Source organism: Oryza brachyantha, chromosome 11 (assembly GCF_000231095.2).
Source record: "Oryza brachyantha chromosome 11, ObraRS2, whole genome shotgun sequence".
In the NCBI taxonomy this organism is placed as follows: Eukaryota; Viridiplantae; Streptophyta; class Magnoliopsida; order Poales; family Poaceae; genus Oryza; species Oryza brachyantha.
Genome location: NC_023173.2, coordinates 14393868 through 14537160, shown reverse-complemented (window position 1 = coordinate 14537160; position 143293 = coordinate 14393868). Strand labels below are relative to the sequence as shown.

Below are 143293 nucleotides of genomic sequence, written 5' to 3'. Positions count from 1 at the left end.
TATACGCATATTCATAATTATTTTTATTATTTTTGCTATAACTTGTAGAAGATAAATTTAAACTTGCATGTTGGTGGAGTGATATAACTCATATTAAACTATCTTGTTAAATTTTTCTATATTTTTTATGACTATTTAGATGACATGCAAGTAACGGGTGTATATACGTCCCTGTGCTAAAAAAAAAAACTACTTCCGATTCGGTATTGATAATGGTAGCTTTACGGCTATGTCGGCTGCACCAATATGGGAATGAGGAAGACCGAGTAGCCGAAGCTCTGCCTGACCACACCAATACCTTCACAGTTCACAGTGCTCAGATTTGATGGTTTTGATGTCACTGGTCATTGGTCAAAGTTGAAACAATGTTCTTTGCAATTGAACTTTGTATCTGACTCCAATGAAATGCTCTATACTTTGTAGTGCCAGTTCATATAATTTTTAGTGTAGTTCCTGAACTGAAAGACCCTATGGGGATATCTTATTGGCATGTTTGTCAGTCACTGGCTCACTGTTTACCTGAAAATTTCTTCGATGCTCTTCTAGTACATGTTTGTCTAAGATAGCATAATTTTTAGTATCAATGACCCCTTCATTAAAGTTTCTTTCATATGAATTGTTCAATCAACAAATGAGTGTGCAGTTTTGGAGATGGTATGCCGAAAAAAATCAAGATGGCATGCGAGAAGGGGGGCAGGGGTCGTCCTGCTTTCTACAACTCGTGACGGAAAACAAGATTGTTGGGCCTAACGAGCAATCTTAGCCCATCTGCCCATGTCATCTCATTGCGTGAGCGTGTTACTTAATTGCCCTTTCATAAGGTCATTCTTAATGTAAGTTTTATGGACACGATTACTTAGAGTGACATGTCATCTAAAAAGTTTGAAACTAGGATAAAACATCCTTCTCTCAATGTATAGTTTTATCTATTGTTGTTTCTTAGGTTACATGCAAGACATAAACTGTCTAGGTAACAGTGCAAAGAAGGTTTCATCTTCATGAAACTCATTTTATCTCTCTCTTCATTAATACTTTGCCACATCATTAAAAATGTCTATATGACATACTATTTATTGTCCATGAAACTCTCACTAAAATTGGCCTAAGAGCATCCCCAACAGCTCATCTATCCCATTATCTATCCTAAAAATAGAAGATAAAGACTATAAATTAAGCTCCAATAGAACGGACATCCTATCATCTATTTTTGGATGTCATCCATATTAGGAGAGAAAACCTTCATATTTAGATGATCTATCTCCATCCTCCAAAGAGATTAGAGGATGTCATATATATATATATATATATATATATATATATATATATGATCTGGTGGAGTACAAAGAGATATAAAGAATGAAACTGTTTTAGATGATTATCCAAATGTAGATATGGATGACTAGATTTAGATGAGCTATTGAGGATGTTATAAGAGGGTAGCAAATAACTGAAACGGACATCAAAATCAACGGTGAGAATGATTTCTACTGCACTACTACCATCCTAAGTGGAAGGTACTAAAAGGGCCCTTTTTATTATCCTCGTTTTCTGTTCCTTAAATTAGATAGAGACCACTACTGTGGCCCAATTATGGATGCTTAAGCGGCCCAACACACCTAATGACCCAATTATGGATGCTTATCACGACTTCACTTTGACAATCTCTTTTGTGTTCCATGCTTTTTGCCATTTCCTCCATTTTGTTCTCCCCCTAATTTTACTTTCAAAATGTAGCAGCGCACGATTTGCACAGAACAAGCCCCTCGTTATATCTTAAATAAAATAAGTATATGTTTTATTAAAAAAATGTTTGGTCCATTCAACATGACTTATTAGTGCATAACGTTCGCATGCATATATGCAAACCATGTGTCGTTGATTTTTAGATGAATAAACTATTTCATTGTTGATTACATGGTTGTTATGGATCCAAATAGAAGTACACAATTTAATCAAAAAAAAAAGTAAGCAACGCTAGGTTAGCTTCTTAAATTTTCCAGACTAATGAAGATCAGTACTCCACAGTTTCATATTATAAGTTATTTTTTGACTTTGGTCAAAGTCAATCTACGTCAAAATTAATCAAGTTTGATCAAATTTTTAGACAAATATACCGACATTTCATAACACCAAATTAATTTCACTAAATACACAACTGAATATATTGTGTATTTAAAAGTTACAAGCCCTCTAATAAAGTTGGATAGTGACCATGGATATTGATTGGAAGCAATTTTATCTCTAGTCACAGTGCGCCGCAGTACAATTCAATGGCCAAGCAGCTATCGAAATAAATTTGGCGACAGATAATCTCATAAATCCTTGCATTTCCAGCAGCGTATTGCAGATCAACGTTTATTATGTGAACATGCATACATATCACAAGAGTACCCTGTGTCATACTTTTCTTTTGCAGAAAGCCCTAATATCTTTGGGTTTTTGAATATTTATTTATTATTAGGTAGTAAACATTAAAATCATGTGACTAGAATTGCCCTGGGAAGTACGATCCTTATATTATGAAATTATTGGTTTATTCAAATATAGTACAATAATATATAGGATTGTCTTGGGATATACTCAGACTATTTTTGTCACGGAAAGTTTTCGCTTAAAAAAATATTAGAAGAGATAACAACTAAAATTGATTGAAAACAGAGGAATTAATGCAATATATGCCATATCAAAGATTTAGAGAGAATTTTGCTAACTCAGACAGCCAGTTTATCACTTGCTAATTAATTATACCGGCAGCCAATTACCAACCGTTTAATTAAAACTTGATAATATAATCAAGTCAGACTGATGAAAATTCTATGATGCAGACTGCGACGAAACAAATTCTGCTCTAGCCAAAATAAAATCAGAAAACCTTGCATTTTTCATGATAGGGATCTATAGCAAATTATCGTTATTTATTGTGAACATAGAAAATGGCATGCTACACATCACAAACAGAAGACAATATAACCGAATTCGGTCGCAACTGCCAACAACCCGAATTTAAAACAAATTGTCACATTGCACTTTTTTTCTGGTAATAAAAAAGGGGACAAGTTAGACATTCCCATCATAAAACTGGGCGGTTTGCGTATTATTCAAAAATGACTTCTTTTTAATTAATACTCACAAGCCAAAAAAATTCAAACTTGCAACTTCAAAACCAACCAAAATTCATGCTTTAACTTTAAAAAGCTCTCGAAATAGTTCTTATACTACTGGTCATATATACAAGTTGGGTTTTTCTTTGGCAGAACGCTAATTAATTTGGAGATAGCAAAGTCCAAGTGTGATATGACTGAATGGAAGTAGTGATGCATATTTTGAAGTAACTCCTTGTTTGGTGCTATGTCAAGTCATTAATATCAGATCAGCAAATCAACCTTTTTTTGCCTAACGTTTGTTATCATCTATAACGACATATTCCCTCCGTTCCTAAATATTTGACGCCGTTAATTTTTTTATACACATTTGACCATTTGTCTTATTCAATTTTTTAAAAAATATATAAAGTTATATATATATATGCATAAAGTATACTTAACAATAAATAAAATGATATAAAAATAATTAGTAATTATGTAAATTTTTTTGAATAAGACGAATGGTCAAACATGTATTAAAAATCAACAGAGTTAAACATTTAGGGATGGAGGTTGTATATATATTGGAGATGATATTTCCCAAAATATTGTGAATGTCGAGTTTTAGTATTATCGAAGAAAAAAATTCATACCTCCGTTTCATAATACAAGATGCTTAACTTTTTTTGTTACAACGTTTGACCATTCGTCTTATTCAAAAGTATAGTAAAAAATGATAAGTTATACTTAAAGTTTTTTTTGATAATAAAGTAAGTCATTTTCATAATTTTTTGAATAAGACAAATGGTCAAACATTGCAAGAAAAAAATCAGACATCTTATTTTATAAAACTGAGGGAGTAATAAAATAGCTAATAACTTGTCTAGACAAACTTTATAATTCTGTCTTCTTGTTGGATCCATGGATGAACCCCAACGTAACTTTTTTTTTTGCACAACTTACATATACGATAATGATATCATTTGTTGCTTCCGTAGCATGAACAATCAAAAGGAAAATCTCGCTTAGATTATTGATATTTTTGTAGTATGAACTGGATTATGTTACTATTACAATTTAATGTGTATTTCTCTTACTTTTCATGTTTTGCTACGAAGCTATTATTTGTAACCGTGAATACCCAGCCATAAACTTATGCGTCCGTCGCTGACCCGTAGTCGCAAATTAACTCGCATGCAAGTTGCAGTAGGCACAGTTATACATGGCACAAATAATAGGGATATTTGTTTAGCTTATTCAGAGAAAAGTTAAATGATATATTTATAAATTAAAAATATTTTATGAATAAAAAATTTATATATGTGTTCTTTCTGATCTAAAATCCAAAACTAAAAAACTAAGCTTTGATGAACAACCCACCAAAATCTACTCTAAAAAATTTAAATATTAATTTATAACTGTAAACAAAAGCGAAAAGCGAAAAGAGGAAGTAGCCATGTAATCCGTTGGAGATGGTAGGCAGAGATGGAGATGAATACACAGAGGAGTAAAGAGGGTTGCAGTTGGGGAGGTGGCCAGAGTTAGCTAGACCGACCAGCCTCTGATCCGATTAGCTCGTCCTAGCTAGGTTTAATTTGATTAATTTGGACTCACAGCTGAAACGATTTGAATTAATCCGAAAAGCAACGTACCATATATTTGAATTCATAATTATAATTAATAAAATTGAGCGATTTAATTATTATGATTATTAGAGGTAGGAGACTGGAAACCGGAAAGCACATTAGAGCTAGTAGCAAATGCAACTACCTGACCCAATCCCCAGCCATGTTGTTAGGCTGATCCATCCAGCTAGCTAGCTCACACCTGACAAGCTTTGCTTATTATCAACATGGATTTTGGCAAAAATAAATATTATTTGAACATATATATATATATATATATATATATATATATGAAGTCTTAGTCATAAAGTATTTTTTATTTACAAATATGTTGATTGTTTTTTTCCCCAAATACCGAAAGATGGCCCATAATTAATTAATTAGTCATGGTTTGGTGCTTCAGAGAAGATCTCGTTTTAATTAATTCTGGGGCGTGTGTGTGGTTGGGCAGATCGATTAGTTGATCGATACCACGACCTGTTTATACATGCTGTAGCTTTCACCCGGATCGCACGAGTAATACGCATACATATGTATATATCCATGAATCATGATGCATGGAGACATGATATAATAACAATATGGATACATGGGTGGTAGGTCGGAGAGATGATCTTCCTTTGACCAATTGCAGCCTGCCGTTTGCATGCATGGCCGCTTGATGCATATCTTTTGTTTAATTTCGTACGTATGCATGGACGATGGATTGATTGACGTAGCTCACTTGATAAATTTGTAGTTTAATTAGTTTGATACTTCGTATTATTTAAAAAATTTATATAATTATTGACTATTTTATTATGATTTGGTTTATTACTAAAGTAACTTTAATATGATTTATAATTTTGTATATTTGGACAATTTTTTTAATAAAACGAATGATCAAACGTAAATAAAAAGTGAACGACGTTAAAAAAAAAGTATAGGGTAGCCTATTAGACAGACAGTCGATCACATGAAAAAAAGCTGGAGCGTAAGATTGGCAGCTCGAGGGCGCAAATATATACAAGCACAATTGCATGGTCGCCATCGGATTACAGTGGATCTAGATTAGATTATAGCAGTAGATTCGTATTATGACGGTATAGATGGATCCATATAGTTTTCTGCGAAAAGATAAGTTAAAGGGTTAAATGTTAAGTTTATTTCTACTTTTGAAATACATTATATAGAAAATTCCGTATGTGTGGAAACATAAAAGAAAAATAAAAGTTATATAAAAGTGCAATTATATTTTTCCTGTTAAGAGCTATATATGAAACCCAATTACATTTTCAGTTTTTTATAGAAACCATAATTACGTATATATGTATACCAGATTCAGTTTTATTTGTATCTAGCTCCGCGTAAAATTGCATCGTGAATCCTCTTGTTTAGGATGATAATCTGTTGTAATAATGTACCGAAACAAACACTCTCCCTGTTACACCCTATTACGAAGGACGTGTTTATTTCACGAAAAAAAATTTGGGTGTCACGTCGGACATTTGACCGGATGTTGGCAGAGTTTTTGGACACAAAAGAAAAAACAAATATCATAGCTCGTCTGGAAACCGCGAGACGAATGTTTTGAGCCTAATTAATCCATTATTAGCACATGTTGGTTACTCTATCACTTATGGCTAATCATGGACTAATTAGGCTCAAAAGATTCATCTCACGATTTTCACCCTAACTGTACGATTAGTTTTTTCCATCTATGTTTAATGCTCCATTTGTAGGTTCAAAGATTTGATGTAATGTTTTTAAAAAAAAATTAAGAACTGAAAGGACCCCAAATATAAATATTTATAGAATTTAAATTGTGTACCACAATGTCAGTATTTTAGAGACTATTCACAGCACTATTTATTTTAGCAACCACTACTTAATATTTAAAATTCTTCCATATTATCCCTATCTACTCTCTCACTCACATATTTTTATTATTTATTACTCCCTCCGTCCCAAAACAAAACAACTTTTCAGTTTTTAGATACAATGTTTAACTCTTCGTCTTATTTAAAAAATTTAGGATTAATAATTTTATTTTTATAAGATGATAAAATATGAATAGTACTTTATATGTGACTAATTTTTTAAAAATTTCTTAATTTTTTTAAATAAGACGGTAGTGAAATGCTCGATACAAAAACCAAAAAATTGTTTTTTTGGGACGGAGCGAGTGAGAAGTAGCATAACTATTTTTTCTAACCCTAATGTGTGTTAAATACTATAAGCCTGTTTGGTTACCCCAGGACTTTTTTTAAGTCTCTGTCACATCGAATGTTTAGACAGTAATTAAAAGTATTAAATATAGATTATTAATAAAATTCACCTCATGCTCTGGACTATTTCACCAGACGAATCTATTGAGCCTAATTAGTTCATAATTAATGAATGTGATGCTACAGTAAACATTTGCTAATCGTGGATTAATTAGGCTTAAAAAATATATCTAATAAAATAGAATTTATTTATACAATTAATTTTATTATCAATCTATATTTAATACTCCTAATTAACGTTCATAATGACTTAAAAAAATCCTTACATTCAAACAGCCTCACTATACAGGAATGTAGCAGGATCATAGATGGTCAGTCGACCAAGATGGTCGGCTGCGTTGACGGTGCGGGCAAAGCAAGGCTTTTGGTTGCAATGGTTGTCGGCCCGCCGGCGACCTAGACGAGTGAGAGAGAGCTAGCTAGCTAGCTAGTAGGGTATGAGATCGAGGTGGTTGACTGCTGGACCGGGTTAATTGCTAGTACCTATTCAAATGAGATTTGAGAAAAAGATTGAGATTCAGGGCTTACTTCAGTCTTTTTTTTTTTTTCTAAAACACGTCGAATGTTTGAACGTTAATTAGAAGTATTAAATATAAACTAGTAATAAAACATATCTCGTACTCTGGACTATGTCGCAAGACGAATCTATTAAACCTAATTAGTCCATGATTAGTGAATGTGATGGTACAGTAAATATTTATTAATTGTAGATTAATTAAGCTTAAAAAATTTATCTAATAAAATAGCCTTTATTATGTAATTAGCTTTGTTATCAGTTTATATTTAATACTCTTAATTAACGTAAAATATCTAATGTGACAAATGACAAAAACGTCGCTCGATCCAAACAGCCACTCAAGTCATCTTTTGGTGTTTTATGAAAATAGTCATATAATCTTATTTGTAAATAAAAAATAATCACATAAAACTTTTATATAGCAATCTAAAAGCTAAGACGATAAAAAACTATGATAAAAATAACCTTAGAATTAATTTTAAATTTAAGATTAAAAATTTAAATTTTATTAGCGTAAGCAGGAAATGACTGAAGGAGAAAAGGACGATCGACCATCGACGTCGAATCAACCAGAAAGTTGTGTGGTGTGTGCGTGTAGATATGGTTCATCAACTGCGATGCGTTCTTCTTCTTCGCAGATTATGTGTCATTTTAATAATACTACTCCGTACTAAATAACTCTCTCTCAAAAATCCCTGAAATACAAATGGTACTCCATCATAAAAGAAAAATTAGTGGGGGCATACGATCTATAATGTTTTAATTCTGCGGAAAATATCTAATTTCCATGAGTGTTTGTGTGAGTTGGTTGGGCAGATTAGTTGATCATACTGCCTAGATATATAGAGTAGATCGCAACCACTAGCTGTCACTCAGGATATGCATGAGTGTTGTTGTTAGGTTGGGAGAGATGATCAATAATAACACTTGACAAATTGCAGCCGCCGTGGTAATTAATTACCTGCATCTGCATGCGTGTGCATATCTTGTATGCATGATGTGGACATCGTCGCTCCATGCCCTTTTTGATGCATGAATTTAAAGAGGAAATTTGGTTCACGCCTTCTTAGTGAGGAGAGGAAAACTATTTCCTCGCTTTCAGATAATAAGTCACTTTTAATTATCATAAATCTAAAATATTTAGGTTTGACAAAGATTATATAAAAATGTAGCAACATCCACAAAACCAAATTAGTTTTATTAAATTTATAATTAAATATATTTTTATAATATATATATTTTATGTTGAAAATATTATTATATTTTTTATAAATACAATTAAACTTAAAAATGTTTGACTTCCAACAAACCGAAACTGATTTATAATATGAAACAGAGTGAGTGGCATGCTCAGACCATTTACTTACCGATAACAAAAATTTAAAATTTAGTGAATGCAGTGATGACTCTATCATTGCACTTGCCTTGCCTTGCCTTTGCTTCTTGATCACTACAAACATTTGTATAAAAATTTTATTCACGTATTATTATTCGTTGGCAATATGTCGTTTGGCTTTTCTCATAAAAAACCACAACGATTGTGCACGATATTATTCAGCAGCCTGTGAAATACCCTCATCCTTTTATTTCCGTACATACTTGTAAGCCAAAATTTAAATTTTCAACCTTAAAGTTGGAGTTGATTTTGAAAATTTTTTCAGCTAGGTTATTTTATTTTCTAGTATTGGCTTTTGATCGCTAACAATACATATATACAAAATATATTTACAATTTTTTTGTTTATGAATATGTCACTTGCCTTTTTTTCATAACACCACTACGAAAAGTAGAAAGATAAAGGGTTGGTTCACACGTGATAATTGAGTCCTTTTTCAATGCGCACAGTTCATGAACTATTACAGTGTGTTTTTTCAAAAAATGAAAATTACTTTCAAAAAATTAATCTATTTTTAAAGTTTATAATTGCTAATATTCAATTAATCATGTATTAATGAATTTACTCATTTTACACACTAAGAGCCTGTTTGTTTGGAGGGGCTAATCCATAAGGGGATGTATGTTTAGAGGGACTAATCCATAAGTCCCTCCACTTTAGTCCCTTTTAGCTCCTAAAATATCAAACATGAGGGGCTAAAAGAGACTAAAACTATCTAGTTTCATAAGTCTCGAGGGGAAGTGCTAAAAGGGACTAAAGGCATATAGTACACCTACTCTACTACTCTAGGACTATAACTATGTGTGTGTGATGTATACTATGATTGAGTAGGTCATTTAATGAGGTTTTAGCTTCTCCAAACAAACAGGGTAGGACTAAAAGAGACTTATGTTTTAGTCCAGAGACTAATTTTTAGTTTTAGGACTTATGGAAACAAACAACACCTAAGCTCCTCCACTTTAGTTCTTTTTAGCCCTTAAAATACCAAACATGATGGACTAAAAAGGACTAAAACTATCTAGGTTCATAAGTCCCTATGGGATGTGCTAAAAGGGACTAAAGGCCTATAGTACACCTACTCTACTACTCTAGGCCTATAGCTATTGTGGGTGATGTGTATTATTGAGTAGGTCATTTAATAAGGTTTTAGTCTCTTTTAATCCTTCCAAACAAACAGAGTAAGATTAAAAAAGACTTATATTTTAGTCATAAGACTAATTTTTAGTCCTAAGGTGCTGTTTGTTTGGAGGGACTAATCTATAAGTCCCTCCACTTTAATACTTTTTAGCCCCTAAAATACCAAACAGGAGGGATTAAAAGAGACTAAAACTATGTAGGTCCATAAGTCCCTAGTGGAGGTGCTAAAAGGGACTAAAGACCTATAATACACCTACTCTACTACTCTAGACCTATAGCTATATGTGTATGCTGTGTACTATTGAGTATGTCATTTAATAAGGTTTTAGTTACTTTTAGTCCCTCAAAAAAACAGGGTATGACTAAAAGGGATTTATGTTTTAGTCCTAAAACTAAATTTAGTCCTAGGACTTATGAAAACAAACAACACCTAAGACTTATGAAACAAACAGCACCTAATTAGCCTAACTGCAATATTCAGTTGCCAACGAGCCTAAAAGGCTCCCTATCCTGAAGAAGCCCAGACAAATAATAACACCTAGAAGAAGCACATGCTTGGCATGCATTCACCTCACCAATAACGGCAATAGCCAAGTCTTTACACTTGTAACTCAAAATTTGAATATACAGTCTTAAATTTTAGAGTTAATTTGAGGTTTTCACGGAAGCTTATTCGTTAAATTTATCTTTTAATCACTATAAACACATATATAAAAATTTTATTTACAAATTATTTTTAGTTATAAATATGTTGTTTAGCCTTTTCTTTTTATAACCCTCGATAGAAGGAAGAAGAATAATCACCTCGAAGAAGATTGGCAGACAGTCATGCGGTATTAAATGAGCAGAGGTTGTTGGTTGAAGCGATGCATGCATGGACTTGGATGGAAAGCAAGAGGAAATAGCAAGCAAAAATCCATATGCAGAGAACAGTTTGGTCAAATACGAGAAGATGTTATGTTATGTATTTAAATATGTCCACGTAAGCATTCCAAACCGGCCGGTTAATCCATCTGCTAGAGATAGATGCTCACGTGCAACTGACCAACTGTACGTACGTGCAAAGCCAGGAGGTGATTAGCTAGCAGCTGACCACCAGACTGTCCATCTCACTTGTTATACTATATTTTGGCAATTTTATACGCAACATGTTTGCTTCGGCTAAACAGGCTATTAGTAGTAGGATTAATTGAGAGCTCAAGAGAAGGAATTTTAATTTATTAAAGAAACTTCAATTTACTCTGCATAGTTTGGGAATGAAATTCACAGTTTAATAATTTATATAACATGGTCATAGTAAACGATGGATTACACTAGGAAAATAAGCTTTCACCAGCGCCAATTTGCACACACCTTTTCGCTTCTGTTTGTGTTCAATGACCAAAATTTAAATTTTTAACCTTAAATTTGAAGTTATTTTAGAGAGTTTTTTCACCATAGTTTATTTTTCAGTCTTGACTACTTTTAGATCACTAGGAATATATATAAATAAGTTTTATTCGCACGTGTGTTTTCTGATCGCTAGGTCTACGAAGGAGAGGAGAAGGTGACGAGGAAATGGCGTGAGCCGCAGGACAGCGCGCTTGTCGTGAGGGCCACCGGTGAAATTCACACTATTTTCGTAGGTGGCTGTCTGCTAAAATTGATTTTTCATCGATGGTGCTAATAAGAGTACGTTCATAGGTAAAAATCAATTTTTACAGACAACTCGGCCAGGTAAAAATCAATTTCTCGAATATCCTAGACGGCCTAAATTTTATTCCGTAAGTATTGAGCGAGGATCCCATCCAAAGAAATTACTCACCCGTTTTATATCGTGAAATTTTCAAACTTTACCTAGATTCATCCATTCATTACGCATATAATTTGCTATGAATCTAAATAAATTTAGCAAGTTTTACTTTCTAAAACAGAGGTACTATGGCTTTTTATTACACCCATATTTTTGTCTTTTGTTTGTGCTTATAAGCTAAAATTTAAATTTTCACTCTAAATTTAGAGTTGATTTTAAGGTTTCTTCACAAAAGCTTATTTTACAACGGCTTTTATATCGTTATGAACATATAATTGTATTAGCACATATGATTGCTTTTCTGTTTAGCTGGTTGCCACCCTAGTGCCTCGGCATGAAAAACGCCAAAGCCCCATACTGATAATGATGGCCTGATGGACAAAGTACACTTTCCATATACACTCTTCGATGTTTTAGATACATTTATCATGTGCGATGAGTAACCAATACGAGGGGGCATATATATATATATATATATATATATATAGAACTAATATGTGCCTTCTCTTGGTAAAAGGTATTCTATAACCCTCCCTTTCAAAGCCTCCCAAAACCCATTTCACCTCCTACCATCTTTATCAGGCCCAAAAATTTGCCCTTAACAAGAGACGGATCCAGCGTGGGGACTGCGGGGCTCCAGCCCCTCCTACACGATGAACCCCCTTAAAAAATAGGAGAGAGAGAATGGGAAGAAGGAGGAGGAAGAAGAAGAGGTGGGAGGGGGCTGGAGTAAGAAAAAGGTAACCAGCCCCCAACCATCAAATTCTGGAACCGCTCCTGGCCCAGCTCATTTAAATATTGGCCAAAAAGTTTTTTCCGCAGATCAACCCTTTATGGGCTCCCCCATGACTATCTAAGTCCAGCCTCGTCTCATAGGAATTGTGCAGTAACACGAAGGCAAAAATACACTAACATGATAACTAATTTGCACTAACATCGTTGAAACATAACTATGAGGGATCTATTTTTTTAAGCATTTTTTTCAAACAATGTGGTACAAACATTTTTAAAAAATAATATATGAGGTGAGAGATAAAATTGTTTAAAGTTTAAAATCTTAAAAAATTCTATAGGATTTGTATTAGTACACACCAATGCTATGACAATAGCTACAGTAACACTACGTTGTTATAAAATATGTGTATTGTCATTGGACAATTGCAGTAATGGCGTCCTAGAAGTGCAGTAACATCGGGATGCAAGTGCATTAATATGTGCATTGTTACTGCACCAATTGCAATAACGTGTATAATAACATCATGATAGAAGTGCAGTAATACGTGGTGTGACTACAAATTATTGCTACAATATAACTAATACATGCGGGAAAACTATAAGATTGTATTCTCAATCTCTAGAGAGTAATATCTCAGGTGTGTTATATTATTTTTTAAAACCCTTTTTACTACTATGGTTAAAAATAAGATTTAAAAAACTAACGAGATTTGTTAGGTAAAATCAGGTTAAATCTTATTTTTAACGACGTACATGTAGGCCTAATGTACGGCAGATCTAGAAGCGGTAGAGTAGTATAGCAGTGTAACAGTAGCAGTAGGGCGGCAGCAGCAGTTGACTGATGGCCACAGCAGCGCTATAAGAGCAAGGCTAATAATATAGTCAACAAGCTGAGTACGAGTTTTTTTAGTCCTTTTATAATCTACTCATATATTTAACGAGCTTGTAGCCTGCAATTATACTTGCTCTAAGAGCAAATTCAATAGTATAGCCAACTATTAGCTTCAATTTTTCTATAGCTAATTTAATAGTCAATTCATATAATAGTTATCTACAAACCATATACTAACATGTTCTATCTGTCATACACATATTGTGTATTGGAGTCTGTGCTACAATTGGCTATAAATCTGTAGTCCACTGCTCTCCTCTCACCTCTTTTATCTCATTAAATATATTTACAGGCAGCTTATAGTATGCTATTAGAGCAAGTATAATAGTAGACTATAAGTTGACTATAAGCTTATGTGGAGGAAAAAGATAATAAAAAAATGTGGGATTGGATCTCATGCAAGAACCAGCTATACACCAACTTTAAGAAAAATACATTAAATGTAAAGAGATATAAGAGATAAGAATTATAGTCAACCTTATAAAAAGCTTATAGCCAGTAAATTGGTTTTAATATTAAACTTGCTCTTATAACTGCTCTAATAAATTTGTGGAAAGAGAAATCGAAAGGGGTTTGAGTTGCTTCTTTTTCGGAAGTTTGGTACACCCCTGTTAAATAGTTTAGGGCTGATTAAAGCGAAATTGTGCACTGACAAAGAAATTCGTATGAAGGTATGAAAAATAAATTGTAACAGAACTCAACTCGCGGTGCAGCATGCGCGTACGAGTGACAGCGTCCCGGGCTCAAGCTGGATCGAGCCATGTTGACTCAGGCATAACTGAATTTCTCGAATGTTTAAGTTCTTTTTATATATTCGAAGAATTAAAATTACTGGACCGGGCCTGTACTTTTTTTAATAAAGATTATTCTTTTTTTATAGCCATTTCATAGTAGATGATGAACTCATATACGTATTTTTTTTATAAAAATACATCAATTAACAGTTACGACAAACCAAGAAATAATCTGACCTAAAACAACAGTTCATCCCTATCAACTATCAACTGGAAGGTACTGTTAATTGCTCTATTAGCTGCTGTAAGGTTGCGTACTCGACCATTTTCTCCTGACCCCCCCTTATTTGAAATTGCATGGCTTGTCCCAATTTTTTTAGGGAGTAGTGACTTGTTTTTTTAGCCGACTGATAATTTAGAATCTGTAGTTATTTTTCTTATTATTTGATGGTGCTTATGATTTTGCCTATTAACTAATTATATAAACAAAGTACGTTCTTTCTTAGATAAAATGTTAAAAAGTGAAGAATTTGTGCTTCACAAAAGAACTAGAAAACTACATGGAAAGATGTTGGAACTTACATGACAATAAAGTAAAAACATATATAATAACAAAATTACAGTGAGAACAAACTAAATTCATACTCCATTAGTACGTAGCAATATAATCTTTGGCTTAACTAGCAGCGTGCAATTTTATGGTGCCACTCTTGAAATCATGTGGCACCAAATTTTTATTAGACTATATTTAAATTTGGACATTTTTTCTACTAAAGCTTTATATCTCACTCCTGTAATTTTTTTTTATCTTGATTCTCTTTTTCTCCTTTTGTTCACCATGAACCTTTTTTTTTCTCCAAGCGCCAACATTTTTGGATAGGTGAATGACGTCATTCCCACCAACACCACCCGTCGTTTAATTTTCACCCAAATAGTATTTTACATTAGCATCCTCCTCCTAATACCCTTCATTTAATGAGAATCACTACAATATTTTTCTTGCTCCTGAATTGTTTTTCATGAACTAGAAAATGTTATATTTTAAGACAAAAAGGATTACCGAGTTGATAGCTTGACGATGCTGAAGCTCACTTCTTTAATTAATTATCAATGTGGTACTGCCAAATTAACCTTTTTTGATTAACACAACTACGAACCGGCTGGACTGGGAAAGAAACGTGTGCCCCCATAATCAAATTAACTAGAGTACACTGTATTGCATTTAATTTAGTCTTAGAGTACCCTGTATTGCATTTAATTTAGTCTAACTAATTAAATTGCTACATGCCGTTTTGGATCATATATAGTATAGTGCTATGACACAGGAGGGAGCAAGCATAATTTCTTCAGAAATATGACGATGTCGACGGCACCAGATTTTGTTGGTTGGTTTTGGTTGTTTTTCCATCGGTTTGAATTGGCCAGCACCTGATATGTGTACATATATCTCGATCAGCTCAACTACTACAAAAAATACAAATTACAAGTAAACGTAGCACGTCACTCGATCACTTTTTTTTGCGTACGTTTCGTTCGTCCGGGCCGGTGCAACCGTACAACGGTGCAGGGTGGTTAATTTACCGTTTTCCATCAACGATCGAGAAACAAATCGATGTGCATACCGGGGTTATCTTTTGTTGTTTTTTTAATATTATATTTGTAAATAGAAAAAATTACGAATAAAACTTTTATATACGTGTTCATAGCGATCTAAAAGTCAAACCTGAAAAATAAACTGCGATGAGAAAACCTCAAAATTAACTCCAAATTTAATGTTGAAAATATAAATTTTGGCTTCTAATTAATTTAAATGTTCCAGGATTTTTATTTTATCATGTGAAAAGTATTTGCATGCATGTTCCACTATATAGCTAGCATTTTAATTGCGTATGCATACTTATATATATGTATATATATATATATATATAAGTATACGTGAAAGCAAGTCTGCAGCAAGAGAGAAATGCAATTTGTGCATGCTGCCTTTGTGCAAAACACATATCTCCCATACAATTAGAGATAGGCTTTGAGGGTGGATATATTGGGGATAGAAGACTGCAGGGTTTAATTAACCCTTTTTATTTATAGAGTAAGAGGTGGTTACACATGTGATGCGGAAGATGAGGATACAAGTTAATGGAGTAGATGATGTATATATGTCCCATGACCAGTAGCTTGTTTCTTGCCTAGCTACATCTCATGCCACGTGTGCAACCACCTTAGGATCTGGCTTTATCATCATCTATTCCTCGCTCCATTCCCTGAGCCCTTCCCCAATTGTAAATGATTGTGGGGTGTTAGAACTTACAAGCATTTTATTAGTCATGTAAAATGACAAATATTATTAATTGTATGGTTTACCGTAAAACTGTTACTTTCGCAAAGAAAGAAATACTGTTATGTATGTACATGTATTTCTAATAACCGGTTAAAAAGACAAATTTTGCTACAATGTTCTAAAAGCCAGTAAATTTGCTACTAGATAACACCATAACTACTATTTTGTTATTTCTTATTTAATTGGGGGAGCAAAACCATATTAAAATGTTGAATTTGCCTCGTATGCTAGCACATGTTACTTGGCTTGGTTTGGTTGAATCAAGACCGGCCCATCTCTCCGAAAATTCCCTGCGAAACCCCAGAGTGGCAGCCACGAGTAGATTTCACAACTTTTCCAAATTTTACAAAAAAATATTCCAATTTCTCAATTTTGTTTACAGTTTCTAAAACGTTTCCAAAATTTTGAATTACGCATTATGTCACTCCCAATCTTCCATCGCCCCAAATACATTACTACTATATATCATATTCCGTATTCACTGTACCATCCGGTTACAAGTTTATCGAGCTATGGGTATTCTCATCTTTGTAAGGAATCGTTATCTCCAATTAAACGAGAAATTACAACATAATAGATCGATGCAGTGTCCTCCGATAAATTAACTGGTTTTTTGTCCTCAATTGCACTTTTTGTGACGTAAATAGACAAATTACATAAACTTTAAGTACTCTATAGATAAAAATTGTTCCAAAAATAAGATTAGGTACAATCATAAACACGTACCGTATCCGTATATCGAAGATTACAGGAATGTTTCAGACAACAAGTTAAAGAATAGATGGGACGGTAGGGAGTTGTGACAACAATATTGATGGAGAAAACGATTGAAATGTGTCATATCTATGGTCGTCTAATTACAGTTAGGTCTGTTTAGTTTTCAAATTTTTTTCTCAAAAACATCGTATCGAATCTTTGAAGATTTAAATATAGCATTAAATATTGAGAAAAATAAAAACTAATTACATAGTTAGGAGGAAAATCGTGAGACGAATCTTTTGAGCCTAATTAGTTCATGATTAGCTATAAGTGCTATAGTAACCAACGTGTGCTAATAATGGATTAATTAGGCTCAAAAGATTCATCTCGCGGTTTCGAGGTGAGTTGTGAATTCATTTTTTCATTCGTATCCAAAAACCCCTTCCGACATTCGATCAAAAGTTCGACACGACCTCTCTTCCAAGAAATTTTGGAAACTAAATGGGGTCTTAACCTGTTACACCTTATGTCTATCCACATCTAGCATACACACCATGCTTCTCTTCTCATAGAACTAGATACTATCCTGCTATTGCTAACATCAGACCACTCTAAATACATCACGAAGTATTCTAAAATTCAATCTTTTTTATTAATACAAATCACAGCTTCGATGAAACAACTTCAACGCGTAATTGCGTACGTGTATCCATCCGGGTGCTTTCTATAATTTCCCTACCGGATTTTTTAAAAGAAACATATGTCATGGATTATAGATAAAGGTGAGTTTATGACAATTCGAGAGCATAACTGAATAAATTAATTATTACTACCTTTGTTTTATATCGTAAGACTTTTTAACTTTACCTAAATTCATGAATGTATATAATTTATATATATATCTAAATTCATTAGCATCCATATGAATCTAGACAAGCCTAGAAAATCTTACATTGTGAAACGAGTGGAGTAGAAGTTTGGAAATTTTGATTTCAAAAGTTTTATAGGAAATTCTAGATATATCCTTATCCTAACATATAAGAAATATTACCATTACAAATATTTTCTATATTTTAGGACGGGTAGTATCCATGAAAATTTTTCCTTTTTTTAGAAAGAAAAAACACGCTTAGCAAGGGTGCCGGCAATAAACTTGAATGAAAAAATGGGTGGGACCCAAGGCTCCATCAAACTCCAGCGTGGAAACGGACGGCGGATAGACCACCCACGTGTCCGCCAGCGCGTCCGGTCCCGACCCGACCGAGCCAGACCCACGCCCTGCCACGTCATCTCTCTCGCGCACCGCGAGCCCTCCTTTCCCACGCCTTCCGGAAAACGGTTTTTAGCTGCATGCCAATAGTCATTAAAAAATATAAAAAAATTTAATAAGATAGATTAATATAATTTATATCACTTCATAAACATGCAAGTTTAAATTCAATTTCTATAGTTTATAGAAAAAATAACAAAACTAAAACTAAGTATACACATATTCATAATTGTTTTTATTATTTTTGCTATAACTTGTAAAAGTTTAATTTAAACTTGTATGTTAGTGGAGTGATATAACTCATATTAAATTATATTATTAAATTTTTTTATATTTTTTTATAACTATTAAGATGTTATATAAGATGTTATATAAGTAACGAATATACATCCATCCCTGTGTAAAAAACTGCTTAACTCGTCTTCCCGCTGCGCCTCCCCCTCCTCCACTGCACACATTAATGGTAGCTCGGTAGTTGCACCCACTCCCTACCCCCCACCTCCACCCCTCCACCGCCGCTATATATCCCCTTATCTCCTCCCCGACGGCCTCCTCACCCACGCACTCCCCCTCCCCGTCCATCGATCTCCGTCTCCGACCAACTAGCTAGCTAGCTTGCTTTAGAACTTTTGCTAGCTATAGCCATGAGCGGCGCCGCCCAAGAAACCACCACGACCGCCGCTGCCGGTTCCGTAGGGCCGCACCGGCGGGCGAGGATGAAGCTGCTGTACCACCACGCGGTGTCCAACGCGCTGTACCTCGTGCTGGCGCCCGTGGCGGCGGCGGTGGCGCTGCGGGCGTCGCGGGTGACGGCGGCCGACCTCGCCGCGGCGCGGGAGCACCTGGCGGCGAACCTCCCCCTCGCCGTCGCGCTCCTGGGCGTGGCTGCGGTCCTCGCCACCGTGTACCTGATCCGGCGGCCGCGGCCGGTGTACCTGCTCGACTTCGCGTGCTACAAGCCCGGGGGGGAGCACGTGGTGACGCGGGAGACGTTCATGGCACAGTCGATGAAGGCCGGCGCGTTCACCGACGACAACCTGGCGTTCCAGCGGAAGATCCTGGAGCGGTCAGGGCTGGGGCAGGGGACGTACTTCCCGGCGGCGGTGCTCAACTCGCCGCCGAACCCGTGCATGGCGGAGGCGCGGCGCGAGGCCGAGCAGGTCATGTTCGGCGCCATCGACGGCGTGCTCGCCAAGACCGGCGTCCGCGCCAGGGACATCGGCGTCGTCGTCGTCAACTGCAGCCTCTTCAACCCGACGCCGTCGCTGTCCGCCATGATCGTCAACCACTACAAGCTCCGCGGCAACGTCGCCACCTACAACCTCGGGGGCATGGGCTGCAGCGCCGGCCTCATCTCCATCGACCTCGCCAAGCAGCTGCTCCAGGTAAATTAACTTAACTAATTAATTACTCGTTCCCGTTGATTTTTTTATATAATTTTGACCATTTATATTATTAATTTTTTTAAAAAAATATGTTAAGTTATATATGCATAAAAGTATACTTAACAATAAATGAAATGATATAAAAAAATTTTGAATTTTTTTTAATAAAATAAATGGTCAAATATGTATAAAAAATCAACGGCATCAAATATTTAGGTAGAGATGCAGTAATTAATTAATCACTACCAATTAATTTGTACTCTACTACTTGTTCGATCTACTCCAGTTAAACTGTTAAATCTATCTCACATGAACTACACCTACCTATTGTACTACTAAAATAGTAGTGAACTAGTGATATATTTTGGGGTAAATTAAACCGTTGGTCAATTAATCAACTCTGAAATATTCTTTCGATTTGAACATCAAATTATGGATCTACACATAAGACACCAACTAGTTCGTTAGTGTGATCTCAAACAGTTTCCTGAACTAGGAAAAAGGTATATATGGTACAGTAGCCAGATTTAGAAACTAGAACCAAACAATTAACGAAATTTCCAACCGATTAGCTGCTTAATTGCAAGCCATAAACACGCAATCAGTAGGGGCAGCTCCAGTGAGTGATGGAGCATCACACTTGACACTCCAGCTTGCTTGGGGAGGAGTAATTAATTGCTGGTCACTCTACCAAAAAGAAAAAAAAATGGTCCAAACGAGCAGCAATAAACTCAGTAGACAGCAGCTGACCTCTGCTCCTGACCGATCTCTCTCGCCGCCGTTAATGACCACCGGCGACCACCGCGAAATCAATGCGGCGGAGGAGGAGGACCACCCCTCACCTGCGTGCGCAGCGTGGTCAGCAAGCTCTGCCCTAGCCTAGCTTTTTGCTCGGCGCCATTGATGACGACAGATAGGTGGCAATAGAGATTCATACGCGGTGCTAGGATCTTTTTACCATCATTAAAAAAAAATGTAAATTAAGGCATAAAAACTATAGTGCAAAATTTTAGTACTAAATTTTTATACTGCTACGTCGAAATACATTTTTAAGAATTGTACGAGATGCACGGGTTAGATGAACCAGGGTCATCTTTAGTGTCTTTAAAAGAAAAGGCCAAACAACTCCAAACGGATAATAATTTACAAACAAAACACAGTGATCTAAAAGTCATAGCTGAAAAATAAATTTCGATGAAAAATCTAAAAACCAAATCTAAGTTTAAAATTGAAAATTTAAATTTTGGGTTATATGCACGGGTTAGATGAACCAGGGTCATCTTTAGTGTCTTTAAAAGAAAAGGCCAAACAACTCCAAACGGAAAATAATTTACGAACAAAACACAGTGATCTAAAAGCCGTAGTTGAAAAATAAACTTCGATGAAAAATCTAAAAACCAAATCTAAGTTTAAATTTAAAAATTTAAATTTTGGGTTATCTGCAGGTGCATCGGAATTCGTACGCGTTGGTGGTGAGCATGGAGAACATCACGCTGAACTGGTACTGGGGGAACAACCGGTCGATGCTGGTGTCGAACTGCCTGTTCCGGATGGGCGGTGCGGCGATCCTGCTCAGCAACCGCGGCGGCGACCGGCGGCGGGCCAAGTACCAGCTGCTGCACACGGTGCGGACCCACCACGGCGCCGACGACAGGGCGTACCGATGCGTGTTCCAGGAGGAGGACGACTCCGGCACGGTCGGGGTGGCCCTGTCCAAGGATCTCATGGCCGTCGCCGGCGAGGCGCTGCGGACGAACATCACCACGCTGGGGCCCCTCGTCCTCCCCATGTCGGAGCAGATCCTCTTCCTGGCGTCGCTGGTGGCGCGCAAGGTGTTCGGCCTCGCCGGCGTCAAGCCCTACATCCCGGACTTCAAGATGGCGTTCGAGCACTTCTGCATCCACGCCGGCGGCCGCGCCGTGCTGGACACCATCGAGAAGAACCTCGCCCTCACCGGCTGGCACATGGAGCCGTCGCGGATGACGCTGTACCGGTGGGGGAACACCTCGAGCAGCTCCCTCTGGTACGAGCTCGCCTACGCCGAGGCCAAGGGCCGCGTCCGCCGCGGCCACCGCGCCTGGCAGATCGCCTTCGGCTCCGGCTTCAAGTGCAACAGCGCCGTCTGGAAGGCGCTCCGCACCATCGCGCCCGCCGCCGACGACCGCAACCCGTGGGCGGACGAGATCCACAACTTCCCCGTCGAGGTGCCCAAGGTGGAGACCGTCGCCGCCTCGTCGTGAGCTCGCCGCCGCCGCCGCCGCCGGCGACGACGAAGACGAGGAGGACACGTATTCTTGGTGGTTCTTTGGCTCCGCTGTTTGACATGTTTATTAGTTTCTCTCTTGTTTATTTTTCCCTTTTTCTTTTTCTATTTTCTCTTGGGAATTTGAAGTACATACCATCAAATTCAAATTTATTAATGTACGCTTTTAACGTCAGGGAATTTGTAAACATTATATTCAAATTTGATGATGGTTTAAACTAAGGTTACTTGGTTTGGAACCTGATGTTGATTCATCGTAGCTGAGGGATGATGTGGGCTTGGAAATAATGAAATCATTTCAAATTGGAAGAAGTCCATATTGCCTCCTCCAATTATCGGTAGAGTATGTTTTACCTCCCTAAAATGCAAAACCGGATATTTCTCATCCCTCAACTGTCTATACTCCTATGGTGGTTTGCAAAGTTATTTTTGTCTACGTGGCGCTCACGTGGCCAGTTGACCTTGTAAAGTTTGCTGAGTCAGCCATCTGAGGCAAGCTCATTTCTCTCCATCGGTTATTTCCCCAGTTTCCTGTTACCAAACCCTAAAATTTGGGAGGATAGAAAGATAGACAACGGTGAGGATGGGACTGAGCACAACAGCAAGGAAGGAGCGGATCAACATTGATACATACATACATAATAGATATGACGCAAGCTTAATCATTCATCCAGATAGCTAAAAGCTCATTCATTCAGAGAAAGCCAACTTGATTCATAGATACATACATACACATAACCAACTGCATGTTTCCTAACAAAGAAATCATTTACCTAATACCATGCCAAAGGCAACAGAAGCACATGTGAGTACCACTACAATAAGCACATATCTCTATTCTCTAACCTACTAACTTTGTCTTTTAGTTCAACAATCTCTGCTTCTTTGTCACTTGCAACCTTTTGGACTGCATCAAGCTTGGTTATTTGCTCATGTAACTTCAAGTTCACTTCTTCAATCCCTGTTGGTAGTTCTTCCTTCTCCATTCTCAACGACCACACACAATTCCGTAAATCATTCAACAAATCTCTCACGAAGTTAGTCGTTGGCCACCCACCCTGCGATTTCCATCCCAAAACCCAAATAAACACATGACAAAACCACCCGTTGTGCTCACCCACTACAGATGACCTGTCACTGCTCCCACCACTTCCGTCGTTGTTGCTCACGCCGCCATGGCCGCTCCCGCCGTTGTCGCTCCCACCGTTGTGCTCCCACCACTCGCGTTGTTGCCGCTCCAGCCGTGGCCGCTCTTGTCGTTGTTGCCCTCTTGAATGTCACTAGATCTAGGGTTCTTGGAATGGGGAGTTGGGAGTAACCACGATTCCATATGTACACATATTTTTATGTCCTAGGCTCCCAGCTGACTCGACCATCTTGACCTGGTCAACTGCCACGTGAGACGAAAACAACTGTGCAAACCACCAAGGGAGGAGAAATACCCGGTTTTGCATTTCAGGGAGGTAAAACATACTCTACTGATAGTTGGGGGAGGCAATATGGACTTCTTCCTTCCAAATTGTACAGACTTGTGTGTAACCTAGGTAGCATGGATGGGCCCAATGGGCCGAATTTGACATATCCATTTTATCTCGAGTTTGGGCTAAATTTTGTGGATTTTTAGTTGGGCTGGTGAATCATTAACTTGGGCCGGGTAATCCTCATCATTTCCTTTTTTCTTCTCTAGACCTACTGGATCTGCTGCTAATTTGTTAATTAGGGTCCGTTTGGTTGGTGGTCAAAGTGGGATGAGATATGACCATCTATATTTTTAGGGATATTGGTGATCCAGTTTTTTATTGGTGATCCAGTTTTATGTTTGGTTAGATGGATAGGATGATCAAAATTTTTGTTTGGTTGGATGAATAAGGATGGATGGGATGGACATATTGAATTACTAATAAATAATAATATAAATTAATCATCATAGATTTTATCATAATTAATATAAATTATCAATTAAATATATCTATCATCATTAATTAATACTAATTTAAACTGGGTAGTTACTAATTAATGTCAAAACAAGCTAATTATCACTAAAAAATCACTAATGATCATGGTTCGTGAAGGTGGATGAGCTAATCCGGCCAATTTGGCCGGATACATCTATCCAGCATCTTTGTGGAATATTTCTTTTTTGGGCCACCATATTCAGTTTCGCCCACGAACTAAACGCACCAAAAACTGGACGGCCATCTCCCATCCAGACATATCCCACCAACCAAACACACCTTTAATTGGTCAACGTGTATTTGGTGTAGTTTTTACAACTGGGGTACTATGCACCTGGCTGTCCTAGCATGTTCAGTTAGTGATTACACTGTACACTTCCACTACAACTTGAAGTGAAGTCAAAAGGATTTAATTCTCATTTACTGACCAGTGACCAACCATACCATTTGACCCCTGGAAAAATATACTCAAATCTCATTGTTTACCTTTCAACTTATAAGTTGATGCAAAATTTAATATTTTAATTTTATAGTTGATTTTACGGTTATTCACCTTTGTTTATTTTCCAAAGTTTAGTTTTACCTTAAATTATATTTTTATGGTTTCTTATAGTTTTGTTCAGGTTTCTTTTTGGTTCACAAACCAGGCGGATTAGCATGGGAGTTGTGGAGTGCTCCAACCCCTCTACACGTACACGTTGGATCCCTTAACGTTTGATTAGCCCCTGCTCACAAGCTTCTGCTACGCATTTTAATGAAAACATGGATGCACATGCCAGAATGTCGGCTTCACGGTTCACCAATTTACGGCGCATTTCACTGCATACTTGGTGAGAAGATACAAACCGCAAATTGCACATATTGGATGACATATCAATTAATTACCACCTAACAAATGTGCTATTGATTCATATTCCGATATGTATTTCTATGTAATTTCAGTTACATGGATTGTTAATCTTGTTAATCTTCAACTTTATTACTAGGATATTTGTCAATGATTACACTGGGCCTTCACTTTGATTGGGTAGCCGGGATGTCAAGATCAAAGCCAGCCTTGCCTAACTCCAAGCGTTAGAGTCAGAGCCATCTCCTTTTTGTCATCTCTTGATGAGTGGCTGCACAAGCAACAGGCACACGCCAACGTGCCCAAATGCAATGCATGTAGGTTCATGAATCATGGCAACTCCAATGAAAAGGAGAGGAAAAAGAAATCGAATTTTCATGAAAAATTTGTAAAATGGTCCCTGTTGGTTTGTGTTTGGACGGTACCCGCTTTGTTCCTCTTATCTTAAAATGTGAGGCAGAAGATGGAGATTTTCCTAAATCTTTAGAGGCTTTCTTGGGAAGTAGAAACACATGGATACAGACAAATAAATAAGTAATTAAGATAGTAGGATTAACGGAATCTTAAGTGATTGTATCACAGAAGTAATATGTTAGGTACTTCACAAGAAAAGTAGAAGACTTTAGATGAAGTCACTCAAAAGAAATTTTGTAGGAACAGTAAAATATCATAAGTATTTATTCGGAAAACAATCGATAAAATTATTCTCACGAAATTCTTTGGTTGAATAGTTAATATGGTCCCGAAATTTCCTACCAGGTTAATTTAGTCGTTGACATATTTAATTGATCAAACATAATCTTAAAATTAACCATTTGGCACCGTAGAGTCCGTTGATTAATAGTGCTACAGGAGCATGCCATATCATTCCTCACCTACAAGACAGTAATTAAATAACTATTATACCCTTATAACCATAGTAAAAAGGAGAACAAAATCTTAACCGATCAGTTATAAAAACACATTATATGCCGTACCAAAACATTCGTTTATATTATCTTGCATATACTCTATCTTATAACGTAAATGACTTTTTTCTTGTCGACTAAACATGCATGCAAACAAAAACACAACACTACATCAGATCACCTTTGAACGCTGAGATATGATCCTAAGAACATCTAAAAAAACGCTAATATTTTGATTTCCAAAAGTTTATATTGGATTCATCTAAAAAGCATAAAAATTATGCCCTCCTTCAATAAAAATCTAAAAATGAATAACGTTTATTAGAAACACATATTCTCGCCCCAAATTTAAGATATAAGTGAGGTAATTTTAGACATGTGTAAATATTAAGAATATTTTTATAACCTGTTGGAGATATATTTTCTTGCTTAATTTCTAAATTTTAGTTTTAGGATCAATTTTAGATATCTATTTAGAGCATCTCTTGGAAATTCTTAAAATTTACCCCTCTTTTTTATAATGTAATATAATATAAGATATTTGATTTTTTAATATAATATTTGACCATTTTTTTTATTCAAAAAATTATAGAAATATCATTTTTTTCTTGTGACTTACTTTATTATCAAAAGAACTTTAAACACAGCATATTATTTTTTATATTTATATTAAATATTTAAATAAAACAAATGGTCAAACGTTGTCCAACTAAAAAATCGAACGTTCGTAAACGGAGGCAGTACTATTTAATTTAATATAGACCTTGATCCGCTAAAAAATAAACCGCGTAGACATGCTAGTGTATCCCACTCGTACAAAATGGCAGTAATTAAATGACCATTAAAAACGAAGGGCCAAAGACCATTAAAAATCAAGACTTGCCGTTGCTGCCGCCGCTCCCTCCCGTCTCGTCGTCCGCTCGGCTCTGCTCTCGTCTCCTCCTCCTCGCGCGAGTTCGCCGGCCCGCCGATCTTCCGTCGTCCTGCTGTTACATCCTCACCGGTGAGCATCCATCCACCCATCCATAAATCCGTTACGCAGCCACATCCCCTTTCCCAGCTCTCTCTATCGGTCTATGTCTATCCACGCAATTTTTCCCCCCTCTCCTTGAATTTCGCATCATGAACCCTAGACAGGTTCTCCTCCAGATCTGCTAGTTTCTCTCTTAGTTTGCCTTAACCTTGATACTAATACCAGTACTTTTTGTTCCACAAAAAGGTTAAGTTTGCGGCCACGTTAGATCCGCCACCGATACATGGTCAAAATGTATTCTTGTGTCGTGGTTCTCCATTTCAACTTTTCTGATTTTAGTAGCACTGTCTATAAATTTTTTCGGTGAAAGGCACTTTTTTTGGCTGTGAAAGTAGATTGCTGTTTGCTAGTATAAGAGTTTATAATCTCAGCAAGTATAAAGTGTATCTATTGTTGTGATCTTAAAGCTTGAGTGTGTTTGTGCAGAATGGCGCTCAACGAGGAGTACACATATGCGGAGCTGGAGAAGGAGCCCTACTGGCCATTTGAGAAGCTGAGGATCTCGATTACCGGAGCCGGCGGGTTCATCGCGTCGCACATCGCGAGGCGCCTCAAGGGCGAGGGGCACTACATCATTGCCTCCGACTGGAAGAGGAATGAGCACATGGCCGAGGAGATGTTCTGCCATGAGTTCCATCTTGTTGACTTGAGGGTGATGGACAACTGCCTCAAGGTGACCACAGGGGTTGACCATGTCTTCAACCTCGCCGCCGATATGGGAGGGATGGGCTTCATCCAGTCCAACCACTCTGTTATCATGTACAACAACACCATGATCAGCTTTAACATGCTCGAGGCCGCTAGAATTAATAGCGTGAAAAGGTAACCTTTTGAACTGGTGCTGGCTCAGTAAATCACATGTCTTTCACTCATGGAAGCTATAGTCTTTTTAGGCATATATTCCTATCTAACGAAATATATTGAAACACAAGCAACCACATAGTATTTGGCGGGAATATATGCTTTGATCTACTAAGAGGACGTATTAATTTGTGGTCGGTTGAATCTACAACATTAAGAAGTGAATGCCATGTGTTAGTTATCATTAATTTCAAGTGTTACAGTTGGAATGTGCACTGTGTAAAAGACCTATGCATGCTGAATTGCTGATGTTAATAGCTTGGATTTGCCTGTATAGGATAATCTCAATTAGGGGCTTTCTGCTAGACGATAAGTTTTATGGCATTAAAAGAGTGTGGAAAAGTATAACTATTCAACTATTTCTGTGCAGTGGGTGTGTGTCTTATAAGACAATTTTTGTATATCGACATAAAGGGCATGAATTGACCTTAATTAGGAAAGCAGAAATTAGTGTTCTTCTGCTCGCTACTGATTTCATGATTTTTTAGGTGTGCCTGCTTGTATTAGTGCATGTATTTTGTTTTGGGGGATAGTTGGATAGCCGATGGCGTGAAATTTTTCGCCCATCAGAATTTCATGAACTGTCAGGACACAAAAAATATATTAACATCTTCTGTACATTTTCTAAAATTTGTGATTTTCTCCTGCTAAACAAAGTATGCTTCAAATATAATATTCAATGGCTGCAAGGTCCAACTTATTTTTAATACTTTTTGGAAGAGAACCATGCTGAAATCTTTGAAAGAGAAAAGGAGTTTATTGAGTTGCCTTGAATTTTGTAGCCTGTACATTGTTGTGATATTATAGTTATGCTCGAGCTAATTTCTGTCTTTAATGGATCAGGGGCAGAAAATGAAAGGAAGTAATCATTCAAAGAACCCTAGAAACTTTCAAAACAGAACATTAACTTTTATTGCTAAGATATCACCTAGAGAAGAATTACCATTTTGGTGAATTTTTCTTGCAGGTTCTTTTATGCTTCAAGTGCTTGTATCTACCCCGAATTTAAGCAGTTGGACACTGTAGTTAGCTTGAAGGAATCAGATGCTTGGCCTGCAGAGGTTTCTAAACTTTCGCAATATGTTTTTGTTAAAAATCAACATGTTAATTATTATTATTATTGTAAAGCAGTGCTGATTCCAGTAACTAATTTTTAGCCTCAAGATGCATATGGCTTGGAAAAACTTGCTACTGAGGAACTGTGCAAGCACTACACAAAGGATTTTGGCATCGAATGTCGTGTTGGCCGCTTCCATAATATCTATGGTCCCTTTGGAACATGGAAGGGTAATCTATATATCTGGTAACTAAGTAAAAGATAGTGTTTTTACTGTTGAAGTTTTATAATCAATGGACTCTATAGGTGGAAGGGAGAAGGCACCTGCTGCTTTCTGCAGAAAAGCTCTAACCTCCACTGATCGTTTTGAGATGTGGGGGGATGGTCTGCAAACTAGATCCTTCACGTTTATTGATGAATGTGTGGAGGGTGTCCTCAGGTAAACATTTCATCTTACTTCTTCTATGCACAATGCAGTTATTCAGCATTTACATATGTTAGTTTGACATCAAGTAATATTTTCCATTGATCTCTTTTTGCTACTGTGATCATGTCATGTTTGGATAATGATTGAACGTTTACATGTATTTTAGTTCTAAGAGAAGTACCAGTTGTCTGTAAACTTCTCGAAGTCTTCTAAATGTAATGGCGATAATTATTTGATGAGCACAATTTTTTATTTTGAGAAACGCCCCCCCTTGGTGATTATATTAATTACCACTTGTCCAACGGGCAATTGTTGGATGAGAAACAGAGTCTGCTGGTCCCTGTGGCCTGTACATAGGAGTAGGTTCAACAGGCAGCAGACTGGGAGCACATCAATTTGTTCATCAATCTCCTAGTCTTTAGAGAAATCAATGCGTTTCATTGTGAATTCTGTGTAAATGAATAGGCTAGTATCTGAAACACTTGCATTGCCTAACATGTCTCAACTATTGTCACCATGTGAGCCTGGACTGTTATGCCACACCAGTAATAGCAGTGCAATCTGCCAAAATGGTGTCTTGCTGAGTGTTTCTTCTTTGATATAGTTGCTATTGAGTCTTGAATAGATATACTAACAAAAATAGTTTAGAAAATAGCAAGGTAATTTATAACCATTTTGTTCTTGAGCCTTGAATAATTATCTTTTTCACCTTGTATCTCCATCAAGGATCTTCCAAGGCAAGTTCAAGGCAACAACAGAGCTTGGATTTAACTAACATCACAGCATGTCATGTGATGTAAAGAGACATAGTAATGTTGTCTACAGTTTCCCTTTTTGTGGTTGACTAAGTCATTACCTTTGTCAAATGCCTTCAGGTTGACAAAGTCTGATTTCCGTGAGCCTGTAAACATTGGAAGCGACGAAATGGTCAGCATGAACGAGATGGCTGAGATAGTCCTCAGTTTTGAGAACAAGCAGCTGCCCATCCACCACATTCCAGGTCCAGAGGGTGTCCGTGGTCGCAACTCCGACAACACGCTCATCAAAGAGAAGCTTGGCTGGGCTCCAACCATGAGGCTGAAAGTACCACCACTTCCATGATTTGTTTAGCAACCATCTTTTTTATCTGTTCTTTTTCATCCCCCAAATTCATGCATGCTGATCATTGATGGGAAACTTTGTTCTTGCGAGCAGGATGGCCTGAGGATCACATACTTCTGGATCAAGGAGCAGCTGGAGAAGGAGAAGGCCGAGGGCGTTGACCTGTCGGCCTACGGGTCGTCCAAGGTTGTGCAGACGCAGGCGCCAGTGCAGCTCGGCTCCCTCCGTGCAGCTGATGGCAAGGAGTAAGCTCTCACTCACCCTGTGCAGGAAACAGGCATCATCACTGCTACTGGTTTCAGAATTCAGATGCCATATGATGGTTGCCAGCCACCACAAATCCACAGTCTATACAATTTCTTGATTCGGTTTTTGGGCTTGACTTTGCATAAAGTTTTACTAGTCTGCGTTTTACATTTCTTTTGTGTTGTAAACTAAACCGCTTTTATACAAGAGGGTGCTAAATGGTATAGCATTACAGGGGAAAGATATCACAAGAACAATGAAATTAAGAATTGATGATATATGGCCTGAGCTGTTGAGCGTTCTTATTTTTGCTCCCTTTTGTTTGAAGTATTTAGCATCTACATGAACTATTTTTCAAACATGTATCCAATCAATCATGGCACCTACCCCAGCACCAACCCTCACCTATTCTTTAAATGATACTCTCTCCGTCCCTAAATGTTTGACGCCGTTGACTTTTTTATATATGTTTGACCATTCGTCTTATTCAAAATATTTTGCAAAATATGTAAAGTTATATATATGCATAAAAGTATACTTAATAATAAATGAAATGATATAAAAATAATTAATAATTAAATAAATTTTTTAAATAAGACGAATAGTAAAATTAGTATAAAAAAGTCAACGGCGTCAAATATTTAGGGATGGAGGGAGTAATAACTAATATCTATATATCAAACGATCGTTATTAATTATACTTTGATAAGATATTAATTATATTTTTTAATAAAATCCTGTTGTAACGTACGGACTACTAGTTACCCTAGAACATGGAAGATACCATTCAAGCCAACTGTGTATCACCAAACCAATTATGCACCATAAATTTGTGTTAATTTGTGCAGCTGTCATGTGTCATACTATAGAATCTATTTATCTTCGGGAAACTTTAGAACTTCACTAAATCCAGAGAGAATTCTCCATCATTATTCATATCTCAAATACAATGCTCAAGTTTTAACCAACGATTCAACCAAGTAATCAGGTATTTTTTGAGTCGCTAGCTACGGTGCTAAATAGTATGTCACATATAACAGCTTGCTTAGCAGCTTATTTGCTCAGCATTTTATTCTGGGCTTCATGTAAGAACACAGCACAATCCATCTGCAAACAAACCATACAAATCCTTGCGAAAATGAGAACCATACAAATCCTTGCGAAAATGAGACAAGAAAATAAGTATTTTGAAATACAAAGGCGGATGTTAGCTCATCTGCACAAGAACAATGGATTTCTGATGAGTTTTTAATCTGTTTCCTGGGTCTTTTTTTTTTACCATCCTTAAGAAAAATCTTAGGTACCAAAAAATTATTGCAAAACTGATACCTTAAGTACTAAAATTTTAGATTGAAAAGTGTGGTATCTCAAGATATTTTTTTCAAGGATGGTAAAATAACTCTTGTTTCTTGCTGTATTATTGGAACCAATTTTCAATGCCGTGACGTTGATACTATATAATCTAGTTAGTTGAACTTCAATAAAACTACTAAGAAATCGAACACCCTCAAAATGGGCTTGACTATAGCGCTTTCTACAATTAGTATTCTATTATCAATATTACTATTGATAGAAGAATCTTTATCATTGTTTTATAGTTGTATTACCAGTCGTTGAGTTGGTAGTATAAATAAATTTGGTTCATTATATTAGAAAAAATCAGTATATATTATTTCTACTACTAGCAGACAACATTGTAAAACACATACAAACAAAAAATGGTTTACATGTTTCAACCAACCCTTGGATCAAGTAAGTTAATAATACAAAGTGATATTGGAAAACAAGCATAGTGCAGAACCCAGACATGATAGTTTCAGCAGCCAGTATGATCAGTATTTCAGTCTGAGTCCAGTTGGGCCTTATTGAAGACTTGACAACCATTGCAAACCACAATATGTAAATCCTCGAGAAAAACATGGAAGGAACAACAATAACAGTAACAGCAGCAGCAACGAGCAACACCTGCCTTGTACTCCTCTTCAGTTCATTTTAAGTCGTCTCCCTTTTCATCTTCTTGGTATATATCTGCTGCTGTATTCATTGCAGAAATCAGTAAGTCAGTAATTGAAGCCTGAGGCAAACCAAGATCGACCCGGCGTATATGCAAGTGCATCACCTCTTGTGCTGAAATCTCGTCGTCGTCATTTCCGTCAACCTCATCAGTGTCTGAAATCTCCTCCTCGTCAGGATCACTGTCTTCTTTCATCAGATTCTAAAATCAAAATTGAAAGAGGGCTATCAGTAGCGGGATCTATGCACCTATTATATTAATAATAGGAAAATACGACAACCACGTTCACTCTGACGAGCTAGAAAATCCCACATTAATGGAAAATTTAAAATATAGTCTGATTATAAATACAAATTTGGAATTACAATAACAATTTTTTTTTAAAAAATAGTCCATTTATAAATACACTTTACAAAAATCCAAAGTTCATATTAAAAGAATAAATAATACTACCTCCATTCATTTTTAGTTGGAACCGTCGACCAGTCTGATTATATCTTCACCAATAAAAATTTTTAAGTTATAATGTTTTAATGAATGCAAGAAGTACAAATATATTTAGCATGCAAAGTAATTTGATAGTATAATGTATTTCAAAATATGTATAAAACATTTGCAAAAAATATGAACAATCAAAGTTTATACGTAAATAGTGTCTAGTGTCAAGTAAAGAGGAACAAATGGAGTAATTAATATGGAGGTTAGTCCATGTACAAATACAATTTAGAAACAGTTACAAGTATCTAAAATTCAAATTAAAGAAATATAATCCTATTAGGAATACAAATTACAAAATAAAAATAAAGAAAAGTAAAATATGTGTAATTTAGAATTTTTTTTCTAAACTTTGGACTAGAAATTAATAATAATTAATATTGAGAGAAGAGTCCATCTAGAAATACAATTTCAGTACGTCTAAAATGTTGGTTAAAATAAGTTGTACCAAGAAAAAGAATTGGCTAGAAATATAATTATGAAGTAAAAAATAGTAATATGTAGAAAAGAGTTTATGTAAAAGTCAGTTTAGAATCCAAGTAGAAATGTAAACTGGGAAAAATAATGAAAAGTAAAATTAGAATCATAGTTGGTTAGAAACATCAAATCATTTTTTAATTTGCTTAGAAACATCCATTATGTCCTTTGAGAATGGGAGGACATGAAATCTGATCATAGTTGGTTGATTAAAGAACTTACTATATTTTGAATATTTTTTGTAGGATTTATGATAATAAATAATCAGTGGATAGAAAATTTTAAATAAATTCTATGAAAATTTATTACACTGCAATTTTGAAAATAAATTATTGGATATAACTAGCTGAATATATTGAGATTAGTATTACCATGTTGGTATTTTTTATATCACCATTTTATATCAATTATGTAAAACTAATCTAAGTAGTTTTTGCTAGCTATATCTACTAATTTATTTTCAAAATTGCAAGGTACTATTTTTTTTCAAAAATTATTTATCCACTGACTATTTAGTACTATAAAGCACACATGATAAAAAAAAAGTCAACAGATAGCAAGATTCTAATCAACCAACTATGATCAGATTTCATACTTGTCCTCCATTGAGGCGTACAATTGAAGGGATGGTGGGTGGGGGGGGGGGGGGGGGTACGTTAGGGTTCCAAACAAAATTTTGAGGATACACAGAGGATTCAATATGTTTCAGGTGCATGAAAGGAATTGACAGAGTTTTGAGGTGTACACACTGAATTTTCCCAAAAATAAATAGCTTGACTCTCAAATCCACATAAAAATAGAACTAATGGATAAGATTAGGTCATCAAACCTATACCAACACGAACGGAGTTCCTAACTAGATTTCAAGCCATGAGCAATAACAACTAAATAAAATACAATAAGCCTGATTAAAAAGTGCTAATATGATGGACATTGTGTTATTTAATTGGGTTATTACAAATAAGCCATACGATGTCATTTTTAAGTAGGTGGAATAATGCTATTAGAGAGAGTGAGAAGATGGCACAAATAACATAAATATAAAGATAGATGGAAAAAAGAACAAATATATGGTAAAAATTTATGTACCGTTGATTCCTTATATTATTAAAAGAATACTAAAGGATATCCATCATATTTAGTGGAGGAGAACTATACAACGGTGTACTATTGGTATGTCGTGATACTTAGGTATCAGGTCTGATACAAGTGTATCAGGTTTGATACCTAGGTATCAACGTATATCGTTTCAACGATATATCATTTCGTAGCATTTGTGTTATTTAATGGACAAGTGAGTTGCTAATATTGGACATATATGTTTGATAGGTTAGTTTGGAGTTTAAAATTATATTAAAGTTTTAAATAAATTTTCACAAACAAAATATGAAAGCACGTATGTATGATGTAAAAAAAAAACTATAATAACACTAGGCGCGCAATCAACCACGCTAGTCAGTTGAATAAGGTAGTTGATATTAATCATGATTATGGAAAGCAGGCATACCTCTCCCTCTCGGCGCAAATAAAGAACAGGTCGGTTGGGGTGAGCGTGCACCGTGTGCCTCCACGCCGCCTCTGCTTCCTCCACCTGCGCGGGAGTCGCAGCCTCACAGTCGAGTGCAACCTCGACGGTCTTGAGCAACGGGAGGCTCCCCAAGCCGATGTCACTGGCATCACCATCTTGGGATACGTGCGGGTAGAGTTCGACGTCCTTCAGCTTCGGCGTCGCTCCCCGTAGGAATGCGAGCGGCATGTTGGTATTCAAGAATCTCAGGTTCTGAAACAGTCCTCCTCCACCAGCTACAGCCCACGGAAATCTATGGCGGACATTCAGACGGAGTAAGCTGAGCAGCGGTAGCCTGGCAAGGGCGTCCAGGTCCTTCGCTTCCACGGTCGACACGTCAATTGTCAGTTCGGAGAGGTACGGGACACACGTAGAGTTCACCCACGCCGGCAGGCGAGGGAACTCAGTGTATGACATGAAGAACTCGCTGAGCTTCCGGTGAGGCTCCCAGTGGTCCCAACCTTCCCAGTCGCTCAAATCCCTTCCAGACCCAAAGATTGCCAGGTTTTGGATTTTGTGCAAGCTGCACAGAGACTCCATCAGGCACTTGTATGTGTTATCATCGACCTCGTGAGCATTTCCATCAACTGTGAGGCTCCTTAGTTCTGTCAGCTTGCCCACCTCCACGGCGAAGTTTTCATAGTTGTCAATGGAATCCCAGTAGATGCTTAGCACTTGCAGTGACCTCAGGTTGCCAAACCCTGTCAGTATCCTCGTGCTTTGACTCACACGCAGGTACATTAGCTTGCTTAGCTTGCCAATGCTCCTTGGTACTTCCTTGAGGCCTGTTTCTAGGACGTCCAGCGTCTGCAGGTCCACGAGCTCAACTATGTCACTTGGGAGCTCAGAAACTTTTGTGCCTCTCAAACCCAGGTACCTCAACTGACGTAGCTTTCCGATATGCTTCAGCTGTAATCCTCCTTTGATATCACAGTCTTCTAGAGCTAGTACCCGTAGAACCTGGAAGCTCACAAGGGAGGGCATCGTGCTAATAGGAGATTGAATGGCATTGAGTGACCTCAATTGTTTCATCCCGGCAGAAAGGTTATCATTTTCTTCTTGGTTCCCTCTCTTGTGCAATGCTATCCTGCGGACAGTGCTGCTATGCGAAGACAAGCTATGCTCCTCAGCTTCTCTGTCCAATATTTTTACAAAGTTTTCTTTAGTTGCCAAGATGCGAATGAGATCTAGCACCATATCATGGATACGATACCAAGTCAAGAAGCTGCCATAAGACTCTGCAGGTTGGATCATGCTTTTACGTATAAGCTCGATTAAGTAACTTTCTCCAACTTCGAATAATGCCTTCCCTGGTTCCTTATGGACAAAGCCTTCTGCTACCCATTTCCATATCAAACTATTATTCTGAATCCAATGATCTTCAGGATATATACTTAGGTAGAGCAAACATGGCTTTAGATATGAGGGCAAATCATAGTAGCTAAAAGATAATATCTTTCTCGTATTTTCAACTACCTCATTTTTATCTGTAGGCCCGAAACCAATAGAATCATAAACTGAAGACCAGTCCCTTATAGACTTATCAGCCAACAAACTGGCTATTGTAATTATAGACAATGGTACGCCACCACATTTCTTTAAAATCTTTTCGGTTGCCTCAATCAATTGATAATCAGTTGGGGCTTTGCAGACATCACCAAATATTCTGCCGTAGAACAACCTTTCCGAGTTGGCACTGGAAAGCGGCTCCATAGTGTAAATATCACCAACTTCTTTAACAACTACTTCGGCAACTGTATTTTTGCGAGTTGTTGTGATTACTCTGCTTCCACAATTACTATCCACAAAGGCACAATTAATAAATTTCCATGTTTTTGTCTCCCAAACATCATCAACAACAATCAAATACCTGTCAACATGGGCATAAAATAGGTATGGGTTAGCGGAACGGTGTAGAGTATATCTGTATACATAAGAAACTATTAAGCATCAAGGATACAATGTGCGTTCCCTGTAGTTTAAGTATATATTTGTGGCGTTTGACTCATTTTTTTAAGATAATGGAATATATCATTACTAAATAAAAATATCCGGAAGTTGCAATGGTTCACTCAGAATGTTTTCATATTTTTATTTGTGTATTTGAGTCATTTTGCTTTCAATATTGATAGGTCCACAGACCACCATGCACCCACATCACCGGTAGACACCTGGGAAGTATAATTAACTGTCCAAACATAAATTTAGGCCAATTCAATCATGGAATTTATTGCTTTCAATATTGATAGGTCCACAGACACACCTGTAGACGCCTGGGAAGTATAATTAACTGCCCAAACATAAAATTAGGCCAATTCAATCATGGCATTTATTTATGGACTTCTTGCTACCTATTAATTGGAGTGCTTATATCCCCGCAAAGAAAAAGGTGAATGCCTCCATGGAAGCTCCGATTTGTACATAACGGTCTACGATGAAAATGGCCGAAAACGATCGGAAAACACTTTGAACCATTTTCGTCACCATCAGCCTCAATTTTTTCACTATTCTTATCGTTATAAACCCAAATTTAAATTTTAGCCTTAAATTTGGTGTTGATTTTAGAATTTTTTATCATACTTTATTTTTTAGCCTTTGCTTTTATATCACTATGAACACGTATATAAAATTTTATTCACTAATTACTTTTTGTTGGCAAATATATTATTTTGTTTTTTTTCCTAAAAAGCCAAATGGTGATGGCCCATAATTTTTCTCAAAAACAGAATTGAAAATGGTAGACGAGAAACAGAAACAGGTAAAAAATTATTTGAAAATTAAGACTCTGTTTGGTTTCTTTAGTCCTATGGCTATCCCTACTTTTGTCTGTGGTATTTGGTTCAAGAGACTAAGGGTGACTAATGAGCTGTTAAAGTAGGCACTAAACTACTAAAGGGTGGATTTGCTCTGGTGGGCCCCACGATTAGTCCCTTTAGTCTCAAATAAGCACCTCATTTAGGAACTTATTTTAACATCTCAAATACAGACTTATTAGCCCCTCCTATTTAGGATTTTAGAGACTAAAAGGGACTAAACATTTAACAAACATGGTCTAAAAATAGAATTGTATGGATGGAAACATGCTGGTAACAACCAGAAGCTGGTAGTTAATATCAAATATGGAACAATTAACTCAAATATTTAAATCATCATCTTTTTGCTTCTGTTCATGGTGAAAAACTAAAATTTAAATTTTTAACCTTAAATTTGGAGTTGATTTTAGGGTTTCTTCATCGTAGTTTATTTTTCAGCATTTGCTTTTGATCACTAAAAACATGTATATAAATATTTTAATCATAAATTATTTTTTGTTTGCAAATATACAATTTGGATTTTCCTCGAAAAAGAAAAACAATCAGCCCCTCTTAACCTACATGGTTATTTAATCTGATCAGTTAAATTCGTGCTTACAGCATGTCATTACAAACTATCTCTGTTTTAGCCATATACTTAAAATAGTGATTTGCCTCGGAAGTTAATGGTCCTCTATACTACAAACAAAATAAAGGTATATACTATAAATATAGGGGCCTTTAGAAATAAGGTAATTACCATATTATAAGAATGGTAGTTTCTGTTAGAGTTATACATCAAAATCGTTTCTGTTTTCATTTCCATATTTTTTTACCATTTTTGTTTTCAATTTTCTCCGTTAGCATTATTAATTTTTTCGATTGGTAAAAATGAAAAATTAACGTCGATCGGACAAGAATTTCCATGACTATTTTCACCCCTAGGACAGTCATCAACCTAATCCTAATGCATCTACACACAGCAGGCTACAAAATGGATTGGCTAGCATTTAGTGTCACATACCTTGTATCCTTTAGGAACCTTCTTAGTTCATTGATGAGTTGTTCTTCATCCCTTTTCGCCTCGTTGATATTTGCGTACTTTTGTTCATCAAGTTCATGGAGGATCTTCTTGAAAATATTTCTTATGTCAGGCTCTTGACCGACCGAAACAAAGGCCTTAGAACGAAACTGTGCCTTTATATTGTCATACACTGCTCTGGCAAGAGTGGTTTTGCCAAGCCCACCAATTCCAACAATTGAGATTGACCTCAATCGCTGGTTGCAATCTTCGATCCCGTGCATTAGCTTCTGAATTAGTTCATCCCTAGGGTTCTCGATGCCAACGAGCTCTGTTGCTTCCTTGTACAGATCCAGCAGGCGAGGATCTATGGTGTCGCTAGCTCTGCTGCTTCTGCCAATGTCATCAAGATGGTACTTTTGCCGCAGCTCAGCATACTGGTTGGAGAGCTCGTTGGCTTGTTCAATTGCTCTGGTGATCTGATGCAGATCCTTGCTCTTCCTGAACAATCCGGCTGTCTTGTTCAGGAACCTCTTGACCCGGTTGTCTTCAGGGCCGGCGCTCCCCTCCACCCGCACCAGGAAGGCATCAACGGCATCCTCCATGTCGTAGGACAGCTCCCTCACCATTCCTGCCCAGGTCCTGACCTGCTCATCGACCTCGTCGTGTGGCACACTCGCCACCTTGACGAGGACGCCATGCATCATCTCCAGCTCGCCCTGGAGGGATCTGACACTCTTCTTCACCTTCTCCTCCAGGCCGTACTCGTCCTTGATCACCTCGTAGAGCTTGGAGACGAGAGGACGCACTGCCCCCGCAGCAACATCCATGGTTAATTTGCCCGGTGTTGCGCCTATCGAGAGCTTGTTTGGGAGAGTGGCTGTGTGATGAAACATGGTGACAAATCACCAATTTATATTAGTGAGACGTGTTTGCTCGAGTAGTGGGTGGAGCACCTTTCACAAGGGAAAAAGGTACACGCCAAGTTCAGAGCATCTTGTTCCTAATCTATCAAGCACATTTTCACACTCGACCCGTTTATACATCTTGATTTTGCAACTATACCATCTGCAACTGAACGAATAAATAATTATAAAAACGAGCACCCGTATGAAGTCTAAGATTTAACTCTGGTGGACAGGTTTCACATATCTAAATAAATTATGAAAAAAGTACATTTTTCATACTGTGAATCAATTTTCACATATCATTTCTTAATATTTTCATGAACTAGTTCCTAGGTTTGATTTTATGTACATATTGTTATTATAGATTTTAATACTTACATGACACAAAAGTATGACAAGGACAACAAAATGATCGTGGAGACTTCGTCAATATCTCAAGATGGGGGCCTATTCTTTTTGACGGTGTGTAGCGTGCACTCACGCGTGAGCGTGCTTTGGTGAGTATCTTTTTTTTTTTTGGAAAAAAAGTCACCACACTCAAATTATAATATCAAAAAGGTAAACTATTTGCCAATAGAAAATCCCAACTGATGAGAATAATGATGTTTGTATTTTTGTTTCTCAAATAAAGGGGACTTTAGCCGTACTAATTACATAAATGTACTCACGAGTTGTAATAAAATAGTTTTTTTGAATATATTCCATCCACGCAAGTGCTGACACATTTCAATAACCATAACCACGTACATGTACATATCAGGTGATAATTAATTTTATTTGACGCATGAATCGACTTTATTCGTTGATCTAAAAGAACATAAACATTATTCTTCATGCCCTCACGCCCGTTAACCCGTGCGAATATTTTATATGTACAAACTTTGCAAGTATAAATTTTCTATATATAAACATTATATATAGAATTTTATGTATAATTTTTTTGGTCTATAATCCTGATAGATACAACTTTCCAACATTATATTTTTAAAGTAGGCATTTTGTACTAGATACTTTATATGATAAATTTATTTCTACGTACAAATTTTCTATGTATAAACTATATATATATATATATATATATATATATATATATATATATATATATATATATACACACACACACACAAACCATAACCCCCAGCTTATGATAGTGTTTCGGTCTATATATGTGTTCTATGTGTTCTCATTCTGGCTAGGTCGGCTAAACCTATTAAGCCCTAGTATTAGGCCTGTCAATCCCAAGAGTTTGATGGGTGGGATTACTCTCGCATTAAAAGTTTAAATAGGTTTAGATTAACTTATATACTCAGTTTATCCCAAATACAGCACCTCCGGTTAACCCATTTATATATAGCGAGAACGAAAGTGTAAGTGAGGTGCTACGTGAACATGTGACCACTCACCATGTAGAATAGGCTACATGGATTTGGGGATGTAGTGTTAAACAAATACAAAGTATAAAAGGTTTGTATATATAAAATTTCTTTGTATGTAAAGTGTTGCCGTGGGTTAACAGGCACGCGGACGTTCACCCATTAGACCGATCCAATTATTGCTTGGATCTACCACGAATCTCAAGTTAATTAGCCCATGTTAATACAATGTCAAGTTAATTTTTTTCTCAAAACAATAAGTGCACAAATAGTATAAAAGGATACATACACGCACTCTACTTCTACAAGCATATTTGAAGACATCATATATTTTTTGAAAATTGCAGTCAAATATCGTCTGCCACCACAAGAATAAAAACTTGTAAATAGTAGATTCTAAGACTTAAACTTAGTGGGAAGATTCCACTGCAAGGAGTTTAACCAGTTAATTAAGCTTGGCTCAAATCGTTGATTGTTTTCTCTATTTAACATATTTAAAATATCGCTAAATAAAGTACACCTTTTTTCATCAAGTCATCAGAACCGATTTTCGATATCAAATATTAATAGTCTTCATAAATTCATTTTGAGGTTTGATTTGTATATGGCTATTATCTATCAACTATAATACGGTTAGAGCATCATATTTTTGTATTGTGTATTCGGAAAAAAAATAGTTCACCATATTCACTCCAGGGCCCTTCAGATTAGAATGTTATTTGAAAAAAAAAAGGAACATGTCTGCAAACACAATTCAATTAAGAAAAAGGTACACGTTGGGTTCAGAGCATCTTGTTCCTAATATATAATAAAAGGAGGAATTAAGAGAGGTTAATAGTAGAATATGATTGATTTGGTTTGGATGGACTCCTTATCTGCAGCTCCTTCATTATCTAATACTCCCTACGTAAGTATGTATAACCCCAACACTCAATACAAATGTACAGTTATGCAGTAATATCCTCTCGTGCTGCACTGTAATGTCTAGGGCCACCACTGCTCACGCTTGCACCGCCGCCTCTCCCTGGACAGGTCTGATCTCTTAGGGTGGCCACCCATTTTCTGTTTTTATCGTCAATGTGTGTTGTAGATACAGTTTGTCCAATTATTGCAAAAGTCTAACGGATGAACTCCCACATGCCCGTTAACCCGCGTAATTATTTTATATATATGCACAAACTTTTTATATATAGACATTCTATATACAAACAATTTTTTGGTGCATAATCCTGGTAGAAACAACTTTCCAACATAATATTTTTAAAGTAGATAGTTTTGTACTAGATACTTTATATGTTAAATTTGTTTCTATTTATCAATTTTCTATATATAAACTATCTATGTATAAATATAAAACTTTATGTATATAAGTGTAAAACCACAGCCCATTAGTAGCGCTTTGGCCCGTATGTGTGTTCTCGTTCCGGTTATGCTTGTTAGGCGCAATAGTTAGTTCGTTAGGTGGGATTACTCTCACATAGAAAGTTTAAATATGTTTGGGTTAACCCTTTTTATATAAGGCAGCTATGAAAGTGTAAGTGTGTTGCTATGTAAATATGAGCCCACTCATCATGTAGAGTGCGTTATGCACATTTGGGGCTAGAGTGTTAAAACAAACACAAAGTATAAAAAGTCAGGGTTAATAGGCACACGGACATTCACCCAGTAGACCGACCAAATTATTGCTTTGATCTACCAAATGTGAAGTTAGACCATGTTAGTACAATGTCTAGGTTGATATGCTACCATGTCTTGTTTGACATAATTTGATTTTTTTTCTCAAAACAAAAGTATTAATATAGACTCTTAGAATAAGTGCACACATACTATAAATGAATACATACCTGCACTCTACTTCTAAAAGCATATTTGAAGACTGCATATATTTTTTGAGACTGAAAGTCACCATCGTTCACTCTCTATTGAAGAATAAAAACATGTAAATACGAGATTCTAAGACTTAAACTTAGTGGGAAGATTCCACTGCAAAAAGGATTCTAACCAGCTAAGCTTCGCTCAAATCGTTGATTGTTTTCTCTATTTATCATATTTAAAATATTGCTAAATAAAAGTACACCTTTTGCAAATCTTCAGAACCAATTGTCGCATATGAAAAATCTTAATATCTTTCATAAATTCACTTTGAGGTTTGATTTTTATATGGCTATTATCTGTCTACTATAATACTAAGAGGACGAATATATATATATATATAACCCTAAACAATGACAGCATGAATATGCATCAAATGCTTATACGAGCATCATATATTTGTATTATGTGTTTGGAAAAAGAAATAGTTCACCATATTCACTCCAGGGCCCTTCAGATTAGATTGTTAATTGAAAAAACGGAACATGTCTGCAAATAGAATTCTATTACGATAGCCATGTTCAATAGAAAATTCCATGTAGTGAAAACAATGATTTGTCTTTAATTATTTTTTTAAAAAGGACCTTAGCCGTGCTAATTTAATTACATAAAGGTAGTCTTTAGATTTTTTTTACAATATTCCATCCACGCAAACGCTGAAGCATATATGAATGACGCACAACGCATATTATAGCTACAGTATTCCATCTGGAGTACTAGGTATAGCTTTCGGATTACATGGGAAAGAAAAAAAAAAGCTCCAGGGTGATCATAAAAAGCCAAACAATATATTTATAAATAAAAATTTTATATACGTGTTATTGACGATCTAGCCAAAACTGAAAAATAAATTATGTTAAAAATCCAAATCAACTACAAATTAAAGACCAAAAATTTAAATTTTAACTTATAAATATAAATGGACGTCCAACAGAAGAGCCAAGCCCAAATATTTTTTTCCAGGTAGCTTGACTTGACGGTTGGCCATGTAGATTTTGTGTAAATAATGGACACTTGCACAAAGCGGGCGTGCAAACAACTACTCGCATCTTCTTTATATAACTTTGGTCGCTATGAATTCCATTATCAAGAAACCACGCGCTGTAACATTGGTTGTTCAAATAGTTCATTTAGGTAGAAAAAATAAGAATTATTAATGGCGAGTTATATTATGATTTTAGTGGTTTGAATTAAAATAGATTTCAGGTGACGGACAAATTCATAATTATTAATTTTGAAATTATTAGTAATGTGCTAAATTGCAAGTTACAATATCATATCTATTTAATTTCAAGTATTATATTTTATAAAAATAAGAAAATTTAAAGTACATAATATTTTCAATTGGATGCTTATTTAACACGAAGTGCTTGATTTACAGTCATGATAACCTGATAGACAATAGAATAAATATTCAAATTCTGATAAACCATAATTTTGGTTATGTACATCTAAGAAATAATTTTAAGACAATTATTCGATTAATAAAAATGAAGTAATTAAACTAAGTATGTAAAAATAAATCAAATCATTCATGAATTTTTTTGTTTATGTTTATGCTTATAAGCTAAATTTTAAATTTTTATCTTTAAATTTAGAAATATGTTCAATGTTTTTATTATATTTTATTTTTCAGTGTTGGTTTTTAGTAAAAATGATATGTGTATAAAAGTTTTGTTTATAAATTAATTTTTATTTATAAATATGCCGTTACTGTTGCTGACAAAATCGTAGATACATGATATGACAGTAGACCTTGGGAAGAAGAGCAAAACCTCAAAAATATTTTTATACGTTAGCAACAATTGAAAAAACAGGCTATCAATAGATCGGCCTAACTTGTTACTTTGTCGTGTGATAATTAATTTTATTTAATTTGACACAGGAATCGACTTTATTAGTCGTCGGTCTAAAGTAATGTGTACATTATTTCACGGGTGCCCTACAGAAATTAGCTTTCTTAGTAGGACCAACCGCCTTTATTTGGAATGGAGGAAAGATATGGCTGGTAGCACGGGTCTCACGATCATCCTAGCAATATGTTTCTAAAAGCAAGGTTAATAATATAGCAAACAAACTGGTTATAACAGCATTCCTAACCCATAACACTATATGTAATTTTCATAAACTCCATATCATCAAGAAACTAGTACTAGACACTACTCTTCCAATGCAAACACCACTATTCCATACTTTAATTTAATGCTACTTATCTCACATGATATCTTGAATGTTGTGTAGAAACCCTGTCTCATACAAGACATGGTTTTATTCTCTTTCCTCATTTATTCACTTGCCACATCATCTTTTATCCTAGATGATAATTTATTTAATGTTATGTACACCATCCTGATCATTAGGTTAGGAATGCCGACCTTATAGTTTTCTTTTAGCCCACCCATATAGTAGTTAGCTCTTTATCATTAATGCAGGACCCATATGTCTTGTGTTCAAGTTGACTACAAGATTACAGCTCACTGCTCCTCTCTCTCCTCTACATAAGCATATAGCCAGCTTATAGCTTGCTATTATACTTACTCTAAGACTGGGCCGATATATCTTGGGATTTTCAAAGTCACCATAGAAGACTCACTATTGACAATTATATCATGTATAACTGAAAGAATAAATAGCTAGAAAAAAGAGCACCCGTATCAAGTCTAAGATTTAACTTAGGTGGACAGGTTTCATCACATGGAGCCCTAGGTCATTGTGTTTTTTTTTCTCTTTCACATATTTCAAAATTATGGAAAAAGTACATTTTTCTTAAATATTCTCAACCAACTTTAACATATCAATTCTTAATATTTTCATAAATTAGTTCCCATGTTTGATTTATATATGACTATTCTCGATTTTAATACTCAGAGGACAAAAGTATACACAGGACAACGAAATGATTTTTTTTTTAAAAAGGACTCTAGGCGCACTAATTTAATTACATAAAGATATTCTCGAGTTGTAGACTTGTAGTAAAGTAGTTTTTACAATATAGCTTTCGGCTTCCAGGGGGAGAAAATCAGAAAAGAGCCGAATAATGCTAAGCTTTACCAGGTTGCTTGACTTGACGGTTGAGCATCATGCAAGTGAGCCTGAGGCCATTCTCTTATTGAGCTCACTTTTGGAAATAATGGATGCCTAGACAAAGCTGGCGTGCAAATATATAAATAACTACTCGGTGTAGGTCATATTGTCTGCGTCTTCTTTACAACATTGATCGCAATGAATTTCATTATCAACAAATTAAACGACGGGCTGAAATATTGTCCAGAAAAAAATATGAAGGAAATATTTGTCTTATATAAATTCTTTTTTAAGTCTAATTATCACTAATTAGAGTGAATATTAACACTATAAAAACAAAATGATCCCACGATAAGACGAGCTATCAAATCTTAAATATTAACAATATAAAAATAGGAGTAGCTTTCAAAGATGCTCGAGGCGTAAGCCTCCTGTGACTACACAGCCCACCAGTGACATGTAGCACAGAAGAGTATTAGTGTATGGAACAAAGGTGGGCCAGTTTCTTTTGTGGGCTAAATTGGTGCATCGGAAATAGATGGGCCAATTTTCTCCATGGGCCGAATTTGTGTACCAAAAATATGTGGGCCAAATTCTTGCACGGGCTAAATTTATGTATTGAAAGTAGATGGGCCAGTTTCCTGTATGGGCTCAATTTGTGTACTGAAAGTAGGTAGGCCTAATTCTTGTGTGGGCTGAATTTGTGTACCAGAAATCTCAATTCGTTAGGTGGGCCAAATTCTTGTATATGCTAAATTCGTCTACATGAAATAGGTGGGCCAAATTCTTACGTGGGTTGAATTTGTGTACAGAAAATAGATGGGCCAATTTATTGTATGGGCTGAATTTCTGTATTGGAAATAGGTGGACATAATTCTTGTATGGGTTGAATTTGTGCACTGAAATAGGTTGGCCAATTTTTTGTGTGGGCTGAATTTATTCACTGAAAGTAGGTGGGCCTAATTCCTGTGTGGGATAAATTTGTGTACTGAAAGTAGGTAGGCCAATTTTCTGTGCGGGCTCAATTTGTGCACTGAAAATAGGTGGACCTAATTCTTATATGGGCTGAATTTGCGTACTGAAAAATGGTGGAACAATTCTTGTATGGACTGATGATAGTTGCATGTTTACTCATACGGAACATATTTCGAATAAATAAGAGAGTATATATAGAGCAACGAATAAATGTAGGGAATACTGAAATTATGGAGGGAAGGGCAAGTGCAAGTAGTTGTTTTGACCACAACTCATCAATCATTAGAAGGCTGAAATGGAACAATTAACTATCTAGTAACAATGATATATGTTTTCAGACTAACAAAATTAATTGAGTTTTAAAATGGATCGCATGAAACCTCATAAGCACAATAAAGCTCAGATTTTTCATTTTCAGATGTTCTTCAAAATACAGAAAAAAAAAATGATTGTGCCATCGTCTGTAAGTTTAACTCTCACGGAACACAACTATCAGATCACCATCCCTATTTATCTAAAAATACATGGCCATCTGCACATTGTTATCTTGCTCAGATTAGCAGTACCACACAACCAGGTGACACAAAATTGAACAGTATGGTGCAATTTTCTCCAATCTACTGGTACTGAACTACTGATCGTGCAATTTTCGTTGGATCACTGCTGGAAACCGAACTGCATGCCTTACCACTAAAATACGTAAGTGGCCACAATAAAGACAATTTAGAACCAAAATGAAATAGGAGAAATGTGTTTTTTATTATTATTTAGAGAATGATATTTTTACCCGACCTCTATATCCAATTAGATATATTCAGTCAATTTTCAATTTTTTTATTATTTTTAATTCGGGAACGTAGCCTGAGTAGGAGAAAGGTGTTTGGAACAAATAAATTTATTTGGGGGAATCTCAAAATAAGAGTGACACTTTGGGAGCTTGTAATTTCCCTTACAATTAATTGAGTACTGGAATATTAGAATTGTTCAAGTGCTTTTAGTTATAGGTGTATATTGTCTGCTAGGGTTTTGGTTGCCGTCTCCACTTCATTAATCAAGACCAATGGGATCATCTTTTTGCTTAGCATATTTGCAAATAAAAAAATAGTTTGCGAATAAAATTTTATATGTATGTTTATAGTGATATAAAAGTCAAGGCTGAAAAATAAATTATGATAAAAAAACTCAAAATTAACTCTAAATTTAAAGTTAAAAATTAAAATTTGGACTTATATAAGCAAAAGTCAAAAGACGGTGGGAAAAACCGGATCATTTGAGCATGTCATGGCGAACCCCTCTCCGACTGCAGCGATATCTACTCGTGGTTACCAGGATCTCTGAGTATAGCTAAATCACTGGCTGGCACTAATTAAGGTCGGCTGTTTCCCTCATTTTCTTGTGCAGTTTACCAGGGGCAGCTCTCAAACCCTCCAGCATTTGTTCGCTGGAGAGTTCACTGCATTCTTCGTCCCATTCCCGGGGGAAGGTGTGTCTGACGACTAACGCTGCCGCAGCCTCAAGTTCGTCCCTGCGAGCAGAAACGCGTCGGATTTCCTCCTCGAAGGCTTGGAACTGCGAGCGTGTCTTGAACTTGTACTCTGCATATAGAAAGCCTGATGTTAGGAAAATAGATAGGCATAACCAACACCTAGATTTAATGCATAAACCCTTACGAGGAAAAAATCACGGACGTCAACCGGTAATAATTACTATAGGATGATGATTACAACCTATGAAAATACACCGGGCCAATGGAGCTTACAATATATATATATATATACACATATTGGAAATATAAGAGTCCTAATAGAAAATGAGTATAAGTCTTATTAGCAAACTCTATGAGTCCTTAAAAAAGATAGAGTAATATTAGAAAACTAGTAATATAATCTAAATATATTATAAATTATAATTCAGATAATATGTCTAACACCTGAATATAAGACAAATGAAGAAAGAAGAGATGAGCAAGATGCATGAAGATCACAATTATTTAATTACCCTCGAGGTCTTGTTATCTTCAAAACCATACACTCCATCCGTTCTTTTTATTTGACACCTTTGAATTATAGATCTATGTTTGACACGACCGTCCATCTTATTCAATTTTTTTATACAAAATTACAAGTTATACTTAAAGATTTTTAAATAATAAATTAAATTATAATAAAATAATTAACAAGCATATAATTTTTTTGAATAAAATGAATGCTCGAATATAAACCTAAAAGTTAATGGCCAAGTAATAAAACATGGAGAAATTATACATTCATATCCGCTACAAGTGTACGTGGATCTATCATCCTTGTCTTCTCTCGCCATGCATGCAATGCCCTTCGGGTCGCTGTTGTTGTCGTGGCAGCGTTTACAAGCTGTATTGGTCATTCAAAGCTGCTTCCTGGAGATCTGGTTGAATTAAAACCGTGACAACTATTGGGTTGTTGGTGTAAACCATTGATTTTTTTATCTAAAACCATTGATTTAATTTGATCACGATCAATCAATTATGTAGTTGGTTCATGAAATGATTCTCTTTAATAACAGTACTAACCATTTTTCAATCTTCACGAGTGCGTGCTAGGTAGCGACATGCGAGATTCGCTGGTTGGCTTTGATTTTGCTACAGCACGAATTGTTGTTCCCTCCATTGTCGAACCATTTTTCTCATCTCATGAGTAGCTACGATAAGATACAACTGTTTTCTACGGAAAATTTGATACCCTTCGAAAATAGTGGTATCTCCTGGTGTCTTCTTAAAAATAGTAAAATTGCTTTTATTATTGACATAGTCTCTTCTTCTCATCTTTTCTTTTCTTAGTTCGCTGGACCGACAAAATTCCAGTACTTTGTTATCCTTCGTCAAAACTCTATGATGACTTGCTCTCCTCATTCTAAAATATACCTATGTTTATAGCTTTAAGAGATTACAGATAATAGATTTACAAGGACTAAATTATCCTACATTGCGAGGTATTTAACTTTTTGTCACTCTTAAGAATGGACGATAAAAGATTTATTACTCGCTGTGTATGACACGTGAATCCTCGTGTGTCTATGACATGTGGGTCTAATGATAAATCTGTTATGACCAAATGCAAGAGTGGTAAAAAGTTAATTATTCGTACATTGACTGTCCTAGTTGGTGTGATCGAGATGGGTGGGGTTGAGGTGATAAAGGGTAATTTTGACATCTTATTGATAACCTATGTAAGATTGGAAGTGACTATATTTTTTTGACGGAGAGAGTAGCTGGTTAATCGCTCATCAACGCATTAATGGCTTTGCTTGCCAGTTCCAGCTTTTCCCAACTGCACATCGCTTTCATGCATATTTAGACTTAGAGTATTTTTCACATCCTCAAGTAGATACCATGAGATAACACTATTTTCTATGTAAAATTTGGTATCTCTATGAAATACTAAATTTTATATATATAGAAAACAGTGGTACCTCTCCTAATATCTTTTCGAGAATGGTAAAATTGCTCTTAGACTTAATTTGTATCACGCAGACTGCTTCAACGAACATGCAGACTTTGTTTGATCACAAGCCAAGGTTGTTAGTATTCACAGTTCCACACATCCTGATTCTGCAGTGATATACATCGGTGCTGAAGTACTGTCAAAACTGGAACTGTTGTTTCATTAATTGCGTTTGATCACAAGCCAAGGTTGTTAACTTAGAATTTGTTTGTCTGGAACAAAGATCGCAATGCTCTGTTGGAACTTATTACACTCGTTTTACGTTATAAGACTTTTAAGCCTTAACTAGATTCATATGTATCTTAACGAATTTATACACAAATATAAAACATATTGATACATGAATAAATCAAGACAAGCACAAAAAGTCTTATAATATGAAACGAAGGGATTACCAAGTGAGGTGTAGACTGAGCTAAGAAATGCGATCACAATGCTCTGTTAGCGCGACGATGACTTGCACGTATTACTTGTTTGTGTATGTGCCCAGAAAGAGCTGGTAATTTTTCAGAAATGATTTTTTGGCGACCTAGTGTAAAGTGTAAACCAGAAAGAGCTCATGTGTAAATTGTTCATCGATCTGATCCACTCGAGTCATCGTCGATCTTGAACTGTTATGTGCCAATCGAATCTCCCGCTCGGCCGCTCCAGACGATCGTTTCATCTGACTTTCCGTTGCACATTTTCTGCGTTCAATCCTAAGGATGTTTCTTTTCGGTCACACAATCAATAAGGATGTTTCTTTTCTGATTATTTCAGGCAATCAGTGGATGGTTTAATTGGGTGCATTGTATGCAGGAGAGCGAGACGACAGCCATAGCCCCTGCCGGTTGACTTGCCCTTATTGATTGTGTGACCGCTCGAAACCGATAAATGACCAATAGGTGAACTCTTTAAATATATTGATCTTTACTGTATCTATTTGTATTTACAAAGTGCTACAACAATACTCCTATCTTAAAAATGCAAACAAACTCAAAACCCTATCTTTTTCTCTCAACTCGACACACTAAAAATGGACACCGATAGGCCTCTACCCCTCTACTATTTATACGTATAGATACGCAACCTAAATCCATGAATCCAACTTGTGCAAGGAGTCCTAATCCACTAGGAAACCTTTCAGTACACAAAAATAGCTTATCCCATTACAAAACAAACTCAAATGTTTTTAAATTTGGACTCCTAACAAATTTAGCTCCTTTTCATACACATACAATCTCAATCTCCTATAGTATACCGCATGAAATCTTCACTACATTGTTCCATAGCCTAAACATCTGCATAATATCTTGATCGTCATACGTCACCTTCACCCAAGAAACAATACTCTCTATAGGCATCAAGACACAATAAATCAAACAAGAAACCATACCCGAGCACAATTTAGTTTCCAACTTAACTCACTATTAGCATAACAGCAGTATCCATACATATAGAAACCATCTAGAAACCAAATTCCCAAAGAACAAATCCGAAAACGAAAAGATTAGTCAAAACCGAAACAAATCTGACAACTGCAGGCCTAAGCATCGGGCCTGGCGGTATGACCACCACATACCTGTGATCTGACCATCAATGTTCCAGTGGTCTAACCGGATGATCTCCAATCACCCAAACACTACCACTTCACCAAAAGACTTCAAATATCAAAACAAATTATCTCATATATCAATTGTTCATCATGAATTAATAATCATAACACACTTAGATTTTATATAAAGTAGTGCCACCAAGCTAGAACGATATCGTCTGAAATTCTTCTCCTGCTTCTGCCGTTACATATACAGCTGGATAAAAGCTTGCATACAACGATCAACTTCGACTGCATGCCTAAAGGAACGAGGGCACAGAGAGAATTGGGGTCAAGATTGGTGCGCAGCCGCAGCCTCCCCTGCCTGTTTGGCTGCAGCGCTATCCGGCTGGAACTGGGAAACAAACCGTGAGCTAGTAAATTACTCCGTCAGTTGAAAAATGTTTATCATTTAAGACAATAGTTAGTTAAACTTCCAAAATTCTAATAACTTTTCTGTTAGAATAACTTTATAAAATCAAATAAGTTTATGATATTATAATAGCACATTTGGAGGAAAATTTATTTATATCATTTGTTTTGCATTTAAACTAAGCATTTAAGAAATAATTGATGATCGAAATTTTAAAATTGACCAGAGGGAGTAATTGGGTATGCATGCAGCATGGACTGCATCCAGAGGCATGCTGCGTGCTGGTGCTGTACCTCTTGGTCCGCAGCTGAAGCCTCATCGTGATCGCCGTTTCTGCCAACTTCATCCACACCTGCGATCTTGTGCTCATCATCAGCATCGTACTTGTCTTTTATCATCAGGCCCTGAAATTAAAATGGTAAGAGCAATATTAACCGAGGAACGCAAAAATAAAGTGAATCAAGGAAAGAACTATTTTATTATATAGGGAATGTTATGGGTTTCTTTGCGTAAAATTTTGATACTGTCGGATACTTTATTAGTATCTTCAGGTACGAAAATTTTATGCTATTCCTTATACCTTAAGGTATTATTTTAAGACAGAAACTAGACTGTTTTTATATTAGTTAATCCCGGCTGAAGAAGCTCTAAGATAGCTATCCCCACCTCCTCTGTACGGTACACATTAATGGTTGGATGGTTCGGGTGGACTTGACCCACATGCCTCCATGCCGCTTCAGCTTCCTCCACCTCTCTGCTAGTGGCACCTTCGCAGAAGAGGCGGACCATGACATGATTGAGAACAGGGAGGTTCTCCAAGCCACCGCAATCGGTGGCATCAGCGCAGGACACCAGCATACCGAGTGAAACATCCACGAGCTTTGGCGACGCTCCCCGGAGGAATGTGAGCGATACGTCCGTCTTGAAGTGTCTCAGGTTTGGGAATAACAATAATCCATCACCAGCGACAGTATACGAAAATCTCTCCTTGCTGTAAAGGTTGAGATCAACGAGGCTGGGCATCCTTGCAAGGGCGTCCAGATGTTGAGTTTCTAGTGCCAGGACATAAAGGAACAGGTTGCGCAGGCACGGGAGGGAGGTGGAGTTCACCCACGGTGGTAGCCGAGGAAGGTAGTTATTCTGGTTGCAGAAGTGGCGGAGCTGCCGCGGGGGATCCCACTTGTCCCAGCCTAAGCAGCCGCTCGTTTCGGTCATCGAGGCGCAGCTGATCTCCAGGTGGTGGAGTTTGCGCAGCCTGCGCAGAGACTCCACAAAAGATATCGTCGAGCTCTCTTTCAGCTCACCCAACATAATAGCCCGGAGCACCCTCAGCTCTGTTAGCTTCTCCAGCTCCGAGGCGAAGGTTGGCCACTCATGATCGATGCATTCCACATTCAGCTGTAGGTATTGCAAGGACGTCAAGTTGCCAACACCGGGTGGAATTTTCTTTCTCATACCGACACAAAGGTACGCCAGCTTCCTAAGCCTGACGATAGTCGCTGGCAGTGCTGGAGAGAAAACCCCACCGACGCCCAGTGCCTGCAGGTGCACAAGATCCCCTATTTCACTTGGAAGTACTTCAGCAACACTGGTGTAATTAAGCCCAAGGTACCTTAGTTGTATTAGCTTCCCGATATGCTTGAGGTCACTGCCTTTCGTCACAACACATCCCGTTAGTTCTAGAACACGTAGAACCTGAAAACTCACTAGTGAGGGCATCAAGATAGCAGAGCATTCAGTGGCATTGAGTGACCTCAACTGTGTCATCCGGCCAGCCAGGTCATTATTATTGTCATCTTGCTCCCTCATGTGCAATGCAATCCTGCGGACAGTACATGTACTGCTCTGAGAAGACGAGTTGCCCTCATCATGCAATCTGTCTAATATTTTTACAAAGTTTTCTTCGGTTGCCAGGATCCGAATAAGGTCGAGCACCATGTCATGTATGTAACAACCATCCACCATGTTAGAATAATAACAAGCGTTTGTTGGCTGGATCATACTCCTATTTATAAGCTCGGCAAAGTATCTCTCACCAATATCAAATAATTCCTTCCCTTGTTCCTCGTGGACAAATCCTTCAGCTATCCACTTCCAAATCAAAATATCCTTCTCAATCCAATAATCTTCTGGGTATGTGCTTAGGTACAACAAACATGTCTTAAGGCTTGGAGGTAGATCATAATAGCTAAATGATATTATTTTCCTCGTGTTTTGAACTACCTCGTCTTGATTGTCAGTCCCAAAACCAATAGAGTCATACACCTCAAACCAGTCCTCAACTGATTTATCAACCAACATACTAGCTATAGTAATCACTGACAGCGGTACTCCACCACATTTCTTTAAAATCTTTTCAGTTGCCTCAGCCAACTTCATTTGATTATCAGCTCGACCTTCGTATTCGGGGCCAAATATTCTTCTGTAGAGTAGTGCTTTTGAGTTTTCATAAGAAAGTGGCTTCATCTGGTAAAGATCACCAACTTGTTTGGCAACATGAGAAATACGAGTTGTTGTAATTACTTTGCTTCCACAATTACTGTCAACGAAAACACATTTAATTATTCCCCATGTGGATGTCTCCCATATGTCATCAATAACTATGAGATACCTATCCACATGGAGATGGAGTATGGATTAGCAAAATGATCAGGAATATATATATGTAGAAATAGTAACGGTACGAGCATGGAAGAGCCAATATGACATAAAGTCAAACAATCCAGTCATCATGTGTGGATGGTGGACGGTATGGGACCCTTGCAAAAATGCATATTTGCAAGTGATTGGGTCACCGCAGGCGATTAATCGCAGGCGGCTAGGATCCCAGCCTGAAAAAACCCGTCCCAACCGCCTAAAAAGCCTTTTTGGCATAGTTATTGAGGTAATCACAATCCAACCAGTAAATCTACAATTACTTTTATAAATTCTTTTATATATTGTCTTTTGAGAGATTTTATAGTACTTTGAGTATGTACCCGTAGGTACCTGCTACTAGGAGACACCAAGCAAATCTAACCGTTGATTCGTTAGGGGTAAGATCGGAAGGAAAAAAATAAATGGAGGCCACACAGCACGCCTGCACACGCCATGGCCGCCGGAGATGTGGCCGGATAGCCGCCGCGCCGCCGTCGTCGTCGCGCCCAGGCGGAGGGCCGCCGCGCCACCGTCGTCGTCGCGCCCTGGCACTCGGCCGCCGTTGTTGTCGCGCCCGGGTGAAGGGCCGCCGTCGTCTTCGCGCCCCGGCAGACGGCCGCCGCGCCGCCGTTGTCGTCGCGCCCCGGCCAGGCCACTGCGCTGGCGTCATGTTGCTGCTGGATTTCATGGTTGTTGCTGCTGCCTTCCATATACTATATGCGAAATTCCTTTTCTGTCCTCCCAATCCAAATTATCATGTGTGTATTCCTCAGGGTACTAAGAGGTACCCATTAATCAGAGCCCTGCAATTAATGGCTGTGATTTGGTACCTCTTAGTACTTGGTACTATCTTAAGTACTGTAAAATTTCTCTTGTTTTTTACCAGTCTAAACTCTAATTGATGATCTCCCTTTGTCTCTACGGAAGCTGAAGGTGCTTCTAGGTGGCATACTGACCCTAGAGCCACCCTAGGTGAACACCAGCCGTGACGGGATCTGGTCTTCATAGGTTTTAATGACAAACATGTGAATATTGGATAGTTAGATTAAGTAAAAAGAAAACTCTGAGGGAGTACAGTGAGCTATCTTTTGTAGTATTCTTTTTGCTTTTTTATTTGACGCCATTAATTTTTGGGTCTATTCGTCTTACTCAAAAAATTATATAATTATCATTTATGATTTCATTTATTACTGAGAAACTTTAAGAATGACTTATAATCTTGCATATTTGCTCAAAAATTTTGAATAAGACGAACAGTCAAACATAGATTTAAAAGTCAATAGCGTCAAATAAAAAAACAAAGGAAGTAGAGGATTAATTAAGCCTGAAAATAGCTTATAGGGTCACGTCGTCTAGAGGAATAGTTGGATTAGTAGCTATACCAGCAAAAGGTAGATAATGAGCACTCACCAACTAGCTAATAAAACAGTATTGAACAACAAATAATTTGGTGGGTACTACATGCATACCTCCTCTTTTCAAGATGTTCTCGAAGCTTATCAATAAGATGTCTTTCACTTGATGACTCCATGTATGGGACCTTAAGTTCAATTAAGATGTCCTTGAGAACTTTATTGATGTTAGGTTTTTGACCCACTGAAATAAAACCGGTACATTCAAACTGCATTTTAAGCTTGTTAAATACAGCTTTAGCAAGCGTTGTCTTGCCCAATCCCCCAAATCCAACAACAGATATTATCTTGAGCTTCATGGATGTGTCATCCCCATCAAACAACCTCTTGATTATATCATCAATTGCCGTGTCAATGCCAACAAGACTGCTAACATTCTCATACAATGCCAAGATACGAGGGTCATAGGTCATTGGAAGCTTAGCAGCAACATTATCAATTATGTACCTATCTTGTCGTTCCATCAGCTCTTTGATTTTGTTCTTAACATCTTTGATGTCTTGGCCTATTTTGTGCTGAATTCTTAGCAGGGATAACTTACGGCACTTACTAATTAGCCACATGAAGTGTTGATTATTGGTTGGCTCATGGGCATCAACACGTAGCATGAATGTGTCAATGATATCCTCAATATCGTAGGACAGATCCCTAATATCCCTAGCCCAGAATTTTACTTGCTCATCAAGTTGGTCTAGAGGCACGTTTGAGACCTTCTTGAGGGTAGGTTGCATGATCTCGAGCTCAGCCTTGAGGAACTTTATCCCATCCTTCACACTCTTTTGTAGGTCATGCTCCTCCTTAAGTAGTTTGCCCAACTTAGGGAGGAGTGTACCCATTGCGCCTGTGGCAAACTCCATTTATGATGGTTAACTCCTGCCCCTCTCAATTTCTTATGATGATTGACCATGCATGGGGTGTGGGTCTTTGATTACCAGTCAGCTTCTTTAACAATCTTCATTATTACTTGCAATTGTTGTCTCACTATATCTTCAGCTCAAGTCCTGCTAATACGAAACGCATATAAAAGGCATCAGTCAGCTGTATATGTTGAGTGAACAGCACATTTTGGTTTTAATTTAATTTGTGCTTATTTAATTAATTACTTGCAACATTTTGTAACCATGTCTGATAATTTCCTGATATGCATTTCATTAAGCCACAAGCTTACATTTTAAAAAATTAAGCAACTATATATGGAGTATTCTTTCTGGGAAAAACTAAGGATTTGTTTAATGCACGAAGACTCAAGAAGACAAGGAAAAATGCCCCTCTGAAGCAAATACTCATGAATATATCAGACAATGAAAGCAAATACTCACATTGAACTTCACCTCGATCTTCATTTTGAGTTGTCTTCTTTGAAGCAGCTCTTTCCAAAAAAAGTATTAACGTCAACTCCAGCCCCCTCTTCCTTTTTGTTTTGAGACCTGAAGTGAAAATAAAACGACCAATCATACTTCTATTATCGTAATTTAAGACATTAATAATTCACAAAATTAATAGTCCATACAATTATACTTGTACTGGAGTAGCAGATTGTTCATACAAGAAGTGAATCACAAAATTCGGCCGTTGATTAGCTAAAGTTCACAAAATTTGGCAGTAGCTGACTGCGGTCCACTACTTCACTGGACTGGACAGCTGACCGCTGCAGGCTGCAGCTCTGCTCGGGGCTCGGCGCCAGCCGCCCAGGCCACACGGGCCACCGCCGCACCCCACAGCCGCCTCGCACCGGCCACCGGACCCGTCCCTGCCTCCGCCCTCACCCCGTCGCCCGCTCTGCCGACGAGCTGCCGAGCGGCTCGCCTAGCCGGCAACTGGCCTCTGTCCTCGGTCCCGGACTCCTGGCGGCTGGGGCTGGCGTCCTCGGCTTCTTCGCGCCGCCGCCGGCGGGCTCCCTGGCCATCGACGAGTCACGAGGGCACGACCGGCGACGGCACGATGCCGCGCCGACCTGGCGAGTGCCGACGGCGTCTGGCGACCTGCTCCGGCCGGAGCTGCTCCGCTGCTCGGCGTCGGCGGGCCGGCGGCTCGGCAGCTCGCCGCTCGGTGCGACGTTGCCCCGCTCCGATAAAGAGCTCATAGATGGGTTTCGATAAAATAGCTCACGCTTAATTAGGTGGGCTTCAATATTTTACTATTTTAACTTATTTATACATGTAGATATATTTTTGGTGAAATTAATTATAAATAGTATTATTTTGCCCCGGTCTTTTATGGTTGAACCGGAGGAAAGCAACCGTGAACAAGGGAAAGGGGACTTTGGATCATTTGCCATTCTCCCGGAAGACGCATTCCCAAATGCTACTCTCTTCGTTAACTTTAACTATTTGCCATTAGTATCACATGTTTTGTTGATTCAGTGTTATTTTTATCTAATTTTGAATTATAGCTATATAGGATCTTTTATCTTGATAATAATTAGTTTTAATTGTTAATTAGAATTTAAAATTTTCTAAATTATATTTTTTACATGAAACTCATTTACCTATATTCTAAATTCCACCGGTTCATAAACTCTTTTCTACATAATATTTAATTTATAATTTAAATTCTAGATAATTCTAAATTGTATTTATATCACTTAATGTTATGAGGATGAATATCACCTTAAAAGTTAATGTGGATGAATCTCAATATAACGGCATGTTCAAAGGTAGAGTTTATTATCGATTCTTATCTGATCCACGAATCTATTTTACAATCACATGTATATAGATAGAGTTAGGTATGATTTTTTCATTAATGCAATAAATATTTTATTACGCTAGTTTCCTTTTCATTCACCCTCATTCAAGAAAGTTTCCTTTAATCAATGCTAAAAGTCAACTCTAAGTCATTGTCATGCATGACAACAGTTTTTCTCTCTTCTTTTCTCTCTTTCCTCTATGTCACCAAATTTACTTACGTAGTGATTGAAAGAGTCAGCTAATAAGCACATTTATACGTGCCAATAAAGTGCTATGTGAGAGTACCCGTTGACTGGTTGAGAGAACGGAGGGAGCACCACACGTGCGCATGCGCGCCAAGCCAAGTGGGCCATGGCTGTGGCTGTGGGCGTGGCTGAGTGGTTTTGCACCGTGCTTGAGCTAGGCCAAGTGGTTCTGGACAAATGGACACTAGACTTGATAGAGTGGTTCCGAACCACTCAGAGGCCATCCTGAGTGGTTTGGAAGACGTAACCAACGGACACACAAAAATCATGCATAAATCAATTTAATTGATTCAGATAATATTTACGGCATTCACGCATGAATCAATTCAATCAATTTGACTCGTCATTTCCGATTAATGGACAGAGGATCACTGCGTGCGTGTTCATTTGCATCGACTTCTTCACATCGTCATGTTCACCGACAGAGAAAATAACGGCGACACCGGAGGAGGAAGTGGACCTGCTAGAGCTAGGAACAACACCACCAATCGAGGCATCAACACCAACATGTACGGGTATTTTATATTACTAACTCTAGTGTTAAACATGTTACGAGTAGATGTTTTCTCGTAATTAGAATATTTATATTTAGCATTGTTACAACTTCACTATATTTAAATGTCATGTTTAGGATATTGTTTTTTTGGATTAAAGTATATTGAATAATGATGAAATTCAACAATCCAAAAACTTGATAGGTCTTTTTTTGGTAGTTTGCTTTGCTACAACCTTGAAACAACATGATTTTAATGGTTCAAACTATAAAAGATGGAAGGCAATGTACTTTTGTGGATGATTACTACGCAACGTTTCATTGTTTCATGGGGCAAGACAACTAAACAACCTCTCTCACTTGAGGAGGAGGGCAAGTTCGAGTCTACTGATTGCCTATTACGTGAAGCACTAAGCAATGTTTTAGCAGATAACATAGTAGACGTGTACATGCACATGCCACTCGAAAGGACACGTGGGATGCACTGAAGCCAAGTTTAGAGTTCCTGATGTTGACAGCAAGCTATATATCATGGGGTAGTTATATGACTACAGGATTGTTGGTGATCATTCTATAGAGCAAGCTCATGAGATTCAGATGCTAGCAAGGGAACTTGAGAACAATCGTTGTAAGTTACCGTATAAGTTCATAGCAGGTGGCATCATTGTCAAATTGTCAACTTCTTGGTCAAATTTTGCTACTTCTCTAAAACGTAAAAGATAAGAGTTCAGTGTCAATGATCTCATTGACTCTTTGGGTGTCGAGGATAAGGCAAGGGAAAAACACAACCGCAACAAAAAAAAGGTCCAAGGGAGTTCTTGTGCCTATCTATTGCAAAAGAAGAACCCTCGTGCATCCAACGATAAGAAGCGCAAACTTAATGTCAAACCCATGGTAACAACCAATTTTAAGAAGAAAACCAAGGGGATAGGTCAAGGGCAGCTATTTTGTTTACGGTTAGTTTGGTCATTGGACCGAGGATTGTCCTTATCGCAATGGAGGAGGAACATCGGAGTATGGTAATTGTTACCTATAGTTCTCTCTATTTTTCAATAATCTGCTTGGTGGGTTAATACTGGTGCTGATATGCATGTGTGTACAAAAATATTTCTCCATTATCTTCTTATCAGGTCAACAAAGGTTTCTCCTTGTTGATGGGAAATAGTTTGCTTGCAGTTATTCATGGTGTTGGTACAGATAATCTGACGTTTACTTTGGGAAAGAACGTGCACCATCTCAATAAACTTATGTAGAGATTGTCTTGAATTTATGTTTGAATCCAATAAATGTGTAGTTTCTGAGTATGGAACATTTATTGGTAAATGTTATGATAACGGAGGCTTGTTCCGCTTTTGTTTAAATCATGTGTGTAATAATGTTGTGAACCATGTGAGCAATGATCATGAGTCTAATGTTTGTCATTCACGACTATATCATGTGAATTTTGGGTGCATGTCACGCTTGGCCAATATCAGTTTTATCCCGAAATTGACTTAGTCAAAAGTTCTAAGTGTCATACTTGTTTTGAAGCAAAACAATCTCGCAAGCCTCACAAAGCATCAAGAGACGAGGAATTTGGCACCACTGGAACTTGTATATTCTGATATGTACAAAATGAACGGTGTGTTGACTAAAAGTGGAAAGAAAATTTATAGACGATTATACTAGATTCTGCTACGTGCATTTACAGAAAACAAATGATGAAGCGTTGCATTATTTTAAAATCTATGTGTAAAATTGCATTGCTAGTTTGCTACGGTGGAAATATAAGTAGACTGTTTAGGGGAGCTTAGATCCTGAGACATGCTAGACCGTATTTTAATATGTTTGTATATATTTTTTAAATATTGCCAAAATATTTGGTGTATACTAAGCTGATACAATAGTCAAACCAGAGGCAAAATATATAGTCATTTCATGTCACCATGCATGCTACTAAAGCTGACATGGACTTCAATTAAGCAAAGTTCATAATTTGTAAAGAAAAATTGTCTCTCTTGTGGCGTTCCCGTAAAATAATTTGGAAGATTCGTATCTCATGAGTGCCACTGCATTAGAGTGCCAAATAGTTTAAAACTCCGGATGAGAGTGGGAGGATTTGAGATTTAGGGTACCATGGGAGGTGGGTTCCTGTCTCCATATTTTTATGTGACATCGTTGACTCGAACATAATGACTTTAGTGCATCCTAAATAAACTGAAAACTGTACTCCCTATATATTTTTTTATTTAATGTCACTGTTGGAACTTTTATATTCATCTTATTCGAAATGTAGATAAAACAAATCAAAATAAAATTATTAATAATTATGCAACTTTTTTAAATAGGACTAAAAATGAATTTAGATTCCGTTGTCAACTATAAAAAATCGGAGGCAGTAATAAATATTTCACCTACTAGAGTTGTTATGGGGTGATTGTTTGGCTTGCATATTTGTAAACTAAATTAATTTGTGAATAAATGATATATATATATATATATATATATATATGTTCTTATTAATATAAAAGCAAACTCTATAGAATAAACTATTATAAAAAATAATCCCAAAATTAACTCCAAATTAAAAATTAAAAATTTAAATTTTGGCTTATAAGCATGAATAGATCCGAAAAGATGGGGTGCAAATCTGGTATTCTGCCTCAGCTCCTAACAGCACATGAACAGACAAAAAAAAAAACACCGGCAAACTGCATTCGACAAAATTATTTGAGTGAATTGAACGGAAGCATGAAACTGACCTTACGAATTGAAGAACTGGACATCAGCCATCAGGGATTGTGCAGCTCTATGTGCTGATGTGGGCAGAGCCTGTTTCAACGAGGGGGCGGAGTCGGAGGCGTCTCCGGCTGAGGGTTGAGGCCTTGAGCAAAGTGAGGGCTTGCTGTTCGGTTTGGTGGCTGATCGCAAGGGATTAATGATGATACGACGAGGGGAGATAAGATTAATACTTCCCGTGTTCTAATTTCTGGAATTCAAATTTGTCCCATAAGCAGTGTATTAATGGAGTACTCGTTGTCCCCTTATTGTAGCCATTTTTTTTGGCCGAAAGACAACGAGGGAGGCCCGCACGGTTAATTTTTGTTAATAAGAGAGAGATGTGTTATAAAATTAGCCCTAAGGCTAACATCTATTACAACATTAATCCATGATTGAACAGTGTTTTGATGAGCATCTTAAGTCTAATTAAATATAGATTTAGATCAGATCTTAAGTTTTCCTTCTAAGAATGCACCTCTAACTAATTTATTTACAATTCTAGAAATACATTTATATTGGAACGGAGGAAGTAGTACCTCAATCCCATAAATTGTTTATTTTCAGCTTCCCTTATTTGTCCGGAGAGATTTTATTTATTTAGTGGTTATTATATTAGAGTTTGATAAAATAGAGGATAAATATATTAGAAATTGAACAAGCAGATGAACAAATGTACTGAGATTTAAAAATTTTAAAGACATTCTGGTCATGGTGGCTCTATATTAATTTGTATAAGTTAGGCTGATAATTAACAGAGGGAGCGGAGGTTGATATTATTATTGTTTATTTTTCCATTCAGGACACACTTGGAGTCAGAAGAATGCCTTTAATCATTATTAGAGACAAAAGTGTCTTTATTAGCGGCAGTGCGGCACTAGCTGATTAATTAGTTTTATTTGACGCAGGAATCAACTTTATTCGCCGGTCTAAAACAACAATAATATGTATATTCTTCTTCACGGGTCTCACAGGGGAAAAATAAAAACCTCATTAGAAGCACCAAAGCAACTTTATTTCACGTACGTGGCCGCCGCCGCCAGCCCTGTCGCGCTCCGCCGTCCTCCGCTCCCCGCCGTCTCCGGCCCACGGCAGCCCAACGCACCGCTTACTTTTCTTTTTTCCAATCTTCCTTTTTTTAAAAAAAATCTATTCGTGCTTTTTAAAGATCCTATCTTAAAACACACATTACTAACACTATAAAACTTTCCTCTCTTTTTTGGGATTTCGGTGCCTGTTCAGGAACGGTCGCCCCCGCCCCGCCCCCCCCCCCCCCTCCCTCCCCAGATTTCTTGGTATCAGTGATAGAGGGCGCCCTCATTTGTTACCCCAAAAGGGACATTTCTTTAGAATATTTATCTCTGTTTTCTTAAAAGTAGTATTCACATTTTGAAGACCAGATCATATTGCTCCTAGATTATAAATGCATTTACTGTAAAACCGCATGCCTAGCGTACAAGTGAATTCGGTGTACCAGCACACGACCAATCGTATTCTGATTTCTTTTTCCCGCTAAATTAATTTTGTTGTCTGGCGGTGTTCTGTTCCAACTTGGCGCTGTACCGCGCCGTCCGAAGGGAGGTGCTTCGCACGTCTCGGCAGAAACACACGCCAAGTGGAGAATCCAGCCAGGCATCTCCAGCACGGCTCCCCAGGCAGACAGAGAGGAAAAAAAGGGCAGCTGCAACTTTGCTGTTGTTGAAAGCACAGTGCTAAAAAACTTATTTTGAGCATGGGATTAATTCCCAAATCAAATAGAAAGCAAGAAACATGAATTAAATACTCCCCCATATGGAAGTATATGCCACCAGCATTATCACAAAAGATGCAATATAATTTAACATGACAACGTCAAACACGTTAAGCTTTAGCTCTCAATTTACTCTACAAACAACAAGCTAATGACTAGCAATAATTAAATTTCCTACCAGCAATTAGCAAGTTACAAAATTAATGTAATGTAGAGAGAGGGATCGATTTTCTCACAAATCAAAGGTACTTGAAACCGTTGAGGAACGTGGTGAAGCACGACAAAGTCGTTGTCCCAGAGAACAATTACACCCGTCTAGCTACGGGATCCCAAGCGTATAGTCCCGGAGATACGACACCACTATTCGCCGTTCGTGCCAAGCCGAAACAACGAACTTGAGGCCTACTAGGAGGAGCAGCACAGTGACGCCGAGGGGCGTGCGCGCTGGCCAGGCGAACACTCTTCCGATGGCAGGGTTGCAAATCAGCTCTCGTGTGATTCGGAAGGGGATTAGATTCAGCTAATGAGGTTTCTGTTCGGTGCACCAAATAAGAAGGGTCACTAATGCACGGGATAGATGTCGTTGTGGCCGTAGGAAACGATCGATCCCCATCCCATGACTCGGCTGCACGCCTCCACCTCTTCTGTACATCCACCCATATAGCTGGTTCTACCACCATGACAGGTAGGCCCCATTCATCCATCTCTTTTCCAATTAATTCAGGAACACATAAATTGGAAATTTTCTGAATTTTCGTTGAGAAAATTCCAACAGCAGTTGCCTACTCTTTCGGTCCTACAAAATACAGATTTGTTGCAACTTTGCAGCTGCAACTTTGCTGTTCCTAAAATCTTTTCCTAAAAACAACGAATCAAATCTTTGTATAACTAAATGAGTATTAAATATATATGAATATTAAAACTAATTATACAGTTATGGAGGAAATCATGATATGAATCTTTTAAGCCTAATTAGTACATGATTAGTCATAAATTCTACGGTAACCAATATGTGCTAATGATGTATTAATTAGACTCAAAAGATTCGTTTCACGGTTTCTAGATGGAATCTACAATTTATTTTATAATTAGACCACATTTAATACTTTAAATATATAACTGTATGACGTCTCTTCTAATAATTTTTCACATTGAAAGGGGCCGCGTCTCGTCCTAGATTTGTTTGGTCGCATCCCTTTTCGGGGCCTTTTTTTTTTACGGAGAGAGCATGTGAAAAAAAAAAGAACTCAGACCAACGGCAGGAGCAGCACGCTTCCAGAGGAGACCAAGCAAATCAATTCACCACAGACAGGTTTTGTTCAAATCACATGATTTTAGAATATGAAAAATGATAGATTATCTAATTTTTATATATGTTTAATAGCATAAACAATAAATCTAAAAATATTAAATTAAAATTCATTTTACAAAAGTAAGATACGACTTGTGTGTGTGTTTATATGGAGTATATATATGTGTGTGTGTTGTGTCAAAAACGGTTTTGTTTGACAAGCTGTAACTTGTAAATTGCTATCAGTATCAGACTTGTTGTAACTTGTGTAGGTACTGCAAGTATGAAATATCTGTGCTGCACCTTATATTCTCTCAGATCTTTTTTTTTTGGAAACTAATACCCTTCGATCTTTTGGTCAAGTAAAAACGCCACTCTCTGAGTTCTTTTTAAACGAATATTCTGAGCTTATTGTCAAGTAAAAAAACCACTCTCTTCGAGCTCTTTTTAAACGAATATTCTGAGCTTACGGCAAAGTAAGAAAACACTAAATGCTTGCTCCAATTCCTGAGCTCTGATTAGCAGCCTCGTCTTTTTCTTCTGCTAATGCTTATAAGTCAAAATTTAAACTTTTAACTTTAAATTTAGAGTTGATTTTGTGGATTTTTATAACAGCTTAGTTTTAACCTTGGTTTTCAAATAATTAAGAACACACGTATAAACGTTTTATTCATAAATTATTTTTTGTTTGTAAATATGTCGTTTGATTGTTTTTTCCAAAAGAACCAAAACAATCGTCCTCCGGTCTTCCGATCGTCATCACACGCTGAAAATAAAAAATGCAAAGCAACGGAATAAATGAGCTGGTTAGGTGCGACGTCGTCGGCGTGCTGACTGTTGATCAACACATCCCAGCATCTTGTTCGGAGAGAGAGAGAGAGAGATCAGAGAGGCTTTGCATTTGCATCACCTTCCTGATCCTGTGTGAGTCATCCATGGCGGCTCCACTGACCTGATCGAGCAGCAAGCTCTCGCCGTCGCCGCCATGGAGTCTCCTCATCCATCCCCCTCTTGAGCCAAGCTACCAAGAGCAGCCAGCTGGAGGTTGGATCTCTCCTTGCAAAGGTAAGCGTTCTGTATTCAATTCAAGGGAGCCCAACTTGTTCGTAGGTGAACATTTTCTCTTCTGCTCTGTGGACCTGTGGTGTTAGGCATGATGATCTGTAGCAAAGACGTAGAAATCTGGGCTTTCTTGTGTGAAACTTGGAGTTAGCATGCATGGTTCGAAAAAAATATCACATAGTTTCATACGCATTTTTTTACAAAGTTTCATGGGTTACTACTACTTAATATCTTAATATAGAGAAATTTACGATTATACAACTCCCAACAACTTGTTTCGCCAAAATACCCTCCGTAACATGTAATACACTAAAATAAATACCATTGTAATAACTTTATAAGTACTCATTTACCATTGATATAGTTTTTTCAGATTACTCTCTCTCTAGCACTAAAAAAGACAATTTTAACACTCACATCTTAAATTTTTACAAATTACTCTATCTATTGCCTAACTTTCTCTTTTATAGGAGGCGTCAGAATAGTTAAAAAAAATCACAAATAATGATCCAGCTTCAACATAACAGCAGTACCATTAATTAATATAATTTTAGTTTCCAAGACAACAACCTTAAACGATAGTAGTTTACATGTGCTGATCCAACAAAGCATTTGTTACATAGGGTGCAACTTAAATAATTTGTTCCAAAAGCAACGTTTGACATGCCAAATAAATCAAGCTTTCTTCATCTTCTTTGGAGTAATCTTCTTGGCAATTTTCTTAGGACAACAGAACACATCGACCTTGCCTGGATGGATCTTCTGTTGTATGGAAATTGAACAAGGGTTCCCGTTACCGTACTAACCAGTCTCTCCGTCAGGGCACGACTACGGCATGCTGCGGTTTCGCCATACATTGACCCAAATTGAAAAAATATAAGAAAATTTGTGGAAAAAAATATATGATGTAGAGATTGATTTGTAATGACATTTGGTGAAAAATTGATGGAAAAACTAAATTTACGAATGGATAAAAAATCTGGTACCGAAAATGGTTGGATAAAATAAAAAACTGTATTGCTCATAGCATCTAGTTAAGTATGTATTTGACACATAAGACACATATTTGAATGTTTGTAAGACTTAGTTGACTAGGTAGCTGATACTTAATATATGAGGTATATTTTTTATTGTTAATTTTCAGTATCCAAACTAGGGTAAATTACATATGTAGTCACATGTTTATAAACATGTAATAGTTTTATATGTAATATTTGGTTGTATGTACACTAGTGATGCCAAAATTTGTCAAGAATTTAGAAAAAATCATGCCAAAATTTTCTTTCCTCCCATAACATGTCCTAAATGCCACAAATATAACTACATACTATTTTTCTATTTTTCTTGTATGTTTATAGATTTTTCAAAATTAATTTGCATTCAACTCTCAGATTGCACTGACCGCGGTTTTTAGTTAAAACCATGCAGTTTTGACCTGAAACTATGCGGTTTTAACCCAAAATCACAAGGTAACCACATATTTTGAATTCAAATTTATTGTGATTTTCACGGTGTCCACGGTTACCGTGCGGTAACCAGGGCTCTGCCGTGCCGTGGCAAGAACGGGACGGACGGTTTGCGGAACCCTGGTTGGGAGTGGCATAATGATCACAAATTTATCCTTATTATCTGATGTGACGCAATTTACTGCTAGTAATAAATCTGAAAATATTTTAATATATTAAGATGGAGGAACTAATTAATACTACGGTTTCTAGCCACCAGATCTGAGCAGGGTGACGATGTAGAGAAGTCCATTTTCGTTTTATGTATATGCTGAGTTCTAATTTAAGTTAGCACAACTATGCATACCTTTTTCTCTTTTGCATCTGTAGAATATGGACTAGTTTTTTTTTTGGAAAGAAAACTGTATCTATATAGACTTTGTTGTGGTTATGAGAGCTCGCTGCATTTCATTTGGAGCCTAAAACATTACTGTTATTTGCAAATATTGAGTCAGTTTAGCTAGTGTGCATACCTAATTTGGTGTGCTAGCTAGCTGAAATATTTTGCAGTGCTTTAAATGCACCAAGACTTGAAGTGAAGCCATAAGGAGGTGATTACTGCGAATTGATATTCTCAAATCATGGTCGTCATCATCATCAGCAGAGGATAGAGAGAGAAAAAAGAGCCATCTGAAAATGGAGTTTGCCACAGATGCAATTGGCACGGTCCTCCCTAAGCTGGGTGAGCTTCTAAAGGAAGAGTATAACCTGCAGAAGAGTGTGAAGGAGGGCATCAGGTTCCTCAAAGCTGAGCTCAAGAGCATGCAACCCGCCCTTACAAAGGTATCAAACATTCCGCTAGACCAGCTCGATGAGCAGGTCAAGATCTGGGCTAGGGACGTCATGGAACTGTCCTACAACATCGAGGACATAATCGACGTCTTCATGCAGCATGCCAACGCACTTGAGACCACCACCAAGAAACACAACTTCGCGTGGTTAATCAGCAAGTGTCGTGTATTATCTCAGGCAAAGATCCGCCACAAAATAGGCTGCGACATCAAAGACGTGAAGATCCAGGTCGAAGAGGTGATGGAACGACGTGACAGGTACATGATTGGAGAAATGTTCAGGAGTCTTCCGGCTAGTTCACGAGGTGGTGGGCTAGCCAGCCAGAGTTTAAAGCCTCACTTTTACTTATTTAATTAATATTAGATCCTTCCGTAATATTTAAGTTTTTTTTATAGGTACATGATTGATGGTGTTTCCGCTGCACCTCCAATGATGATCGACCCTAGTGTCTTAGCACTGTATGAGAAGGTCACTAATCTCGTTGGCATTGATAAGGCAAGTGATGATCTAATCAAGAGGCTGTGTATGGGGGATAAGGCGTGTGAGAGCCTCAAGACAGTCTCTGTGGTTGGTTTTGGAGGGTTGGGCAAGACAACTCTTGCGAAAGAAGTGTTCGAAAAGCTTAAAGTGCAGTTTGATTGTGCCGGTTTTGTTCCTGTGGGTCAAAAACCTAACGCCAAAAAAGTTCTCATGGACATCTTGATTGAACTTAACAGACGCAAATACATAGAATTTGATGCAACAGCACTAAGTGAAAGACACATGATTGATGAGCTCCGACGATACCTAGGTGATAAGAAAGAGAACCAAAAGAGGTATGTATAAAGCACCCACTAAATTAAGGGATTTTTTTTACCATTATTGAAAAATATCTCAAGGTACAAAGATTTTAGCATAATAAATTTTTGGTATCTCAAGGTACAAGGTACCACCTTGAGATACTTTTTCAATGCTATAAAAAAATCCTAATAAAATGTATATAGGGCTACATATGAGAACGAAGTTCATTTTTGTTGATGTTGTTAAAGTAAACTAGATGTTCTAGGCTAGAGCAATTTTACTATCATTGAGAAGGTACTGAGAGGTATCAAAATTTTAGTGTAAAATTTTGTTACCTCTTGGTACCTACTCGAGAACTGTAAAATTGATATATATATATATATATATATATATATATATATATATATGTTAAGTTATGATTATAGATGCTATAAATAAGGAAATGTTTCTAGAGTTTGAAGAACAAAAGGAACATTGGTAATTTCAAAATTAATTAAATCTGCCACGCAAATAATCGGGTCATCATGCTAGCTAGTTTCTCTGATAAAAACATGATGTTATAAAACAAGACGAGAACTCAAAGGACAGAGCATTGAAATATCCAGAAATAAAATTCTATAGCCCTAAGAAATCCATGAAAGCTTAAAAAATTCTTAGGTGTCCTATTCTGGAAATATATGTGAGAGAGAAACCAGTTTGCAATTATTAGGTAGGAAACATCTGCTAGCTACTCCCTCCGATTATTTCGTTTGATACTTTTAACTTTTTGATCTACGTTTGAACCTTCTCTTATTTAAAAAAATTATATTATTATAATTTAATTTATTACTAAAGTAATTTTAAGTAGATTTATAATTTTGTATATTTGCACAAATTTTTTGAAGAAGATAAAATGTCAAACGTAAATAAAAAAAATAACGGCGTCAAAAAAACGGAGGGAGTAGTACATAATTTTAACATGGTCACATGAATTAATTTATGCGGCTAAATCAGTTATTGGGATAAACAAATGATGGGTTAATTATGCCTGCTTTCTTGGACGTTGTGGTGTCAAAAGACATATCTGGCTGGTGTTATTCGTTTGAAGAACACGGTGGCTGCTTGGACTGACGCCAAAATCCATTGGTGTTATCTGAAAACCACAACTAACACGCTGACTCCGCCCCTGACGTCTTGCCAGTATGCCACACTTTTCTAGCTTATGTGTCAATAGTCACAAACTCTTGTTAAAACTTGCCACATTTGTGGCTAACAAATTTGGTGCCACCAAAATTATGCCATGTCAGAAAATGTTTGGCAAAATGAAACATTCAACCAAACGGGCCTATGTATGTACCACGAAGGTAACAAAACTTTTATTGTACTACCGACTACCGATACATTTTCAAAAACCATAAAATTTCTCCTTGCGTTAAAATGAAATTAAAAAAACTAGGAATTCTAATGTTAATTACAAAACAAACAAAAATATATTTTATCATCTAATATCACTACATTAACAAAGGGATATTTGATCATCTGATATCACTCCATTAATCCACTTTTTCCTAGTGCCAGGTACCAACATTTTCCGAAACGTATTGATTCCAAAGCGTGTACAATAATAAATGAGCATTTTTTATGCAGATAATTGTTTTTGCATCATATTGCTTCAATTTGACTATTTGTGAGAAAAATAATCTCTCTTATGCCACTTGAGGTCCTTGATGCTCACAAGTTCTTATTTATACACATATATTATAGACTATATCACTAATCCATTCCCCTTCTATTCCCATTGGGATAGGTACTTGATTGTTATTGATGACATATGGGAGACATCAACATGGAAAATTATTAAATGTGGTTTGATTGACGGTAACTGTGGAAGTAGAGTAATAGCAACAACTCGTATCACTCAAGTTGCCAAAGAAGTTGCTCAAGAGTTTGGTGAAGTTTACAACATGGAGCCACTTTCTCATGATAACTCGAAAAAGCTATTCCATTGCAGAATATTTGGTGCTGACTGCAAAGGTTCAACTGATATTAATCAATCGTTTGAGCCAACTGAAAAGATCTTAAAGAAATGTGGTGGAGTACCGCTGTCTATAATCACAATGGCTAGCTTGTTGGTCGATAAACCTGTTGCAGACTGGTCCACAGTTTACGACTCTATTGGATTTGGGACGACAGATCAGAATGAGGCAGTTCAGAATGCGAGGAAGATACTATCTTTTAGCTACTATGATTTACCCTCCTACCTGAAGAATTGTATGCTGCACCTAAGCATATACCCAGAAGATCATTGGATTAACAAGGAGGCTTTGGTATGGAAGTGGATAGCTGAAGGCTTTGTCCACGAGAAACAAGGGAAGACGTTATTCGAGGTCGGCGAGAGGTACTTCATTGAGCTTATAAACAAAAGCATGATCCAACCGACGGATACATATGGCGGCGTGAACGGCTGCCGCATCCACGACATGGTGCTAGATCTCGTCCGAAACCTGGCAGCCGAAGAGAATTTCGTGACAGTATTCGACAGAGCAGCACATGGCCTGCACCAAAGCTTGTCTTCAGAGGCAGAGAGCTGCACCGTCCGCAGGATGGCACTGCACGAGAGCTGGAACCAAGACAGAGACGTCGGCATGGTCGCTAGCAAGACGCGGCTGAGGTCACTCAATGCCATCGAGTATCCGATCAGCATGATCACTCCGTCGCTTGGGAGCTTCCAGGCTCTGCGAGTTCTAGCGCTGCAAAACTGCCGAGTCCCAGGAGGAGGCCTGCACCTCAAGCATTTGGGCAAGCTATGGCAGCTGAGGTACCTAGGGCTGGCACACACTCAGGTCGCTGAGCTCCCAGACGAGATAGGGGATCTCACGCACCTGCAGACGCTGGATATGATGTACACGTGCCTGGGCGAAGTGCCGGCAAGCGTGGGGAAGCTAAGCAATCTGATGTGCCTGCGCGTGAATGGGCAGACGAGAGTGGCAGCCGGGGTTGGTAGCATGAGTTCACTGCAGGAGCTTCGTCTCGGCTGGGGATGCATCGACGTGTACGACGGCTTCGCCATGGAGGTGGGCAAGCTGACAGAGCTGAGGACGCTCGAGGTCAGCGTAGACAAGGAGATTGACGAGCGCACCGGGAAGGCTCTGGTGGACTCCCTGCTCGGCTTGCGCAGAATCCAGAACCTAGCGATCCACTTCAGCTCGCCGGGGAACATGAGCCGCTACGGGGAAGGGTGGCTCCACTGGAAGGAGCCCCCACGGCAGCTCTGCTGGTTCTCCATGCTCAGCGTCCGCCTGCCTCGCCTGCCGGCGTGGGCGAACTCCCCGTGCGTCCCGCGCCTCTCCGAACTGGACGTCGAGGTGCTGGCCGGGGAGCCGCGTGACCTCGACGCTGTTAAATATGTGATCCGAATTGTAACTGGAATTATATCCGGATTAGTTTCCTAGTAGGTTTCTCCCAGTTGTTTTCTACTAGGAGTCGGATTAGTTTCCTAATAGGATTCTTTCGCCTAATCCTACTAGGACTCTTAGATTTTCCCCTTATATATACTCTTGTAGTTTGCACGGGAAGAGCAGAGTTCTCATTGTTTCCCCTGCATTGTAATCATATCCTCATAGTGATTATTGCCGGTTAGCGCCCGTGGTTTTTCCCGCAAGGGTTTTCCACGTTAAATTCGTGTCTCGTTTGTGCCTTTGTTTCTAACAACTGGTATCAGAGCCGCGAAGATTAATCTACGCTACGTTGCTGCCGCTGACCGGGCTTTTTCCGGCGATCTACAGAATCGCCGTTCCGTCGAGATCAGGTCGGAGTCGGCGGCGACTCCGACTTGACGTCGCGTCCGCACAGAAGAAAAAGAAAGGAGCAGACGCACGCACGCAGGAGAAAAATTGATCGTTCCAAGGACAAGCCATCAGATCGTGCCGTCCAATCCGCGCTACTGTAGCAGCTACAGTACAGCTACAGTAACAGTATCGTTTTTCTTTCCAGATTTAATTGCTACATTTACCCGATCTTGTGTACCCAAAAGTTGTCAGATCAACTATTGTGCATCGTTCCGAGCACTGGAGTTTCGCGTATCTGCTTGGGTTCAACATATTAATACCAACAGATTCAGGATTTATTCCCAATGGCGAGTTTAAAGTATGATCTACCTCTTTTGGACCGAGACACAAGATTCTCATTGTGGCAAGTGAAGATGCGTGCAATTCTTGCACAGCAAGATCTGGATGATGCGCTTGATGGATTCAACAACAAAAGGACAAATGATTGGTCCGACGATGAGAAGAAGAGAGACCGTAAGGCTATGGCATATATCCATCTTCATCTATCCAATAATATTTTGCAGGAAGTGCTTAAGGAGAAGACAGCTGCCGCGCTATGGTTGAAGCTGGAACAGATATGCATGACAAAGGATCTAACCAGCAAGATGCACTTGAAGCAAAAGTTATTTCTACACAAGTTGCAAGATGATGAGTCTGTGATGGATCATCTCTCCACTTTCAAGTAAATTGTTGCTGACCTTGAGTCCATGGAGATAAAGTATGATGAAGAGGATTTAGGCCTTATTCTGTTGTGCTCATTGCCTAGCTCATATGCAAATTTCAGAGATACTATCTTGTATAGTCGTGATACTCTAACTTTGCAAGAAGTTTATGATGCTTTGCATGCCAAAGAAAAGATAAAGAAGATGGTACCTTCTGAAGGATCTAACTCACAACCAGAAAGCTTGGTTGTTCGGGGCAGGCAACCAGAGAAGAACACAGACAACAAATCAAGAGACAAAAGTTCTAGTGGCTACCGCGGGAGATCAAAATCCAGAGGCAGGTATAAGTCATGCAAATACTGCAAGAGAGGTGAACATGATATTTCCGATTGTTGGAAGCTACAGAACAAAGAAAAGCACAAGGGAAATTATAAACCGAAAGGTAAGCAAGAAGAGCAAGGTAAAGTCGCAGTTGCTACTGATAATAAACCAGATGCAGAATTACTGGTTGCTTATGCTGGTTGTGTACAAACCAGTGGCGAGTGGCTTCTTGATACTAGATGCACCTATCATATATGCCCTAATAGGGATTGGTTTACCACCTATGAACCTGTACAAGGTGGTAATGTTTTGATGGGTGATAATACGCCCTGCAAAGTTGCGGGCGTTGGTACTATACAGATCAAGATGTTTGATGGCTGCATTAGAATATTATCAGATGTGCGGCATATTCCCAGTTTAAAGAGAAATCTCATCTCTTTATCTACTCTTGATCGCAAAGGGTACAGATATTCCGATGGAGACGGAATTTTGAAGGTAACAAAAGGCTCTCTTGTTGTGATGAAAGCTGACATTAAAACTGCCGATTTGTACCATCTACGAGGTACTACGATAGTAGGTAATGTTGCTGCAGTTACCGATTCATTATCGAATTCCGATCTTTGGCATATGCGTCTCGGGCATATGAGTGAAATTGGTTTGGCAGAATTGAGCAAGAGAGGATTACTAGATGGACAAAACATCGGAAAGTTGAAATTTTGTGAGCATTGTATCTTTGGCAAACACAAGAGGGTGAAGTTTACCACATCCACACATACTACTGAAGGTATTCTTGATTATGTGCATTCTGACTTATGGGGTCCTGCTCGTAAGAGGTCATTTGGAGGTGCTCGTTATATGATGACTATCGTTGATGATTATTCGAGAAAAGTTTGGCCCTATTTTCTAAAGCACAGATTTGAAGCCTTTTTGGTATTTAAGGAGTGAAAGACTATGGTCGAAAGACAGACTGAAAGGAAGGTGAAAGTCCTTCGTACTGATAATGGTATGAAGTTCTGTTCTAGACAATTTAAATCATATTGTAGGTCAGAAGGCATTGTGCGCCACTACACCGTTTCTCATACACCTCAACAGAACGGCGTAGTTGAGCGTATGAACAGGACAATTATTTCAAAGGCCCGTTGTATGCTGTCAAATGCAGGTTTACCTAGACGTTTTTGGGCGGAAGCTGCTTCCACTGCTTGTTATCTTATTAATCGCTCACCCAGTTATGCCATCGATAAGAAGACTCCAATTGAGATGTGGTCTGGTTCCCCATCTAATTATTCAGACCTGAAAGTATTTGGTTGTACTGCTTATGCTCACGTTGACAATGGTAAATTGGAGCCTAGAGCTATTAAGTGCATATTTCTTGGTTATCCTTCTGGTGTGAAAGCCTACAAGTTATGGTGTCCTGAAACCCAAAAGGTTGTGATCAGTAGAAATGTCATCTTCAATGAAACAGTTACGTTGAATGATAAATCTTCTACTAATGTTCTTGTTGAGAGTCAGCAGAAAGCAAGCGTGCAGGTGGAGCGCTTGATCAGTTCAGGACATGTACCAAAAAAAGAGAATATTGCTAGTAACCAAGATGCACCGGTTATTGAAGAGTCAGACTCTTCTGTTGTTGAGCAGTCACCAAAATACTCTATTGCACAAGGCAGAGCTAGGCGAAATATTAAAGCCCCTCAAAGATTGATCGAAGAAGCGAACATAGTTGCTTATGCTATGAGTGTGGCGCAAGAAATCGAAGGTAATGCAGAACCTTCTTCATATTCTGAGGCTATTGTTTCTGCCGATAGCAATAGATGGATAGCTGCCATGCATGACGAGATGGAGTCACTTGAAAAGAATCATACTTGGAACTTGGTGGAATTGCCAAAGGAGAAGAAACATATCCGTTGCAAGTGAATTTTCAAAAGAAAGGAAGGTATATCTCCAACTGATGGGACAAGATATAAAGCAAGGTTAGTTGCTAAAGGATATAGCCAGATTCCAGGTATTGATTTCAATGATGTGTTTTCCCCAGTTGTGAAGCATAGTTCAATTCGCACTTTACTTGGTATCGTTGCAATACATGATTATGAACTAGAGCAATTAGATGTGAAAACTGCATTTTTACATGGGGAGTTAGAAGAAGACATCTATATGGAGCAACCGGAAGGTTTTGTTGTTCCTGGTAAAGAAAACCTTGTCTGTAGGTTGGATAAGTCCCTTTACGGGTTGAAACAATCACCTCGGCAATGGTACAAGAGATTTGACTCTTTCATGCTTTCTCAGAATTTCAAAAGATCACAATTTGATAGTTGTGTTTATCTTAAAGAGGTTAATGGTTCAATTATATATCTGCTTCTTTATGTTGATGATATGTTGATTGCTGCAAAAGACAAATCAGAGATAGCAAAATTGAAGGCACAACTGAGTAGTGAGTTTGAGATGAAGGATTTAGGTGCAGCAAAGAAAATCCTCGGTATGGAAATTACCTGAGAAAGACGGCCTGGCAAGTTGTATCTTAGCCAGAAAGGTTATATTGAAAAGGTCCTTCGTCACTTCAATATGCATTATGCAAAACCAGTAAGCACTCCTTTAGCTGCACATTTCAGATTATCTTCAGATTTTTGTCCACAATCAGAAGTTGATATTGAGTACATGTCTGGAGTTCCATATTCAAGTGCAGTTGGTTCACTTATGTATGCCATGGTATGTTCGCGTCCTGACTTATCACATGCATTGAGTGTTGTCAGTAGATACATGGCTAATCCTGGCAAAGAGCATTGGAAAGCAGTTCAATGGATTTTCAGATATCTGCGTGGTACTTCTAATGCTCGTTTGCAGTTTGGAACGTCTAGAGATGGACTTGTTGGTTATGTGGATTCAGATTTTGCTGGAGATTTGGATAGGAGAAGATCGCTTACAGGTTATGTTTTCACTATTGGAGGCTGTGCTGTTAGTTGGAAGGCAAGTTTGCAAGCAACTGTTGCCTTATCTACTACTGAAGCAGAGTACATGGCTATTTCTGAAGCTTGCAAAGAAGCTATTTGGCTCAGAGGCTTGTATACTGAGCTTTGTGGAATTACGTCTTGCATAAATATATTTTGTGACAGTCAAAGTGCAATTTGCCTTACAAAGGATCAGATGTTTCATGAGAGAACTAAGCACATTGATGTCAGATATCACTTTATTCGAGGTGTTATTGCTGATGGTGATGTTAAGGTATGCAAGATAAGTACTCATGATAATCCAGCTGACATGATGACAAAGTCAGTTCCTGCCACTAAGTTTGAGTTTTGCTCAAGCTTGGTTGGTGTTACGGTATAGTTCAAGAGACTATTTGGCGCGCAATAAATTTGACTTGTGAGGTGTATATTGGTGATTGATGATTTTTGATGCTACAAGAGGAAATTCGTCTCAAGGTGGAGATTGTTAAATATGTGAACCGAATTGTAACTGGAATTATATCCGGATTAGTTTCCTAGTAGGTTTCTCCCAGTTGTTTCCTACTAGGAGTCGGATTAGTTTCCTAATAGGATTCTTTCGCCTAATCCTCCTAGGACTCTTAGATTTTCCCCTTATATATACTCTTGTAGTTTGCACGAGAAGAGCAGAGTTCTCATTATTTTCCCTGCATTGTAATCATATCCTCACAGTGATTATTGCCGGTTAGCGCCCGTGGTTTTTCCCGTAAGGGTTTTCCACGTTAAATTCGTGTCTCGTTTGTGCCTTTGTTTCTAACAGACGTGATCGCGGCGCTGCCGGCGCTCCGCCTGCTCTGCCTGCACGTCCACCGGAGATGTTCATGGACGGTTGCCGGCGGCGGCGGGCTGTTCCTCAACCTGAGGTTCTGTAGCATGAACGTAGCGCTCACGTTTCTTCCGGGAGCGATGTCGATGCTCACGGAGCTCCGACTCTGGCAGCGGGCGGCCGAGCTGGGCGCCGGCCATGTCGGCTTCTCGGGGAACTTCCCTCTGCTCAACAAGGCCCTGGTTTACCTCGACTGCTGGGGCGCGACGGGCGCGCAGGTGGTGGATGCGGAGGCGGCGTGGAGGCGTGCTGCACAAGCTCACCCCAACTGCCCTGCCATTGATGTGCACCGATATGGACAGGTATACAAGTTTCATTACAGTTCTTGAGCTGCCTCCAAAATCTAAAACTAAAGAAATCGCTACGCGTACAGCTCAATCATTCGACTTACGTACAATAAAATTGATCAACGGCTGCTCCTTCGATCGATGGTTGCATGCTTCCAGTCGTATTCGTATAGCATTCCTCCATAACTAATTGGCTTGGTTCTCAGTTAACACACTATATACATTCCTGAATTTCATTTTCAGTTCATGATGAAAGAACAAGAAGAACACGATGTGAAGGAGATTCCTTTGTGGCCGGAAAATGATCAGGAAGAGGAGATTTCAGCTAAGGACAAAGAGGTGCTGTACTGTACTGGTTACTGGCTAATCAGTTAATGTTAGTTGCGTAATTTTACTGGTTACTGGTTTGTTGCCTGTTTCAGCTTGTCAGTGATGCAGCCAAGGAGGACGAGGCGGGCTTGTCCTGGCTACGCACCAATCTTGACCTATTCCAAGCCACGCACCAACCTTGAACCAACTCTCTTCACTGTTCTTGTTCATGCGTGCAGGTACATGTACCAAAAGTTGCACATCAGCACATGTTCACAATCAGGGCAGAGTTAGGAATTTCCTAAACCCAGAGCTCAATGATAGAGTATAAATTGTTTAGACAGATTTGAACAAAACTTAATGCATTCTTAATCATCCTTTTAGCCAGGTATGGGGCTCAAACCTAAGTTACCGCATGCCTGGTCTCGCCCTTGTTAATCATAATATTCTCTAACTTTGATTATACCATGATCTCTCTTGTTTCTGGTTGTCAGCAGTAGCAGCGGATCAAGAAGAAGAACGGGAGAGGTGACTGGAGCCCAGATCCGAGTAGCATGGACGCATGGGCTTTAATTTATGGGTTAATTAGATACATGTCATTACAAATATACGAGTTTAGAAAAATACCATTATAATTCTACTAATTAGAAATACACTATTACAATTTTTTCTTTTACAGATACATGTCATTTTGTACGTATTGAAGGCTATTGGACCCACATACAAGCTATTGTATTTTCGTATCACCCAAAATGCCCTTCCTTATCTCTTAGCTCTTCTCTTAGCTCAAGGCGTCGCCACGGCCGGCGTGCTCCTCCTTCGGTCGGACGTCGGCAGGATGGCTGTTGCTGCTGGCGTTGCCGCTGCTGGCTGCTGCTGCTGCACGTTGCCACTGCTGGCTGCTGCTAGCTGCTGCTGCGCGTCGCGTGCATGCGGCTCGTCGCCGCACTGGCTGCCACAGTCGACTTCACTCAGCCATAGCCGTCATCTCCTCCTGTCGCCACGCCGGCCACTCGGCACCGTCGACTTCGCCCGTCGCCATGCTGGTCGTCCGTCCGTCGCCGTCGATTCCAACCATCACCATGCCGGCGTAGCCGTCGACTCCGCCCGTCGCCGCATCGGTCGGCCGCCGCCATCGATTCCGCCCGTAGCCACGCCAGCACTGCCGTCGACTCTGCTCGTCGCCGCGTCGATCGGCCGCTGCGTCAACTTTGCCCGCGCCACGTCGGCCAGTCGCCGCCGTCTACTTCGCCTGTTGCCATGTCTGTCGTCCGCCCGCCGCCGTCGATTCCACCCATCACATCGCCAGCGTCGCGTCGTCGCCGTCGACTCCGCCTGTCACCGCCTCAGTCGGCCGCCGCCGTCGATTCCGCCCGTCGACATGCCGGCACCGCCGCCGACTCCGCTCGTCGCCGCGTCGGCCGCTCGCCGCCGTCGACTTCGCCTGTCGCCATGCCGGTCGTCCGCCCGCTACCGTCGATTCCACCCATCACCACGCCGGCGTCGCCGTCGACTCCGCCTGTCGCCACGTCGGTCGGCCGCCGCCGTCGATTCCGCTCGTCACCACGCCGGCATCGCCATCGACTCCGCTCATCGCCGCATCGACCCCGCCGGTCGCTACGTCGGCCGCTCGCCGCCGTCAACTTCGCCCGTCGCCCTGCTGCCCGCCCGCCGCCATCGGCTCGACCGGTGAATCCGGTAACCAACCGCTGTCAACTTCGCCTGAGATTGCCGTGAGCTGGTGGGAAAGGGGGTCCACGTGTCAGTGAGGTGTAGAAAAGGGTATTTTGGGTGATATGAAAATACATTAGCACGTATGTGGTCCAACAGACTTAAATACGTAGAAAATGGCATGCCTCTAAGAGTGAAAGAATTGTAATAGCATATTTTCAATAAGTGAAATTGTAATGGTATTTTTCTAAACTGACATATTTGTAATGGCACGTATCTAATTAACCTTTAATTTATACGGGTTTCCATTAACTCCAAAAATTCGTGCCATCAGACGCAGAATATATACGAAAAATAGCTTTTGCTGGACCCTGCCTTTTTTTCTTTTGGTGGTTGTAAACTGCTATGAACATATCAGGCTTCTTTTTAAGCTCTCTGCTGAAATTTTGTGCAACAGTGCAAGAACACAAGTATTTGTACCTCATATACTGTTTGGTTTTTTTATCTTTTATTTTTAACTGATACTCCTTGAGCTTACTGGTCAAGTAAAAGTGTAAAACCAGTACACTTTGAGATTCACCCCCGTCCCACTTTAAAAAAACAAAACAAAACTGGATACTCTTTGAACTTATGGGAAGAATATTTGCTTCACTGCCGGAGCCTTTTTTTATACTCTTTATTTAGTTATGTCAAACATTTCATATTGAAAAAGATAGAGAAGGAAAAAAAAAGATGACTACTACAGAACTAAACACCTGTGCCGGGTCTTAAAGGCCATTTGTGTCGCGTATAGAACCGGTAAATGACCATACTTATTTGTGTCGGGTCTATACGGATGATAATATCAAACTACATGTACGGAAAGAGTTTATTACCCGGTACTGAGGAGTGAAATATTTGTGTCGATTATTAAGACAGAACCGGCACTCGGACAAATACTCCTTACAGAAATTCTGCAAGCTCAATTTTCTTTCAATAATTCTTCCTCCTACCCTAAAATGGATATGGGACAACAAATTGAATATGAAGATAAATGTTTTTGGCTGGTTATTTTTTATGGACAGATTGAACACGAAAGATTTGTTAGATAGGACAAAGATGATTTTGCCTACTGGTAATGCCTTTTGCCTTAACCGTCGTTCCTCAGTTCGGGAGACAAGAGAGCACCTATTCTTCTCCTGTGGTTTTAGTTTGAGCTGTTGGCAATCTCTTGGATGGTCTTGGCCTATGAATATGGATTTCCATCAAATGATTCAAATCAAGAGAAATTCCTTTCCATCACACTGTTTCATGGAGCTTTTCTTGCTAGCTGCTTGGAATATTTGGAAGGAGAGAAATAGATTGATTTTTCAAAACATTAGTCCTTCACTTCGGTCTTGGAGAGCAAATTTGAAAGCGGATCTTAGTCTATATTTAATTAGGCTAAAGGAAACTCACAATACCATTGTTCAATCATGGATTGACTCATTGTAATCTCTTTTGTACTTTCTTCTTTATTAATGAAAATATACTATGGGAGCCTCCTTCACTGTCTTTTGATAAAAAAAAGACAAAACCGACACAAAGAGTGATATATATGCCCAACACAGATATTCTCTTTTGACCGGATTTAATATAACCGGCATAAATAATACTATATAACCAACACAAATAACTTATATATAACCGGCACAAATAACTATACAAATAACTGACATAAATAGTTATATATACCCGACACAAATTACTCTTTTTGACAAAATAAAAAAAATAAATCGTTTTCATACCATGCACATATTACAATACACAATTATCATAGTTTTCATGCAAGGGGTTGTCTCCGGGTAGTATAATTTAATCGATAACGTTGATCTATTTTTATCAAACGATTATGATTAAATTATAGTACCAACAATATTAGGTACAGTAGAAATTTGAAGGGATAATATTATCCTTTTTGTTGGGATCTTTATTGAAAAAATAAAATTATAAAATATTACTAATCAAGTAATTAACAAAATAATACCGATAAAATGCGCTTCATGCAGTTACATGGCTAGACCTAGCCGGATGGGAGAAGGACAAACAGAGATTAGACAGACGACAAGTGTTGTATGCACTTTGCCCAGCTCGCACATCGATTAAATTGGTCGATTGAGCTAGCTAGCTACTAGTTAGTAGCTAGGGGACCTTCTCCAACCTTGCCGAGCTCCCGCCGCTGCCGCCCCACCCAGGTCCCCGCCTGCCCGAACTCGCTAGGCGGAGCCGCCGAGGAACGGACTTCCGATGCTGACGCCACCGCGTCGCCGCCCTGCCCCGACGACCTTCTCGTCTGCAGCCTGCTCCGTGCGGCCGGTGCCCCGGCGCCGGCGCCGGCGGCCGCATGCCGCCACGCCCGTCGGCGCCGCCTGCTCCTCCGGTTCTTCCGCCTCGGCGCTTCCCGTCCTCTGTTTGGGTGGGCCAATTTCTTGTATGGGCTGATTTTGTGTGATGAAAAATGTTGGGCCAATTTCTTGTACGGGCTGAATTTGTGTACTGAAATTAGGTGGGTCAGATTCTTGTATGTGCTGAATTTGTGTACTCTAAGTGTGCGGGCCAATTTCTTGTATGGGATGAATTTGTGTACTGAAGACAGGAAGGCCCAATTCTTGTATGGGCTAAATTGTGTACCGAAAATAGGTTGGCCTGATTCTTGCATGGGCTGAAATTGTGTACTGAAATTATGTGGGCCAATTTCTTCTATTGGCTGAATTTTGTTACTAAAAATAGTTGGGCCTAATTCTAGTATGGGCTGAATTTTTTTACTCAAAATGGGTGGACCATTTTTTATATGGGCTGAATTTTTACTAAAATTAGGTGGGCTGAATTTGTGTAACGAAAATAGTTAGGCCTAATTCTTTTGTGGGCTGAATTTGCACACTGAAACTAGATGGGCCAATTTCTCGTATGGTTTGAACTTTTTGTACTAACAGTAGTAACAGTAGGTGTGACAATTTCTCGTATAGGAATGCATAAACACAATACACTGTTTACGAGGCTACTTTGCAACGATGCCCATGCAGGGGATGGTGAGACAAGAGGTACAAAGAACTAGTTGGCTTAACCAGCAGCCATCATTATAAGATCCTACAACCAGCTGTACTAATTACACAATCTACGGGACCCGCCGCTTGCCATAGATGGTAGCAACGCTCTAGCACTATAGCAACAAGACTAACACTATTACCAAATACTCTCACCATTTTATAATGTAACATGTTTGACTTTTTTAGTGTAACATTTAATTATTCGTCTTATTCAAAAATTTAGTACAAATATAAAAAATAACAAGTCGTGTTTTAAAGTTTTTTAATAATAAAGTAAGTCACGAGCAAAATAAATGATATTTTCATAATTTTTTGAATAAGACAAATGATCAAACATTACGATAAAAAAGTCAAACATCTTACATTATAAAACGGAGGGAGTAGTGATTATAGAATATTCCTCATACTCAGCCATCTTTGCGCAAAACCTCGCATAGATTGGAAGGCGCTAGCTTGATCTAATGTATCTCTTCTAGAAGATTCTCTTCCGTTATACTAGCAATATATTGGTACTAAAGCTATGGTATCATAATATTCATACCCATACATCATTTGATTCCATGTTGGTTTTTTTTTCTAAAATAGGTTTAATTGCGCTTTAATTCGATTCAAGACATATATCAAACATACATGTTCTAACGGCACTGCGGACACCTTGTCCAGGGCGGCGTGCATCATCTCCAGCTCCGTCTGGATGGAGCTGATGCCTTTCTTCACCTTCTCCTCCAGGCCGTACTCATCCTTGATCACCTCGTAGAGCTTGCCGATGACAGGACGCACCGCCCCCGCGGCAACTTCCATGGCTCGACATCTCTAGCGGTAGCTAGCGAGCGCGCCGTGTTGCACCTATCGAAAGCTTGTTGGTGTGGGGGGAAGTCAGCCAAGTGGCTGTGTGATGAATTAAACATGTTGACAAAAGCACCAATTTAGAGCAAGTTCAAAAGTATTGCTAATTACTAGCTCTAATTCATCTATAGTCAATCTAATAGCCAATTCATTTAATAGCTACCCATAAAACATATATCACCATGTCCCACATGTCATACACACAATGTGTATTGGAGTCCTGCTGCAGCTGACTACAAATTAATAGCTCACTCCTCTTCTCTCTCATCTCTTATCTTTTTAAAATATGTTTACAGCTAGCTAATAGCCTGCTATTGTACCTGCTCTTGCCTGCGTTGTGGAGCGGGTCGTTGACGCCGGCTCAACAACGTCCAACTAGATCTAAAATGCTCACGTATATGCCCTATTCCCTACTAGCTAGGTGAACTCGTCAAACACCACATCTCCATGTGTCGTGGACACCACATCCTGTGTATTTTGCCATCCCGTAGGGCTAGAAAACAACAAATATGCGCCGGCCGTTTTAAATTAATTGGCACCTACGAGCCAGTATGTATTAAGGCTTACGTAGCAGCGTATAGTACATCTAGATTAATTTCTTTACGCAAATCGAGAACAAGTGAAATGGTATATTACAAATGATGCGATTAATTTCTTTTACACAAATCTATTAATTTCGGGAGTTTAAACAGTAGACAGGTGTATATAACATTCTCTGCACTTCGGATGATCTTAGTTAAAGCCCATTTGGAGATCGTGCCAAAATATTCTGGCAGCTGGCTGGTAGGTTAATTGGTCAACCATTTCCTGGCCATATACAGAAAACAATTTTCAATCTTGTTCATACCATGTGCATGGATGTGTGTACGCCATTGACTCACCGCTAGAGCCTACCTTAGATGGCCCTCCCCTCATGTTGGCAATTATATTAAATTAATCAAGTCAAACCTTTTTTTTGAGGGGAAGTCTTATTACTAATCTGAATGAAATTAAGAAAAAGACACTTCTATTCCCGGATATTGTATTTATTCACATGATTCTTCACTTAATTAGGTTGTCAGCAAATAATGTTTATTTGCAAGAGAAAAGAAAGGGTCAGTCTATTGATTGTGCTATTTTCAATGAAGTTCGGAGTTTAGTTTAGTTTTGATTTTTTTTCTTCTTTCATTATTCAATTTGAGATCTACTAATAAATTGGTCGATTAATTGTTGTGTGAAGTTTGCGTACACATAATAGGATATATCTTAATTTTGCTTAATTCCAATCTTCAACATAATAGAATGAACATTTTTTTTATCTTTGAAGAGATATCATGAGGTACCACATTTTTCTATGTAAAATTTGCTATTTTTAGTATATAAGATATCAAGAGGTACAAAATTTTAGATAGAAAATAATGGTATCTCTCGCACGTTCTTAAGGATTGGTAAAATTGCTCTGATAGAATACACAAAATAGGACATTTGCAATTGAATGAAACGTCGTGGTTTCCAAAAACTGTGTTTTCTTTTATCTCGTATATTTTTCATGTCATGGAACTGTTGTTGTCTTGTATCTCACCATATAATTTCTATGTATCCAAGAAAAATATTATAAAACGATAAGAGTGTTGATGTTATGCTGCACAAAATGGATTGGAAATATATTTTCATTATCTTAAATAATGCATGCCGCCGTAACCGGCCAGCTGGGACCACATAAAAAAAATTCTACGGTACCTGCAGGATACACTACCAGTCCATTGAAAATGATTTTTGGTTTTAGCTTTCAGTGAAAATATGATAAATGATATTTTTAATATAGTATAACTATTTTGCATCAAACTTGCTAACACATCTTACATTTAAAACTACCTTGTTATTGTTTTCTTTGTAGTTATATGGTAGAATAATAGATGCTCACAAACACATCCCTGATCTCAAAAAATATATGTTGAAAACCCATAATATTCGTGAGCACTGGGATTTAAACCATGACGAGCGGAGTCATGCTTATGCACCACGGCTTAACCATAGCGTGCTTCCTATATTTTACTTGTTATTATATAGCTTAAAATAATGGTACAAATTTATCCAGTTTCTATTAAGAACAAATGAAATAATCTATCATTATACGAGGGTGGTACCGGAGAAGCATCCGCCAGCTGGGGCCATCAGAAACATACTCCCTCTAGGTCTTTTTACTTTTAAATATACATTTGATTGTTTGTCTTATAAAATTTTTTTAATAAATATATAAAATTATAAATTATGCTTAAAGGTCTTTAGTAATAGATTAAATCATAAAAAAAATAATTAATAATTATATAAATTTTTAGAATAAAAAAATAATCAAACGGAGACTTAAAATCAAATAAAAAATAAATAGAGGGAGTACTATTTGAATCGTTTGTCTATACGGTTGGCATATGTGTTCATTTGTGTGTATCTCTATTTTTCTTAAGTTGCTTTCATCAAGTTGCCTATTAATTATATGAATCAAGAGAAATTCTTGGTGAGTAAAGATCTTAGTTGAACTATGAATGAAATTGAAGAAGATGTTTACGTTCTCGACTCCTGAATATCATATTGATTCGTATTTTTAACGATGGAGTTTTTAAGGTAAACCAAATTATTATGGACCGTTGATCGAACATCAATCCAAGTAGCTAGCATTTTCTCTTCCCTCATAAGTGACAACTACAGGGTATAATACGTTAACATATAAAAATATATTGATATAAATTACTGCATTCCAATCACGAGTGAAACAATGTTTCCCTTTAGAAAGTAAAATTATGAATAATAAACCAATAAATTAATAACTTTGAACAAGACTAACACACCCATATAGTATTTTTATAATGAAATATGAAATCATTGATGCAAATGATTCGATAACTTTATGACCTAGTGGAAGCCTAGAAAAAGATAACTTTATGGTACAGTGTAGTAGTCTCAAAAATCCCATGTACAAACACTGCATGCTGTAAATTCTCCCGAAAAAGATTGAAAAGGATCTAAAAACTTAATTCTAGGCTACCTCCTCCTCCCACGCTAGTTCAATCGGTTGTGTTATAGGGACCCTTCTGTTGAAAGTATAAGCACATGATGAGTAAATCAATCGCGTAAATAAATCATGATATTGTAAAGCGAAAGCTTGGCAACACATATATCAACCAACATGTACAGATCTAATCTAAACATGTATGCGAAATAGCTACACACGAATAGATTAAATAGATGCAGAACTAGATTAAACATAATTGACCTGTACCGAAGGTTGTTTTGAAGAGGATTGGAAGCAGCACGAACGACTCGCGGCGTAGGATGTTGACGACAGCGAGCCGCGACCGATCGACGGGGAAGACGAGCCGTCGTTGACGAACAGCAAGCAGTCGCGCAGAGCACTTCCCAAAAACCTTATTCGCCCTCTCCCGGTGCAGGACTTCACGACCACGACGGTTCCGGAGACCTGCTGGTGCTCGCCGGCGAAGGGGACGGAGTAGACGATAGTGGCAGCGCAGCACAGAGAAGAGGCAAACTCTAGATTGTTTTTCACGTACATTGCAATGAGGTAGTGGTCTGGTATTTATAGGACGTGTGATCAGCACGCCTACCACGTCGTAACCGAACCGGATAGGCCACGCGTAACCTATCCGGACTCTAAGCTATCTCGTGCAAGAAAGAATCTGATACGATAAGTTTCCAAAACTGATCACCGGAATTTCCGTTTCACGCAGCAAAACAAAACTATAAAAGGAAGCCGCATCTGCGTAAGCACGAGGAGCCAATTTTGATGGACCATTCACGCGTATGTCGTGCGTGCGCGCCATCCGGCCCGGCACGTGCCCAAGACTGAGCCCGAGCCCAAGCCAGGCCATGTGAGGCGAGGCGAGCGAGCGCGCGCGTGTTGCTCTATTTCCTTCTTGCTCAAGAGCCTAGAGAGCACTCTCCTATTTAAGAAGGTCTCACTCTCACAGAACTAGCAAGGTGGTACTAAATGTTCTCATGCATGCTTCCATGAGGTGGGCTTTTGTGATTTTCCTAGTAATTATTCTACACATGGGCCTTAGCCCAATTAATAATTCCAACAATCCTCCAACAAATCTCAAAAGACTTAGAGATTTGCATGTCCTAATGTACGGTTTATATACCAGTATTGTGATGGAGACCGATTAAGGTTGAATATCCACCTAGAAACCTTAGCTACACTTACTCACAACTTGAACAATGGACTATGCCTTGAATTGTAAGTTTGGTGCAAGTAAGTTTCACTCAGAGCCTTGACTGATACTAGGCTGCCAGTAGCCTACCCCGCGGGTGGAGCCTATAAGTCATACTCCATGGTCTATTCATGAGCTTCCTAGAAGATTCACCCAAAATCTCCATAGACTGCGGCTACTAGCCAAGCTCATATAGGTGTGTTTTTTCAAGATTTCTCTACAGGATAGTATCTTCGCTAATTAAAGCCAACAGAACACATTATGGCATTGCCAACCTGCCTTGTAGCAAAAGAGTACATGCATATTCACTTAGAGAGGGTTTATTAAATAAGAATACTCTCCTCCAGTTAACTAATGGCTTGTTCTTCCCAGGTCCTAATTCACGGGATCTCCGATCACATAGGTTGGGTTGCTACCATAGATAACTCATATGGGTCTCATACCCATCTCATTCGATGCAGTGTCTATCACATTCCGTGATAGCCCCTTAGTAAAGTGATCTGCCCGGTTTCTAGCTGTTTGGATGTAATCCAACGTTATAACTTCGGAGTTTCTCAATTTCCTGACAGACTTCAATCGTCTCTTCACATGCCTGGACAATTTCATATTATCCTTAGAACTGTTCACCTTAACTATCAGTTTGATTATCCCAGTTCATTAGGATAGCTCACACATGTTTTTCAATAATTGGTAGATCCATTAGTAGATCTCTCAACCATTATGCCTAACCAGTAGCAGTATCTAGTGCCGTAAACTCTGCTTCCATGGTTGACCTTGTCAAGATGGTCTGTTTGCAAGACCTCCATGAAACAGCACCACCACCTAGTGTGAAGGCATATCCACTAGTGGCTTTGACCTCATCAGCATCTGAGATCCAATTTGAATCACTATACCCCTCTAGCATCGCGGGATAACCTGAATAGCAAAGTCCCAAGTCCATAGTACCTTTTAGATAGCGCATAACTCGCTCGAGCGCTTGCCAATGATCATCTCCCGGATTAGAGGTAAACCGGCTCAACTTGCTCACAGCAAAAGAGATGTCAGGCCTAGTTGCACTAGCTAGGTACATGAGTGAGCCAATGATTTGAGAATACTCAAGTTGATTCCTACTTTGTTTCTTGTTCTTGCGAAGCAACAGACTAGGATCATAAGGCGTTGGAGAAGGTTTGCTATCAATATAGCCAAAGCGATTCAAGATCTTCTCCACATAATGAGACTGCGACAATGTAATCCCATCGTAGCCCTTAATTAGCTTAATGTTTAGAATAACATCAGCTACTCCCAAATCCTTCATGTCAAAGTTTTGAGACAAAATGATTTAACCTCTTTAATCACCTCAATGTTAGTCCCAAAGATCAGTATGTCATCAACATACAGACATAAAATAACTCCATCGCCCCCACCATGGCGATAGTATACACATTTATCTGCCTCATTGACTGCAAAGCCTGCAAATGTTACTGTTATATCAAATTTCTCATGCCACTGCTTAGGAGCTTGTTTCAGACCATACAAAGATTTTAGCAACTTACACATTTTGCCGTCTTGACCTTTTACTACAAATCTATCAGGCTGATCCATGTAAATTTCCTCATCCAACTCTCCATTGAGGAAAGCTGTCTTAACGTCCATTTGATGAAAGAGAAGACCATGTGAGGCAGCCAGAGATAGTAGTACTCGAACTGTGGTCAATCGTGCAACAGGTGAGTAAGTATCAAAGAAATCTTCGCCTTTTTTCTGAGTATAGCCCTTAGCCACAAGCCGAGCCTTATACTTTTCAATAGTACCATCAAGCCTAAGCTTCTTCTTGAATACCCACTTGCATCCTACGGGTTTGCATCCATAGGGTCGCTCTGTCACCTCCCAAGTCCCGATAGCAATAATAGAGTCCATTTCACTACGGACAGTCTCCTTCCAGTAGTCTGCATCTGGGGATGCATAAGCTTCTGAAATTGACTTAGGAGTGTCATCCACGAGATACACAGTGAAGTCATCTCCAAAGGACTTAGCCGTCCTTTGTCTCTTGCTCATCCTAGGAGCTTCACTGGCAGCCTGCTCAATAACAATTTCATGTGTAGGTTCCGAACGTTCAATTGGAGTGACTGAACTTGGCACCATCTCAGAAGATTGGCTAGAAGTGTTATGTCCATCTTTCATTGGGAAAATGTTTTCAAAGAAAGTGGCATCTCGAGACTCCATAATTGTACCAACATGGATGTCCGGTACCTCAGATTTAACTAATAAAACCTATAAGCAATGCTATGATGAGCATATCCCAAAAAGACACAGTCCACAGTGTTGAGTTCCAACTTACGTTTCTTAGGAATTGGTACATTGACTTTTGCCAAGCACCCCCACGTTCGCAAGTAAGAAAGTGATAGTTTTCTCCCAATCCATACCTCGTATGGTGTTTTGTTCTTATTTCTGTTAGGAATTCTGTTAAGTACATGATTCGAGGTCAACACTGCTTTATTAGACTCAAACACTAACTTAAATCTGTCTCTACATAGACGGGAACCACTAACGAGATTCTTGTCGATAGTAGGGACATGCTGCCCATTCTTCAGCTGCACAATCTTTCCCGAAGTAAACTTCAGATCCACCGTGCCAACACCATGAACAGAAGCATGCGACCCATTCCCCATTAGAACGAAGGAATCTCAGATAGCCTGATAAAGAGGTAAACAATGAAATATCAGCACAAACATGTACATTGGCTCGTGTATCAACCCACCAATTAGTAGATTGACTGACTGAAAGAACAGTAGGAAAATTACCATACCCTGTCCCATCTTCAGTCTTGCCAATGGTCACATTGACAGAGTTAGAAGTCTGTCTAGCAGGTGCCTTCATGCCCTTGCGTCGTGGGCACTTCCTAGCCAGATGGCTAGACATGCCACACACGAAGCAAGTCCTCTCTTCTTTATTGTCATTGTTACCCTTCTTCTTGAAGTTAGTGTTCTGCTTGGCTTTGAATTTTCCGTTGTTTTTGTGAGAGGGCTTGTGCACCACATTAGCATTTGACTGTCCCCCATCGTCTTTAGACGCAACATCCTTAGCTCAATCCTTCTCTTCAACATCAAGAGACGAAATCAATCTCTCAACGGAATATTCCTGTCTCTTGTGTTGTAGTGAAGCGCCGAAATTTCTCCAAGTAGGAGTAAGCTTCGCAATAATGCATGCGGCCACAAACTTGTCGGGTAAGGCGCACTTTAGGAGTTAGAGTTCCTTAGCGATGGTTTGTATATCATGAGCCTATTCGACCACAGAACGGTTTTCAACCATCCTAATATCATGAAATTGCTCTAGGATATACAACTCATTGCTAGCATCAGTGGCACTGAATTTGGTATATATGACTCTACAAGACGATCACCAAGAACGCTAAGAATGCCTCCTATAAATATAGTAGTGGCTTCCTCGAATTCTTTCTGCTGTTCAGCAGTCAGAACCCCTTCAGGTTTACCAGTACTAACCCAGAAGCACTTCATAGCCGTCAGCCACTGAGTGACCCTGATCTGCCATCTCTTAAAGTGCACATCGCTGAATTTATCCGGCCTCAGTGCATCGGCAAAACTAGCCATTGAAAAATCACAGTGCCTGTAATAAGGTTTTTGGATTGTTGAAAGTATAAACACATAATGATTTAATCTATCGTGTAAATAAATCATGACATTGTAAAGCAAAAGCATGGCAACACATAGATCAACCAACATGTACAGATCTAATCTAAACATGTATGGGAAATAGGTACACACGAATAGACTAAATAGATGCAGAACTAGATTAAACATAATTGACCTATACCGAAGATTGTTTTGAAGAGGATTGGAAGCAGCATGAACGACTCGCGGCGTAGGATGTTGACGACGGCGAGACACGACCGATCGACGGGGAAGACGAGCCGTCGTTGACGAACAGCAAGCAGTCGCGCAGAGCGCTTCCCAAAAACCTTATTTACCCTCTCCCGGTGCAGGACTTCACGAGGACGACGGTTCCGAAGACCTGCTTTCCCGATCGCTGGTGCACGCCGGCGAAGGGGACAGAGTAGACGACAGTGCCGGCGCAGCACATAGGAGAGGCAAACCCTAAATTGTTTTTCACGTACGTTGCAACGAGGTAGCGGTTCGGTATTTATAGGACGTGTGATCAGCACGCCTACCACGTCGTAACCGAACCGGATAGGGCGCGCGTAACCTATCCGGACTCTACGCTATCTCGCGAAAGAAAGAATCTGATACAAAACTACAAAAGGAAGCTGTAACCGAACCGGATAGGTCGCGCGTAACCTATCCGGACTACGCTATCTCGCGAAAGAAAGAATCTGATACAAAACTGCAAAAGGAAGCCGCATCTGCGCAAGGAGCCAATTTTACCGGACCATTCACGCGCATATCGTGCGCACGCGCCACCCGGCTCGGCCCGTGCCCGGGCCCAAGCCAGGCGAGACGAGCGAGCGCGCACGTGTGTTGCTCTATTTCCTTCTTGCTCAAGAGCCTAAAGAGCACTCTTCTATTTATGTAGGTCTCACTCTCATAGAACTAGCAAGACGGTACTAAATATTCTCATGCATGCTTCCATGAGGTGGGCTTTTGTGATTTTCCTAGGAATTATTCTACACATGGGCCTTAGCCCAATTAATAATTCCAACACCTTCGATAATTGCAGGTATGAGAAAATACATGAATGAAAAGAATTGCAGGAATTAAAGTCAAAATGTCTATCCAATCCTATGGGAATCAAACACAACGGGGAGGATACGAGCCCTTTGATAGGAAAGCAAATGGAAGTGCATTTAGGGGTTGTTTAGTTTGCAAAATTTTTTTGCAAAAACATCACATCAAAACTTTAAACACATATTTGAAGTATTAAACTTAGTCTAATTACAAAACAAATTTTAGATTCCGACTGGAAACCGCAAGACGAATCCGTCATTAGCATATGTTGGTTAGTGTAGCACTTATAGCTAGTCACGTCCTAATTAGACTCAAATGATTCGTCTCACTATTTCCTTCATAACTGTATAATTAGTTTTAATGTTTACATATATTTAATTCTTCATTTAGATGTCCAAAAATTCGATATGATGTTTTTGGAAAAAAATTTAGGAACTAAACGGGGCCTTAGTATCTCTCAACAATTTGAAACATATCGTTTCATTTTTTACATTAAGATGTCGATAGATTGGACAATCAATGGGTCCACATCTCATGTCCCAAGTTATTGTCTACAAGAAGTATACCCCTTTTCATACTACATATTTTGGCAAGTAACATCCCTAGTCACTCGACCTGACCAAACCGATTTCTCCATGACCTTAGGGGTTGCTTAAATGGGGCTAAACTTTTTAGCCCCATGTCACATCGGATGTTAGGACACTAAGTATTAAATATAGACTAATAAAAAAACTTATTTCATAAATGAGAGCTAATCCACAAGGCAAATATTTTAGCCTAATTAATCCATGGATTAATTAGGCTCATTAGATTCGTCTCGCAAATTAGTCCAAGATTATGTATAGGTTTATTTATAGACTACGTTTACTACTTATAATAAGTGTCCAAATATCCGATATGACTAGGGGCTAACACCCAACTAGGATTGAATTGAAGTTGCATTGCCCAGCAAGGTAGCAACCCTGAATATGCTGGTAGATTTTGCAGGCCAAAGGCACAGTTATTTCTTCTGCAGGGAGCAACAGGTACAATTATAACTTTTAAGTGAGGTGAAGAGTGAAGAATGAGGTGGTGTTTAGTTGCCAAAATTTTTGGCAAAAACATCACATCAAACGTTTGACCGGATATCAGAAGGAGTTTTTGGACACAAATGAAAAAACGAATTTCATGACTAGCCTAGAAACCACGAGACGAATCTTTTGAGCCTAATTAATCCGTCATTAGCACATGTTGGTCACTGTAGCACTTATGGCTAATTATGGACTAATTAGGCTCAAAAGATTCGTCTCAAGATTTCTTCCATAACTGTGCAATTAGTTTTTTGATTCATCTATGTTTAATGCTTTATTTAGGTGTCCAAAAATTCGATGTGATGTTTTTGGAAAAAAATTTTGGAACTAAACAATGCCTGAGCTGAAAAATGCGATCAGACGCAGCTGGTAAATCTGTTCAGGCACCACAACTAGGCTGCTTTAAAGAATCCTTCGAAAACGCTTCACCTCTTGACCAGCAGCTGAAATCTTCTCATCATCACTGTACGTTGTTTCCGTCAACTTCATCTGAAGCTGAAATCTCCTCATCATCGACATCGTCTTTGTCTTTCTTCGTCAGCCCCTAAAATTGGTATTAGAAGAGGGATATGAATTTTGGAATGTGAAAGAACGCGAGAATTGAGAAAGAGCTGATTTCAGAGAGGAATCAGAACATGTATATACTTATTGAAGTAATAACTAATCAATCAATTAAGAGTCCGTCTTCGGTGTACTCTACTGGCAGTAGTATTTAATCGACACCGTTGATCTATTTTTATCAAACAGCTGTGATTAAATTATACTACCAACAATATTAGATGTGCTGAATTCAATTTGGGCAACAGTATGGGCTTCTTTTATTAATGGGTCGAATTCATTCTTCAGTAAGAGGCCGAACAATTTCATGGATGAGCTGAATTTGTTGACGGAAAAAGAGGTGTGTCAATGGGCCAGCTTTACCTCCGTGGAAAGGACGTGGGGAGCAATTTCTGGTATGTGCTGAACACTGTGTTTTCTGGGCCAGCTTTATGGATGGGCTGAATGGTGTATGCGGAAATGAGATGGGCCAATTGGGCTGAATTCATCTCCGGTAAATTAGTGTATGGAACAAACGTGGGCCGGTTCCTCTCGTGGGCTAAATTTGTGTAATGAAAATAGGTGGGCCAATTTTTTGTATGGACTAAATTTGTGTAATGAAAATAGTTGGGACAATTTCTTGTACGGGCTGAATTTGTGTACTGAAAATAGGTGGGCCAATTTCTTGTATGGACTAAATTTGTGTAATGAAAATAGTTGGGCCAATTTCTTGTACGGGCTGAATTTGTTTACTTAAAATAGGTGGGCCAATTTCTTGCATGAGCTGAATTTGTGTACTGTAAGTGGGCTAGCCAATTTCTTGTATAGGCTGAATTTGTGTACTGAAGACAGGTGAGCCTAATTCTTGTATGGGCTAAATTGTGTACTGAAGACAGATGAGCCTAATTCTTGTATGGGCTAAATTGTGTACTAAAAATAGGTTGGCCTAATTCTTGCATGGGTTGAAATTGTGTACTCAAAATATGTGGGCCTAATTCTTGTATGGGCTGAATTTTTTACTGAAAATGGGTGGACCAATTTCTCATATTGGCTGAATTTTTTAACTAAAATTAGGTGGGCCTAATTATTGTATGGGATGAATTTGTGTAACGAAAATAGTTAGGTCTAATTCTTTTGTGAGCTGGATTTATGTACTGAAATTAGATGAGCCAATTTCTCGTATGGGCTGAATTTTTTTAGTGACAGTAGGTGTGCCAATTTCTTGTATAGGAATGCATAAACACAATACACGGTTTACGAGGTACTCTGCGACAACGCCCATACAAGGGATGGTGAGACGAGGTACAAAAAGTTAGTTCGATTAACCGGCCATCATTATAAGATCCTACAACCAGCCTAATTACACAATGTCACAATCTACGGTGACCTGCCGCTTGCCATAGATGGCAGCAAACAGGATTCTCGTTACCGCGGTAACCGGCCGTTCCGTGCAGGCTCGGGGTGTTAACGAATATCCGATCCAAATCTATTCAAATTGAGGATGTGGTAGGGGTTTGCAACTATCTGTGGATATGGAGTCGGATTCGGATAGTGAGTTACGGATTCAGATACAGATGCGATATCATTAATACCCGGTGGATGCGGATTATCCGATTTTCTTATCGGATAATCCGATACTCATTTTGGCGGATATTCCGAATTTTTTAGCCCATAAAGCACTCAATCAAAAGCCTATCGATATCCCAAGTATTTTTTATCCAATATTGAATGACAATGTATTGATTGTATGTACATATCACATCCAGCGTAATAATCCGTTTCCGAACCGACTCCGCACCATTTCCGACATCCGCAACAATCCGTATCCGCATCCGTGTCTGAAAAGATCAACATCCGCTTAAAAATTATGGTTTAGGATATGGCATAACCACTATTCATCCGAATTTGCTCCGTTAATTAACACCCTAGCACAAGGGATGCGATTTTACAATAAATACATTTATAAACTAGGAGCAATGTAATAAGGTATTTAAATCTTGGTGAAATCAACTGGTAATGAATTTCCGGAGCGATGACTACATGTTTAACAACACAAAGCACCAAAACCCCCGCAAAGAAAATAATAATTATTATGAACTAATAGTGCCATAGGGTATATCTCAATTTCATTTATAAAAAAAAGGAAAGTTGAACGAGGTTGATTCGACTCATAGTTGGGGAGATATGTTAAGTTTTGATGATTAATTGAATTTTTCAAAATGTGAATAATGATTTTAAAAAACAGAGATGAATATTCCAAAGGTATGTCCCTCTTTTGCGCTAACAAATGGGGGCATCTGTCATTGATGCCAAGGCTAAATGTTTCTGGGTCTGTCAATGGGTCGGAATGGAGTACGGTGGACAGAGGGTGATAGGGTAAAGAATTTTTGTTTCGTTACTAGCAAAATATCCATGTTTTACAATGGTACATCAAATATTTTATATATTCTTTAAGAGGGGTAAACTTGTATTTTAGAGATGAAAAAAGATATTAATAACATGTAGAAAGACTAATTTTTAACACTAAATGACATAGAGTAGTTGGTAGAAAAAACAAGATAGGTGATGGGGTGGTAAATTTACTGCCACCATCATTGCTTTCTTTTAAAGGAGTACAGATACTTGCTGTCGCAGAATTTATCTTGCTCCTTTTATGGCTAGTATTTGCAAAAATTGAAAAACAATGTAGATATTGTTCTTGCTGTGTGCGCTTTAGACCCAACTCATATAAGATAGATGCCAGGCACTACTTAAGACAAAATGAGCTAGTGAAATTTGATACTTATTCCACTAAGACATGCCAGGTACTACTCTATACATGGTTTGCATGATCAAAAGCCCCATGTATATAACCAATAGGAGATGGACCTAACAAATACTGGCTAAACCACATATCAATCCAAGCCAGAATAGCTAAACATTATAAGATAGATCGATTTCACTGCCTAAGAGCCAACGCAGAGTCATTGAAACTTGTTACAGCTTGGATACTTTTATGGATGGGAGTCAAATACCCGATATAAATATGAGTCAAATCTTGTGCCGGTTGGTGTTTAGACCCGTTACAAATGTGGCTTCCTTTTAGCGCACAAATTTGGCGCCTATTTGAGCCGGTTGTGAGTAATACCTAGTACAGATGAGATATCATTTGTGTTGGGTTTAAATACGTGGCAAAAGAGATCACATGTTTGATGCAGCACCACATATCTCGAGTCCTGTAACACAAGAAGAAGCATTGATCTATCGGCACAAGTAGAAAGGAATGGTTAGAGGATGGGATTCTAGTTTCAATTGGATGTTGTCAGGGCCAATATGATTGGGGGTCAGCAAAGCATAAAATCCATTTGCATAAATCCTCATGCCAGTCATACTGTCAGAGGTTACTGGCCCTCTCTGTCTTCTAGCTCCCCTGTTGCTAGTGTTCAATCACAACTAGAAATAAAAGTTTACATACAATGATCCAAAAGTATTCTTTGAAGGAGATTAATATATAGTGGTGTTACTCTGACAAAAATCAGTATTAATTACACGCAACATGGATCGAGTGTATAAATTCATGTCCAAGTGTGGTACCTCTTTATTTATTAGAACCATCTTCTCCTGAAATTGAAAGTGAGGGAAGAGACATCACAGGGAGTGTCAATTGAGGAGTGAAAAGAAATGAAAGCTAGACAGAAGGTGTATATATGGGAGAGTTAATTAACTAATCAATGAGTTAGCGATGATTAACCTCTTAAACTAACCTTAGATGTGTAAACCAATTCACTTCAATGGTGGGGCTATTAGGGTGTGTTGCGACCTCTCGCCTCAGTGCCGCCTCCACTTCCTCCACCTTGTTACCTGTGGCACCCTCGCAGTCGAGCAATACTGATACTACGTCGAGCAGAGGAAGGTTTCCCAAGCCAACATCATTGGTAGAACCATCCCCAGAGACGGCCACACAAAATTCGACGTACTTCAGCATCGGCATCGCACCTTGTAGAAATCTGAGCATTGTGTTTGTTCGACAATATCTCAGGCTTGGAAACAACCCTTCACCTGTGACGGTCCATGAAAATTTCGTGTTGACGTAAATATGGAGGAACCGGAGCTTCAGCATCCTCCCAAGGACATCTATGTCATGTGGTTCCATGGCCAGCACTTGGAGTTGTAGGTACGAAAGGTGTGGGACACACATGGAGTTCACCCACGCTGGCAGCCGAGGTAGGAAGACATGGAGGCCATCCATACAGAACTTTTGGAGGTGCTGTGGGGGCTCCCAACCTTCCCAGTCAGTTATTAGGACCCATGAGCCAAACAAAATCTCCAGGGTTTGGATTCTTTGTAGACTGCGCAGAGACTCGACCAGTGCCTTTAGGAAACCTTTATCAGCCTCGCCGAGCCAATTTATCTTGAGAATCCTTAGCTCTGACAATCTGCACACCTCTGCAGCGAAATTTAAGCAGCTGTTGATCGATACAATGCCCAACTGTAGCTCCTGCAGGGACGATAGATTCCCAAGACTAGCAAGAACTCTGGTCTGTCTATCGATGCATAGGCGCATTAGCTTTCTTAGCTTGCCAACAGTTGCTGGCAGTACCTCCAAGCTTGTGTTCCTTACGTCTAGTACCTACAGTTGCACAAGAGCCCCTATTTCCCATGGCAGCTTATCAACTCGCGTGTATCGTAGACCTAGGTACCTCAACTGATGCAGATTCCCTAGATGTTTCAAGTGACAACTTCTTGTGAGATCACAATGTTCCAGCACTAGCACACGTAGAACTTGGAAACTTGTAAACGACGGCATCAGACTAACAGGGCACCTAATGGCATTGAATGACCTCAGATGTGCCATGGAAATAGCTAGGTTATCATTTTCATCTTGATTTCTATTGTTGTGCAATGCGATCCTGCGGACCATACTACTTTGCAAAGACATGTTGTGCACCTCATGCACCCTGTCTAATACTCTTACAAAGTTTTCTCTGGCTGCCAAGATGCGAATAAGGTCTAGCACCATGTCATGGACCCTGCAACCATCCAAGGTGTTGCTGTAAATGTCACAACCCATTGGCTGGATCATTCCTTTATTTATAAGCTCATTGAAGTAACTCTCACCGACCTCGTATAATCGATTCCCTTGTTCTTCGTGGACAAAACCTTCTGCTATCCATATCCAAATCAAAGATTCCTTCTCAATCCAACAGTCTTCTGGAAATATGCTTAGGTGCAACAAACAAGTCTTTAGGTATGAAGGCAAGTCATAGTAGCTAAAAGATATTATCTTTCTTGTGTTTTGAACTGCTTCGTTTTGATCATGAGGGCCAAAACCTATAGAGTTGTATACATCAGACCATACTTCCACTGGTTTATTAACCAATAAACTAGCTATTGTAATGATGGATAATGGTACACTGCCACATTTCTTTAAAATCTTTTCAATTGCCTCAACTAGTTGATTGTCTTCTGGGCCTTTGCACTCAACACCAAATATTCTATTGTAGAATAGCCTTTTTGAGTTGTCATCAGAAAGTGGTTCCATCGAGTAAAAATTACCAACTTCTTCAGCAACTTCAGAAATACGAGTTGTTGTGATTACTCTACTTCCGCAGTCACTATCCACTAGGGCACATTTAATCATTTTCCACGTTGACGTCTCCCATATATCATCAATAATAATCAAATACCTATATATGTGCATGGGAAATTGGGAAAAGAAAGCGTACAAGTTAGTGAAACATTCTATGGAAAAACAAGAAACCTACAAGCATCAAGTATCCAAGCTATTTAGTGACATAAGCAAATCATTAATAGGTCAATTGGGTAGGGGTTAAACTCGTAATTACTTGTGCAAATATGGAATATCCTCAAGTTTTTAGTTTAATGATCAAGACGAGATCCTGCACGTTCAAAACAATCTGAAATTCATATATATTATATTTAAGAGTTAGAATATGATAAATGTGTAGCGAATAGTACTGAAATTGTATTATTGCTTGACATAGCTAACATCTTGTTCAGTTGTGCACTAGGTTAATTAATATCAAAGTTCTCTAGTGCACGACATTTTAAGAAAATGCATTTGTTGATTCAAGTTGGTTATCCAAGCGCAAATGTAGATATTCTGTTTTTTCTAAATGTAGGGGAAATCTTTAGTTATGTCCTTGTCAAATGCAAATTATGCAACACACTGCCTACAAAAGTCTGCAATAGGGAAGCTCCAACGTGAATTTGCTCATCTAGAAGGCTTAACAGAGGATGCTATAGTAGAGCGCTAGGGATTATAAACTTACACTCACCCAACTAAACTTTAAAGTTGGTACTCAACCACATGTTGCAGCCAATTCTAAGCCCATGGGCTTCAACTACTATAGCGAAACTACATGTTTCAAACAAACTTGAGTGTAACAATCCTAGTACCTAAAAAAAATTGTGCAAATTACTAGGGCATTTTCCTCTCCAAATATTACCATTTGTATAGGGTTTAGTTTCACATTGGACAGTGAGGATGGGAAAGTACATGAATTACAAGGTGGCGATAGTAGCCTTGTTAAGGAGTACAATCTTTTGGGTTATGTAGGCTCAAACCCAAAGTTATTACTGTATATGGGCCTAAGCCTTATGTAACTTGGGCCAAGGATGTTGTGCTAGCATATGAAGGGGACAATTGTAGCATAAGCAAGCCATGACCACTAGAGCCGTGTTCGTTTGGGGTGTGAGAGGGAGGGTTAGTTATCCGGCGCGAAAAACGTAGTAATAAATTAGTACATGATTAATTAGTTATTAATTATTAAAATATAAAATAGACTAATATGATTTTTTAAAACAACTATTCTATAGAAATTTTTTGCATACAAATACACCGTTTAGCAGTTTGGGAAGCGTGCGCGAGAAAAACAAGGGGGCTAAGATAACTTAGCCCCCAGACCCCCAGACGAATGCGGCCTAGGTGGTATAATAGCTTGGTTTAAAGACCTAGAACACTCCCTAGAACTACATGATGAAGAGGCATATGACTTGTTGTTTGACAGGAGATTATTATTGGGTTTAAGTCCCACATCAAATATTTCTAATGGTGGGGAGCATGAGTTAAGAATAGGGGCAATACTCACCAATAGACTTTGTTTGTCATTTTGGTTTTACCTATATGGGACAGGGGCCTATTAAGACCCAAATTTGGGAAGTTGTTCTGCAATATTGTAGGTGACCCACTTGTGTTGTAGTGAACTATACTAGGCTTTACATTCCAACAATAAATACTAGTAGAGCCTAGGTCTATGAAACAAAGAACATCTCATTGGACCACACAGTTAGGAAACATATAGATGAGGTCATCACTCCTATGGATATGCACATAATGACTAAAAAGTTGAACAAGATGAACCAATGGTGCAACAGTGGTGAATCTAGCCAATGAGATTAGAAGAGTCTGAACGAGTAACATAGAGTTGCAGCCTCCATTTCTATTGATCTTTACCATAAAATTTTAGTAGGGGTATTCGTGGGAGCTCCGATGGCCTTAACAGGAGCCCCCGCCGCCCCACGCTAGATCCGCCCCTAGATGCAAGAGCCAATAACTTGTGTGCACAGATGATCTTAAACCATTAGGTGAATGTGTTCCTAAGATTGCATACAAATGTTTCTAAGAATGGTATACTATTTAATGTTTGTGATAACATATTATCCTTAGAACAAAGGATAGAATCATGGAAATGAACATATGACACAAGCATAGATGTGGAGCCATCTACTGCAAAGTACTTCCTGTTCCGTGGATTCGGGCCTCCTAACAACTCCACAAATTGTTAATAAAATAATCAACTAGTTGTTAATAAAACAATCTTCAGATACCACAGATTATGACTAATTAACGCATGATAAATTGATGGTTACTGCATATACATACCTCCTTTTATGAAGATATTCTCTAAGCTCATTGATGAGATGCCTTTCGCTTAGTACCGCTACATCTAATTTCATGTATTTCTCCTTGTTAAGTTCAATCAGGATGTCTTTGAAAACTTTCTTGATGTCTGGTTTCTGACCCAATGTAACCAAACCAACACATTCAAACTGCATTTTGAGACTATCAAACACTACTTTAGCAAGAGTTGTTTTACCTAATCCTCCAATTCCCATTATGGATATGAACTTAAGTTTCTTCTTCAATGTGTCATCCCTCTCAGTCAACCTCTCGATTACATCATCTTTTGCTTTGTCGATGCCAACTAGATTGGTGGTATTCTCATACAGTGCCAAGATACGAGGGTCAATAATCATTGGAGGATTAGTAGCAACACCATCAATCTTATACCTATCACGCCGTTCCATCACCTCCCTGACATGGATCTTGACATCCTTAATGTCGTTGGCTATTTCGTGCTTGATCTTTATTTGGGACAGCTTACGACACTTCTTGAATAACCATTCGAACCTGCTTTTCTTTGATGGCTCAAGGTCATCCACATGCTGCATGAACGTGTCGATAATGTCCTCAATATTGTAGGACAGATGCCTGACATCCCTGGCCCAGATCATCACTTGTTCGTCAAGCTGGTCTAGTGGCACATCTGAGATCTTTTTGAGGGCAGGTTGCATGCTTTCGAGCTCAGCCTTGAGAAATGTTATCCCATTCTTCACATTTTTGTTCAAGTTATACTCCTCCGTAAGTAGCTCGCGTAGTTTGGCGAGGAGTGTACCCATTGCGCCTGTGGCAAACTCCATTAATTTCGGACTGTTCAGAGCTTTCTCTTTATATGTGTTTCTTATGATGATGAAGCTTTGGCAATTAGTAGTCAAATGCTTTTAGAATACCCAATTCCAATAGCTGTCACGTACACTAGTCCTTCACTTTAATTAGTTCCTGATAAGATAACCGAGCATATAGAAACATCAATTATTGGCTAGCGCCTGCTAGCTGTATATGCAACTTGTCGTAGACAAATATTTTGGTTTTGTCTCCTTATAATCACTGACAGTAAGTGCAAACTTTATCGTTCCATCAAATATTGGAAATATACATAAGTAAAACATGATGATAAACAGATGAGTTACATATAACAATTAATGTCATCTGAGTATATTATGCATATGTTGAGAAGCCATTACATGCGATTATAACGCCTACAGGCTAAATCTCCACAATTCATAACCCGGAAAAGGAAACTGAAACATTCACTAAACCTGTCATCAAACTTTTTCCGTGGTCCGCACACACAATAAACCTGTCACTAAACATTAAACATTTCTCAGTAAGTAAACCTATAGGACAATTAAATTTTTCTGTGGTATTTTTCCGTCGGATATTTCTGTGGGTGCACCTACAGAATTTTTTTCTGACGGGAGAACATATTTTTTCTGGAGGTTTTGCACCTACAGTCTTGATGCTAACAGGTGTCATAATATCCTATATGGCTTGGATATTTTAACTTTGTAAGTAATACGGTAAATAAGCACCGGAAACTAATCCTATCGTAGAATATAACAACCGATCCAATCCTTCACGATGTTATCTAGTACTGTTCTTGCGAATTAATGCCAAAGGCCGGCGGCAGAAGAACCGTTTTTCACCCAACACAATAACAAAATTTGAGAAATTCTACGAGCTAGTTTGGAGAGGGATTAATTAGCTAACCTTAATTACTAAGTAAAGAACCGGCCGGTCTCCTCTTCTTGCTCACCTCCATCTCCATGGCTGCAGGTAGCTGGAGCAGCTTGGGTGCGGGTTGCTTCTTGCCTCAGTTCTTTGGAGGCGCCATGGAAGACTCTCTCGCTCAGAAAATGTGTGGATGGGTGAGGACGAAGACGTGATTAGGAATTAAATCCAGCTACACGATGACGACGTTAATTGCACGGAACCATGCTCCTCCCTAGCTAGTTGACTAATTATTGTACATTGAATTCATATTTCTCTCCGTGTACTCCCTCCTTTTGTTTTTTTATTTATGTTTAACCATTAGTATTATTTAAAAAATTATAAAATTATTGATTATTTCGTTATGATTTGATTTATTGCTAAAGTAACTTTAACTATGATTTGTAATTTTGCATATTTAAATAAAAAATTTGGATCAAATGAAGACTCAAACGTAGGACTAAAGTCAATAGTATCAATTAAAAAAAACTAAGGGGGTAGTATACTGGTACATGCTATATATTGCATATAAATTGCTATACGTACGACTCAATCATCCGACTTGCGTATGACTCAATCATCTAACGGTTGTAGTGCCACTCACTTGATCCTCTTTAGCCAATCAATTGATCGTAGTATTTCAGTCGTATGCAGGTAGTATAATTGAGTTGTACTTATAGCGGGACTGATGTTGCATCCAAAGTCACTTTCAAGAGTCGCTATCGCAAGCTGAATGGTACAATCAACTGCTACTCTAATGTGTTTGACATCTTCTTTATGTTTCGATCACTAAACCTTTTATTCACAACTATATTTGTCCAACGTGAGAGGGCAATTGGAAGCTAATTAATCCCGTACGTCCGGCCGTCCCTGCATATCGCCGGTAATTGGTATGCTATACTTAGAAAACAGAGGATTGTTGACTCGTGAGAACCACCACTCGATCACCCGGTCGCCGTGCAGCTACGTAGGACCCGCAATTAGTAGATAACTGTCATTACTTTATTCATACACGAGAATATACTAACCTAGCTAGATGTCATTTGGGTCCACGAACATGTAAAATGCATGCACATTTAGATTTAGCGTATCACTCAACGTATAAAATACGGATAGTGCGTCTCTACCAATGACGTCGCCAAGCCAACGTATAAAAAATTAGATGTTATAAATATCCTAATCATTTAAACACCTTGATATAGCTTGTCGATCACCTCGTCCCTTCCGTCCTCTATGCCCACAAGCTCTCTTGCGTCCTTGTGCAGGCCCAGTGCGAGGATCCACGGTGTTACTATAAATTTTTTAATTGAGATGGTTGATTTTTAAAATTAAGTTTGACAGTTCATCTTATTAAAATTTTTGTCTAAATATTTAAAATTATAAATCGTACTTAAAGTTACTCTAGTAATAACTAAAATCATAAAAAAATAAATTATTTATATAAATTATTTACATAAAAACGTAGATTAAAAATCAAATGCATTAATTAAAAAAATTGAGAAGAGTACCAGCGTTGGTGCTGAGACTGTAGCTTCCTCGCAGACCGGCGAGCTCCTGGGCAGGCTATATAGATTACTCGATAAAGCAGTGGGCCCTGCCACCTCCGGGGGACCCACCAGTCGGTCTCTCCACCGCCCCAAGCTTCCAACCGATCGACGTCACCAGTTGCTGCCACGCGGCCGCAAGCTCGGCAGCGCGTCTCCGCCATTCGCCGCGCGCCCTTGGGCGAGAGGGCCACCCCTCTCGCCCACCTCGACGACGCGCGACGCGACCGCATCGCCCGCCCCCCGCCGACGCTACCTCCACCCAAATCCGCCGCCGTCCCACCGCGAGAACCGACGTCGGAGAGGGAGAGAGAGAGAGAGAGAGGGACTACTCACCGCCGGTAGCCGTACGTACGTGCGTCGTCCCTCATTTGATCGAGCCGCCGATGTGCCGTCGCCGTCGCCGCGCGCCGTCCTCGACCGCGCGAGACCAGACGTCGCCGACCTTCCCGCACGCTACGGTAAGCTTCCGTCCGATAGCTCTAGCCAGCAAGCACATGCGTGCGCGAGCGCGCGCAAGTTACAGTTTAGGCCGTAGTAGCAAGGGCATTGGGGATGTGGGATTAATTGTTGGATTGGCGGTGATGGGGAAGGGGATCGTATTCTCACCAGCAAGGGTGGATCAAAATAATACTATCTGAAATTTGGTCATTTTTAGGTATATTTTTACCCAAATAATATATCAAAATATAATCATGGCATGGGTGTGATTGAGTGATCCTAAACCAGTGCTAAACATGATCATGCTAACAAATAAAAATAGCATCGTGAAACATATTTAACACTATAAATAGGCAAAGATATTTAGAAAACCCTCCGGTACCAGTAGCGTTGGTGTTGTCGCCGTTCACTGCAGTGCCGCTGCCACTTCCACTGCCGCTGTTCTCGTTCCCTCTGTTGTTGCCGGTTTGCCACCTCCATTGGTCAGAATGTTGATGCAGGGGAAGTAGGGAGTTGCCACAGGGGAAGCAGTGTCGTGCCAGACGATGAGGAAGCTGAAGCACTCTCCAAAAATTTGATCGCCCACCTACCTGTCTAGGTACTGAAGCGATTAGAGGCCTGTTCGTTTCGAGTACGTATGCATGCAAGTATCAGAATCGGGAGAACAATAGATAGCAATGCAGGAGCAAAAACTTGGTGTGGACGTTTAAAGTGATTTGTGTTATCTCCTTTTCTTCACACATGGGAGATCAACTCCATTCTCCTTTTATAGGAGAAAAGAAGGAAGATGAGGATTAATGGTCTTACGGAAGGTGAAGTATTAGAGAGTAATCAATTAGTATTAACCAACTGCTACTATTATGTTTTCACTTAATAACCCATGAGAAAATGAGGTATTAATACGTATAATTCCTAGCATGATGAGCCGTGATAAACCCATCAACAAATGAAATATGAATTCACATAACTCTGAGCGCCATGAGCCTGAGCTTCTCTAAATAACACACTTGACGATTATGCCGCCACACCACCCATGCTAGGGAGAGGTGCTAGTGCCGGCCAGGGACATCTCCTACTCTGATACCACTTGTCAGCTGCAAATAAAGATCCGATAGAGAGCACACACGCGAGACAACTAAAGAACAACTTAGCACCTTTTCTGTTTTCCCTTGTGCCTTTTATTCTGGTGAAACAAAGAAAACATGGGCAGTTCTTCCCTGCATGTTCGGTCACGTCTCCCACACACCAGGGATCGTGCCACGCAACGCCCGTCGGGCTCTACCAGCACCGCTGCAAATCAGCCAAGTGCCATGCCCATAACACAAATTAAAGCAAGCACGAAAAAATGTAGGGGGACAATCACAAGTTTATTCTGTCAAGTTGGGCCTTAATTATTGCATAATCTACACATACATTCTCGTTGATTGTGTGTTCGCCAGACAGGTCTGGCGCCTGGTGCTGGCACCAGCGGGGTGGGTGTCCCTCTCTCCCCCTCGTGACGCTTACCTTCTTGACTGGTGGCCCACCTTGAGAACGTCCTTGCCCAACTCTTCGAGGGCCAGTTTCGACTCCCTAGCCCTCCTCATCTCCTGGCAGCTGTGGAAGGAACACAACCGCAGGGTCTTCGACTCGGTGTTGTCTTCCGTCCAAGAGGTGCTGGAGTCCGTCCGCTCGGAAGGCCAACTCTGGTCATCGGCAAACGTTGCTTTCTTTGGGGATATTTTGGGAGTATAGTGTAGAGTAGCTGTGTGACCCCCCTTTTTGTTTAGTAGAAGCTAGTCCTTTTCCTAAGTTTTCTCGTTCGTCGGGCCTGACCGACGTTTCTGTTCCGGGTCCCCACCTATGGCCTGTCTAGCTTAGGGCGCTTTTGTTTCAAACTCTTTCCTGATAATATATTGACGTGCAAATCTTTTGCGCGTTCGAGAAAAACTTGAGGAGAAAAACGGCGAAGGAAGGTAAAATTAGTCCAAAGCAGCGACCGAGCCCCTCTTGTCCTGTGCTCCTGCTCAAGAGTTTTTCAGGAACTGTATCTCTGCAACAAAGACTCAATGGTGAGATTCCTATCCCTGTATTACTCCTCCCTGCTGCTCAATAGGATAGCATGAAGAATCTGTTGATGTACGTTAATTACCAGCATGCATCAAAGAGCTAGGGCAGACATATTTGCTCTAATATTAGTGCAAAAACTCTTCCTGCTTGGTTTCATCATTGTCCAGCTGGAAATGGAAAAGAAAGGTGGAGCAAGTAAATAAGACCAGATTGGAGTGTTTACAGCTTGGAGTCATTTCCAAACGCAAAGTGAAGTACCTCTTGGTTCGTATCTGAAATCTCCTCATCCTCACCGTGATGTTTGTCTTGTTTCATCTTGGGAGCGAAAATTTGTACTCGAGGAAAGTAGTAGTCTTCTGCCATCTTATCCTGAAATTGAAATCTCGACTGAGTAGTGCAAAAGGGAAAGACGAAAGCAGATTTTTTTTTTTTGAGGAATCTGAACTGAGCAGTGCTAGCGAAACAACTAATCAGTTGATTAAGAGATGATGTTTAACAAAGTCAATTATTGTACCTCTCCATATCGAAAACATTTAATGGATGGATGGTTGGGGTGGGCGTCGACAGCGCGCCTACAAGCACGCTCCACTTTGATCACCTGTCTGGGTGTGGCATCCTCGCAGTGAAGTTCAAACCAAGCGAGATTGAGTGAAGGGAGGTTCCCCAACCCAATGTCATTGGTGGCATCATACCATGATACCGTGACATGAAATATAAAATCTTTCAGCATTGGCATCGCTCCCGGTAGAAATGTGAGTGCTATGTTTGTACGGCACAGTTTCAGTTTGGGGAAGAGTCCGTCTCCAGCGACGGTGCAGGACAATTTTTTCCCCTCGATTTGTAGGTTTAGGATGTGGAGTGCCGGCAACCTCGCAAGGATATCCAGATCCTTGTTCTCCATGTCCAGCAGTTTAAGGTCCAGAGAGGTGAGGTGTGGGACAAGCATGGAGTTCATCCACGTTGGAAGCAGGGGTAGGAGAAAGTCGCTCCCCAAATAGAACCGTTCGAGCTTCCGTGGAGGCTCCCAACCATCCCAGCGACATGTCACAATCCTCAGAGAGCCTGCGATTTCCAGGCGCTGGATTCGACGTAGGCTGTTCAATGACTCCACCAGAACATCCACAAAACACTCATTTGTATTCTGGAAATGGAAGAAAGCATTGAGTATCCTCAACTGCACAAGTTTGCGCAACTCCACAGCAAAGTTTGGCCAGGTGTCATCTGATACAACGCCCAGCCGCAGCTCTTGCAGGGATGTCAGGTTCCCGATCCCAGGCAAAATGCTTGGTATTACATCAACGCATAGCCGCATTAGCTTGCTTAGCTTGACGATGGTTGCCGGTAGTGCCACAAGGTCAGTGCGAGAGATGTCCAGTGACTGCAGCTCTGCAAGATTCCCTATTTCCTCTGGGAGCTTGGCAACACATGTATTTTTCAGTCCGAGATACCTCAACTGATGTAGGTTCCCGATATGCTTGAGGTCACAACCTCCGGTGACATCACAGTCTTCAAGTGCTAGCACACGTAGAACCTCGAAGGTTGCAAGCAGGGGAATCATGCTAACAGGGCACTCAATGGCATTGAATGATCTCAGGTGTTCCATGCCCGTAGCCATCTCCAGGCTATGTTCGTTCCAGTTCTTATGTTGTGCCAGCCTACGGGTAGTTCTGCTATCCAGAGATGAAATGCTCTCTCCATGAATTCTATCCAATACTTTTACAAAGTTTTCTTCGTTTGCCAAGATGCGGATGAGGTCTAGCACCATGTCATGCACATGGCAGTAATCCCCACCTTGGTAGTAATAAATATAGTCATTGTTCATTGGCTGAATCATGTTTTTATTTATAAGCTCCGTGTAGTATCTCTCTCCAACCTCAAATAATGTTTTTCCTGGTTCCTCATAAACAAAGCCTTCAGCTATCCATTTCCATATCAAAGTATCCTTCTTGATTGCATGATCTTCTGGATATATGCTTAGGTACAGAAGACAAGTCTTAAGGCGAGAAGGTAGATCATAGTAACTAAATGAGATTATCTTTCTTGTGTTATGAACTACTTTATTTTGGTCATCAGGCCCAAATCCAATGGAGTTATACACATCAAACCAATCCTCCACTGGTTTATCAACCAACAAACTGGCTATTGTAATTATAGCCAATGGTATACCACCACATTTCTTTAAGATGATCTTGGTTGCCTCAGCCAATACGTCATCAGTTGGACCTTTGTAGTTAGAACCAAAGATTCTAATGTAGAATAACTGTTTTGAGTTACTATCAGAAAGTGGCTTCATGAAGTAGACATCACCAACTGTTTTAGCAACTTCAGAAATACGAGTTGTTACAATTACTCTACTTCCACAACTATCATCTAGTAAAGCATGTTCAATATATTTCCATGTTGATGTCTCCCATACATCATCAATAACAATCAAATACCTATTTACACAGGAGTGGAAGGGGCACATGTTAGTCGAACAATCTTGCAGTATATGCATAAAAATGAGAAACTTACAAGAATCTATAGGATCTAAAATACCATAATCATCAATTAATGGATTCCTCTACGAGCGGATTAAAACTCACCCGTGCAATCTCAGTGTCAATATTTAATTTAATCAACAAGAGTGCACATACCTTAACTATGCATGATTGTAATTGTCATTTTGTTGTATATGCTTGTAAAATTTCAAGTTCAAGTCCATTTTGTTTAGATGATTAAATATTGGAGTACCACAATTAATTAAACATTACTATATCATTTATCTTAAAAAATTTCCCTAAAAAAGTAATTAATAAGAGAAAATCTAAAAAATGCCATTGACAAACCTCGAAGTCTAAGAAATGTCATTGACGAATACGAGTTCTAAGAAATGCCATTTTACAAACGAATTTGTCTAAGAAATGCAATCGTTAGGGTTTCGTCCATTTCCGCCGTTAGATATACTGTTCATACTATACCACTTAACGGAAAGAAGTTGACGGAACCCTAACGGTAATGATATTTTTTAGATAAATTCGTTTATACAATGACATTTCTGAGAACCCACAGTAGTCGATGGCATTTCTTAGAATTAAATGTTTGTCAGTTGCATTTGTTAGATTTTCTCAATTAATTATGTTTGTAAATAACTCAGTGGACCCACATGTGTTTTAATAAATTTATACTGCCTCCGTCCCCCAAATAGAAGTATGCTATGATTTCCATTCAAACTTAGATCTATCCCACTGAAATATATATATATATATATATATATATATATATATATATATATATATATATATAGCAAAACTAATATATGCACCCCATATTATAAGCTATTCTACACCCCCTCCCTTCCAATACCTCCCAAGACCTATCCCACCTCACACCCTCCTCCCAAGGCCCAAAAACCACCTACCTTATTTAAAGGCTGGTCAAAGGATTAACCCCGTGGGTCAATTCTTTTATGGGCTTCCTCTCATGTCTATCTAAGCTCACCTCTCGCCTCACAGGAATTGTGTAGTAACACGACGACAAAAATGCAGTAAGACGATGACTAATTTGCAGTAACAATATCGAAACATACCATGTGAGATCTACTTTTTTAAAACATTTTTTTTCAAATAATATGGTACAAAAGTTCTGAAAAAATAATATATGAGGTGAGAGATAAAATTGTTTAAAGTTCAAAATCTTAAGAAATATTTATAAGTGCAGTAACGATACGCTTATACGTAGTAATAACACTATGTTACTATAAAATATGTGTATTGTTACTGCACAATTGCAGTAACGTCGTGATAGAAGTGCAGTAACATCGTGATATACGTGCAGTAACGTATGTGTTGCATAATTATAGTAATATCGTGATAGAAATACAGTAACATCACAATAAAAGTATAGTAATATCATGACTGTACCGTGTTCTACAGTACAACTAATACATGAACTAATACATGGGAGAGAGCTAAAATATTGTATTCCTAATCTTTAGAGAGCAATATCTCATGTGTTTTATATTATTTTTGAAAACCATTTTCACCACATTGGTTAAAAAAATGTGATTTTAAAAAATAGATCCGTCATGACTATATTTTGATGTTGTTACTGTATTTTATAAGGCATGTTACTGTATTTTTGTCTTTGTGTTACTGCGTTTTTCAGATAGACGGGAGTTAATAAAGGTGGGTGTGGAGGAAGGTCAAATGATGGATTTGACCGACGGGAGAGTGCTTTGACCAGGTTAGAAGAGGGGTTTTGGGCCTTTGGAAAGTGGTGGGAGAGGGTTTGGGCTTTATGAGGGAGGGGGCATAGAATAGCTCATTCTAGGGGTTCACATATTAGTTTTGTTATAGATATATATACCATTGAAAGTTCTCAGTTCATTTTAATAGCATTAAAAGTTTTCCTCCATTTATCAATTTAGCATTTTCTTGTCCGATAGCACCGTTCACTTTCCCAAATACCCCTCATTCCTTTCTTCCTCCACCCTCCCCTTTCTTCCTAATTCACAGGCGGGAGCACTCCGGTCATGCCCAATGCAGCACACAGCACGGGCACGGCAGGCCAGCAGAAGCTAGCAGGAACCTTTGCAGCAACGGGTAACGAGGTATTTCGTCCCTTGTGTTTTTGAGAGAAAAAAAATGAAAAGGGAATCTTAATAAAAAAATGAAAATGGAGTGCTCAATAGAAGAGGTATTTTTTTAATAAGAACACAGTACAACGCAAAATCCTAACCACGAAGTCGCATGGGCGCCTCGATACAAAGCTATTAGAATTCTGGAAAATAACCTAGGACCTAAGGTGCTACTAATGCCTTTGTAACCACTAGGACCCATTCGCAATAGAAGAGGTATTTTAAGTGCTATACATCTACATATGTGAATTTTTCTGTTGTATAACCGATACCTCTTGTTAAACAATGTATATGTAAGGTATAATAATGGGTGAAAATTAAACGAGGGATAATTAGGTGGAGAGTATTACTCTAGAATTCACTATACCATATTTTGAGAGAAACTTTAAATGTTAGGATCAATCGTCCGAAAATAAACATAGGCCATGTTTCATCAGATTGGGTCAAAAATCAGGGACCGTTGATTTTTATTTAAATCTGTGAGCGTAATATTATTTCACCTTTAGATTGATCTTAGATAATAAAATCCCTTCAATCCCTACTACATGTGGATGCATGTGCACCACCCTTGCTTCCCCATTCCTTTTTTTTTCTTGCTAAGATAGTTAAAGATTGCAGATAATTCTTTTACAAGTTTCAAATGGCCGTAAATATTAAATTATATGTGTCAATATTAATCTATTTGGGTCATCGCGTTCTTCCCAATTAACTTAATGATTCAAGATCCATACTGATAATATTTTAAATTATCAAAGAATAAATTATTTGCCACCGCAACTTCACCCTTAATTGGCATGTTGTGCAACTAAAAAGGAATGAAAAAATTGATGATACAGATCATATTATCATGTATTACTTCACAAACACGTAGAGTTAACTTTAGGTATTAAAAAAAATCAACAAACTGTGTAGTGCAAACTTCATTATACTATTCTTTAATATATATGGTCTCATGATCTACTAAGGTAACACTTGAATAACATATGCTATAAATCATATGTTCATTCTATCATCATATATTAGTCCCACATATATATTCCTATATATTAACCAATTGCCAATGCAAAGCTAATGCATCACACTAACTAGCTCAGATCAATTAGATATATATGCCATCAAACAGTAAATTAAGACAAAAGAAAAATACTAAGCCATCCATGGGATATGGAGATGCCATCTAGCAATGAGCAGACATAAAAAAAGCTATATATGAGCAATAAGTCTTCAATTATGAGAAATGATAAAACTGCTATTAAGGAGGATGTGAGCTCATTCAAATTGTTAAGTTAGTCGGACCAAACTATTTCTATTAAATAGTCTTAAATAGTCATGCTGCTTGATACTCCTGATAATTTGAACTCCCCAGATAAGAATAGAGTATAGTCCATGACACCTGAAGATTTATAAATGCTCTACACATGCTAATTATATTTATAGAGTTGTAGTCTTTATTTTAAATTAAATTTATTTTTTCCCAAGAACACAATCAAATATGTCAAGAAATAATTGATGTCTTTTTAAATTTGAGTTGAAATTGTGGAATAAGAGATAACCATCTGCCATTTAGTCCATTATTAATTTGGTGATCACTATGTTGTGCACCTCAGTGGAAAAGACAAAAACGTCCACAGTTTAATCCAAATAACACTGCCGCTTTAGTAGAGTGATCAAAATGTTCAGATTTATAAATAAGTTTTCTGAGGGTCTATTTTTAAAAATAAAAGAACTTGATTGATACATACCTTGTACTTTGAAGACATGCTCGAAGCTCATCAATCAGATCATATTCGCTTTGTGCTGCTGCATTGAGTCCTATGTACTTTGGTTTGTTAAGTTTAACCAGGATGTTTTTGAACACTTGCTTAATGTTGGGGTTCTGACCAACTGGTACAAAACCTGAAATTTCAAACTCTTTTTGAAGAACATCATACATTGCTTTGGCAAGAGTTGTCTTCCCTAATCCCCCGAATCCAACAATAGAGACTATCTTAAGCTTTGTACATTCCACATTCCTGACAGACAACTTATGGATTAAATCATCCCTTGCCTTATTGATGCCAATGAGATTTTCGGCCTTCTCAAATAGTGTCCCGATGCGAGGGTCGATACCCGTTGAAAGCCTAGCCCCAACTTCATCAATCTTGTACCTATTACGTCGTTCCATCACCTCCATAATTTGGCTCTTGTGATCTTTGATGTCATTAGCTATTTTGTGGCGGATTTTAACCTTGGATAATGACTTGTGGCACCTATCTATTAACCATGTGAAATTGTGTTTTTTGCGGGACTCAAGGCCATCAACTCGCACCATATAAGTGTCTATGTCATCCTCGATGTTGTAGGATATCTCTCTAACATCTCTAGCCCAAAGCTTAGTTTGCTCATCAAGATGGTCTAATGGCACATTTGAGACCTTCTCAAGGGCAGCTTGCATACTCTCAAGCTCGGTCTTGAGGAAAATGATCCCATCTTTTGCACTCTTTTGTAACTCATACTCTTCCTTGAGCAGCTTTCCTAGCTTGGGGAGAAGTGTGCCCATTGCGCCCGTCACGAATTCCATGTTTTTTACTTCTCTGTTTAATTAAGATAACTATTGATTGCTTGTGGTTATCGCGATATAATGATGACCATAAGTTGACTATAACCAAGCTGATTTCACAATATCTAATTTACAGTAATTGTGCCACGAGCTTCACGTGGTATCCCACCACCCCTGGTAAAATGAAAAACATATGAAACCACCAATTAGCTTTACATGCAACTTCTTTTTGTTTTGTTTCCTTTATTAGCCAATGACCATAAGTGCACATTTAAAAATAAGAAAATCTGGCATAAGATCTGGTTAGGCTATAATATCTATACATGTGAAACACAAATTTGAATAAAATTAACAAAGGTCAATATAGATCAAGATAGTATATAGTACTGGCCAAATGTCGAAAAGACAATAATTATTAAAGATAGAAGGCAAGTACAGGTATCTGTTTTAACCAGGAGCTAAATGATGTGAAGGTTTTTGGTTAAACAAAATAGCGTGAATGGTGTAATCAAACCTTCATTGGTTTTATATAGAATTTTTTTTTAAAAAAAATACACTATTCTTTGGGAAGTAAAAAGTCTGCGTAGAAAAACACAGCCTATGTACCGTAGTGTTGTAGGTTCCAGATAAATCAAGGCAAGCTCATATAATCACAACAAAACCCATGTCAATTCTGCTTTTCTTACAAATGTTTTCGATGTTGTTGAAAATGCATAGGTGCGCATATCGCATCAAGATTCAAGCATGTTGTCTAACTTCAATTCTAACTGAACACAGACAATCACATGACCCTCCTCAGATCTGGCATGAGTAGTCCAAGAGACACAAGAAGCTAAAGGACGCTCCTTGTTGCAAACAAATGCGTGCACAAACACCAGAAGTTCTGCAAACCCCCAATTCCACACTAGAAAAGTCAGATAAATTTGCTCTATTTCCGGGATATGGTTTAGATGTTCTTGCAGATTAGTAGTAACATGGAACAAAACAAAATTCAGTAATCGAAAACTGTGGGAGGGAAAAGGGGATTTCACCTTGAACTGGATGCAGCTTCCCAAGTAGGAGAGAGCAGCAGCTGGGCAACTCTTCTGATTGCTCTTGCATTGGAAGCTTGGCGATGTAAATAAGGGGGGTCTTGACGCTGAACGTGGTTGTTGGTGGCGGAAGTGTGGGATTAGCTCTCTATTTTATCTTGGTGGCGGGACTACTCGTTATGCAGAAAACTAGCACGCTCGTCTTTTCTTTTTTTTTATATTTGCAATATAAAATTTAAATTTTTAATCTTAAATTTAGAGTTAATTTTGTTTTTTTTCTTCGTAGTTTATTTTTCAGCACTCACTTTTCATGTGTGAAATGATATATTATAGATATGATTAATTTCTTTACACAAATCTATTAATTTCGGGAGTTTAAACAGTAGACAGTTGTATATAACATTTTCTGCACTTCGGATGATCTTAGTTAATTGAAGCCCATTTGGAGAACATGCCAAAATATTCTGGCAGCTGGCTGGTAGGTTAATTGGTCAACCATTTCCTGGCCATATATAGAAAACAATTTTCAATCCTGTTCGTATCATGTGCATGCATGTGTGTACGCAGTTGACTCGCCGCTAGGGCCTACCCTTAAATGGCCTTCCTTCCCCTCACGTTGGCAATTATATTAATCAAGTCAAACCTTTTTTTATGGGAAGTCTTAGGGGTGTTTGGATACCTATGAATTTTTTTTAAGTCTCTGACACATCGAATGTTTAGGCATTAATTAGAAGTATTAAATATAGACTATTAATAAAACATACATCATACTCTGAACTATTCTGTGAGATGAATCTGTTGAGCCTAATTAGACCGTGATTAGCGAATGTAATGCTACAGTAAACATTTGCTAATCGTGGATTACCTAGACTTAAAAAATTTGTCTAATGAAATAGCATTTATTTATGTAATTAGTTTTGTTATCGGTCTATATTTAATATTCCTAATTAATGTCCAAACATCCGATGTGGCAAGGGACAAAAAAAATCCCTGGATCCAAACAGCCACTTATTTCTAATCTGAATGAAATTAAGAAGAATATACTTCTATTCCCAGATATCGTATTTATTCACATGATTCTTCACTTAATTAGGTTGTCAGGAAGTAATGTTTATTTGCAAGAGAAAAGAAAGGGTCAGTCTATTCTCAGTTAAATGAAACATCGTGGTTTCCAAAAATTGTCTTTTCTTTTATGTCATATAGTTTTCCTGTTGTAGAATTGTAGTTGTCTTGTATCTCACCATATAATTTCTATATATGCAAGAGAAACTATTATAAAACGATAAGAGCGTTGATGTTGTATTGCACAAAATGGATTGGAAATATATTTTCATTATCATAAATAGGCATGCCTCCATAACCAGCCAGCTTGAACACATAATAGATTTTCTAACCTATCTGCAGAATACATTACCAGACCCTTCAAAATAGTTTTCGGTTTTAGCTTGTAGTGCAAATATATGATAAATAATATTTTTAATATAATATAACTATTTTGCGTCAAACTTACTAACACGTCTTACATTTAAACCAACTTTTTTATTGTTTTCTTTGCAATTATATGGTAGAATAATAGATGCTCAAAAACACATCCCTGATCTCAAAAAATATATGTTGAAAACCCATAATATTCGTGAGCACCAGGATTTAAACCACGGTGAGTGGAGTCATGCTTATGCACTACGGCTTAACCATAGCACTACATGTGCTTCCTGTATTTTTACTGTTTATTATATTGCTTAAAATAATGGTACAAATTTATCCAGTTTCTATTCAAGAACAAATGAAATAATCTATCACTATATGAGGGTGGCACCTGAGAAGCATCCACCAGCTGGGGCAATCAGACATAGTATATTTTCGGTATACATTTGATTGTTCGTCTTATACAATTTTTTATGCAAATATATTAAACAATGTTTCCTTTCTTAAAGGTAGAAAGTAAAATTATGAATAATAAACCAATAAATTAATAACTTTGAACTAGAATAACACACCCATATCATATTTTTAAAATGGAATATCAAATCATTAATGGAAATGATTTGATAACTTTATGACCTAGTGGAAGCCAAGAAAAAGATAACTTTGTGGTACAGTGTAGTAGTCTCGAAAAATCCCATGTACAAACACTACGTGCTGTAAATTCTCCGGAAAAAAATTGAAAGGATCTAAAAACTTCTAGGCTACCCCCTCCTTCCATGCTAGTTTCAATCAGTTGTGTTTCAGGGACCCTTCGATAATTGCGGGTACGAAAATACATGAATGAAAAATATGCAGGAATTAAAGTAAAATGATTATCTGATCCTATGGGAATCAAACACACGACGGGGAGGATATGAGCCCTTTGATAGGAAAGCAAATGGAAGTGCATTTAGTATCTTTTTTTTTATTCATTTTTTCCTTCTTTCATTCCTCAACACTTTGGAACATATCGTTCAACTTTTACATTAGATCAATAGATACTTTTACATTAGATCAATAGATTGGATCGATGATCGATGGGTCCGCATCTCACGTCCCAAATTAGGGACCGACTCTGGTGCATTTTACTGCTAGTAGAATTTAATATACACCGTTGATCTATTTTTATCGGACGGCTGTGATTAAATATACTACCAACAATATTAGGTGTAGTAGAAATTTAAGGGGGTAATATCGTCCTTTTTATTATGATTTTTATTGTCAAAAAACAAAATTACCAAATAATACTAATCAATTAATTAACAAAGTATAAAAATACCCATTTAAACCAACGGATGAAATTAGTTCTACCGGTAGTATAATACTACCCGTAAAATACACCGAAGAGGGACCCAAAATTATCGTCCATAAGAAGTATACCCCTTTCATACTATATATTTTGGCAAGTAACATCCCTAGTCCCTCGACCTGACCGAACCAGGTTCTCCATGGCCTTGGATTGAATTGAAGTTGCATTGCCCAGCAAGGTAGCAACCCTAAATATGCTAGTAGATTTTGTAGGCCAAAGGCAGCTTAGTTATCTTTTCCAAACAGAGCGACAGGTACAGCTGTAACTTTTAAGTGAGGTGAAGAGTGAAGACTGAGTTGAGAAATGCGATCAGATGCAGCTGGTAAATCTGTTCAGGCACCACGACTAGTAGGCTGCTCTATAGGGCCCATTTTTCATAAATAGATTGGTGCACTACACCTCATGTTTGCGTAGAATCCTTGAAAACGCTTCACCGGCCTCTTGACCAGCAGCCCCTAGCTATACGTTGTTCCGTCAACTTCATCTTTAGCTAAAATCTCCTCATCATCGACATCATTTTTGTCTTTCTTCATCAGCCCGTATAATTGAAATTGGAAGAGGGATATGAATTGAGGAATGTAAAACAACATGAGAAATGAGAAAGTGCGCTGATTTCAAAGAGGACTCAGAACATGTACATAGGTACTGAAGTAACAGCTAATTGTTAACGCCAGATTTTGGCAAATCGTCGTTATGGATTGAAACACGACTAAAGACCGAATCGGACAGGAAAGGACGAATCGGCTGGAGATAGGAGATTGGACGCGGCATGGGTGTAGCCGATGGAGTCCGAATCGGACAGGGATTGGAGTCTGATTGGGGCCAAAGCTTGGAGACAGATTCAGTATTAGTTGCGAGTCCGTGTCGAATAATTAGGCTTTAGCTTAGAGTTTGTGTAGGATTTTTATATTTAATTAGAGTCCGAACACTACAAGTTGGTTAGTATGGATTCTTATCCGGATAGGTTAGTTAACACCTGGGGTTATAAATATGTGTACCCGGGTCCTTGTAAATTATCTCCAGATCAATCTAATTTGGCGCATCGTCTCAAAATCTTTGACTAGCTTGAGCTCTCGGCGTGGGGTTTGTCAGCTTCGCAATGTAAGTTCTTGTTTATCAAAACCCATCGATCAACTAGAACAAGAATGTCTCGGTTATGTCCGATCTCCTGTCTGGTTGATCGGTGGACTGAGTTCTATTATTGCTTTGATATGTTAGCTTGAAGTAGTAATAGTTCTTGATCAAATCCTCGCGAGTTCCTCCATCTGATTCGTTCATGTATTTCTGGGTTGCCTGATTCTGTCTCGGTTCGATCCTATCAATCTGGTTGGCCAGGCTCACGTTGCCGGATTAGATTGGGGGCTCGTGTGGGTTTATCGCTGGAGTTCTAGCCAGTATTATCTCAAGTAGTCTATTGATAGATTCATTAAGCTCACCGATCTTCATATTTCAATGATTATATCGTGCTAGATTGCATACCGTCTCAGTTAGGTCTGATCTATGTTTATTTGGTGCGATCTGCTTATAAAGATCTATCCGATTGGCTGGGTTTAATGAATTGGTTGGTAGATCACGCTGGTTGGCTATCCTGTTACTCACATGCTGCAATAACTATTCGATTTCACATATGGTTATATCTAGGTCTGTATTGTCTCGATTGGGTTCGATCTTCTAGATCTAATATCGGCATATGTGTAGTTAATTATTATTGTTTTATACTAGTAATTGGTATAGCATTCTGGTTTATGTTAAATTCCATACTTAGTCTCCTATCGGCTGTCGATTTTACATGTGATAAGCGCTAAACTGGTTCGATCGGCTGGTTAATCTTAAGACTGTCTCAGTTGAGTCCGATCTTTTAAGATTAAATGGTTGGTTAGTCTATTTAGTGTTTGTCCTGCTTCTGACTCAGCCGATTAAGCACATTTATACCCACCATCATGAAATTCCTGCAAAGCCGACTGTCAAGTTCATCCGCTAGGGTCCTGGGACGGTGTTGTTGACGCTGAAAATAACACGTAGGCCTGGGAATCAATCTTAGACCATTCCAGTGCAGGACCTAATTCTTAGAAATACCGAGCGTGCCAGTTAGTTTGATCCTGTAACTGACAAGATATAACATGAAAAACACTTAACCCCGGAATCGCTATCGGCTAGATAGCCGATACCGTTCTAGGACCCTAGCCGATAGACTAGACGATTGGCTTTGCTGGAATTTCACGATAATAGTTATAAATACGCCCAATCGGCTAAGTCAGAAGCAGGATAAATAACAGATAAGCCGACCGACAAGTTAATCTTAAAAGATCGGACCTAACCGAGACAGTCTTAAGATTAACCGGCCGATCGGACCGCTCTGCTATTTATCATCCGCTAAATTGTTAGCCGATGTAAGGCTAAGCATGGAATTTGTACAATAACTGGAACGCTATACCAACTATTCACATAAAACAATAACACCCAGCGGCACGCGTGCCCAATCCAGACCTAGAAGATCGAACTTAATCGAGACAGTACAGATCTAAACATGACTACGCATAACATCAGATGAATATTATAGCATACGAATAATGAGATAATGAAACGACGTACTCCATCAACTAATTCATTAATCTCGGCCGATCGGACAAATTTCTATGGGCAGATCGCACCAGACATACATAGATCAAACCTAACCAAGACAATATGCAGTCTAACACGATATAACCACAAGAATATGAAGATCAACGGGACCAACAAATCAATCAGTGGATTACTTAAGATAATGCTGGCTAAAACTCCAGCGATAAACCCTCGCAAGCCCCTATCGGACTGAACTGGGACGGAATCAAGTTGACTAAACACATGCAATAAGATCGAACATAGGAACTTACGAGGAGTTGATCGACAACTACCACTACCTTAAGCTAGAACAGATTAAAATAACAGTAGAACTCAACATGCCGATCAACCAGGCAGAAGATCGATTTTGACCGAGACAGTTCTGTCTAAGTTGATCGACGGTTTTGACGAACCAGAACTTACATTGCGAAGTTGACAACTCCGCACCGAAAGCTCAAGCAAGTCGAAGATTTGAGGCGATGCGCCAAGTTGAATTGATCTAGAGATAATTTACAAGGACCCCGGACACTCCTATTTATAGCCTTGGGAAAATAACTAATCAGATAAGAATCCGCTACCACCTAATCTTACATTATTCAGACTCTAATTAAATAACAGAATCCTAAACAAACTTCAACATAAATCCTAATTAATTTACCCGGACTTACGGTTAAACCCTGAATCTATCTCCAGGTTTTGGGCCCAATCGAACTCTCATTCTTGTCCGATTCGAACTCTATCGGTCGCAACTTCCCCGCACCCAGCTTCCTATCTCCAGCCGATTCGAGCTTTCCCATCCAATTCGATTTCTAACCGTGTCTCAATCAATAACGCACATTTGCCAAAATCTGGTGTTAACAGGTATCGGCTATCCGGCCGATAGCGGCTTCGGGGTTAACTGTTTTCTATGTTATGCCTTGTCAGTTACATGATCAAACTGACTGGCACGTCCAATATTTCTAGAATTAGGTCCTGCACTAGAGTGGTCTAAGATTGATTCTCAGGCCTACGTGTGTGACCGTTGATTGTTATTTTCAGTGTCAACACTAATCAATCAATTAATCATGGTTACCAAAAGGTAACCGATTGTACCTCCTGTAATCGATACATATGAATGATGGGACGGTTGGGGTGGGCATCAACTCCTCGCGTCAACACAACCTCCACTCCCTTGACACGCCTAACCGTGGCACCCTCCCACATGACCTAAATATCGACGATATCAAGCAGAGGAAGGTTCCCCAAGCCAACATCATTTATAGTTGCAGCGCCTTCACCGAGCACGCCCACCTGAAAATAGAGCCACGCGAGCACTGGCATTGCTCCATGCAAAAACGTAAGCTCCATGTTGGTGTAGAAGCATCCGAGGCTTCGAAACAGCCCACCGCTTGCAGGGACTATCCACGAAAATCTCCTTTCGACATACATGCCAAGGAAGCGCAGCATTGGCATCCTCCCCAGGATGTGCAAATCCTGAGGTTCCACAGCCACAACTCAAAGGCCTAGCTCGGTAAGGTACGGGACTTGCGTGGAGTTCACCCATGCTGGCAGTCAAGGCAGACGCACGCCATTCTGCCGAAAATCATGAAGCTGTCGCGGGGGCTCCCAGCCTTCCCACAGATGCTCATCACGGTTTGTGCCTCCAAGCTATTGCCCTTCACGTTGAAATGAATGTAAATGTTATAGATTTTGCATAGGCTGTGCAAGGACTCCACCAGCGCATTCATCGAGCCCTCAGATTCTATGTTGAAATGAATGTCGAGCATTGTCAGTTTCTTTAGTCTACACAGATCAACAACGAAGTTTGGGCAATTGTGTTCAGATGATATTCCTAAGGCCAACTCTTGGAGAGATGTCAGGTTCCCAACTCCGGAAAGAACTCTCATGTCTGCATCTACACATAGGCGCATCAGCTTGCTAAGCTTGCCCAGGGTCATAGGCAATGCCTCCAAGCCAGTGACCGTTACGTCCAATGTTTGCAGGTGTATGAGATCTCCTATTTCACTTGGGAGCTCAGCAACACGCGTCTATCTCAGTCGTAGGTACCTTAGTTGTAGTAGCTTCCCAAGATGCTTGAGTTGGCAGATTCCATTGACAACGCACTTTTCCAATGCTAGCACACGCAGGACCTGGAAGCTCACAAGTGGGGGAATCATTCTATTAGGGCACCCAATGGCATTGAATGATCTCAGCTGCTCCATGCCTATGCCCAAGTTATTATATTGGTTCCAACTCTTATGCAATGCTAGCCTGTGGACTGTTTCGCTCCGCAAATAAGAGTCATCATGTGTTCTGTCAAATATTTCAACAAAGTTTTCTTGTTTTGCCAAGATGCGGATGAGATCTAGGACCATGTCATGGATATGACATCCATTCACTTTGCTGCCAAAATATTTCTCTACTGTTTGTTCGATCATGCTTTTATTGATAAGCTCAATGGAGTACCTCTCTCCAACCTCAAATAGCCCCTTCCCTTCTTCCACATGGAAAAAGCCTTCAGCTATCCACTTCCATATCAAACTACATTTCTCAATCCAATGATCTTCTCGATATATGCTTAGGTACAGCATGCAAGTCCTCAGGTACGAAGGCAGATCTTAGTAACTAAAAGATAATATTTTCCTAGTGTTACGAACTACTTCATTTTGATCAATGGGCCCAAAACAAATAGAGTCATCCGTAGGCCGAAAGCCAATAGAGTTATAAACTATAGACCAGTCCTCAAGTGGTTTATCAACAAACAAACTAGTTATTGTAATTATAGAAAATGGTACACCACCACATTTCTTTAAGACGTTCTTGGTTGCCTCAACAGCCGATGGATTATAAGTTGGACCTTCGGAGTCAACACCAAATATTCTCTTGTAGAATAGCCTTTTGGAGTTATCATTAGAAAGTGGCTCCATGTTGTAAACATCACCAACTTCTTTGGCAACTTGAGAAATACGAGTTGTTGTAATTACTTTACTTCCAAATTACTATCTACCAAAGCACATTTGATCATTTTCCATGTTGATGTCTCCCATACATCATCGATAACAATCAAATACCTATCAACATGAGAATAGGAGTAGGATCAGTAAAATAATCTAGAGCACGGATTAGAAACAAATATTTAATATATCATTGCTTTTTTTATCATATGTTTATAAAATATATTGTGTAGTGTACGTGTGTGCATATCTATATTTCAACTATATTATTGTGGAATTTGACTTACCTTTTTTCTATGGAACATTTGACTTCGCTTGGGATTCATAATTTATGGATAAAGACATGTCAAATCAAATATTGATTGAAACCTGGTGAGTGGAGAGAAGTACATCCCACCAATACATATCTAGATAACTTATAACAATGTACAGCAATATAGCAACCAGCAGCAAACAAAATAAAGTAATTGTGTCTTTGGTGCAAACAAAACACTCATCATTATACACATATAATATACAACAATGGATTCGGTGGGTGCTGCATACATACCTCTTCTTGTCAAGACATTCTCGAAGCTCATTAATAAGATGTCTTTCACTTAGTGCTGGTGCATCAAATGACATGTACTTATGCTTATTAAATTCAATCAAGATGTCCTTCAAAATTTTCGTGATGCTAGGTTTTTGGCCCACCAGAACAAAACCAGCGTAATCAAATTGCACTTTAAGCACATCAAACACCGCTTTGGCAAGAGTTGTCTTGCCCAATCCTCCAAATCGAACAACAGATATCATCTTGAGCTACTTAGATGCCTCATCTCCCATGGACAATCTATTGATTAGATCATTGTGTGGCTTGTCGATGCCAACAAGATTGGTGACCCTTTCATACAGTTCCAATATGTGAGGGTCGATAGCCATTGGAGGCTTAGCAGCAGCAACATCAGTCATATACCTATCGTGTTGTTCCATCACCTCCTTGACGTATTTGATGTCATTGCCGATTTTACGGTGGGTCATTACCTGAGACAACTTGTGGTACTTGTTGATTAACCTTGTCAAGTTGTATTTCTTGATTGGCTCAACTGCATCGGCTTGCAGCATGAAGTTGTCAATGATATCCTCGATGCTATAGGACAGCTCCCTAACATCCCTAGCCCAGATCCATACTTGCTCGTCAAGCTGGTCTAACGAAATGTCAGATACCTTCTTAAAGGCAGGTTGCATACTCTCGAGTTCGACCTTGAGAAACCTTTTGCCCTCCTTCACACTCTTCTGCAGTTCATACTCCTTGAGCAGCTCACCCAGCTTGGGGAGGACCGTGCCGATCGCCTCTATGGCAAACTCCATTTCAGATGGTTCACTCTCTCTGTCTATATATGCTTTTGATGGTGATGAGGCATCAGCCTACTACCAGCCAAGTAGTTTGGAAATCTCACTTTGCAGTAATCACCTCTTCATTTTAGCTTCACTTCAAGTTCTGGTAAGATGAAAAGAATTGAAAAAAAATGAAAATATGTCAGCTAGCTAGCACACCAAATCAGGTATAGCACTAGCTAAAACTAAGTCAATATCTGCAGATAACAATAATGCTTCAGGTATCAAATGAAATGCAGCAAGCTCTCATAATCACAATAAATTATATGCTGCATATTTCCTTCAAAAGAAAAGTCTATGCAACAGACACGAAAAGTAAAATGTATGCATAATTGTGCCATCTTGTGTACTATTCTCTTCGTTCCATATTATAAGGTAAACCAAATTGATTCGTATTTTTAACAATGGAATTTTTATGAGAAAGAGACAGAAAGAGAGAGTACATTGGCTAATGGTCGAAGTGTACTAGAGGTAGTATATAGGCGATGTATTTTATATGTAATCTCTAAATTAATGAGTTGCTTAGAGCATCCCCAACAGCTCATCCATTCCATCCTTCATCCTAGAAATAGAGGATAAAGAGTAAAAGTTAAGTTCTAGCAGAACATCTATCTCATCATCTATTTTTGGATGTCATCCATATTAGGAGAGAGAACCTCTGTATTTAGATGTTCTCTCTCCAATCCTCCAAATAGATATAGAGGATGTCATATATAGATAATCTGCTGGAGTACAAAGGGATATGAAGGATAAAAGTGTTTTAGATGATCATCCAAATGAAGATATAGATGACCAAATTTAGATGAGCTGTTGGGGATGGACAAAATTAGATGTGACATACACCTCTATTATGAAACTTGTTCTACTTCGTTAACATATAAAAATCTATAAAATCATTTATTGCATTCTAGTCATGAGAGAAACAATATTTTCCACTTAAATGTAGAAAGTAAAATAATGAATAATAAAAATCTATTGAGGGTTGTGTTTTTTGATGGATGAGATGAAAGATTATCTGATTCTACATTGGGATTAACTACTAAAAAGTTAAAGTCTAGTTTAGAAATACGAGATGATGAACTTTTATATAAAAGCTTTTTGCAAAACACGCACCAATTAGTAGTTCTAGAAAAGTACACGCAAAAGTAAATGGAAAAGTTGTGGAAAAGAACCAGTCAGCATGACACCATAGCGATGTCGCACCTAATCCTTTTTTTTGTTAGAGCCCCTAATCTGTCTAGCTTTATGGTTCAATTGTTGGACCTAGTGGAGCCTAGAAAAAGAGAACTTTATGGTACAATATACTGCTCTAGAAAAAATGGGACTACCTCATTCCATGTCCATGGTCAAGGATAAAGTATACGTGAGATAGAGATAGTACTATATATTTGATTTGATGCAAACAAAAAAAGAACAAAAAACAAATAGGTATTGAAGTAGGTTTAAGATTGGTGCACTACACCCCCATGATGTTTGCATAGAATCCTAGGCAAGTGCTTCGCATATTGACTAGCATCTGACTTCTTCTCATCATCACCGTACATTGTTTGTGTCAACTTCATCTATAGCTGAAATCTCCCCATCATCAACATCATCATTGCCTTTCTTCATCAACCACTGAAATTGATATTGAAAGGCGGATATGAATAAGAGAAAAAAAGGCATGCATCAAAGATGAATCAGAACACATATATAGGCATTGAAGTAATAACTAATCAACCAATTAATCCTCATTAAGGAAAGTTAACCGATCGTGCCTCCTGAAATCGGCGCATACGAAGGGTAGGACGGTTCGGGTGGGCATCGACTGCTTGCCTCAATGCAACTTCTGCTTCCTCAACTTGCCTAGCCGTGGCACCCTTGCACATGACCCAAATATCAACAGTGTCAAGCAGAGGGAGGCTCCCCAAGCCAACATCATTTGCAGTTGCAGCAGCTTCGTCGAGCACGCCCACATAAAAATGAAGCAATTTGAGCACTGGCATTGCTCCCTGCGAAAAGATAAGCTCCATGTTCACGGAGCAGCATCTCAGGTTCGGAAATAGTCCGCCACCTGCAGGGACTGTCCACAAAAATCTTGTCCCGACATCCATGAAGAGGAAACGCAGCATCGGCATCCTCCCTAGGACGTCCAGGTCCCGAGGCTCCACGGCCACAACCTCAAGGAAAAGATCGGTAAGGCGAGGGATGTGTGTGGAGTTCACCCATGCCGGGAGTCGAGGAAGACGCACACCACTCAGATGGAAAGCATGGAGCTGTCGCGGGGCCTCCCAGCGCTCCCAGATGCTCATCACAGGTTTTGCCTCTTGGCTATCTATGTTTAGACGAATATATAGGTTCTGGATTTTGCGTAGGCTGTGCAGAGACTCCACTAGTGCATTTATTAGTGAGCTCTCCTGTTCTGTCTTGAATGAAACATTGAGCGTCCTCAGGTTCGTCAGTCTGCACAGATCCACACAATAGTTTGGGCAGGTGTCTTTAGATAATTCTCTTAGGAACAGCTCTTGGAGAGATGTCAGGCTCCCAACCCCAGAAAGAACTTTGGTATCCTCATCTACACGTAGGCACATCAGCTTTCTAAGCTTGCTCAAGGTCAGGGGCAATGCCTCCAAGCCGGTGTCCATTACATCCAATGTTTGTAGGTGCAGGAGATCTCCTAATTCACTTGGGAGCTCAGAAACACGCATCTTTCTTAGCCCTAGGTACCTCAATTGAAGCAGCTTCCCAAGATGCTTGAGTTGGTAGGCTCCATTGGCAACATAATTTTCCAATGCAAGCACACGTAGGACTTGGAAGCTCACAAGCGGGGGAATCATGCTAGTAGGGCACTCGATGGCATTGAATGATCTTAGTTGCTCCATGCCTATGCCGAAGTTATTATATTGGTTCCAACTCTTATGCAATGCTAACCTGCGGATTGTTTTGCTCAGCAAATAAGATTTGTGCCTCTCATGCATTCTATCGAATACTTCGACAAAGTTTTCTTGTTTTGCCAAGATGCGGATGAGGTCTAGCACCATGTCATGGATATGACATCCATTCACTTTGCTACCAGCATATTTCTGTTCTGTTGGTTGGATCATGTTTTTATTAGCAAGCTCAATGAAGTACCTCTCCCCAACCTCGAATAACCCCTTCCCTTCTTCCTCATGGACAAAGCCTTCAGCTATCCACTTCCATATCACACTATCTTTCTCAATCCAATAATCTTCTGGATATATGCTTAGGTGCAGCATACAAGTCTTGAGGTATGAAGGAAGATCATAGTAACTAAAAGATAATATCTTCCTTGTGTTACGAACTAATTCATTTTGATCTTCAGGCCCAAAACCAACAAAGTCATTTGTAGGCCCAAAGCCAATAGAGTTGTAAACTACATACCAGTCCTCAGGTGGTCTATCAACCAACAAACTAGCTATTGTAATTATTGACAATGGTACACCACCACATTTCTTCAAGATCTTCTTGGTTGCCTCAATAGCCGACTGATTGTAAGTTGGACCTTCAAAGTCAACACCAAGTATTCTCTTATAGAATAACCTTTTGGAGTTATCGTATGAAAGTGGCTCCATGTCGTAAACATCACCAACTTCTTTAGCAACTTGAGAAATACGAGTTGTTGTAATTACTTTACTTCCACAATCACTATCCACCAAAGCACAATTGATCATTTTCCATGTTGATGTCTCCCATATATCATCAATAACAATCAAATACCTATCCACATTAGAATAGAATTAGTAGGATTAGTAAAACAATCTAGAATATATTTGTAAAAACAATCTATAGCGTGGATTAGAAACAAATGTTTATTATGTCATTGTTTTTTAGTCGTACGCTTATAAAAAAATGTGTAGTGTACTGGTGCATGCCCATATTTTAACTATATTCTTATGGAATTTGATTTACCTTTTCTCTATGGAACATTTGACTTAGCTTTGGATTCATAATTTATGCATACAGACATGTCAAATCAAATTGTGATTGAACCCTGGTGAGTGGAGAGACGTACATACCACCATTACATATATAGATTACTTATAACAATATATAGCAACCAGCAGCAAACAACATAAAGTAATTGTTGTATTGTACAAATAAAACACTCTATCACTATACACATATAAGATGCAACAATGAATTTGGTCGGTGTTGCATACATACCTCTTGTTGTCAAGACATTCTCGGAGCTCATTAATCAGATCTCTTTCACTTAGTGCTGCTACATCAAATGACATGTACTTGTGCTTATTAAATTCAATCAGGATGTCCTTCAGAACTTTCCTGATGCTAGGTTTTTGGCCCACTGGAACAAAACCGGCATAATCAAATTGCACTTTAAGCACATCAAACACCGCTTTGGCAAGAGTTGTCTTGCCCAATCCTCCAAATCCAACAACAGATATCATCTTGAGCTTATTGGATGCCTCATCTCCCGTGGACAATCTATTGATTAGATCATCGCGTGGCTTGTCAATGCCAACAAGATTGGTGACCCTTTCATACAGTCCCAATATGCGAGGGTCGACAGCCATTGGAGGCTTAGCGGCAATAACATCAATCATATACCTATCGTGTCGTTCCATCACCTCATTGACTTTGCTCTTAACATATTTGATGTCATTGCCGATTTTACGGTGGGTCATTACCTGAGACAACTTGTGGCACTTGTTGATTAACCATGTCAAGTTGTATTTCTTGGTTGGCTCAACTGCATCAGCTTGCAGCATGAAATTGTCAATAATATCCTCGATGCTGTAGGATAGCTCCCTAACATCCCTAGCCCAGATCCATACTTGCTCGTCAAGTTGGTATAATGGAATGTCAGATACCTTCTTAAGGGCAGGTTGCATACTCTCGAGTTCGGCCTTGAGAAACCTGATGCCCTCCTTAACGCTCTTCTGCAGTTCATACTCCTCCTTGAGCAGCTCACCCAGCTTGGGGAGCACTGTTCTGATCGCCCCTGTGGCGAACTCCATTTTAGATTATTCACTCTCTCCCTCTATATATGCTTCTGATGATGATGAGGCATCAGGTTACAACCAGCCAAGTAGTTTGGAAATCTCAATTTGCTGTGATCACCTCTTCATTATAGCTTCACTTCAAATTCTGGTAACATGAAAAGAATTGAAAAAATGAAAATATGTCAGCTAGCTAGCGCACTAAATCAGGTATACACACTAGCTAAAACTGAATCAATATCTGCAAATAACAATAATGCTTTAGGCATCAAATGAAATGCAGCAAGCTCTCATGATCACAATAAAGTATATGCTGCATATTTCCTTCCAAAAAAAAGTCTATGCAACAGACACGAAAAATAAGATGTATGCATAGTTGTGCCATCTTGTGAACTAAGAAAATTGCCTTCTCTACATCGTCACCTTGCTCAAATCGAATTATAGTTTGTAGCCCAAGCAAGAAGCACAAGAAACTGAACTATGTGCATTCTGCAAGCATTGGATTTTGTAACAATCTTCTGTAGAGATCGGCTGGATAATTTCTACGCTAATTATGATTGTGATCTAGATAGATGAAGATATACAGGCCGGACTCTATACGTTGTAGACGCCATGGTATCGGCTATTGATACCCATATAAATACATGTGCGACACTGGAGGAAGGTGACCGCTTCGGGCACATCTGATCTAATACTTTACAAGTTTCACCCAAGAAAGCCCAGATTTATGCCTTTTTGCTACAGATCTGTTTCAAATGTTTTTGCCGGTGCCTAACACCACAGAACAGGAAAAAAAATGTTCACCTACAAATAAGTTCTGTAGACTGTGATAGCGGAACAGACTCAACGCAATGACTAGATTGATATTGGTGCGGAGTACATATAGGCACAAGTCCTATCCGAGTGAGATACAGAGATACGAGATACGGATAGGATCGGCATAAGGAAATTAATTACAATCAGACACGAGATACACGAGATATATTAGAGATATATTCTGACAGACTGGTTGGAGTGGTCTCCATGAACTGAATTAAGCAAAAACCTTTCCTTGCAAAGAGAGATCCAACCTTTACCTTGAATAGGTAGCGTGGCGCAAGCTAGAGGGGGATGGAAGCGACTCCATGGCGGCGAGAGCTTGCTGCTTAGGTGTGGAAGGAAAGGATTGGGCTTTGCAGTGAGAGACGTGAAGGAGATGCAATTGCAAAGCCTCTCTTCCAAAGAGGCTGCAGGGATGTGTTGCGTGTTTACCAACAGTCAGCATGACCATGACGTTGTACCTATCCATCAGCTCCATTTCCTTTTCTTTTCTTTTCTTTTATTTTTCTTTTCATTTTCAAAATCTCAAGTAGTGGGTCTCGGTGTTTTCTTCTTGGAGCAGTTACAATTTTGCTATCAGTTTGAATTGTTATTGACAATACAAAATTATCACCAGAACTGGCATCCCTGCAATATATAAAAAAAACAAGTGGCAAATTCAAAAAACACTTTCTTCTTTGGCTTGACCATATGCTCATGATATTCGTTCAAAAGGAAATCAGAGAATGGTACTTTTACTTGACCATAAGCTCGAAGGGTATTAGGCCCTCATCTTTTATGCTATATTTATATTTATGCTTTTAAGTCAAATTTTGGATTTTGAAACTTAAATTTGGAATCGATTTTGGCTACGACAAAAAAGAAGAGCAGAGTCGAGCAAAGCGGGTTTTGATATATGTCCTGTGTCTCATGGCACAAAAAAGAAGACACACACTGAATCTGCTCGAAAATCAGAAAACGTATATGCAATCCCTCTTCTTGAGTAAAATCTTCAAACGCCACTGTTTTTTTAATCTAAAAAAAAATATGTAACGTTACATGTTGGAACAGTCAGGTGCATTGCCCAAAATTTACAACAGATATATAATAGTTTATACATGGAACTGTTTATCTTAACAGAAATGTGGAAATAGATCAAAACAGTTTCTTCGTTCCCTGCAGAGGGTGGGAGTGGTCTTAGAGTAATTGCATCATCTTTGATGTAATTTTTTAAAATCAACAAAGCTTCCTTTATCAAAAACAGTATACCATTTTTCCTTGCATAATTACTTTCCTGCTGTTCAGCGTGGGCACTGCTGCTATATATGATAGTAGCCTCAGAGTTTTGATGCTGCCTTCAAATCAATGCTTGGCCCAGATCTCAGCTTTGCAGCCGTATGTTCCTTCGCCTTCAAAATTAGCTCATGGACTTCCTCAAAGTGAGGGCTTGTGGCTTTCTTTACATTCTGAATCCAACTGCGGATTTTCTCATGAGGTCCAAGAATTCTGTCGCGTTCAGTATCACCGAGCACCTGCATATTAGTTTCAGAATCATTTTTCGTTTTTGAGAAACTAATCATAATGTACCGTTTTTATGTTCCTCATGTCAAAAATGATGTGATTGTAGCTTGCTTGCATGCTTTAGAGGCACATTGTTAGAGGTGACACTCATGGGCAATAAAATTGAAATAGTGTGTATAGATTGACATGGCAATATACACATACCTCCAATTGCATTATCTCACAAACAAGGCTAAGATCTGCAATTGATAGCTGAGGGTTTCCCATTAAGAACTTCGCATCACCTTTGAGCCACATAGATTCAATCAATCTCAGGGACCGGAACAATAATTTCTCTGCTTCTTTTGCAGCCTCAGGGCTTGACGGAAGTCCAAGAGAAGGAGCCAACACAGTGTTCAGTACGTATGTTGCTGCATAAAACGAATTAAAGGATGTAAAAAGGCTTTGGTATTGAAAAATAATTTTACCTAATTAGTTATTTAGGTTGCCAGAAACTGCAAATGCTTCCTATGTGTAAGGTATGCTTTAAATGCATTAATGGAAGGATAGGTCATTTTAAATGTGAGTGCGAAGCTACAAAAGAAACATGGAATTTTGGGTAATGTAATTCCACATGATGAACAAAAAAGGCTAACACTACCTATGCTTTTTACATTATACTAGTTTCACTTCTCACCTGCACCACGACGCAAATTTGTGTGATGCCAATCCAAAACGGCCTCAATTTTGGCTCTGGTAAACAGGTCTGCAGGATACCTATACGAGTCAAGATAAAATAAAACAGTGACTTAAACTTTGAACAAAGTAACCCATCATCAAACAAACAGCTGATAAACTCCAGTCCTATGGCAGACTCGTGGCTATAATGTGCTATACCCGGTGCAAGAATCATCGTGCTAATACTCAGTAGCATGTTCATGCGTTATAATAAAGAAAACCTGCTTGACAATTTGTCATCTGAAAACTGGTTGAAACAAGCTGAATTTTTTGGACTAAATGGTAAATCTACACTGCAATGTATTAACTCAGAAATACTCCCTCCAGTCATTTTTATTTGACACCAATATAAGTAAACTTAACTCTCGCAGCATTATAAAGATGAACAAAGGGAGTAACTCAAGAAGAATCCTAGCTTGAGGGCTATGGCTGGGAAAAACAATTTCAGAACCCAGCATATCAGAAATAACTGAAACAAATTAGATTCCATGAGCTGTCATCGACAATCGATAGGAAAACCTGTAAGTAACAGAAGCAAGCAAAATCTTTGGATACCCATTAGCTCGAAGCCAGTTGAAGCAAATCAAATCTTGGGCTATACAGCGGTGGGACATCACCATTTTGAACTAAAAAGGCTTGACTGAACATAATGCAATATATTCTATATATATCACTACTTAAAAGCACTGCCGTCTGTCCTCCCTCGCAAGCACCGTGCCCCCTCCCCGAGAAAACCAGAAAAAAAAAACAAATGCTACTTTCTAATCAAGATCACAATGCCAGCTCATGGGTCCATAAATCAATAGAATATTATAACCCAATATCCCATTGCAAAGCACGGGCACCTACTAGTAAAAAGAAGGGATAGAGTAATTGCAATCCAAGTTTCTAGGTCTAGCCTAAAAATACAGCGAGTGAAGGTTCCAATACCAAGGCTATTTATGTTAACTAGCATAGTTCCTGTGCATTGCAACAATTTCAAGTAAACATTCTATAAGATTTAAAGTTAAAAATATAAAAATAATTACCCTCAAATCTAAAGTAGTATGCATGATTGACTATGTAAGATCAACCAATTACATGCATTCAGCAACATAAGATTCCCTGAAGTGATAGAACACCAACTGCATCCTTAGTTTAGAGTAAAGATATTACTCATTTTGACCACTACTTTACGAAAATATGTGGACAAAATGCAACTATGAGACAAACTAAGTGGTGTAATTGGCCCATGGGTACTACTACATAGTTCAAGGGAACCCGTTAGCAGATGAGAGAATAAGTTGCCAGAAAAGCACAACTAAAATGTAAATTCTTGCAACACAAAATACAGGCATCCTGAATGGAGTGGCATTACGCACCAGTGATCTGCAACTCCAGGGAACACTGTTGCAAGATACCTCAGAATGGCATGACTGTCACAAAAGGAGCAAGTTTCATCAGGGCTTCAAAAAAGTTTGTACTACTACAAAATACAATAGCCGACAAAGTTCACAGCCATGAAATGTAACAGATTAAAAATGTAAACAAGATTACTATATTATACATAAATGTGATAAAATACCATACATGGTTTTATTGGAAGTCTAGAACATAAGCATTTTGTTTTCCTTGACATAAAATACCTCCATTATGGTAGTGTCAGAACAGGAATAACTAAGAAGTAACAAAGAATTCAAAGGACAAGAAGCTAAGGTGTCTTCAACAAGAATTGAATTGGTGGGTATCAAGTTTGACAAGTACCAAATGTATGAGTCACAGTATGAGGCTATAATGTATAGCTTTCATACAACAGAAAATAGAATAATGGAGAGTAATGAATTGCAAATTCCATGCCCAGCTGGCAGCTGCTAGCTCTGTCGTTGCTACTAAACTAGTGTACACACAACACAATAGAGTAGCCCATGACCCCATGTAAATGGTATACACCGCTGAAAACTGAATTGGAGACAAAATTTGGTCCTGAACAAAATTTACAAGGCCCGGTGACATGACAGGACAAATTACTGAATCATGCGCTTGACTTATTATGATGGAGGAGTTTCAAGAGGGCACACATATAAACATACCTTTCAAACAATCTGAATCGTCCGTCAACGATTGCTGGCACTTGTCCCATTGGGTTTATCTCTGAAGAGGAAAGAAACAATAATAAAGAACTAAAGCAGGGGGAAAGATTGCAGCTTTCTTGCCAGGAAATTAAAAAAATAAAAAACAAGAAGACGAAGAAAGATCGTGTGAGCACTCTTGAACTCAGGCGACAGGTGCTCGCGCTTGAACAGATCCACCTTGACCTCCTCGAAATCGATCCGGTTTACCCTGCAACACAGCGTCCGTCCAAGAACATCAGGAAAGATTCAGGGAAAAGAGAGCGAGAGAGGCAGAGAGGAGAGGGTTGGCTGCGTGCCTGCAGAAGATGATTATGGCGCGGGTGGGCTGCGACCGGCGGTCGCCGTAGACCTTGAGCAGCGGCTGCATGGCCATGCCGGGCGGGTCGGCGGAGGCTCCGGTGGGTCGTCTGAGGCGTCGTTGCTCCGAGCAGAGAGAACCAAGTAGAGCGGCCAACTGCCCCACAAGAGTCCCAATCCAGCTCGATCCCGCGCAAAGACCATTCTACCCCTAAACTCTACCCTCTCAGATTCCAGAAAAGATTCTTCTTTCCTGACTGTCTCGGTTTTTGTTTGCTGACTTGAGCAGTTGAGCACCAGATGAGGTCTGCCTCCTGTTGGTTTAATCCATATTCCTGCGCCACCTGAGTAAAATAATATAGTTATAAGATTTTTTATAGTCTTTTTTTAGTTTATCCATATAATAATTAGCTATTCATCGTTAATACAAGACCCACACGCCACTCATACATAGTTTTGGTTCTTCTACTCGAGCTGGCTATAAGCTTACAGCGCTTACACACTTTCTCATCTTCTCTCTCCTCCACATAAAAATTTAGCTAGTTTATAGTCTGCTATTATACTTGCTCTTAGTTGGAACAGCACAATCAGCACTAGCAACAGAGCAAGTCAGGATGAGCAACTTAATTCTAATCATCAGGATCACGGTCAGCAGATGGTGGTTTTTCAGCCTACTTTTGATCCACCAACTTTCAGAGTTTCAGAAGAAAACTATTGGCATAATCAGAGAACATAATTCTTGAGGTCCCATCTTCTTAGTAAATTGGCAACTGGAGCTGCTGAACTTGCCATGCCTGCAGCTTTAAAACCGGCCACTGTGTTTTCCTCTTATCAAGTTGTTGAAAAGAAGGCTGTACCCCCTTCTTGCAGGCAGTATTCCAAAGCTTTGCAACATTCAGAATGTAGAGAAATTGATGCCACTGCACAGTTTCTGGCACAGGAGATTACTCCAGACAATGCTGTGGTGTTAGCACAGGAGCCTTTAACCATGCTGCCACCTGAACAAATTTTCTGTCTTCCATGGCATTCTTCCAAATGATGGCTTAACAAAGGTTGACACTATGGGTTCTGATATTGTTATGGAGACATTAGCAACAGAAAGTGTAGAGAATTCTTCTGAGCTAGACCATATAGATGATGTCTTATGTAAGAGGATGCTATGGATGTGGAAGAAGTTGTAAGTGATAATAAATGGTCTTTCTGGTGGAGAGAAATTATTTAATTATCTGATTTATACAGGGAAATTTCAGCTTGTGCTATAGGTAACAGTGAATCTCTGCTTTTTTTAGGAGGATTTATGGAAGGGCACAGTTAAAATGAATGAATGCACAGGATTGTGCTCCGATCCTTTTGCAAGTTTAAAAATGATTCCATTTACCGCTTTGTCCGCAGGCGGCAGGCATATCATGAATATCTGCTTTCAGCTGAAATGCAGAACCTGCAATTAAGTTCAGAGTATGACAAATGGTCTTATATATAAAACATGCAGACATATTCTTCCCAAGGATTATATAAACTTTATTTTTTGCTGTAATGCACCCACCAAACGAAAGAAAATGCTTATATCTTGGAACACTTCCCTGGAATTCTATCAAATGATAATACCTGCAAGATTAAGGTTTAGGATGAAGCGTTTTCTGGAGATAACACTGATCGCTTGCTGCTGGCTTATTTGGAAGCAGCGTAATGCTGTCTTTTTTCAACATTTGCAACTGTGTGAGCAGACTTGCATATTTGCAGGATGCATGAACGATGTACTAAAATCTTTAGTCTCAGATTGGTTACAGGCTTAATTTATAGGTTTTTGTTTCTCTCCTCTTTCACTTTTCTTGTATATAAAATGTGTTAGTCTTATTTATAAAATCTAAACTACGGGGTTAATCCAGTAGTATCCGATTAAAAAATCAGCTTTAATTGATGAATCTAGACTTGTTTTTTAGCGAAAAGTTGATTCTTTTTTCCAACTGAGGGTATAGACCAGGCGTAGATCCTTCATGTTAATGGTGGTGATGACGTAGTATTTGTCGCTGACACGTGGACCCGCCAGCAGTCCTACATACTATCATGCATGATTGCTATCCATGTAATCTACTACTTGGTCTGGGTGATCTGAGAACGGCGAAATATGCTGCAATGTATTTTCATGGAATCCTTATGGGTGAAAAGTGAAGCAAAAAATATAATATGGTTGAGCCATGTCATAAAAAATGTATAGGCCATCAGATGCAACAGAGCATACAACATCTGCCATTGGATCATACAGGATTTCCAGTAAAATGACTTATCAAGGGTTAAGATTTTTCAGGATTCTTCCACTCGTCTTCATTTTCATTTTTAAAGATAACTGAAGCTTTATTGAACTCAACTAATTATAAATTGAGTGCACCCTAGGCCTCTGTATATCAATGATGCGCACACAAAAGGTAACTAAAAATACAAGAGCAAAAGAAATCAATGACTATCAATCCGTGGACTAAAACGCCACATATGTTGTTGGATAAAACATTCCTTTGTCACCTAGTCCAATCTTTGAGATGACACAACAATGGAACGGCGCAGTCCAAAGCGATGAAGGATAGCCCAAATTTGAAGCAATTGGATTAGTGAGGAGCAAACCTGCAAAGGAGACGATATTTTCTTGTTGTCAAAAATAATACCATTCCTGCACAACTATACACAACCATAGAGACCAACATAGTGAAGTTGCACCTACCAACAATAGATTTCACAAGGTATTAGGAACACATCAAAGCCAACTCTTAAACATGTGAGAAACACCTCATGGAGGCTTTATATTAGAAACTATATGAGTCATGTACCACACCAGACAAGCTAATCGACATTCAAAAAACAAATGTTGAATTATTCCCCTTTTTTTTTGACAAAAACAAGTCTTACTACAATTTCTTTTTCTCTTAACCAAGTTATCCTTGGTAACAACTACCCCATCAAAGATACCACATGAATATCGTGACCTTTAGAGGAACTTTTAACTTTCAAATGCACCTATTAATATTTGGAATCCCCCTATGTACTAGAGCTAAGTAATGAGATGTAAGTGGAAAAACTCCACACATCTTCATAGCGACGAGAACAATGTACCGCTGAACTTGCATCGTTTTGCAAAAAAAAAAAAAAAAAAAAAAAAAACTACATTAATGCTAAATTGCAAAATGACACAACAAATATTATAAGATATATAGCACTATGGCACACGGTAAATGGTAGGTTATCATAACAATAATGTTTGTTACATCTTAAAATAAAATATACTTTTATATGGTGTGAAAATTGGGCACATTTCACTCATCAAGATTTAAATCCTGGTGCCATACAATGTAACATATATACGAGTAGACCTTCACTTGGAAATCATTTCATAAAGTTTGAGAGTACAGTGTGCATGATTGATGTGGGAGGGCGTACATCTTCCATTTAATCGTAAAAGGGAATATATCAGTTTGTAATCTAGTTAAACATTTTACTAATTTTAACATGTACCATTGACTTTTTGATTTACTAATTTTAAACTTTTTGACTTATCGCCTCCCATCATTTTCTTATGCTTATTCTTATAAGCTAAAATTAAAATTTAAAACTTAAATTTAGAATTGATATTGCGGTTTTATGGTAGTTTATTTTTTAAGCATTTGCTTATAAATTACTAAGGACGTGTTTATAATTTTTTTATATTTAAATTATTTATAAATCGTAATAAACTGTTTTACTTATTCTTAAAAAAAGAAAAAGATGAGGATGCTCTTAATTGCAATTCTTCATTTAGACGGTTAATTTTATTTTAGATTTGGGCTAATTACTGTTAAAAACATGTAAACACATTTAACAAATAAATAGGATAGTTCTGGTCGGCGAATATAATATGCTACTCCTAATGTAAGATGTTTGACTGTTTTAGTTGCAACGTTTGACCATTCGTCTTATTCAAAATTTTAGTACAAATATAAAAAATAATTAAGCTGTGTTTAAAGTTCTTTTTGATAATAAAGTAAGTCACAAGAAAAATAAATGATATTTTCATATTTTTCTAATAACATGAATGATCAAATATTGTAAAAAAAATCAAATATCTTATATCAGGAAAAGGAAACGGAGGAAGTAGTATTATAGTGATGGACCATACTTCCCAGTGGACTACCATACTTTCCTTCTGTGATCAATTTTATTTTGATCTCTCCAGCCAGGAGGAAACTTCCAATAATCGAGAGTCGTCACATCCTAAGTACGTACTCTGGTGCATCAGCTCCCTTATGTTAAGGGAATTAAAGTCCCGTTCGTTTTCTATGACGATTTTTTTATTTTCATCGACGCTCTCTCCAAGACTCTAAATTATGTGTTTGGTAAAAATATTATATAAAGGTTTCTTATATGATCTTTCTAAGATTAATTCCTAAGATACTTTTTAAATTTTGTAAGAAACTAAAACGTTCGTTTATACCTTAAATAGATTGGCAAAAATCAGGGGGTCATTGGAACAAAATCAAATGATATATTTACAAATGAAAATTTTATATACATATTAATATCTATCTTAAAAAAAGCTAAAAAATAAATTACAATGGAAAAACACAAAAATCAACTTTAAAATTAAAATTAAAAACTTAAATTTGGATATATAAATATAATCAAGAGAAAAAGCGCGCACAGGCCATACAGTGACAGCTTATCTCAAACGAGGCCTAACTTTTGCGTTGAGTGGCAAACACGTTTCTCTCGTCCTCCCAATTCAATCAATGTGATATAGTTTTTGACTTGGAGCTTAGTACGACTTCATGGCTGGCTCAGCTGTCACGTCCAGAAATTTACGCTAAATTTTTGAACAGTAGCATGTATTAAATCTCGGTTCAGGCATTAGCCCTAGTATACACTATGACAAATCAATACACAGTTCCACGAATTAAAAACAAATAAAAACAATTATCTATCGATGCAGCGGAAAAAGAAAACAATACTAAACCATCTAATCTTCAGCTGACGATGACGGCTCCAAACCACAGGGATTCTCGACGGTGGACTGAACCTCACTTCAACCTTGGGAACAACCTTCTGACTGAAACTCTGGCACTTGCTCTGGTGGGGGAAAAAATTAAGCAAGGCTAAATACAAACCACTGTACTCAACAAATAACACCCAAGAGAGAGAATAATGAATGCAATAGGGTGTCAATGATAGGCTAAGGTTAAATTGCACAAAAGCAGCAGTAATTTAGCAAAACAGTAGATAAAATAGACTGAAATAAAAGTAAAGTAACATTTAAAATAAACATCCACTGTCCAACGTTACACCACATTGCAACAGGCCCAAACCACTGTCCAGCGTTACACCACACTGCAACAGGGTCAACCCTCTGTCCAACGTTAAACGACGTTGCGACAGACTCAAACCACTGCTCAATGTTACACCACATTGCACAGGGTCAAACCAGTTCCAAGATTAATCAAATTATAAAAGGTTCAACTAATCCCAGTGAATCTGTTAGTTCACCCAATAACCGCGGGCACGGCTATTCGAATAGTTTCACTCTGCAGAGGTGTACAACTTTACCCACAAGACATGGCTCCCAAGCATGTTACCATGCCCCAATGTATCACCACGATACCTCAGTACGGAAACCATGATAAGACATTTCACCTAACCCTCCCTAGACAATCGCATCGCACTTCAGGTTTCACCCCCTCCTTTACACCAAGTCGGGCAGTTCCCTCTTGTGCCTTGGTGAATCCGGAAGCAGCAGAGGCTTTCGTTACACCACGATTGCCCGTCCATACTCCATCACACTCACCCTTGCCTTGGTACGTCGAATAGGGACAAGCTAGATTACGAGTCTCACCGTTGCCCATTCTGGCTTGTGGTTAGTACGTGTAAGACTTTCAGGGTTTCCTGAGAACCGGTCCTTAATTGCCATGGGCACGACTCTCAAAACCATGCACCCACAGCCCACCATAAGCAATATTTTAGTTATTATTAATCCACATCGGGAGATTAATAATGATTACAACCATTAAAGTTCTATCAAAGTTTAATCAATAATCAAATAATAATTGGTGAGCTAGTTGAACTAAGCATGGCTAAGCATTGACTAACCCTAATTCTAGTCAAATTAACCATGGGATAACAATAATAATTGGTGGGAATCAACGGATATAAAGGTAATTGCCCAATAGATAAATACA

The 143293-nt window shown here is 38.7% G+C and overlaps 8 protein-coding genes and 2 pseudogenes across 18 annotated transcripts; 3 read left to right on the top strand and 7 right to left on the bottom strand.

Annotated features, from left to right (window-relative positions):
• Nucleotides 1–19048: 19048 nt before the first annotated feature.
• On the top strand, nucleotides 19049–22372 carry LOC102715248 (3-ketoacyl-CoA synthase 20-like). Its single transcript, XM_006662952.2, has 2 exons — nucleotides 19049–19870; nucleotides 21316–22372. The coding sequence occupies exons 1-2, from the start codon at nucleotides 19130–19132 to the stop codon at nucleotides 22108–22110; spliced, it is 1536 nt and encodes a 511-aa protein (XP_006663015.2). The 5' UTR covers nucleotides 19049–19129; the 3' UTR covers nucleotides 22111–22372.
• Nucleotides 22373–26720: 4348 nt separating this feature from the next.
• Nucleotides 26721–30873, top strand: LOC102714961 (GDP-mannose 3,5-epimerase 2). 2 transcript variants are annotated; one of them, XM_015842454.2, is made up of 7 exons: nucleotides 26721–26846; nucleotides 27303–27698; nucleotides 28705–28798; nucleotides 28895–29024; nucleotides 29101–29233; nucleotides 30097–30304; nucleotides 30416–30873. In XM_015842454.2, exons 2-7 carry the CDS (start codon nucleotides 27304–27306, stop codon nucleotides 30569–30571), a joined length of 1116 nt encoding a protein of 371 aa, XP_015697940.1. In that variant the 5' UTR covers nucleotides 26721–26846; nucleotide 27303; the 3' UTR covers nucleotides 30572–30873. The 2 variants fall into 2 exon arrangements, with proteins under 2 accessions (XP_015697940.1, XP_015697941.1); XM_015842455.1 differs by lacking the exon at nucleotides 26721–26846 and adding an exon at nucleotides 26913–26980.
• A 1344-nt stretch (nucleotides 30874–32217) lies between these two features.
• On the bottom strand, nucleotides 32218–39334 carry LOC107305295 (disease resistance protein RGA5-like). 2 transcript variants are annotated; one of them, XM_015842452.2, is made up of 4 exons: nucleotides 38938–39334; nucleotides 35062–36991; nucleotides 32688–32783; nucleotides 32218–32602 (listed from the first exon to the last, which is right to left on the bottom strand). In XM_015842452.2, exons 1-4 carry the CDS (start codon nucleotides 39216–39218, stop codon nucleotides 32561–32563), a joined length of 2349 nt encoding a protein of 782 aa, XP_015697938.2. In that variant the 5' UTR covers nucleotides 39219–39334; the 3' UTR covers nucleotides 32218–32560. The 2 variants fall into 2 exon arrangements, with proteins under 2 accessions (XP_015697938.2, XP_015697939.2); XM_015842453.2 differs by having other exon boundaries at nucleotides 32218–32599.
• A 12628-nt stretch (nucleotides 39335–51962) lies between these two features.
• LOC102714506 (disease resistance protein Pik-2-like) lies at nucleotides 51963–62885 on the bottom strand. 4 transcript variants are annotated; one of them, XM_006662950.3, is made up of 6 exons: nucleotides 62730–62885; nucleotides 57880–57987; nucleotides 56618–57561; nucleotides 53178–55122; nucleotides 52805–52915; nucleotides 51963–52493 (listed from the first exon to the last, which is right to left on the bottom strand). In XM_006662950.3, the coding sequence occupies exons 3-6, from the start codon at nucleotides 57415–57417 to the stop codon at nucleotides 52431–52433; spliced, it is 2919 nt and encodes a 972-aa protein (XP_006663013.1). In that variant the 5' UTR covers nucleotides 57418–57561; nucleotides 57880–57987; nucleotides 62730–62885; the 3' UTR covers nucleotides 51963–52430. The 4 variants fall into 4 exon arrangements, with proteins under 4 accessions (XP_006663013.1, XP_015697935.1, XP_006663012.1 ...); XM_015842449.2 differs by lacking the exon at nucleotides 62730–62885 and adding an exon at nucleotides 58071–58595 and having other exon boundaries at nucleotides 56618–57564; XM_006662949.3 differs by lacking the exon at nucleotides 62730–62885 and adding an exon at nucleotides 58071–58595.
• Nucleotides 62886–66627: 3742 nt separating this feature from the next.
• LOC102707261 (disease resistance protein RGA5-like) lies at nucleotides 66628–73371 on the top strand. Of its 5 annotated transcripts, XM_015842562.1 has the most exons (5): nucleotides 66628–66851; nucleotides 68818–69136; nucleotides 69245–69402; nucleotides 69541–69960; nucleotides 71712–73371. In XM_015842562.1, the coding sequence occupies exons 2-5, from the start codon at nucleotides 68990–68992 to the stop codon at nucleotides 73354–73356; spliced, it is 2370 nt and encodes a 789-aa protein (XP_015698048.1). In that variant the 5' UTR covers nucleotides 66628–66851; nucleotides 68818–68989; the 3' UTR covers nucleotides 73357–73371. The 5 variants fall into 5 exon arrangements, with proteins under 5 accessions (XP_015698048.1, XP_015698047.1, XP_015698046.1 ...); XM_015842561.1 differs by having other exon boundaries at nucleotides 68864–69402; XM_015842560.1 differs by having other exon boundaries at nucleotides 68844–69402.
• A 24795-nt stretch (nucleotides 73372–98166) lies between these two features.
• Nucleotides 98167–105002, bottom strand: LOC102714231 (annotated as a pseudogene).
• A 3948-nt stretch (nucleotides 105003–108950) lies between these two features.
• On the bottom strand, nucleotides 108951–116003 carry LOC102706702 (disease resistance protein RGA5-like). Its single transcript, XM_006663497.2, has 4 exons — nucleotides 115186–116003; nucleotides 109340–111263; nucleotides 109084–109194; nucleotides 108951–108992 (listed from the first exon to the last, which is right to left on the bottom strand). The coding sequence occupies exons 1-4, from the start codon at nucleotides 116001–116003 to the stop codon at nucleotides 108951–108953; spliced, it is 2895 nt and encodes a 964-aa protein (XP_006663560.1).
• A 7429-nt stretch (nucleotides 116004–123432) lies between these two features.
• LOC102706427 lies at nucleotides 123433–126118 on the bottom strand (annotated as a pseudogene).
• Nucleotides 126119–126673: 555 nt separating this feature from the next.
• LOC102713952 (disease resistance protein RGA5-like) lies at nucleotides 126674–133038 on the bottom strand. Of its 2 annotated transcripts, none has more exons than XR_001551443.2 (5): nucleotides 132735–133038; nucleotides 130862–131806; nucleotides 128455–130414; nucleotides 128158–128314; nucleotides 126674–126800 (listed from the first exon to the last, which is right to left on the bottom strand). XR_001551443.2 is itself a non-coding variant. In XM_006662948.3 (5 exons), the coding sequence occupies exons 2-5, from the start codon at nucleotides 131674–131676 to the stop codon at nucleotides 126789–126791; spliced, it is 2862 nt and encodes a 953-aa protein (XP_006663011.1). In that variant the 5' UTR covers nucleotides 131677–131806; nucleotides 132735–133038; the 3' UTR covers nucleotides 126674–126788. The 2 variants fall into 2 exon arrangements, 1 of the variants encoding a protein (XP_006663011.1); XM_006662948.3 differs by having other exon boundaries at nucleotides 128240–128314.
• A 394-nt stretch (nucleotides 133039–133432) lies between these two features.
• LOC102713680 (glutathione S-transferase T1) lies at nucleotides 133433–137276 on the bottom strand. The gene is made up of 7 exons (XM_006662947.3): nucleotides 137102–137276; nucleotides 136940–137013; nucleotides 136764–136824; nucleotides 136056–136109; nucleotides 134654–134733; nucleotides 134182–134387; nucleotides 133433–133988 (listed from the first exon to the last, which is right to left on the bottom strand). Exons 1-7 carry the CDS (start codon nucleotides 137176–137178, stop codon nucleotides 133794–133796), a joined length of 747 nt encoding a protein of 248 aa, XP_006663010.2. The 5' UTR covers nucleotides 137179–137276; the 3' UTR covers nucleotides 133433–133793.
• Between the last annotated feature and the right edge of the window lie 6017 nt (nucleotides 137277–143293).

Coding starts and splice junctions, on each gene's coding strand:
- LOC102706702 (XM_006663497.2), bottom strand. CDS start 116,003: ATGGAATTCGTGACGGGCGCAATGGGCACACTTCTCCCCAAGCTAGGA. Junction 111,264..115,185: donor GCATGTCTTCAAAGTACAAG/GTATGTATCAAT, acceptor CTGTGTAAATAG/GTATTTGATTGTTATTGATG. Junction 108,993..109,083: donor TTTCAGATACGAACCAAGAG/GTACTTCACTTT, acceptor TTCCATTTCCAG/CTGGACAATGATGAAACCAA.
- LOC102714506 (XM_006662950.3), bottom strand. CDS start 57,417: ATGGAGTTTGCCACAGGCGCAATGGGTACACTCCTCCCTAAGTTGGGC. Junction 55,123..56,617: donor GAACATCTTGAAAAGAGGAG/GTATGCATGTAG, acceptor CCATGTGGATAG/GTATCTCATAGTTATTGATG. Junction 52,916..53,177: donor ATGTGTACCGTACAGAGGAG/GTGGGGATAGCT, acceptor TTTTAATTTCAG/GGCCTGATGATAAAAGACAA.
- LOC102714961 (XM_015842454.2), top strand. CDS start 27,304: ATGGCGCTCAACGAGGAGTACACATATGCGGAGCTGGAGAAGGAGCCC. Junction 29,025..29,100: donor TCCCTTTGGAACATGGAAGG/GTAATCTATATA, acceptor TGGACTCTATAG/GTGGAAGGGAGAAGGCACCT. Junction 30,305..30,415: donor CTCCAACCATGAGGCTGAAA/GTACCACCACTT, acceptor TCTTGCGAGCAG/GATGGCCTGAGGATCACATA.
- LOC102707261 (XM_015842561.1), top strand. CDS start 68,990: ATGGAGTTTGCCACAGATGCAATTGGCACGGTCCTCCCTAAGCTGGGT. Junction 69,403..69,540: donor GTGATGGAACGACGTGACAG/GTACATGATTGG, acceptor TTTTTTTTATAG/GTACATGATTGATGGTGTTT. Junction 69,961..71,711: donor AAGAAAGAGAACCAAAAGAG/GTATGTATAAAG, acceptor CCATTGGGATAG/GTACTTGATTGTTATTGATG.
- LOC102713952 (XM_006662948.3), bottom strand. CDS start 131,676: ATGGAGTTCGCCACAGGGGCGATCAGAACAGTGCTCCCCAAGCTGGGT. Junction 130,415..130,861: donor GAATGTCTTGACAACAAGAG/GTATGTATGCAA, acceptor TAATGTGGATAG/GTATTTGATTGTTATTGATG. Junction 128,315..128,454: donor GTATGCGCCGATTTCAGGAG/GCACGATCGGTT, acceptor TATCAATTTCAG/TGGTTGATGAAGAAAGGCAA.
- LOC102715248 (XM_006662952.2), top strand. CDS start 19,130: ATGAGCGGCGCCGCCCAAGAAACCACCACGACCGCCGCTGCCGGTTCC. Junction 19,871..21,315: donor TCGCCAAGCAGCTGCTCCAG/GTAAATTAACTT, acceptor GGTTATCTGCAG/GTGCATCGGAATTCGTACGC.
- LOC107305295 (XM_015842452.2), bottom strand. CDS start 39,218: ATGCACGGGATCGAAGATTGCAACCAGCGATTGAGGTCAATCTCAATT. Junction 36,992..38,937: donor AGGTTCCTAAAGGATACAAG/GTATGTGACACT, acceptor CCATGTTGACAG/GTATTTGATTGTTGTTGATG. Junction 32,603..32,687: donor ACGAGATTTCAGCACAAGAG/GTGATGCACTTG, acceptor CAATGAATACAG/CAGCAGATATATACCAAGAA.
- LOC102713680 (XM_006662947.3), bottom strand. CDS start 137,178: ATGGCCATGCAGCCGCTGCTCAAGGTCTACGGCGACCGCCGGTCGCAG. Junction 136,825..136,939: donor CCTGTCGCCTGAGTTCAAGA/GTGCTCACACGA, acceptor TTTCCTCTTCAG/AGATAAACCCAATGGGACAA. Junction 134,388..134,653: donor AAATTTGCGTCGTGGTGCAG/GTGAGAAGTGAA, acceptor CGTTTTATGCAG/CAACATACGTACTGAACACT.